This window comes from Girardinichthys multiradiatus, chromosome 1 (genome assembly GCF_021462225.1).
Source record: "Girardinichthys multiradiatus isolate DD_20200921_A chromosome 1, DD_fGirMul_XY1, whole genome shotgun sequence".
NCBI lineage: Eukaryota > Metazoa > Chordata > Actinopteri > Cyprinodontiformes > Goodeidae > Girardinichthys > Girardinichthys multiradiatus.
The window spans coordinates 11,676,997-11,821,175 of NC_061794.1; the positions used below are offsets into that span (position 1 = coordinate 11,676,997).

The following is a 144,179-nucleotide window of genomic DNA, read 5'->3' on the forward strand; positions in this document are numbered from 1 at the left end:
GTACATGAAAGCCCTACAGTTACAGCTACAATTGTTCAACTCCCAATTTGGTTTATTAGCAAAATGTCCCAAATGTTTGCAATAAACAAATTACAAAATAACAATTTAAATGGTTCATTAAAACTAGTATTAGAAGATTTTAATCCAAATTCAACACTAAATCATACTTTCAATGCTTTCTACAGTCTTAACACTATTCAATTCCCTGAATACAATTTTGAAAAGAGGACACACATCTACAAATCAGGCATAGTCTCAGAACAAAGCAAGGGCTCCATCAGTTGTACCAGGCACGCTTGAGACAGAGCACCTCAACTACCTTGACTCATTGGATGTTAGAAATAGGATTAAGGCAAGAGAATGCTAAACATAAATGCAGAGAGGAGATCGTTGCCTTACACAAACAAGGAAGCCTAATATAAAAATAAAAAAAAGATCCCTGGACAGGCCAGAAAGAGGAAGCCATCAACAGTTGTCACCATATTCTTGGAGAGGGAGGTGGTCAAAAACCCTCGAGTCACTGGAAAAGAAGTGCAAGACGTTTAGATTTCAGTATCTGCAGTAAGCCAGATACTAAACACTGAAGGGCTCCATACTTTAACTGAAACACACAATCTACTACTGACCCAAAATCACTACAAATGTCAGCTGCAATTTACTCATAACTACATAAATCAGCCAAAAATAGGTTTTTGGATTCAGGTTCTGTGGTCCAAATCTGTACCTTTTCGTGCCTGTGGATCTGTGATATATCTAGAGGAGGAAGAAGAAAGCATACGTAAGCATATACAGGTCCTTCTCAAAATATTAGCATATTGTGATAAAGTTCATTATTTTCCATAATGTCATGATGAAAATTTAACATTCATATATTTTAGATTCATTGCACACTAACTGAAATATTTCAGGTCTTTTATTGTCTTAATACGGATGATTGTGGCATACAACTCATGAAAACCCAAAATTCCTATCTCACATAATTAGCATATTTCATCCGACCAATAAAAGAAAAGTGTTTTTAATACAAAAAACGTCAACCTTCAAATAATCATGTACAGTTATGCACTCAATACTTGGTCGGGAATCCTTTTGCAGAAATTACTGCTTCAATGCGGCGTGGCATGGAGGTAATCAGCCTGTGGCACTGCTGAGGTCTTATGGAGGCCCAGGATGCTTCGATAGCGGCCTTTAGCTCATCCAGAGTGTTGGGTCTTGAGTCTCTCAACGTTCTCTTCACAATATCCCACAGATTCTCTATGGGGTTCAGGTCAGGAGAGTTGGCAGGCCAATTGAGCACAGTGATACCATGGTCAGTAAACCATTTACCAGTGGTTTTGGCACTGTGAGCAGGTGCCAGGTTGTGCTGAAAAATTAAATCTTCATCTCCATAAAGCTTTTCAGCAGAGAGCATGAAGTGCTCCAAAATCTCCTGATAGCTAGCTGCATTGACCCTGCCCTTGATAAAACACAGTGGACCAACACCAGCAGCTGACACGGCACCCCAGACCATCACTGACTGTGGGTACTTGACACTGGACTTCTGGCATTTTGGCATTTCCTTCTCCCCAGTCTTCCTCCAGACTCTGGCACCTTGATTTCCGAATGACATGCAGAATTTGATTTCATCTGAAAAAGGTACTTTGGACCACTGAGCAACAGTCCAGTGCTGCTTCTCTGTAGCCCAGGTCAGGCACTTCTGCCGCTGTTTCTGGTTCAAAAGTGGCTTGACCTGGGGAATGCGGCACCTGTAGCCCATTTCCTGCACACGCCTGTGCACGGTGGCTCTGGATGTTTCTACTCCAGACTCAGTCCACTGCTTCCGCAGGTCCCCCAAGGTCTGGAATCGGCCCTTCTCCACAATCTTCTTCAGGGTCCGGTCACCTCTTCTCGTTGTGCAGCGTTTTCTGCCACACTTTTTCCTTCCCACAGACTTCCCACTGAGGTGCCTTGATACAGCACTCTGGGAACAGCCTATTCGTTCAGAAATTTCTTTCTGTGTCTTACCCTCTTGCTTGAGGGTGTCAATAGTGGCCTTCTGGACAGCAGTCAGGTCGGCAGTCTTACCCATGATTGGGGTTTTGAGTGATGAACCAGGCTGGGAGTTTTAAAGGCCTCAGGAATCTTTTGCAGGTGTTTAGAGTTAACTCGTTGATTCAGATGATTAGGTTCATAGCTCGTTTAGAGACCCTTTTAATGATATGCTAATTTTGTGAGATAGGAATTTTGGGTTTTCATGAGCTGTATGCCAAAATCATCCGTATTAAGACAATAAAAGACCTGAAATATTTCAGTTAGTGTGCAATGAATCTAACATATATGAATGTTAAATTTTCATCATGACATTATGGAAAATAATGAACTTTATCACAATATGCTAATATTTTGAGAAGGACCTGTAAAAGAGGCCCTGGCAGATAAAAAAGCTGCCATCGTAGTCACCCAAAAAAAAGGAGTTGCAGCACACCAAACCCAAGTACACTGCTCAAAAAAATAAAGGGAACACTTAAACAACAGGCCTCCATTGGTTAATAAATATGATTTCCATTGATGATTTTTGTGTGATTTTGTTGTCAGCACATTCAACTTTGTCCAGAACAAAGTATTCAATGAGAATATTTCATTCATTCAGATCTAGGATGTGTTATTTGAGTGTTCCCTTTATTTTTTTGAGCAATGTATATTTATAAAGGCCTCACTCTATGAGAAGCAGGCTGAGCTTGTTCAGGAATGCTGGCAGAAGCTGGTGTGTAGTTAGCAAAATGGTGCTTTACTAAGTACTAAGACGCTTCTTATGAAGTGGTTGAATAGTATAGAGAGTGCAGCTTCAATTATTCTTGACAACTAAAAGCACAGAGAGAACCCACACATGCACGGGGAGAACATGCAAACTCTTTGCAGAAAGAGCCCTGGCTGGGAGTCGAAAGCAGGACCTTCTTGCTGCAAGGCAACAGTGCAGCCCTCAATTAAAATCCAATTCAATTAATTTAAAATAAAAAAACTTTATTTATCCAGCACCCTCGACAGGGACGCCAAGAAGACCGGGTACTCTGCACTGCCACTCGGCTCGTAGGCCGAAATGACAGTCAGAGACCTGTCCCCAACCCGAAGGCGCAGGGATGCGACCCTCTCATCCACTGGGGTAAACCCCAACACGAGACGGCTGGGCTGGGGGGCAACAAGCAAACCCACCCCAGCCCGCAGCCTCTCCCCGTGGGCCACGCCAGAGTAGAAGAGAGTCCAGCCCATCTCGAGGAGATGGGTTCCAGAGCCCACGCTGTGCGTGGAGGCGAGCCCAACTATTTCTAGTCGATATCTCTCGACCTCCCGCACAAGCTCAGGCTCCTTCCTCCCCAGCGAGGTGACATTCCACATCCCTAGAGCCAGCCTAAGCAACCGGGGATCGGGCCGCCGAGGTCTACGCCTTCATCTGCCGCCCAATCCTCTTTGCACCGGGGACTCCATTATTCTGCTGGGGGACTTCAACGCCCACGTGGGAAACGACAGTGACACCTGGAGAGGCGTGATCGGGAGGAATGGCCTCCCCGATCTGAATCCGAGTGGTGTTTTGTTATTGGACTTCTGTGCTAGTCACGGATTGTCCATAATGAACACCATGTTCAAACATAAGGGTGTCCATCAATGCAATTGGCACCAGGACACCCTAGGCAGGAGGTCAATGATCGACTTTGTTGTCGTATCATCAGACCTTCGGTCGCATGTTTTGGACACTCGGGTGAAGAGAGGGGCTGAGCTGTCCACTGATCACCACCTGGTGGTGAGTTGGATCCGCTGGAGGAGGAGAAAGCCGGAAAGACTTGGCAGGCCCAAGCGCATAGTGAGGGTCTGCTGGGAATGTCTGGCGGAGCCCTTGGCCAGGGATGTATTCAACTCTCACCTCCGGGAGAGCTTTGGACTACTGGTTGGCCTCGAAGCGATTCTGGTAAACCGCTAACACTGTTTACAGTGGGGGTGGGGAGCTGCTGACCTCGACTGGGAACATTATTGGGCGGAGGAAGGAGTACTTCGAGGATCTCCTCAATCCTGCCATCACGCATTCCGTGGTGGAAACAGAGGCTGGGGACTCGGGGTTGGACTCTTTCATCACCCAGGCTGAAGTCACCGAGGTGGTTAAAAAGCTCCGCGGTGGCAGGGCTTCGGGGGTGGATGAGATCCGCCCTGAGTACCTTAAGTCTCTGGATGTTGTGGGGCTGTCATGGTTGACATGCCTCTTCAACATTGCGTGGCGGTCGGGGACAGTGCCTCTGGACTGGCAGACTGGGGTGGTGGTCCCCCTTCATAAGAAGGGTGACCGGAGGGTGTGTTCCAACTACAGGGGGATCACACTCCTCAGCCTCCCTGGTAAGGCCTACGCCAGGGTATTGGAGAGGAGAGTCCGGCCGATAGTCGAACCTCGACTTCAGGAGGAGCAGTGTGGTTTTCGTCCCAGCCGTGGAACACTGGACCAGCTCTATACCCTCTACAGGGTACTCGAGGGGTCATGGGAGTTTGCCCAACCGGTCCACATGTGTTTTGTGGACCTGGAGAAAGCATTTGACTGTGTCCCTCGTGATGCCCTGTAGGGGGTGCTCCAAGAGTATGGAATCGGGGGCCCTTTACTAGGGGCCAAACGGAGCAGGAGTTTGGTTCGCATTGCCGACACTAAGTCGGACCTGTTCCCGGTGCATGTTGGACTCCGGCAGGGCTGCCCTTTGTCACCGGTCCTGTTCATAACTTTCATGGACAGGATTGCTAGGCGCAGCCAAGGGCCGGAAGGGGTCTGGTTTGGGGATCAGTGGATTTCGTCTTTTCTTTTTGCAGATGACGTGGTCCAGCTGGCCCCCTCTAGCCAAGACCTACAGCAGGCGCTAGGGCGGTTCGCAGCCAAGTGTGAAGTGGCTGGGATGAGGATCAGCTCCTCCAAGTCCGAGGCCATGGTTCTCGACCAGAAAAGGGTGACTTGTCCTCTTTAGGTTGGAGGGGAGTTCCTGCCTCAAGTGGAGGGGTTTAAGTATCTCGGGGTCTTGTTCGTGAGTGGGGGAAGAGTGAAGCGGGAGATCGACTTACGTATCGGTGCGGCTGCCGCAGTAATGGGGGCGCTGTGCCGGTCCGTTGTGGTGAAGAGAGAGCTGAGCCGAAAAGCGATGCTCTCGCTTTACCGGTCGGTCTACGTTCCTACCCTCACCTATGGCCATGATCTTTGGGTCATGACCGAAAAAACGAGATCCCGGATACAAGCGGCTGAAATGAGCTTCCTCCGTAGGATTGCCAGGCTGTCCCTTAGAGATAGGGTGAGGAGCTCGGCCATCCGGGAGGTGCTCGGTGTAGAGCCGTAGCTCCTCCACATCGAGAGGAGCCAGTTGAGGTATCTATATCGGATGCCTCCTGGACGCCTTCTTTGGGAGGTGTTCCAGGCACGTCCCACTGGGAGGAGGCCCAGGGGACAGCCCAGGACACGCTGGAGGGACTATGTCTCTCGGCTGGCCTGGGAACGCCTTGGGCTCCCCCCCGAGGAGCTGGAGGAGGTGTCTGGGGAGAGGGACGTCTGGGCGTCTCTGCTGAGTCTGCTGCCCCCGCGACCCGGTCCCGGATAAAGCGGAAAACGACAAGTACAAGAACTTTATTTATCCCAAAGAGAATCTTAATGATGTTGTAACTCATATTATGCAGGCTGCTTCAAAACGTTGTTGCAGGTGTTGACAGCTGTGGGCAGGAAGGACCTACCACAGCAGTCTGTCCAACAGGGAACCTGAAGAAGCCTATGACTGAAGATACTCCATTTATGCATGACATTCAGACAAAAGGACCTCTAAATGGTGCAGCTTTCCCTGCCAATTTTGCATATTTCTGCTACCACATATTTTACTTCCACTCAACATTCCATTAATATACTTGGATAAAGAACTCTGTGAACAGCCAGCTTCTTCAGCAATCACCGCTGTCTGCTTGGAATCTGTAAAAGTGAGTTTTCCCTTGGACTATTTTGGCTACAACTGTATTAAAAATGCTTTCTTTTATTGGTCTTATGAAACATTGTAATTTATTGATAAACAGAATTTTGGGTTTACACTATAAATCATCAAATTAACATAAAGATTTGAAATGCATTCCTGTGTTTAACAAATGTATATAAAATAATATATATAGTACTCGTACTCGTCGTCTTCCGCTTATCCGGGACCGGGTCGCGGGGGCAGCAGACTCAGCAGAGACACTCAGACGTCCCTCTCCCCAGACACCTCCTCCAGCTTCACCGGGTGGAGCCCAAGGCGTTCCCAGGCCATCCGAGAGACATAGTCACTTCAGCATGTCCTGGGCCGTCCCCTGGGCCTCCGCCTGGTGGGACGTGCCTGGAACACCTCGCGAGGAAGGTGTCCAGGAGACATCCGGTATAGATACCTCAATTGGCTCCTCTCGATGTGGAGGAGCAGCGGCTCTACTCCGAGCCCCTCCCGGATGGCCGAGCTCCTCACCCTATCTCTAAGGGAGTGCCCGGCCACCCTACGGAGGAAGCTCATTTCAGCCGCTTGTATCCGTGATCTCGTTCTTTCGGTCATGACCCAAAGTTCATGGCCATAGGTGAGGGTAGGAACGTAGACCGACCAGTAAATTGAGAGCTTTGCTTTTCGGCTCAGCTCTCTCTTCACCACAATGGACCGGCACAGCGCCCCCATTACTGTGGCAGCTGCACCGATCTGTCTGTCGATCTCCCGCTCCATTCTTCCCTCACTTGTGAACAAGACCCCGAGATACTTAAACTCCTCCACTTGAGGCAGGAACTCCCCTCCAACCTGAAGAGGACAAGCCACCCTTTTCCGGTCGAGTACCATGGCCTCGGACTTGGAGGAGCTGATCCTCATCCCAGCCGCTTCACACTCGGCTGCGAACCACCCCAGCGCATGCTGTAGGTCTTGGCTAGAGGGGCCCAGCTGGACCACGTCATCTGCAAAAAGAAAAGACAAAATCCACTGATCCCCAAACCAGACCCCCTCCGGCCCTTGGCTGCGCCCAGAAATCCTGTCCATGAAAGTTATGAACAGGACCGGTGACAAAGGGCAGCCCTGCCGGAGTCCAACATGCACCGGGAACAGGTCTGACTTAGTGCCAGCAATGTGAACCAAACTCCTGCTCCGCTTGTACAGAGATATTGTATAGGTCCGACTTAGTGCCAAAATGCTGATATAAATTTACTTTTTACAGATATTCTAACTTACTGAGATACTCCTAAAACATGGATGGATCGTAGAGTTGTATTTACATACTTGGTATTCATTTTATAAGATTAAGACTAGGACTCAGTGTTGGCATAAATGCCTATTCTTTGTTGACTTGTACAGAGGACATAAAAGTCCTGATTGAGCCATCCTTAACCCCGACTGTTTTCCTTCTTTTTTGACAGTATAGAACTTTAACTAGGTCTTATAATAAAACATTAGACCAAGATGAAAGCTAAATCTCTGGCGAGAAATGTGAAAAACATTACAGACTGGATTAATGACAACAAAATAACAGTTTTTTGGTAGGTTTTTGTAATTACATTTAGATTTAACCCACACACAAACATAGGCAACAGGTGAATGTTTTTATGTTGTCAAATTGTTAATTTATTTAAACCAAGCAGTGTGACATAGTCACTTCTTTGAAGAATAAAGAAATGACATGAAAATGAAAATTTAATAAGCATTTACAATGTGCACCTGTCCGACAGACAGATGAAATGCAGGCTCAGACCTGTGAGCATGCATAAAAAAACCGACCAACTTTGTTCCTGGGTTGGACATATGCACAAATGTTAACATTTGCCATTTTATCCTAAACCATGATGTTAAACACAGGCAAACATGAAAGTTATCAGATTCTTTTTTTCAGTTAATTGAACCTTTGCAGTCAATGCTGAGGCCGTCTCATCAATCAGCATCTCATTCAGATGACTGGCTTGTTATGTGTAAGAGAGTCCGAGCCAAACTCCTCCCTCAGCAGCTTCAGCACGTTGTCCGAGTACTCGTCTCTTGGCCTACCCATCCCGCTCAGCTGCAGAGGCTGGAGGTCGGGGTGGGGTGGTGTGTAGGAAGAAGGGCAGTGGATCTCATTTAATGTAAACCAGAAGGTGTCCGGATCCACCTGGATTAAGTGTCGAAAAACGCTGTGAAGGAGGAAAAAAGATGTTCACTTTGGTTAATGTCAAGTGACAGAACAGCTAATGTTTTTCTACACCTTATATATAAAACAGTATTGTAGTGGACAATTGTTCTACAAATACTACTACTGGTGTAACTGATGGGATCACCTAGGTCGCAAAATGCTTCAAGTGTTCAGAGTTTTTTTTTTTACCTTCAAATTTACGGATTCCAATTTTCACAGAGGCAAAATTAATCACGTTTTCACAGCATTCCGTTTTACCATGTTCAGTATTTCACACCTTCAATTCATTTCAAGTTCATTTTTGTTACTCTGACCTCTCATATGATAATACATTACTAAAATAATATATCCGTTTTATACATTCAACTTCCAAACAGGCTTAATAACCTGGATGTAATTATCAACAACCTTAAGATCAGTAGGCCTATAGCTGAATTATTTATTCATGAACTCTGGAACATGAAAAGTGATGAAGCCTGTAGGGAAAGAGGGAATAGACAAATCAGATGATAGAGTGGTACAGTAAATACTACAGAAGGATCTTTTTTTCTGAAAACTGCCTGACATTTTTTTCTGAAAAGTGACTGAAAACAGTTCACGTTTGCCTTTTGTTTTGCAGAAGATGTGCAACAGAGATCAAGTTGTGGAGAGAAACAGCAGCAGTCTGGAAAAGTGTAAGGTACAGACCATATTGTATGACATTTGTGTGTGTTGGACCACTTGTTGCTGAATATTGGACTACTTGCACAGACACCAGGCCTCCTGCTGCTTTCGGCCATTTTGTATCCAGGACATAGCGGCTGATATGACACGCCCCAAGTCTGACGTCACAAGACGCTATATAGGAAGGCGGACATTTTTAAAACTCGCTTTTCAGCTGGCAATCTTGACAAGGTTACCACGCAACTGGAGCGTCCTTGGAAGTAAAAGAGATCCCACGTGGAGTCTTCATTTATTTCTCTCTCTCGTTGGCCAACGAACAATTCATAACTGAGGTTTCTGGACTAGGAAGGCCAGAAATTTCACTTTGTCGATCGAAGACGTGAGTTTAACACGTAACTAAAAACACGGAGTTCGAGGAAACAAACCACCATCGTGTTTCGCCCCTAGTCGACTGCTGATGGTGAGCTCCTATTTTTTCCTTTTCGTCAAGAAGACCAAAGGACGGGACTGACCGCTCTCTTGGAGTGTAACTGCGGACGCACACAACGCTTCAAACCCCCCCGTTTTCCCTCTCACTCGCTGACCCAGAAGGAGGCTTCACCAAGTAAAACCCATCTTTTATTTAACGGTCGATTAAACAGTGACATCTCCGGCAATAGTTATTAATTATTACGGAGTAGTTAACGGTTGTAATTGTCAAAGGCGTTGAGCCACAATTACAACACCAGAAACATCTCTGGTCTCGATTCATAGGTGAGGATTTTGGTTAAGAAGTTGATTTTGTCAGATTATGATTTGTAATTATAATTATTGATCAAGATTAATCAATCAATAATCATAAACCCAACATATGGCGTCCCTGGGTGGGCCTTAAAAAGACAGACATCAAATCGCTATGGCACAGAATGAACAGTTGGGATCTCCGTTAACTAGACGTGTTTTGTGAGACTTTTGAGTTTCGCACAGAACATTTGTGAATTAGGGGATATTTTGACTAGGTTGTGCTCAGTTCTACTGCAAAGGATAACATTATCTTTCAGAGGTGTTTGTTGTGGATGCAAGGTGAAAGTTGGTTTAACTTGTGGAAAGTTAAAGTTAATTTCCAGTCGCCAGCCTGCGGCTGCAGCTGTAAAAACCAGCGCTGATAAGCAGCAGACCTGCCCCAGTGTCCGCTGGGCGTAATTACAGTTGTGACCAACATTCTCCCAGTCAGTTAGAGAACAATACCTACATCTGGTGGCCATTTAATAGATTACAGATTGCAGCTGGATTTCCCAAACCGCAGACCTGCACTCAGTACCATCTGGCGGTCACTAGTGCGAATTGCATTTCCTACTTTGATTTCTTTTTTTAAATCACTCAATTCATTAACACAGGCAGATAATTCCATCACCTATGATCAAAAGGGCATAACTTAAAGTTGAAAGTTGAAGTTACAGATCATTCATTACCACTTTTGGATAAAATGTAAGCATTTTTGCTGGGTTTTTATTGTGTGAAGCATGTTTTGATCTGACTCATAAAACTAACTTAGTTGTCTAACAGGAAGGTAGGTGATTCATATTAGAGAACACTAACATTTATTTGAAGCTAAGAACAGCATGAATGTTTTAGTTTCGTTTTCCCATTTTTAAAATTTTATTTTGAATTTGGTTTTGGGTTATTTCAAAATTATTTCTCTTCTTCCCCTTTTAGTGCGTTTGCTTGATTAACCCAATTAAAGCATAGACTTGGGTTAGCCACACTTTGAACGGTCAAACCTGTGTGCCCATTTTAAGCAAACCCATACACCTGGAAGATACAGGTATGAATCAGACAGCGAGCTGAATAGCTTAGCCTGTTGTGTGCGGCTAAGTAATTTTAGCAATCCTTTAATCACTGAAAAGCTTAGCCTGTTGTGTGCAGCTAATTAATTTTAGCAATCCTTTAATCACTGAACAGCCTAGCATGTTGCATTGCTGCTAATTTATTTTAGTGGTGGTTCATAGATAAACAGTTTGTGTGTTTGCATTGTGCATTTTGGGCCAAAGATGGAGGGAATATCCCAGACTGCAGCTGGAGATGTGTGTAAGATGGAGGACCCCATAGGAATGCAGGCACAAGAGGTGATTGGGTCATTGATTCTGTTGTCCCCCGAGGAGCGTAAAGGCCTCAATGAGTATGGCATTGAGCAATGTGAAGCCAGGATTCAGGAGTTGCTCCAAGTCATTAAAAACCCACCGAAGGACAGACGGGTCTCAGATGTGTTAGGACAGCTGACCAACGCGTTAAACTGCAGTTCGAGCTGAATGACACTTTGCAGACAGTGGATGTCCTTAGAGGTGAAATAACAGAAGTTGGAAATAGATTGGAAGCAATAGAGGGTAGCCATGCCACCCCTCCCCCCCTGGAAGAATGGGGGGACGAACCGAAACCCACCTCACAGGTTGAAACCTTTGGAGATGAGCCACACCTGCGTAACCCTGAGAGAACCTGCAGGTCAGATCTGGAGGATGTAGAAGCTGCCCTCCAGAGATTACCTTTCCAGGCTCATAGGGTTCCCCATACATCCACCGAGGCAAGAACAGGTGTAAGTAGTCAGAATAGGTTCAGTGGTGCGGTGCCCCACCCCACTGCAATCAGCAGCCATGAACGGTACCTAGCTGGGGACCCAGCAGGTGTAAATAGTTCACGGTTCAGATGCGAGCAGCCGTCAAACGTGACTCGCAGTACGGTCCTCTACGATCCCTCACCTCCGCCAAGGCGACAGGAGTGCCGCCCCTGGGATTCAGGTGGTTCCTACCGCCCTCAACCGCTGCCCAGGACCCGAGTCCGGGAAGCACAGGGCCCACCGTTGTACCGGGAGCAGCCTCCACTGCCTCCTCTGAGGATGAGGCGTGATGCACTGATACCCCCTGAGTGCAGCCGGAGTGAACTCTCCGATGATGACTCAGATGGGCCGGGACCAATCCCTGAGAGTGGATTGCGCACCCGCCAGCTTGAGTCCCTTGCCAAAGACATAGAGCGTTTCGACCCTAATAATGCAGAATCAAACATTGATGATTATCTTAGGGAAGTTGAACACTGTCTTCTAGATTTGTACTGCCCATCAGCACGGGAAAAACTGAAGCTCATCTGGAAGACAACATCCAGGAGCGTCCATGTTTTCATGGAGAGCCTGACACCCGCAGTCCGAGACCGTTATTCAACCCTTTGCGAAGCTTTAAGGGAAGAATATTCTGTGTACACGGACCGGGCCTCCGCCACACTTGGTGCTTTCACTATCCAGCAGAAGAAAAGCGAAGCACCCAGGGAGTATTACCGGCGCTTGAGAGCCGTTTACTTCCAAGGATGCAATGCGCCCGGCATTGAGGAGGAACATGCTTTTAAATCCCTGTTCCTCCACAACCTTCATGAAAGTGTGCGATACGATGTTACTATGTATTGCAGAACCAAGGCCATGAGCATGCAAGAGATCCGCAAATATGCTCAGATGGCGTGGGAAACACGTGCTCGCCCGACCAAGGGATCGGAGAGCGAGGCTAGAGTTTTACAGGTCCAGACTGAAAGAACCAGCCTTGCGTTAGAAGGTCAGGAAATGCCTTCAACCAGAACCCATGTGAAGAACAGGTTCAGGGAACAACGTAGGTTTGGTCAGCTGGACTGGGGGAGTGGTACTGAATACCAACCACAGTCAAAGTTGCCGGACCACTTCCGGTCGAACAGACGACCTGACCATCACGTGAAGCCTAAAGGTAAACCTGATGGAAAAGGGTGGAACCGACACGCAGAAGGGATTATGGGGAAAGAGATGGAGGAGACCTTGCGTAAGATGGTGACAGAAGCGGTGCGTCGGGCCACCACGCCCCCACAACCCTTGAAACAGGAAGCCGACGCTCCAGTTAAACCAGACCCAAACTTCCCGTCAGCATGACTAGGCGTGGACCCAGTCTCCACAGCCATCAGAGTCTACCTGATCGGATGGGGAGACAAACCTGGGAAACTCCAAGAACCCCTTGGGACCTCTCCAGGAGAAACACCACAAACCATTGCTCCAAGGTTCTTAGGTAAACTGAACCATAGTGAACATATACTATACTATCTCACCAGTATAGGAGGACATGTCAAACCGAGGTTACATTTTAAAACAGGATCAGAGATCAGCCTGATGTTCTCGGTCTCGTTTGAGAAGGTGAGTAGAGCCATGCTCTCCCTCAGTAAACCACTTCAGGCTGAAGCTTGTGATGTAAGCATCACCAGCTGGGTGGAGATGGACATCACACTCAAAGACATGACTATGGTGCACCCCATCTATATGTGCACATTAAACAAAGAGCTGTTTCTTGGTGGCCAGGACCTGCTGGACAGGCTGGCCCCACTCATTGACTGCCACCTGAACCAACTCTGGGTCCAGGCGGAGGTGCAAAACCCACTGGGTTTAGCAGCAAACCACTCTTTGTGGCCAACCAGATCACCAGCTTAGAGGAGCCCGAAGAACCTCTCAGGCCCTCATCAGAGCCGGTCATGTGCACCTCTGAGACACAGCTGCACCCAACCATCCAGGAAACTCCTGCCAGATGCAGTCATGCATTGCTTGGCTCTTTAAAGAACCCAGGTGTGGACACTTACAACCCCAAAGTGGTGAAAGGTGTACACCTGGAAACCACTGCCAAAACCACTGGTAAATGGTTTACTGACCATGGTATCACTGTGTTCAATTGGCCTGCCAACTCTCCTGACCTGAACCCCATAGAGAATCTGTGGGATATTGTGAAGAGAACGTTGAGAGACTCAAGACCCAACACTCTGGATGAGCTAAAGGCCGCTATCGAAGCATCCTGGGCCTCCATAAGACCTCAGCAGTGCCACAGGCTGATTGCCTCCATGCCACGCCGCATTGAAGCAGTAATTTCTGCAAAAGGATTCCCGACCAAGTATTGAGTGCATAACTGTACATGATTATTTGAAGGTTGACGTTTTTTGTATTAAAAACACTTTTCTTTTATTGGTCGGATGAAATATGCTAATTTTGTGAGATAGGAATTTTGGGTTTTCATGAGCTGTATGCCAAAATCATCTGTATTAAGACAATGAAAGACCTTAAATATTTCAGTTAGTGTGCAATGAATCTAAAATATATGAATGTTAAATTTTCATCATGACATTATGGAAAATAATGAACTTTATCACAATATGCTAATATTTGGAGAAGGACCTGTATACACAAGCCTACCCACACTTACACCCACAGGGATTTAGATTCAGGTGTTAACAGATACACAGATGTTATATATTATGCTGCAGTTACCACTAAATACATCTTGGATTCATTAGTACCGGGGACTTTCGATAACAATGCTGTTGTTATATATGTTTCTGAAGTTGTATTCTCTTCACCCTTCTTTCTCTCCTCTACTCTTTTCTTCTCGCCCCACCTCTCTCTTTTTTGCTTCTTTTTTTCATTTTCGTTTCGGTCTGCGTTGCAATTGAAATAATCCCAAAGCAGTTTCTAATAAAGTTTCTTTTTTAAATATCAAGCGGAGCATTATAGCGTTATCCGTAATGCTCCACTTGTGAAAGTAAATCTGTTGGGCTTCTTCTTGGCACTCAGACAACAATTATGAGTACTACTCTGCCGGACAAGACACGGTAAAAAAAAACGACCCAAAAAAACCCCCAAAAATCAGGTGTGCAGCACCATTCGTCCTCTTTCCCGTGGCTCATCACCAGAGTTGCATTGGGGAGAAACGCGTGTGGATGTCTGATTTTGTTGGCCTAGTTAGACTAGTCCTCCTGTTCCTCCAAAATGGGTCATGTAAGAGGATGTGTTTAGACAGATAAAAATAGTTTAGGATAAAACAATCTAAATATTATTTATTTTATTTTATTGTGTTTTGCTTAGTTTGATGTGCTTAAAAGCCAAAAGATAAACTACTGGGGTGCCATTTGAGTGTTTGTTAACCACACAAATTGTTCTTAACTAGTTTTTAAACAAATCTGACCTCATTCCAATGCTTTTAAACAAAACTTGATTCTTAAACAAACATTCACACTAAACTATGATATCACTGCATCTTTTTTATCAGTTATGGTTTATTTCTTTGCTCCCTTTTGTAATTATCAGTTTTCCTCATTCTTCTCATGTTTAGTTAGAAGGGTAGTTGAGTGTTACTAGTCTAGTAGAAGAGTTTGTTAATTGAAGTATTTTAACTTGAAGTTGAACTATTTTTGTTAATAAATTCTTATATTTTGGAGAGAAGTTGTGTGTTTATTCTGTATGTGTGCAGGGCTTGCTGTTTTGATTGTCATTGCTCAAATTTCCTCCTTCACCTATTGTCCTAAAATCCTACTGTTCTACACATACCGTGTATCTCAAAGAATTGCTAATTTTTTTGATTAATGATTCAAGATTCTCTTTTGTCATTACGACACCAAAATGAAATTTAGCTGTGATCCAGCTCAAACGATACACATGTAAGTTATAGACGCTTACAAAATTTAAAAACTCCTATAGAAAAAGAGAATATATGTACATAGAATGTGGCATGTAGTATTTTGTATATACATAAAGAGCAGCTTGTGCATAAACAGTCTGAGATGGGCTGGTGGTTTGTTTGATTGTCAGAAGAGATGTTTAGTGTCTGCCTGCAGGGGGACAATTGCCTTCACTGCTTTAGGAAAGAAACTGTTACTGAGTCTCTTTGTTTTGATGTGATGTTCCTAAATCGTTTTCCTAAGGGAAGAGGGAAGTGGTGTCGTCCACATACTTCACAACCACGTTTGTTTTGCGCATTGCAGAGCAGTCGTGTGTAAATAGGGTGAAGAGGGGAGGGCTGAGAACGCAACCCTGCGGAGTGCCGGTGTTGAGGATCAGTGGGGCAGATGTGAGTTTCCCTATCCTCACCACCTGGGGCCTGTTGGTGAGAAAGTCGCTGATCCTGGAGCAAAGTGGTGCAGATAAACCAAGGTTGTGGAGCTTCATGGCCAGCATGTCAGGAAGAACGGTGTTGAAGGCGAGCTGAAGTCCACAAATAGCATCCTAACATAGGTGTAAGGTTGCAGCAGATGAGTCAGAGCCGTGTGAAATGCTAGTGAGACAGCATCTTCTGTGAAGCGATTCTCCCTGTAGGCGAACTGCAGGCTGTCCAGGCCAGCAGTGATAGCGTCCTTGATGTACTTCAGGAGGATCCTTTCAAAGCACTTCATGATGACCGGGGTCAGAGCAACAGGACAGTAATCACTAAGGCAAGTGATGGTTGATTTTTCAGGCACAGGCACAATAGTGGAGGACTTCAGGTAGCAGGGACCATGAAAAGCTGCAGGGAGAGGTTGAAGATGTCCAAAAAAAACCATGCAGGTTTGTCAGCACGTGATTTTAGTGTCTGACCCGACACCATGTCAGGACCTGCAGCTTCGTTGATGTTGATCTTCCTCATAATGGAGGTCACCTGCAGCTGCAGGATGGGAGGCTGGTGCTACACCTCCAGCTGAAGTAGATGTTTAGTCCTTCTGCTGCTTGGAGTGTCAAAGGGTGCAAAGAAGATGTTTAAGATGTCAAGGAGAGCTAGGCCATGGATGAGCTGCTGGTCACTCTGCTTATAGGCTGTGATGGACCTGATGCCTCTCAACATACTGCGTGGGTTGTCGTTGAAGTGCTCCTTGATTCAAAGGCATTCCTACGTATTCTTAATACAATCTGCGATTCATAAAGCTGTATCTGGACCACAAATTGTCTACCCTCAGTTCCTCCATCAGTCTGTAGTATTGACCATATTCTAGCCGCCTAGCTGGTGTTAGCCGCGGTCTAACCCACCACTGTTTGACACTTCTCCTTCCTCTTTGCAGCAGTCTTCTTCTAGCTATCAGCAGCCAGTAATCCAGTTCCAGAGCCAGTAGCACAGCTGGTCTACACTAAACATCAATTTTGGAACTGATGCCCAAGCACGGATGAGGACCTTGTTATTATATTTTAATGGAAAATCCCACGAATTGTGAAAAATAGTAACGAATCCACATTTAATCGTACCTGATTCTTAGATGCATTCTGCCTATTGTTAATCAAGCCAAATCTCACAATTTATCTTTATCTATCGTACCTGTCATAACTGAATCTTACAGCGTTACAAACTGGACCAGAACATTAGCTAAATTCCAAGAATCCACACGAATCCTATTGTCCTGGGATTAACAGGACAATAGCCGACAGACCGAAAGTTGTTTGGCTAATGGTTCCTCGTTGTTAATCTGATTAAAAATTCAATATTCTAAATTTATTAGCAGTTTGTTAATAATTAATTGCTAATTATTAAAAGTTAAACCAATCAATGATGCCCAACAGTGGTACTCTGATTTGTTAGTCTGACTGAAAATTTAAAATTCTAACTTTGTGAATAATTGTTATTTCAATATAATAATTAATAGTTGCTTAAGGCCAAACCAAACCAATTGTTGCACAACATCCTGCAGAATGAACATCCATTATATTCCTCATCTGCAGAGGGTTTTAAGGAAGTCTTACCTCAGACAAGCCTCTTGTAGTCTGATGGGCTGTCTGCAGCTCAGGTAGGGCAGGCAGGCTTCACAAACAGCATCAAGGTCTGCCTCGCCTAAGAAAACCAAACGCACAACCACCATTGTTATAATCAAAATGGAAACACAAACAGAACATCTACATCATGAAACCTGGGACATATTCCCAGAGCTCAGATTAAACCACCTCAGTTCTCAGAATATTGGTGAAACATGGCAGAAGGATAAAAAGGAAGATGAAAAAGCTTTCAAGCTTGGACTTTACCTTTGCTAACTCCTAATGAGCTCAGAAAAACTGCTGAGGTGGCTGAGGAAAAATCTCTCCTCGGGCTGGATTTCACATTTCCACCCTTCCACATTTAAGGGAAAAAGTTACTGTTTTTCTCTTTCCTTTCCTTCCATCTTAGTTTTTTCTACTTTTGCACTTTGATGTGCTCAGACACACCTGCCTCTGCTCCCTTATCTGTCATTTCGCTGTATATCATAACATTGCCGGCTTCTGCTTGCTCTCTCCCTCCACTTGACTTCTCTCCACTCTTTAATCTCCCTTTACCCAATTTCCCTCAGTCTCTATACCTCTCTCTCTCTCTCTTTCCATCCTTCCCAGCAGACATTTAGCAATTCCCTAAGCTGCAAACTGGGCTGCCTTTCAAGCCTCATTTCAAAACATGTCTGTCTCCTTCTCTGCTTACTCTATTTACCAATTCAGCCCACACTTGGTTGGCACAGGCCTGCTCGCAGCGAGACGAGAATAAAAGCAGCAGAGCACATTTCAGAGTTAAATGGGATTATTTAGCAACTGCTTTTATCCCCTTTCTTCTTTCCCTCTCTGCTTCTGCACTCAGCCTGTATTCTTTTATGGAATCAAGGTGTCTGCAGGGCAGCTCAGAGGTGAGCAACACCAAAAAGGTGAAGGCTAGCTGCTCTTAGATTGCGAGGAAATGCATCTGAAGGTAGAGCTGGGGTTGAAATGTACCAGTGACTTCAGTCAATCAGTGTTTCTGTCTTTCTCTCACTGTGACTAAGACTTGGTAATTGGCTGGCTGCACGTATCCCAGAGGTGAGCAATAGCCAAATCGGTATTCACGCAAGTAAGGCTTCAGCTACTGACTGTTTCTCTTCTGCTCTTTCACATCCTCTTCATCTCTAACACCAAATCTCTTATTATCCCTATTTGACAGAAAGGAGAACGGAATTACGTTCTAAGCAGAAAAGCCAAGTACAGCAAGCAAGGCCTTTTCTTTCTTCAGGCTGATAAGACAGATGTTTACATGGTTTCAGTTAAAAAAAGGTTTACAATGCTCCCCAATGGGTATGCAATAGGTAGAGGCTGCTTTTTTCACATAATACTGATTTCTATTTAGCTTCCAAATTAAAACATGGATCTGGGATGAATTTCAAAATCATCATGATATGAGCTCTGAAGTGTATGGAGGACCAAAGGAGACAAAATTGCATAAATACATAATGAAATAAATGTGAATTACCCATTTAATAAATAGGTGTACAATGAAATAAATAAATGTACCATTAAATAATTAATGTACCATTACATTATTAAATGCACACTTAATGTCTCATTAAATAATTAAATACAACTTTTAAAAGATGAAGTTAAAAAAATTAAAAATCTTTTTTTTTTAAATCATTTAAAAATACATTTAATTATTTCACTCTGTACAGAGTGAAATAATTAACCGGGGTCACCGGCTGAAATGTTTGGGAACCCCTGACATAAGCAACCAGTGTTCAATAGTGTTCACAGTTCATTTTATTGATAGGCTATAAATGCTATAAATAGTTCACTCTGAACTTGCAAATATTTTGACTGATATGTCCATATAATTTGGCTTTAAATGTGGAACCTGCAAAACACAGAGACAGAAAAAAGAAAAAAAGTACGGTCGGATGGACTGACTCCCATATTCATTGACATACTGGGTCCAACAATTACCCTAAGCATCCAACTACCACTTCTGCTTCACTGCTGTTGGGATGGTTCATCTCCAAACCTCACAAGACTTGCTTCACAGCTAAATGGGAACTGCAAGCCATCTTAACATGGACTTCACAGAGCAGTCCAACAGATCAAAGACACTGAAAGGTGCTCTATCTTTTCTATGTTGATTTACCAGCGTATGGATTCAGGGAGGGATTGGTGATTTAAGGAAGCAGAAAGTCAGGGCTGTTTTTGGACCAGTAGACTACAGTTCAGAAAATGCTTGTAAGACAATGTAAAGAGGCAAAAGCGGATTTTCTCTTTTAGCATTTAAATACAAGCTTTTTGATTTAAATTTAGTAGAGAACTTAATTGCTAAAATAAATCTACAATTTGGAAAAACAAATTCCACTGCAGTGGTCAGTGCCACAGGCTGCTAACTCATCATCTGTCAGCGATGAGTTTCAGACACAGGGTGCAACATTCCTAATGTCACCATCACCCATTTCACCTCCCCACTGCGGAGGGGAGCAGCCTGAAACATCCACAACTCAACTGCAAACCTCCACTTTCAAACTGGAGTCCAAAAAGAAGACTTTCCCTTTGAACATTTCACTTCTGTTAAGTTACAACCACAAACTTCGATGTAGTTTTGGGATTTTATGTGATGGTTTGTTAAAGAAGAAAATGCACCATAAAGACCAAAGAACACATCAGACATGTTGGGAGAAAGTTTCAACGAGGATTAGGTTATAAAACCATATCCAGAACTTTAAAAATCCCACATAACATTCTTCAGTCAGGACAGCATTAATCAGAGAAACAGCCAAGTTGCACATAGTAACTCTGGAAGAGCTGTAGAGATCCATGGCTCAGGTGGGAGAATCTGTTGACACTATCAGTCGTTCACTCCACAAATTGGACCTTATGCAATAGTGGCAAGAAGAAAGCCATTGTTAAAAAAAAAGTAGAATAAGTGTTGGTTACAGTTTTCCACAAAAACATTTAAGACACAGCAGACATATGGAAGAAGGTGATCAGGTCAGCTGACATCTACTGGACCTTTTGGCCTACATGCAAACCGTTATGTGTGTTTGGATAACTAACACGGGTCATCACTTTGAAACGACCTGTCTCATGATGAAAAATGGTGGTGGCAGGACCATGAACTGGTGACACGGAAACTGGGTAGAGCTGATAGGAAGATGGATGGAGCCAAATGCAGGGCTTAAAGGTTCAATATCCAGCAGGATGATGGCCCTGAAAAATAAATCTAATGGTTTAGATCATAGCATATTGATGTGTTTGAAATGTCCAGCCAAAGTTCAGACTTAAATCCAATCAAGAATTTGCGACCAGATTTAAAAGCTCTCTAACCATTCTGGCTAAGATTTCAATCTTTAGATGTTTAAAGCTGATAGAGCTGTGCCCCAAAGGTTGAGGCTGCAAATGGATTGTCAAGTAAACCCATCCAAGAATCTGGGCGAGTTTCACAAAGAGGGGACTAAGGCTGGAGTCAAAAGCCACTACGCGCAGACAAACCCTTCACATGGGCTCACCTGGGCTAAGGAGAAAAAGAACTGGACTACTGCTTAGTGATCCAAATGATCTTTTCAGGTGAAAGTAAAGTTTGCATTTCATTTGGAAATCAAGGTCCCAGAGTCTGGAGGAGGAGTGGAGAGGCACAGAGTGCACATTGCTTAAGTCCAGTGTGAAGTTTCCACAGACTGATGATTTGGGAGCCATGTCATCTGCTGGTGTTGGTCCACTGTGTTTTCTCAAGTCCACAGTCACCATAGCCTCATTACCAGGAACGTTTTGACCACTTCATGCTTCCCCCTGCTGACAAGCTTTATGGAGATGCTGATTTCATTTCCAGCAGAACGTGCCACCTGCCCGCACTGCCAAAGGCACTAAAAGCTGGTTAAGTGACCATGGTGTTCCTGTGCTCGACTGGCCAGCAAACTGGCCTGACCAGAATCCCATAGGGAATCTATGGAGGACTGTCAAGAGGAAGATGAGACACCAGACCCAACAATGAAGATGACCTAAAGTTTTAAAGTAACCTGGGCTTCCATCACACCTCAGCAGATCCTCCATGCCATGGGCTGATGCAGTTATTTATACAAAAGGAGCCCCAACCACGGGAGTGCATAGAAATTAATATACTTTTCAGAAGCCTGACAGTTCTATTTAAAATATTTTTCATTGATCTTTTATAATATTTTAATTTTCTGAAACGCTGAATTTTGGGATTTCATTACCTGTAAGCCATAACCATCAAAACGAAGACTCTTTATAATTGATGAGTTTCACTTTCTAAAATGAGTGACAAACATATTCAACTTTTCACAATTTTCTAGTTTTTGAGATGTACCTATATGCAGAACTTTGTATTTGCCAATCAGACAAAAAAACAAACCCAATAAAAACGTATATGGTTGTAATGTGACAAAATGTGGAAAAGGTCAAGTCCTATGAGTATTGTTGCACCGTACTGTACATTTAAATACATTTCAAAAGCTTGTAATTCTGTATAGATGAAAATGGGCACCATGTTATTATAAATACTAAATTAATAAGAGCTTTCTGTTCTAGGTGATTTGCATGCAATTTCGTCCTAAAATCCTCTAACAAGAATGCAAACATAATGACAATAAAACAGAAGCAAGAAGTCTAACTTCTGTTAAGAGGCTTATGTTAAAATATAAAAGTCTGTAATAGGGAGAACACTATCTGGTTAATAAAACAACAAATATAAAAAGTCAGCTAATACTTACAAAACTGGCAACTTTCAGAGCATTGTTTTTTTTCAGTTTATATCCTCAACGTTGAGCCTAAATTTGGAGGACGAAGACAGCCGTAGAAGTAAAATAGGCCTACTTCCATCAGCGTTTTGGTTTGCTAATTGCACATTTATCTGCGTTGCTTGCTTTATCGTTGTGTAATGGAGCTTGAGAGAGGGCTGACTGCTTTGCAGAGGTTACTGTGTGTGCAGCTGAGGACTCGGTGGCATCCTGTTGGCTCAGCTGGCTGGGCATTGAATCTTGAAAGTCATCTTTAAAATATGCTGAACCCAAGTGATGCCACAGCCTCAAGGCTTTTTCCACTGATGATTTTCCATTATGGTTTATGCATGAGAGCAAATTCAATTTATAATTACATTTTTTTGATAAAACAACATACCAATCTAAAAATCGGAGGGGATGCCGACTCTGATGGAAAGCACCACCTCCTTCACAACACCTGTAATCCTGATTATATTAACACACGTGCTCAAGGCTAACCCTTCTGGGTTAATTTTAAAAGAGGAAAATACTTAAGTCATAACTTATGTTAAATAATAGCACAGATAGAAAAACACAAGTTAGGACTCCAGTTGTCACTGTTATACACCACTGCCATCTGGTGGCAGAGGAATAAAAGTACACAGATCCAAATTGACAATAATGTTCTACAACTTTTTAAATTGTACTGCATGAGCGAGAATTACAAATAAATATTTGAAATTAGGTTTAAAATAAGGCAAGAATTGGCTCATAAAAAAATGTAACAACTATTATGCTGATTCCCTTAGATTATTAGACCCAAACAGGAGGAGATATCCATGAGCCTTCATAAATATCCAGCCATCAAGTTTTGAATATTTAACTAATTTTTAATCAGGCCAATTATTTTAAGATCTTCCTTGCTGAAGATGTCAATAAAAACAAATAACAAAAGGTATAAAGAGCTCATCTACATTACATTAGTTCCACAAAAGCACTTCTGATAAGAGTGTTGGCTCTGTTGTGTTTTGTGAACCCTTTGCAGGTTTTTTTTTTGTGGTTCTCTTACTCAGATTCAGCCTCTGACACAATGAACCCAACCCCTGCAGCACAGCCAGCTGAAGTTTGTAGGCCAGGGTGTGGGTGTAGACCGGTCCGGCCTTGGCGCTGACGGGAGCCTGCCGTGCCAGTGAGGAGCTCAGCTTGGGGAGGACCTCCTTAGAAACCCTCCTCCTCAGGAAGTCTCCACAGGTTTCGCCCAGCGTACACAGCACCTAATGTGCAATATGGAGAAATTCAAAGGGTTGTCATTAAGTGCAAATCTGTTTAAAAACTATGAATAGAAAAGCTAGGAAAGACTACGTAAAGACAGGCGCTAACGCTCAAAACATGCTATGGCCAAATGCCTAAGGATTTTTCCCTTTTACTTGTTAACATATTTCAAAAACTTTAAAGTTTTAAGCATACCCAGAGCACAGCTTCCACAAAGTCTAAAGTTGCATTTTTCAGTTTTATTAAAAATGATCCAAACTTGATTCTTTGTCCACAATCCATGTCATAAAGACAAGATCATCAGGTAGTCAGAGTAAAGATAAGTTGAGTAATCCTACCCTGAAGGCTCTGAGGACTGCTAATGGATCATCGGTGAGTCTCTGAAGCAGGGCCGGCCAGCAGCAATGAGCCATGGGCAGCAGCTCATCTTCCCTTTCACTCAGCACATACACACACTGCTCCAGCACATCCAGCACCTTTGGACAGGGACAGAGAATACAGCCAACGATTAGAAATCTTATGACTACAGAGGCAGGTTTTAGGTGATGGGAAACAATCCCTGAATACTACATTTAGATGGCTTTTGGTTTTCTAACTAAAGGTGGCTTCCCTGACATCTTGTTTTTATTTAGTACTATGGGGTAGGAGGGCATTCATCAAGCCCTGCTGAGCTTTCAGCTATACGGGTCCTTCTCAAAATATTAGCATATTGTGATAAAGTTCATTATTTTCCATAATGTAATGATGAAAATTTAACATTCATATATTTTAGATTCATTGCACACTAACTGAAATATTTCAGGTCTTTTATTGTCTTAATACGGATGATTTTGGCATACAGCTCATGAAAACCCAAAATTCCTATCTCACAAAATTAGCATATCATTAAAAGGGTCTCTAAACGAGCTATGAACCTAATCATCTGAATCAACGAGTTAACTCTAAACACCTGCAAAAGATTCCTGAGGCCTTTAAAACTCCCAGCCTGGTTCATCACTCAAAACCCCAATCATGGGTAAGACTGCCGACCTGACTGCTGTCCAGAAGGCCACTATTGACACCCTCAAGCAAGAGGGTAAGACACAGAAAGAAATTTCTGAATGAATAGGCTGTTCCCAGAGTGCTGTATCAAGGCACCTCAGTGGGAAGTCTGTGGGAAGGAAAAAGTGTGGCAGAAAACGCTGCACAACGAGAAGAGATGACCGGACCCTGAGGAAGATTGTGGAGAAGGGCCGATTCCAGACCTTGGGGGACCTGCGGAAGCAGTGGACTGAGTCTGGAGTAGAAACATCCAGAGCCACCGTGCACAGGCGTGTGCAGGAAATGGGCTACAGGTGCCGCATTCCCCAGGTCAAGCCACTTTTGAACCAGAAACAGCGGCAGAAGCGCCAGACCTGGGCTACAGAGAAGCAGCACTGGACTGTTGCTCAGTGGTCCAAAGTACTTTTTTCGGATGAAAGCAAATTCTGCATGTCATTCGGAAATCAAGGTGCCAGAGTCTGGAGGAAGACTGGGGAGAAGGAAATGCCAAAATGCCAGAAGTCCAGTGTCAAGTACCCACAGTCAGTGATGGTCTGGGGTACCGTGTCAGCTGCTGGTGTTGGTCCACTGTGTTTTATCAAGGGCAGGGTCAATGCAGCAAGCTATCAGGAGATTTTGGAGCACTTCATGCTTCCATCTGCTGAAAAGCTTTATGGAGATGAAGATTAAATTTTTCAGCACGACCTGGCACCTGCTCACAGTGTCAAAACCACTGGTAAATGGTTTACTGACCATAGTATCACTGTGCTCAATTGGCCTGCCAACTCTCCTGACCCGAACCCCATAGAGAATCTGTGGGATATTGTGAAGAGAACGTTGAGAGACTCAAGACCCAACACTCTGGATGAGCTAAAGGCCGCTATTGAAGCATCCTGGACCTCCATAAGACCTCAGCAGTGCCACAGGCTGATTGCCTCCATGCCACGCCGCATTGAAGCAGTCATTTCTGCCAAAGGATTCCCGACCAAGTATTGAGTGCATAACTGTACATGATTATTTGAAGGTTGACGTTTTTTGTATTAAAAACACTTTTCTTTTATTGGTCGGATGAAATATGCTAATTTTGTGAGATAGGAATTTTGGGTTTTCATGAGCTGTATGCCACAATCATCTGTATTAAGACAATAAAAGACCTGAAATATTTCAGTTAGTGTGCAATGAATCTAAAATATATGAATGTTAAATTTTCATCATGACATTATGGAAAATAATGAACTTTATCACAATATGCTAATATTTTGAGAAGGACCTGTATTACTGACAACCTGGATTAATACCTCTATCGTTAGGTAACCATCTATGAAATGTCCAGTTGGATTACTCATCATGATAGTATTTAGTACAGACAGTGAAACCTATTGTTTTTATGGAGAAACACTGATTAAAATCTTCATACACAAAAGTGTATTGCAAAAGTAAATACGTTTTAATATCATCTTTGACTGCACAGCTACAAACCTTTTAGGCTATGTTTCTATTAGTCTTACCTATCTAAAAGCTGATATTATTGCCAACAGCAGCCATAGTTGCTTTTTTGCAAAGCAGCTCCAGCTCAGTCAGATTTCAACCCTCCTTGTGCAGCCTGTCTGTTTCTGTCGATGGTCATGTCTTGGTACGTTTGCAGCGGTGCCATGCTCTTTCTATTTACAGATGATGCATTGAACACCGATTCATCAGATGACCAAACCTTGGGAAATTGTTTTATAACCTAACTATGCTTTAAACTGCACCATAACTTTCTCCCTGACCCGTCTGCGGTGTTCTTTGGTCTTATTGATGCGATTTGTTCACTATTGTTTTCTGACAGACATCTGAGGCCGAGCAGCTGGATTCATACTAAGATTAGATTTCACACAGGTGGACTCTATCCTCTAATTTTAGGGGTATCAGAGTAAAGCATGTATCATTTTCCTTCCACATTAGAATCATGCACTAATTTGGTCTGTCCCATTTTATGGTTGCAACAAGGCAAAAATAGGAATAATTTTGGGGGTTATAAAAACCTTTGTCTGGCACTTTAGGTGTTGTCTAGATTCTTGTGCCTCTGTACCCATGAATAATTCAAATAATAAGCTTAAAAAGAATTTTGCAGAAATTGGGGCCTTTTTAGAGTGCCTGAAGTGTCAGTGGGAAGTTTCTAAGATCCTTTCCAGGAGAGCTACTATCCTGCAACTTTTCTATGCAGCCCTTTTCCAACACACATTAATCAAAGGGCTGAATTCCCTCATCAGCATCCAGTCACCCAGCTCTGCAGAAGTCTGGTATCAAACCGTTCATTTGATTCAGGTATGTAAAAGATGCAGAATAGAAGCTCTCTAGGACTAGACCCGGGCACCCCTGAGTTAAACCATGTTTCTCTTCTAAGACCTCATAATTGTGCAGAAACATGATGGGCCGCCAACACTGTGTGAAAAAAAAAAAAAAGAAATTATTTTATTAAAATATTTTTTCATAATGGCAGTTTTATGGTTATCAAGATAAAAACCAAATATAACTATGAAAATGATTCCTGGTCAATTATTATTTAACGCATCACCTTGAGTCGGAGCCTGAGGCTGGGGTCGGACAGCAGGTGAATGCAACGCTCCATGATGTCTTTAGTAATGCTGAGGTGTGAGGGAAGTTCTGCTTTCACTTCAGGACCACCAGCATCATCAGCATCCTCACACTCTGGAGGAGGGGGGACCTCTGGGAAGACAGTTAACATGCACTGTAATTAGTTTCCTGGTGGAGTCCTGTCTCTGTAACCCATATGAACCAATTTTGTAGAACCTCAAACCTACTCTGGAAAACATAAATCCCACAGCTGTATTTTCCTGAGACAGAATCTATAATTTTTACCAAGGTCCTCAGTCTCATCCTCTTCAATCCCAGTTCCCTCTGCCAACTCCTTCTGCTTGTGGTAATCCAACAGGAACTGGCAAATGTCAAAATCTTCCTGTTTAGCAGAAGTCCTAAAACTGAGAGACTTACTGGTCCTACAGCATGATGGAGGGAACCACCTGGCTAAAAGGGAAAAGACCAATATGACATGCATGACAACAATTCAACAAAAGATTAGTTATTTAAAAGTTTACCCTGAGAAATGGGTTGTATGATATCCTTACCCAGTGCCTTCATGAGCGCGTGAAGTACAGAGCAAAAAAGAGCAGCTGAGTGGTCATAGCTGAGATCCAAAGCCATCAGCACATCCTGCACTATGTCCCTGATCAGAGGCAGCAGGCTACAGTCAGAGTGAGCCAGCATCACCGTTAATACCCTCGGAGCCTGGTCAGCAGGATGGGAAAAAGACGCCACAAGATTAGAAAGCCCTGAACAGATGTGCTCAGCCATTATTTTCCTCTCTATCTGTACCTGAGGATGTTGACTGAGCCTCTGCAGGTTCACTGAAATGTCATTCAGTAGGTAGTCTGAGTTGTCGTTGATCAGGTCCTTCAGGGAGGAGTAGCCACAGGCCTTGCTGATGTCCATCATGGTGCTCAGCGCCGCCTGGCTGACGAGCAGTGTGTCCTCTCCGGCTTTCTCCAGGACAGGATAGAGTGACGTCATCAGCAGTGGGCGGAAGTCACGCCGCAGCGCCTGGGCGAAACAGGCGACGCCCTCAAGCTGGATGCACAGCTGCCAGATGTTGCTATTGAGCTGAAGGAGCGTGGAAATTGATGATGGGGTTGCAGGGGAGGTGGATGAAGAAGGAATCACTTGCAGAGAGTTTGCAGTACTGCTGATGATTTCACCGCTGGATATAGACTGGAGTCTGAAAGGACTCAGCAGCTAAAGAAAAAATAAAAGAAAAACCAAAATGTTAATATTAAGCAACATGAACAGTTGGATTTCCAGTTTTGATAAAAACAATAATTTACCTAAGACAGGATACAAAACTTTCAGTAAGGAAAATTAAGTTAATAAAATAACAACTGTAGGTATATATACAAAGCTGAAAACAAAGGTTCATCTTTTATTACTGCAATTTTGATGCCAGTAAACTCTGAATTAATAAAGTCAAACACGCTAGTAGGATAGTATAGATCCTGCAGAGGCTTGGTTGTTAGCCAATATTTCATTCAGCTCTGTTGGAGCAGCGATTCATCTAAAAGCTACAGGACAGCAGCGTTTGAGGACGACCTTTTTATGGAATGTATTTTGCATGTAAACACCTACTGAGTGTTAAAAAGGCTCAGTGGTTCCCCTGTCGTTATATTGGAGTCTGTTAACAACACCCTCTGCCCCCCCAGACGGTCAAGTTAATTGTATCAAATTTATTTCCAAATAACGTAGATCACAACAGAAGTCATAGAAGGTTACCTTTCCTATATAAAACAGACCTATACATTATCCTTTCATGAAACAAACAAAATGATCTTGTTATTTATATTATTTTCACAACAGTATGTTATTTTGTGCTCTCCACACACACACACACACACACACACACACTCTTGTTTTGCTATATGTAGTGAGGACCATGTGTTGACTCCCATTGATTTTCAGTCCTTTTCAACCCTTTCTATGCCCTAACCTTGACAATAACCCTAAACCTAACTATTACCAGTGCATGCCTAACCCTAACCTTAACCTAAACTCAATTCACACCTTAGTCCTAAACCTAACCGTTAGCAAAATAGGTCGTGAGGACCAGCAAAATGTCCTCACCTTGGTACAAACGGTCCTCAATTTGATGGTGAAATCGGGAAAATGGTTCTCACTGTGATGCCAAGACAGGAACACACACACACACACACACACAAACACACACACACACACACACAGGTGAATGCACAAACCCGCCAGTGGATACAGACCTCTCTGGTAATGATGTCACAACCGCCTGCATAACAAGCTAAAATATCTTTGTTTTATAAATTCCCCCAGAGTTGTGAGGATAGCATCACTCACTATTCTGCGAGTAGCAGCCATAACCCTCCTACTCCATATCCAACTATAGAAAATAGCCTAAGTGCTTCAGACCCCGCCCCTACAAGCAGTTAAAATATGGACATCACCGGGTGACAGGTTTTGACCCAGCTTGCATGTCAGAGGGGAACTCCTCCCCCTGGATGTACAACACTGATCTTGGTAAGTACATACGTAAATACATATATAACAGATAAAAATAGAGAGATGGAGAGAAACAGGATGATGAAGACAGAATGACATATATACCCAGAGAGTGCAGGGTAAGGGAAAAGAGCGGAGGCCTGGATGGACTTGAATCAGGTTGTTACTTAGACTGTGTTAATATGAGAATAAAAATTGTTTACATGTTGTTTTGATTTACAGACGATCCAGTTTATAAGTTGTCCCTGAATGCACCTTATAAGTTCAGCTGGGATACCCCTCTCCTCAGAGGGAATCCTGCTGACATGTCTGCTGCTCTGCAGCATTTTAGGCTGGTTGAATGCTACTGCAGAGGAAACAATCTCCATTACCGGTGGTGTTAACATGCAGCTTGAAGTTGTTTCTAGAGAGTAATTAAGTGTTGGAACATACTGAAAAAACTTTGGTTCGGTGCTACTTTTTTCTTTGTTGGTCTGGATTAACTTTGCAACACTATTTGATCATGTTATCTTTGTTTCTTTAAAGGCTTACTAAATAAATAGCTAGAGAATGGATTCTAAAAACTCTAAATGGACTCTAAAAACCCAATTCTAGAATTTGACCATCTAAAATAAGTTTATTAGTTTAATCTGTGTTTTCTTTGCTGATCATTCTAGACTTGTAAAGCCTCACCTTTTGATCCTGACGGTCTGTGTCTGTCTCCTCACTCACAGTCTTCAGATGCCAGTTGTTCAGGCTGGTGTATTCCTCCAGGATAGACACCACTGTCGCTTTAAGGTCTTCCGTGGACGCAGAGCGACCCTGGAACTCACTCCCGTCCAAACGGTTAGCCGGCGCTGCCACAGCGATGCCGGCAGCACCCCTCACCATCTCGTTCAGGACCATGGCGGCCGGCTTCCTGTACGCTGACGACTGCCGATACAAGTCCAGGAGGTGATCAGTGAGAAGGTAGATATTGCCATAGTAACCTAGGAAATGCAAACGGAGAAGATAAAGAATAGTTAAAAGGTTTTTAGAAGTATGTTCTTTTGGAGCTTTTAATCATTTATTTGAATTCTTTTTCTATGGTGGAATCAATTCATTTGAGTTTCACTTGTGTTTGAAAAGTGCGGTATAAATAAAGCTGAAATCAATTGAACTGAATGTTTTAATTCGGTGTCTTAACTTGACAGGCCTGATAGCTTAAAATTAGTGATCATGATTGACTGCATCTGGCCGTCTCTCTTGTTGAAAAGCACTGATTGAATTTAGCAATACTTGGTAAGAATATTTTTAAGTAAAAATGTAATTGTTTAGGATGCTCAGAAACAACTAAAGGAAAGTTTTGTAGTCAACCAGGACAAATATTGAGCTGTTTGCAGGAGACAACTTGAAGCTCACACCTAAGAACACTGTATCAACTGTTAGGCATGGTGGTGGTAGCATCATGCTGTGGGACTGTTTCACTGCTTGTGGTACCAGTACATTGCACAAGATGAATTAGGTCTGCACGGTATTCCGTAAATGTATTGTTATTTCAATATCACCTTAAGCAACACGAATATAGCACAAAGACATTAATACTTGTTTATTTATAGCGCCCTCACCCACCCAAAGTTCTCTAACTTTATCTCAGTTTTACAGGTTCAATGTTGGGCAAAGCTAAAAGTTCCAACAGAACACTGGATAAAACAGGCCAACACTTGACCTGACCAAAACTGAGCCTTCCACTTCATTAAAATTTTGTGGACTATGCTGAAAGTCGAGTTCATACAAGAAAATAAACCGATTTAAATGAGCAGTAAATATTTTTGAACAGAGGTGTCAAAAAAAAAAAGGTCAGAATTATGCCAGAAGCTTCTTGGTGGCTAAAAAAAAAACTGTTAGAGGTGTTACTTGCAATAGGACATTAAATATCACCATGGGAGTGCGTCTATATTTGAGGTTATATCTGGTGTGGATTAGAGAACATCCACAACAAATTTCAACTTAGGCACCCAGTTCTTGTTGGTAAATCCTTTGCAGCTGTAAATCATGTGACCATTCCACCACTGGAAAAATGGCTGTTCAATTAAATCATTAAAAGCCCCAAATTAAGATGACATCCATGTCCATGATGAGTGTATCCAGACTTCTGCATCATAATACCTAATGTTCGGCAGATTTCCATGAGCACGGAGAAGATCTTCTCATCTGTGAAGTACAGAAAATGCTTCCGCTGTGTGTGAGCGGTGTAGGAGTCATGAGAGCTTGAGTAGCCATCTATGGGGTCAGTGTAGCTCCTTTCCTCCACAATACGCACATCCATCACATCCAGCTCCAGCACCTGCAAGACATTTTCAACCCCGATTAACAACAATTTGGGATAAACTGTAAATTCTTCAGGATAAGACTAGAAAGCTCATCAGAGTTCATGTGATGACCAAAGCAACTGCTTTTAGCGCTGCTGCACTCAAGCTCCCACACAGGCTGGATTAATTCATATTTCAAAATGTCTACTACAATAACAAAGCTTTCATCAACTTATGACCATTACTGCCTTATACAACGAATGGATATATGCAAAATATACAAAAAAATGTATTTATAAATTATAAGTGTGACATTACACAAAAATAAACATATTTTGTTTTCCACCAAACTAAGTTCAATTATTGGACTGATAAAAATGAGCATTTACAGGAATTACATTTCTCTAATAAACCCCACATAGCAACTATGTACTACATGCTAAATACTGTCAAATATGTCTATGAAACATATCAGGAAGTTTGAAACGGTAAAATATGCCGCCAGTATATTTGTAAGAAATTACAGTGCCGTAAAAAAAGGTTTGCGCTCTTACACACGTCTCCTGGATCAGATTTGTTTTGGCCACATTTGAAGGTTTCAAAAAAATCGAACAAATTTTAATAGCAGACCAAGATAACCTGAGTAAATGCAAAAAGCTGTATTTAAAAAACAATTTCATTTGTTAAGTAAAAAAGAACCTATTCAAGCCAACCTGGTCTTGTGTGTTATAACCTAAACATAATAACTGCTCTACAAACCGGCAATAAGTCTTTAGCACCGCTTTAGGGAAATTTCGGCCCACTCTGTATAAAATTGATTTCATTCAGTTACAGTTGTGTTTTTGATCATTACATGATATTTATGTCCAGATTTTGACTAGGCCACTTCAAAACCGTAATTTTTGTTTTATTGAGCTATTCAGAGGTTTGGGTCAAGAAACGTTCAAACACCGTCCTTCAGGATTTTCTGGTAGAGAGCAATATAAATATAAAACCATTTGTTACCTGCATTAATGCTTTAGAGATCCTGTCCAGGTGTGCAGCAGAGTTTAGTACCACAGAGACGAGTGGTCCCAAGACTTTCAGGTAACCAAGGAACACATTGAGGACAAACAGCTTCTTCTGGTCGTCAGAGGTCCTCATCAGCCGGGGGAGGGAGGTGGCTAAGGAGTGGAGATTCTCAGACAAGACATCAGTCAAGTTCTTACTGGCTGTGCCACTCTGATTCCTCTGTGATACGTCTCTCAGAGCAACCTCACACCTAGAGGGGAAGATATAAACTTCAGTTAAAAATGCGAGTCAAATTTATTTATTTTTTTATTCATTCTTTCTTCCACACAGTGAAAATAAACCTTTCTCTGACTCTGGGCTCATCGTCGTTGATCGCTCCCACCAGCGCTTCCAGTAGCGGCCCCACGCACTCTTTCAGCGACTGACCGCACGTTGCCAGCAGATGGTCGGCCAGCTCCACCATTTCCAGCCTTACCCTCCAGTGCTGGTGGGCTGAGGTGCAGGAGATGATCCTCTTCAGCAGCACACACAGCTTCTCCACCGTTCCCTTCACCCAGTCTGGAGTACGTTGGACCACGAGCTGCCTGATCCTACCCAGGTCTGAGGAGGGAGTTTTACAGGACTGCCTGCTCTGCAGCTGGGAATCCTCCATGACCAGCCCCACAAACCTGGACCACACCTGAATATTAAGAGGAATTTTTGATTTTCCTACAGTGTTAAAAGTATTTATGGCCCTTGAACTTTATCACATTTTGTCAAGTTGCAGCAAGAAATCCCACAGTATTTTCTAGTGATTTTATGTAATCGACCAACACAAAGTAGCACATGGAGGAACAAGTATAGATAGTTTTCAAAGCATTTCAAAAACAAATATCTGAAAAGTGTGACATTCATTTGTATTCAACTCCCATGAGTCAAGACTTTGTAGAACCACCTTACGCTGTTTTTGGGGTATGGGTCGTACCCCCTTTCCATGTTCAGATGAAAAATTCAACACTGTTCTGTAGGGTGTTGTTATATACAGGGTTCCTCTACATTCTTCATATCAAAATCCCATACTATTCCAGACTCAAATTTTTTTTTTGTGCCTATTTTTAAAGAATAAAAAGATTCTTTGTAAATTTCTACAGTGGTCAGACTTTAAATATAAACAGGCAGATGGTCCATACAACAACTGTACTATGGTACAGGGAATAACAGAACTACAAATAATGTTATGTTCCTTTTTATCTTTATCCATGCTCAACCAGAACTGGAAAATAATTCAATCAAATTCAAAAGTAGAGTATTCCAAACTCCACAGCAACCATGTTTCTAACTGCTTTGAACTTTGAACTCTGCTGTCTTTCTTGGTCTTCGTGATGCCGTTTATTCAGTGATATTCAGACTAAGATTACCGAGATCACTGAGATCAAATGACAGACACGGAGAAGCTAACAGCTAATTAGGTTAATTGTGAAGGCGAACGGTTGCACTGGATTTTGCTTAGGAGTAACAGAGTTAAGGGTGCTGAATCAAATGTAACGCCGACATTTCTTTTTCCGTCCACCTTACAACCATGCTCTACTTTGTGCTGGTCCAAATGAAATAAAATCCAAATGAAATACATAAACATGTGTGTTGTTACGTGACATGATGTGAATAAGTTTAAGGGGTATCAATACTTTAGCAAGGCACCGTACACTACCATTGTTGACATAACACGTTAACCTATTTTACTATACAGTGTAGTGCTTTGTTTTATTATGCAATAAAATATGAAAGCAATCGGTGTTATTTAGATTTAGATAGAGATATTTTACCTTAATGGCTCTGACAGTAACTGCATGGCCTTGCCTGAGATCTCCAGTGATGATCCTTGCTAAAGCCTTAGTGATCCCAGGTAAGAACGAAGCCATGGTGCCACCTACAGAACATCGCTCATCCGATGATGGGACAACGTGTTCCTGAGTGCAGTCACAATGCAGAATCAAAGACTGGAGGCACTTCAAGGCTGCTGCCTGAATATCTCTGGATTTGTCCTTCTCCCCTAAAATTAGCAGGAGCGATATGGCGGCACCCAGTTCAGGCAGCATCATGGGTTCATAGAGTTTGAAGACTATATCACCATAAGCAGCGTGAAGCAGAGCATTGAGGCACCTCAGCATGGCAGATCTCAGCTCCTCTGATGTATCTGCAGGTTTACCCGGGTCTGTGGGGGAGCAGAGGCAGCTGCAGAGCTCTGAGAACAGGTCACGGAGGGTGTCCCAGCTCTGGACACAGGTCCTCTCCAGAACATAGCTCACTGCCTCGGCCACAGCCTGCACCAGCTTTTCCTTTTTCCCTCCAGTGACTTTAAGGACAAAGCGGAGGGGGAAAAGGACGTACTCTTGGAGCTGCTGTAGTGAGCCTTCATGGACGTCTTTTAACTGTTCGCTCAGCGTCTCCACATTGGTCACAGTGGGCTCCTTGGTGAGCAGCACACAGACTGGGCGCAGATAGGCAAAGGCAACCTTTGGATCATTGATCTGAGACATGACTGGAGGCATCACAGCATGGGTCACTGCTGTAAGAGGGCAGGGAGCAGTTAGTTATCACTTCAATGACTGTGTTCTTTAAGGCAACTTCCTTTTAGCATTTTCACTGAATCTATAAGAATATGCTCATTTGTGAAGTCGTTAGGGTTGAGCGAAATAACAATATGGTGGTTCAACAAGTGACAGCCAACCTCTCTACCTCCGTGAACGTCTATGGTGAAAACAGAGGCTGAGCTCATTAGCTTTAGGTTTTCTCTGCTCTTCAATCGCAACAAAATAACTCAGGTTATGGTTTTTTTCTTTCACGATTTAGCATAAAGATAAATGCACTGAAAAACATGAGCACACATTTAAAAGGAAAGTCTACGTCATATAATCGAGAGTAAAATGTTGCACCTCAATGTTGTTCAGATTCGGCTAACAGCCTTAATCCTGCGAAATAATAATAACAGCCTACCTTCATACCAGCCACGGTAGGAGTTGACGATAAAAAGTCAGTGAAACGAGCTAAATAAAGTACAAAACATCAACATCTCGCACTGACGAAGTTGCCGCTGAATCCCGTCATTATTCTGCGCCAGCGACGCATAATTGTGATGCAAACTAAAGATTTCCGGTTGTTTTCAAAATAAGACTTTTTGACCGTTACAAACTACTATGTAGTTTATATTAATAGAATAGAATTTTTAATTGACATTAAATTATAAATAAATCTGAGTATTGATATACATTGTGCTCCCCATAATCCTGCCATTTAACATGTTTGTATTTTATTTCTTTCAGGTTTGAGAATAAAGTGGTTTAGTTGCACCCATCTATCCAATGACTTCAACTTACAGATCCAGGAGAAACTGCAGTAATCCATCTCCCCAGCGGGACTCTGCAACTCATTCTCTGGGACCTTAAAATATTCCCATGAGAGAAGAGAAAAATAATTCCCTTCAGAGAGTTTTGGGGATGCCCTGGGGAATTCCTCCCAGTAGGAAAAGCCCGATAATCCTCCAAAGGGAGGCGCTCAGTAGGCATTTTGATCAGATGACCCTTAATTGACTGTTGTTGATGTGGAGAGGCAGCTAATTCATCCCTGCAGACGATGCCTCAATCCATATCCCCATCTCCTGCTGCATCCTACTATAAGTCATAAAAGACACCAAGATATTTCATGTACTGTATAAAACAAAGTTTGACCCCTGACCCATTCAGATTGAAATTCATTTCATGTTCGTTTTAATATAAAATGCTAGTTCACAATCAGTAATCAATGAAACCATGCTTGTAGCTGGAAGAAAAACATTATCAACAAACTAATTCAAATCAAACATCATCTTAAGTCACTTCCCAAGACAAACATGCCCTGTTCAGTCCAAATCAGTTTGAATTAGTCTGACTCAGGACCTGCACAGAAACACAGTTGGCAGCACTGTTGCCTTTCAGCAAAATTTGGAGTCCCAGGTCGGGCTCTTTCTGCATGGAGTTTGCATGTTCTCCCCATGCTTGTGTGGGCTCTGTAAGGGGACTCCCGCTTCCTCCCTCTATCCAAAATATGATTGTAAGGTTAACTGGTCTCTTTAAAATGCCTTTAGGTATGAGTGTGTGTATGATTTAGGATGTATCTTTTCTCCGTTTTAAGTCACCCAAGTTTAAAGGAATACGTTATAATAAACCTCGACTGAACAAACGCAAAATCTTTGTTTTATTGTGAAAGAATAGCAGTTTGAACGGAAGTCTGATCTTTATTCACTGTTACTAAGCTGACGCCGGTCTGTTGGCACTGTCCTGTGTGTGTAGAGCTTTTTTTGTTCATGGCAATATCTTATTAAAACGAACCATGTTGCTGTCACGTTTCCCGTAGCCGGACCTGTTTTCAGAGAAGTCGTTTACTCACGGAGGTAATAAAGTTGCTTTGTAACCAGTGTTGGCGCAATCTAACCGGAAAGACGGATAGCAGCAAATATCTCAGTGGGTTTCAGTACCCAAATCAAGCGCATAGGTTACAGCGGCAGAAGCATTTGATTATAGCTTACTTTACGGCACTGTGAGAGACGATTGAGCTTATTTTATTAATGCAGTCAGAACATAAAGCATGTCTCTCGAGACTAGACTAGCTAGACATCTTTTGTGTCGTTTTTCGCTAACAGTAGCTGGGAAATTTACGTCCTTCGGCATGATCCCATGAACGGCAGTGAAAGATGTAAACAACACCTAAGTCTTTAAAAGGAAAAGAGCGTAATTTGTTTTAAGTTTTTTTTTTTTAAGGTTTGGATAAAAAGATAAATAGAAAACAAGAATATGGAAACACGTTCCAGACTTTATTACCTGCTTGACTCACTGTTGACATGATAAATAATTATCTTTTGCCTAAGCTGCACTTTCCAGTCTGTGTTTTTAGAGTTTTTAAGTGTTTAAAGGAACTAGGTACAAAGAAGTGTTTCATCCATCCATCCATCCATCCATCCATCCATCCATCCATCCATCCATCCATCCATCTATCTATCTATCTATCTATCTATCTATCTATCTATCTATCTATCTATCTATCTATCTATCTATCTATCTATCTATCTATCTATCTATCTATCTATCTATCTATCTATCTATCATCATCCATCATCATCATCATCCATCCATCCATCCATCCATCCATCCATCCATCCATCCATCCATCCATCCATCCATCCATCCATCCATCCACCCACCCACCCTTCCTTCCTTCCTTCCTTCCTTCCTTCCTTCCTTCCTTACAGTCTATGTTTTTAACAGGTTCCATCTTTAAAGCTAAAATTCTGTACAGAGAAATTCCACTGTACTCCCTTTGTTCATTGAGTATTTCCCTATTTAAATGAACTCTACATTTCCATCTTCTTCTTTAGGGCGGTTTGATGCTGGCAGCTCCTGTCCCACCCTGCGCCAAGCTGTCAGGATGGATGAACAAACCCTGGAGGCTGCGATTGCCGCCTATGGTGCTCAGCTGCAACAGGTGGAGACGGCCCTGTCAGCAGACCTGGACCCAAGCCAGCAGCCGGACCTGCTTAAACTGAAGGAAGACCTTTGCCAGCTGATAGAGCTCACAGAAGCCAGCCTGGTGTCTGTCAAAAAGAGTCGGCTGCTGGCCAGCTTAGAGGACAGTAGCGAACTGTACATGAACACCTCAGAGGCAGCAGCTGAAACCAGCAAGGCAACCGAGAGTCTGAACTCAGAGTTTGCTGCTTTTTACTCTGAACTGGGAGAGTGTTCAGGTAGCAGCTCTGATACCAGAGAGAAGGATGAGGACGTAGAAGGCAGAGGAGTAGATTGTGAAGAGGAAGAAAACGAAGAAGACGAGGAGGGTGAAGATGAGCTTAGTGGTACCAAAGTAAGAGCGCCCTACAGGACGTCGTGGGGGACGCTGGAGTATCACAACGCCATGGTGGTCGGGGCAGAGCCGCCGGATGGAGAAGAGGCACAGGTCAGAGTGCTCTACGTCTACCCCACTCAGAAATCGATGAAACCATGCCCGTTCTTCCTGGAGGACAAATGTCGCTTTCAGGAGAACTGCAGGTAAAACAAATGTTCTTCAAAGAAAGTTTTATTTTCATGACTCAGAATTTTATTGTGCAGATATTTACAGCGCCTTGCAAAAGTATTCCTATCCCACTGACGTTTTCCTCGATTCTTCACATAACCATAAACTTCAGAGTATTTTACTGGGATTTCACGTGACAGAGCAACAAAACGTACTGCTTATTTGAGAGTGGAAGGAAAAGGACTTTTTGGTTTTCAACCTTTTAACAGATGAAAATCTGAAAAGTGTGGTGTGCATTTGAATTCCGCCCCTTTAATTTGCCACAGGCCATACACTGGACATGGGAGAAGGTCCTCTGGTCAGATGAGACCACAACTGACCTTCATTCAATTAAACAGTTGAAAAGAAGTATCAGTATTGAAAAATAATATTTCATGTTATTTCATTAAAATTGCCTGTTGGAAATTATTCCTACCCTTTTCAGTAATGAATAGAAAATGATTTTTGATGTTTCAGCAAACAAACCAGCTTGTTGCATGTTTCCACTGGTATTTTGACCATTTGTCTTTGGTGATGAGCTTGAGGTTGGAAGGCCTCCTGGCCGTCATCCTAATGTTTAACTCCTTCCATAAATTTTCCATCAGATCCAAGTCAGGATTCTGGATGGGGCGCTCCAAAGCGTTCATTTTAGTTTGAATCAGAAGCAACATTTCCAGGTCACTGTACGTTAAATGTGAGTTTAGCGAGGAGCATCAGTCAGTGCAATTTCTTTATTAATAACTCTGTAGTTTCATTGATTATCTGATTTACCTAGATGTAAGATTTCTAAGGTATTCTCTGATTATTGAAGGTTTTCCCACGGAGAGGTGGTGTACGTGTCCGAGCTCAGGGAGTTCCAGGACTGCGACCTCAGTAACCTTGAAGAGGGTTCTGCCTGTTTGGCTCGACATGAGGACAACATCTGGTACCCGGCCAAGATAAAAGGTAATTCTGAACTGTCAATGCAAGGTTTGAAAACAAAAAGCTGTTTAGGTGTCCCATAAAACGACAAAAAACATCGTAATGTTTTCTCCATCGTTAGAAATCGACAGTGGTTTCTACACTGTGAAGTTTGACTCCCTGCTGATGAAAGATGCTGTAGTCGAGGCTGATGGAGTTATCCCCCCTCTGAGAGAAGACGACCCGCTCTCGTCTGACTCGGATTCAGATGACACTGGAGATGCAGATTCAGTGGGATATGCAAAAGGTATAAAAACGTATGAAAAAAACCAAATATAGACCGGAATATACAAATATTTTTTCTGTTATTTTTCTGCAACAGTTCTAGACTCAGCTACAGAATCTGCTGTAACAGTAAACGGGACTAACTTTGGTGGCTGGGAGGCACATACCAGAGGCATCGGATCCAAGCTGATGCTCAAAATGGGCTACGAATATGGAAAAGGTGAGCATGATATTTATGTGATACCCCCTTAAGGCAGAAGAATCAAAGATGCATTTGTTGAACCATACTGCTTTTATTTTGAGTTAACACAGTTTAACTTCATCCAAGTCACGTCTTTTTGGAGTTATTTGGGGAGCTTATTAAGTTCACTGCTATGGAAGATGTCTTCTTTATTTTCTTTATGTACTTTCTTATGTTTGCCATTTTTGTCCTGCGTTTCTCTTATTGTTGAGCCAGGACTCTGAGCTTAAAGTGGCGGTGACATCGAATTTTTATGATTAATCCAATTACCTTTATGGAAAAGAAACATTAATCAAATATTTCAAAAAGTAAATTCATGCCGCTGAAATGACAAGTTGTTGAGATATATGGTCATAAATTTCACTAAAAAGGCACTTCCAGACTACTCCTTTGCGTAAAAGGGGAAACCCGACATGTAAACTGACCCCTGCTAAAAGGACAACCCAAACAGCAGCAAAGAATCTGATGTTTCTTTAGATATATTTTAGTCACTATCAGAGAGAGACACAGCAGAGTTAGATGAAGAAAGTCAGCTTTCATCATTTGGCAGAGCACAAGTGCTGCGGCGTGCGGACAACCAGACACTTTTTGCCGGATGCCGGATCACGGCCGGAGTCATGCATGAATAATACTGCACCACCAGGAAACAAGATCCAGATTTTCAAAATAATTCACTTCAGGACCAAAACCTCTCACCACAAAAACAGCTTCTTCCCGTCCGCAGCTCATTTACAAGGCCCCGGCCCCCCACTGACACTTTCCCCTTGCGAATATTGCCAACATCTCAGCACATGTAAATACTATTGTATTTAATTATATATTGTTGTCATTGTATATTTTTAATATTTACCACGGTGCTCTATTTTTTAAATAACATTCCCACACAACTTATTTTTGTTTTTAACTGCAAATTTCCAAATTTAATTATGTCAGCTGTATGCTTGTCTATGTGTAACACCTTACCACCAAAGCAAATTCCTCAAACATGTGAAACACTACTTGGCAATAAAGTTTTTCCTGATTCTGATAAAGACAGAATAGATGTCACTACATCAATAAATACACATATATATTTATATATACACATATATACTATCTATTGTTTATATTATATCGATTAGTTCAGTTACTGGGCTATATACATGAACTAAGGTATTATAAATTGAGGAATTAAACAATAAATGCACCAAACTAATCAACAAATATAGCGTTGCTGCACTCAGTGAACTCACCCACTGTAGAACAAAACATGAAAATATCTGGATGCATGAAACGAAGAGTGAAGCAGTATACCGTATTTTCCTCACTATAAGGCGCACTTAAAAACCTTTAATTTTTTCAAAAAATGACAGTGTGCCTTGTAATCCGGAGCGCCTTATATATGGATCAATTGGTTAATTGGTTGATCCATACTGGTTGTACACGGCGCTCTGTCAAAATGTTTCAGTACGACTGGTGAACTACAAAGCCGCACCGCTTGCAGCATTACAGCTACCGTAGTCAGGGGCGTCGCCGAAGTAATAGCGGTAAACACCTGTACTGTGCTTACTCCTAGTCCAACACCACTTGTGTGTGTATAACGTTTGAATGTACTGTTGCAGGAATTGCTTGAACTATATGTGATTAGAAGCTCAGTGTGTGGGGTGTATGTTTTGTGTGTGTGTGTATGGAAGATGTTGACATTACTCCTCCGGACAGAGGTGGCGCTGTGTGCTGCCGTAGCTGAGAATCAAGAGTGAAGGAGTGACGTCGGTATTATTGTGTGTGTGGGGTGGGTAGAGACGGCGACTGGAGCAGCGGTGTATGAGTTTGTAAGCCCTGTGTTTTTACGTGCTGTAAAGTCATTAAAAAGAACCCCGAATCTCGTCAACAACTCCGTGTTTTGATGCTGTTTCTTCATGCTCAACTCAGCAACGTATGAGTGAGGGAGTTAACCCCGAGGAAACTAGTAACTTCGGCCCTGGAGAAAGCGTCTCCCCTGTGTCATCAGACTACGGTCAGGGGACAGAAACAGGAAAGGTTAACAGTACTAACGTTTGATTTAGTGCATCAAACTGTTTCTTTTACGTGTTTACTGAATCAGGGAAAAGTTCCCTTTCACGTTTTAACTAACGTTTGATTTCAACTTCAACTTCATAGACTCCAATGCATTCCTAACGTGCGGTTGGCTCTATTCAATAGAATTCTATGTAGAGGAGACCTTACCATGAGAGTGAATGGAGTTATCAGAACGCTGGTTTGTAGTGTATTAATAAAGTTTGACTGACTTATCTGACTGTTTTGTTGACATTCTCTTTAGCACAGCTCCATCTAGTGGATGCGTAACGCAAACCCAGTCAAACGTTTGACTGCAGTAGCTTCTATTCTATGCGCCTTATAATCCGGTGCGCCCTATATATGAAAAAAGTTCTAAAATAGGCCATTCATTGAAGGTGCGCCTTATAATCCGGTGTGCCTTATAGTGCGGAAAATACGGTAACTGGTTTAACTTTCACAGAGTGAGTTGTTTTGGACATTTATCACTGGCTTTTATTGCACGATCTGCATATGGTTCTTGGAGCATCTCTGGGCTTTGCAGCGGACCGGACCGGAGTAGATACAGTAAATCCAGGGTTACAGTAAATATGGCACTGAGTGAAACAACCATAGGTGAAGCCGAGCAGCATGGAGCAGTAGTAGTAGACACAAGAGCTGAAGACACTACCTGGTGTCATTTTTATTAACTTTATATTAGAATCTTTAGAGAAACATGTAATATGTTACGTTGATATGACAGTGAAGATTTAGTTACTAAGCTGTACATGGGAGCAATCATATCATTTAAGTTTTATAGCTCTGATCCAGGCGGCTCTGAATCTCTTCGCTTAGGGAAAGTAGTGCAGACTATCGGTTGCTGTCGTATTCCTGCCACCACCAGCAATGCTCCGTTTCACAATATTAATGCTGTTTTTAAGCACCTTGGCTTCTACCTGAACCATTTATCATTGATGCTCACACAATGAGTGACCGGAGATTTCCCCTTTGTCGTCATTTCCGGGCGACTTTGGACTTGCAAATTTTAACAGCGAAATATGCCTATGTGTCACAATTGTCTTTCTTCACATCTTTAATCCTAAGATAATGTCAATTTCTGCCCAATTTCTTCAGCATTAGGATGTTTTCTTTCAATTTCTGCATTTATGGGAAAAAATGTCTCACAGGTACTTTTATTTCTGCAGTGACGCCTGCAGAGCTTTAGATGTTGTTTCGGGTTCTTTGTGACCTCCTGGATGAGTAGTAGGATGTCATTTTAGTTTGCCGGCCATTCCTGGGAAGGTTCAACACTATGACATGTTGTCTCTGTTCTGGATAATGACTCACTGTGGTTCGCCTCAGCCACAGAGTCTCTAGGTAGGGCTTTGTAACTGTTTCCAGACTGATAGATGTCAACTTTGTTTTTCATCTTTTCTTAGGGCATAGTGTGTTGCTTTCTGAAATCTTTCACCCTACTTCATGTTGTCAAATAGATTCAGATTAAGTGACTTCTTCATTCTATTAGTCTGGCAGGAATCAGAACTGAGTGAAATTACACCCATTCTTTCAAAAACTGTGGTTAATCTAAGTCAATTCACAATTTAACAAGGGGGCAATTCATTTTTTACAGCACTGCAGCAAACTTTCACTTTTTAACTACATTTTCACCTCATTAAAACAGAAAGTAGTGTCCTCTTTTCTATTTCTACTCAATGAAACTCGTAACATGCCTGAACACTGACAATATTATTGTGGTTTATTGTTACATAAATCAGGTGTGCCAAAATGAATATCCACTGAGCATAATGTGGGGATGATCAAATCTAAATTGTGTGAAAAAAAGGCTAAAGGTTAAGGCTCATTGAAGCCCCCTTTTAAAGACCTTAAGTGTGACTCCAATGTAGACTCGAAGCTTTTTCATTACATTTTGCGGCACATCCCAGTTAAATGAGCCAGGACTGGATTCCCAGAGTGGCTGTGATCCCAGAACAGACAAAAGATTCATCAATGCAAGTTTATTAAGATGTGTTTTATCTTCAAAAAGCATTGATCTATCCATAAGACTTAATAAATGAAAGGCTTCTTTAGGCACTGCCAAAAAAATACACGTTTGAAACTCAGACTATTTCTGGAACGTTTTCTTAGAGCCGATGAAACTAAAGTCAGTCTGTAGCTGAATGATAAGAGTAAAAACATTTGTAAAGGACTTTACATGGTTTTTGAACTGAAGAACAGAACATCATCCAGTCAGTCATGAATTTAAATGGCAGTCTGCCATTGTTTTTTTTTTATTGGTCATGTAGCTAGATGGGTTCTTTAGATGTAACAGTGGAATACAGCTGGTTCAGATCGGACCAAAGGTAGGTTTAGAAAGCCTTAATAAATCAGCCAATTAAAACAGCAGTATTATCTCACAGTAAAAAAAGTCTAAAAACTCCAACTGTTTACTTTAGTTACAGCCATGTTCATTTTTACAAGGCCTCTGCAACAATCATACTTTTTTTTTTTCATTAAATTTGTTTTTTTCATTTTTATTATGTTAATTTTAGGTCTTAAGAAGTCTCAAATATGCCCAGATTTTCCATAATAATTCTTAAATTACATTGATTTTATGTCTACATTTTGTACGTTCATTCGTTTTTCTTCCAATTTTCTTTTCACAGCATTTGCAGTTCTTACCGTAAAAAAAAACTACAAACCCCATGATGCGGGAAAGAAATTAGCCCTGTCCAAAGCAGTCAAAGCAATCAGTCATTAAAACTTACCTGCAAACTTGTGAAAGAATACTTCTCCTTAAACGTGATTATTAATAGCTTAGATTTTAAGTTCAACCGGCTCATTGATCAGGGGAACGTGTTCATTTAAAGAGGTTTGGAAGAGGTTAATAAATATTTTAACCTGCTAAGCTGTAAAGTTTAACATGAATTAATATGAAAGCTATTAAGTAAATTACAAAGTCGAGTTAGCTTTCCTAAATCATGTGGTCTGAAATGTAGGGCTGCACGGTGGTGCAGTTGGTAGCACTATTCCCTTGCAGCAAGAAGGTCCTGGGTTCAATTCCCAGCCGGGGGTCTTTCTGCATGGAGTTTGCATGTTCTCCCCGTGCATGCGTGGGTTCTCACCGGGTACTCCGGCTTCCTCCCACAGTCCAAAGACATGCCTGTTAGGTTAATTGGTTAATCTAAATTGCCCTTAGGTGTATGAATGAGTGTTTGTGTGTTGCCCTGCGATGGACCAGGGTGTACCCCGCCTCTCGCCCATAGACTGCTGGAGATAGGCACCAGCTCCCCCGCGACCCACTATGGAAGAAGCGGTAGAAAATGACTGACTGTTAAAAATGTCATAAAAAGCCTTAAATTTAATTTACATAAACTTGCTTTCACCAGTGCCACAGTTGTCGATACTTATAGTCTAATGAATATATATAATATATGAGTTTACTTTCTGAAATAATTGAATATTGAACTTCTTCTGGGCTGTACTTGTGTATATACCCCGAGGAAACAGAAACTCCTGGATTGAAAACTAGAAGTTACTAGAAACTCTGATCAATTTTATATAGCAAAGTAGAAAAAATAAATGTAGTCTAAAGGGATTGTTAATGACCTAATTATTGTGTCAGCACTGATTTAGTAACAAAAATACAAAACAATAATTTCTTGATTTTTGGATTTTTTTTTCTACTGAATAAATGTAGGTTGGAATTTTCTAGACTGTTCTTTGTGAGATTCTGCTGCTGCAATAAAATATTCATTTATTTTAAGGCTTTTTCCACATCCAAGGACAAATATTTCAATAAATGCGTAAATAAACTAAACCACTTGCAAACAAATAAGACTTTAGAGTGGAATGAGAGACAAATATTTAAGAGCAATACTAATGTCTCCTCAGGCTTAGGGAAGATGCAGGAGGGTCGAGTGGAGCCAGTGATGGCTGTGGTGCTGCCAAAGGGAAAGTCTCTGGACGAGTGTGCGGAGTTGACTCAGAGGCGTACCCAAGGCAGGGCTGCTAAAGATGGCTTACAACCTGGCCGGCCAAAGCGTCGCAGAAAGCCTAAAGTCTCCACCGGAGGGAGCCGTACCGTCTTTGACTTTTTAAACCACAAACTCGGAGACAAGAGCTCCGGTCCTGCTGAGGGGGGTGCTGCTGTGCAGTCAGGAGCAACCGGGGTGGAGGCTTACAGAGCGGGGAAAAGCACCAAGAGGAGTCTGAATGTGAAGCTCTTCCAGGCTGCAGAGAGGGTGGCCCAAACCGAGAGAGAGATCCAGAAACTAAGCGAGTCACTCGGCAGACAGACGAGCAGGTCAGTACAGAACATGGGCTCAGTCTGTTACTAACTTCACTTCTGTAAAATATGGAAACAATAAGAAGTTGAGTCATTATTAAATGTTACCCGGGTACAATGATAGTGGGGCTCTCAAAAGTGTATACACCCCTGGTAAAATGTCAGTATTTTATGTAAAAAAAAAAAAAATGAGACCATTTCAAATCTTTTCAAAGATCTTTCCACCTATAATGTCACATTAATCCTTACAGTTCATGTAAAAAAACGAATCTGTTGAAATAAGTAATAAGTATGCGCACCCTTAAACTAATAGCTGCCTTTTCTGAATTAAATTCAGTCTTTGGTGGGTGTCATTTACGTCATTTACTGAGTGTCTGTTGGAAACGTTCATCTCATCAGTCAGACTGTGAGAACATCTCTTGTTTTATCCCTTCTTCAGATCATTGAACAGATTTTCTTTTAAAATTAGTTTTGGGCTCATTCCAACACTTCAGCTTTCTTCTTGTGAACTCATACGTTTGTTGATCTGAATATATGCTTGGACTTGCTGCCATGCTGGAAAATAAAGACCCTCTTCATCCTCAGAAAAAAAGGAAGGAAAAATTATATTGATCACTTGAGAATTCATCAGAAATGTTCAGTTTTTCTACTGCTTTTTATAATTTTGTCTTATTGATAGTGTCTTTTCAAACTAAAGAAGCAATAAAGTAGGATTTCTAGTTTCATAAAACCATCAGCCAATAATAATTTAAATATGGATAAAAACTACATCTGTAATGCCATGCCTTGTGCAAAAAAATCAAACAAATTTATAAAACTCTTAAAATGTTGTTAAAATTGTGATCAACCTTGATCCTAAGTTAAAAATTGGATACATTTTTAGTAACAAATCCCTGTAGCAATAAAACTATTATTTTATTCTGCTTGAAAAAAGAAATATCAGCAGGTTCGTGCCCCACACTTTCAGAATCACTGATCTAAAGTAACCCCAGATCATGATATTGCCACCACCATGTTTCGCTGTGGATGTATGATGTTCTTTTCTTGGCAATCATAGCTATGGACCTGTGGCCCAAACGTTTACAGTATAACATATTCTCCTACAAGGTTCTGGAAGATTTTTGTCTTGCTACCATACTCCTAACACCAGACATATGATGAATACAGGAGATCATTGTCATGTGTAGGACCCAACCAGCACTGGTTGGACATTTCCTGCAGCTCTGTCAGTGCTGCTGTCAGCCTCTCGGCAGCTTCCCTGCCCGGTTCTAGTCCCGTTTCTCCTTCAAGTCTAGGAAAACGTTCCGTTTTTCTAATGTCTCTTTTGTTCCATATATGTTCTGGTTATTCTTACCTCTCAACACTGTGGCATGATGTTTATCTATAATGTTGTGGGAATTGTTTACAGTCTTGTGCTGACTGATACGTTTTTACAGTTAGATCTTTCTGGCTAATTTTAACCTTTCTGCAATCTTTAGCTTTAGCTAAAGGAGGAATATGAGCAAAGGTCAAGAAAATCCTAACAGGACAACAGAACTTTATTTGTGGTTAATCAGTTTCAGTATAATTGATTTTTAGGTGTGTTCTCAATAAGATTGAAATTACAACAAAAGGTGCTTCAATCAAATATTAGCTTAGGTTGTTGCAAATGTGTCCAGGTTATTGCCGCTTTTGTTTTTCCTTTATTAAATATGTTTGTTTTTTACTTGAATTGGATAAATGCTACATAACATGTTAGAAGACGGCTTGAAACAAGGTTTACTTTTTTTTACATTAACCTGCCAGTTTAACAGGACTTTTCCAAGCCAATTTGTCTCTCTTTTATGTCACTATGTACTGCTTTAATTTTTTTGTTGGATTACACACACATTAGCCACCATATGATGACTCAAAACACAGATTACACAACTTCCATTTAGTTAATATTACTAGAAAACATCTTTCCGTTTCCAGTAGAAGCAATTAATTCATATTCCCAAACAAGAACTGTGGGAATTGTGTAGAACTGCAAATAAGGTGGGAACATTTGTGGAGAGACTTTTGTTTCCACGGCCGACAGTGTTGCTAAAATCAACTTGACTTGACATCTCTTCTCTCCGCCTTCATATTTATTTGTTGTTTGTGCTTGTGTGCGAAGGGATTCATCCAGAGTGAAGCAGCTGGAGGAGAAACTGTCAGCAGCCCGCCGCCTGCTGGCCCAGCAGAAAGCACACGAGCTGTCCATCCAGAGAGACCACAGGAAAGCAGACACACACAAGAAGATGACTGAGTTCTAACCTCAGTTTTCCCCATGACTTAAGAAAGGCACTGCTCGCCTCTAATTCATATTCCTTGCTTATTGACAGTTCTCTGCCCTGTTTTATTTTAAAGATTCCTTCTGGATAATTTGTTGCCAGCATCATGGATTTTAGCAGGCAGTGGAGTCCTTTTTTAGTTGTTATTCATTGTAGATGGTTTATGGAAGTTTAACTGTACAACCGACAATGTTGTTAAAATAAACTTTCAATTGTCATGAACAAATTTTGATTTTACCACAAGTAAACATATTTTGCCTTCTTTATTTGGTTCCAACACCACAGCTGAACCGTTACTGGAAGTTTATCACATTATGTGACATCACAACCACAAAATCCTATGGATTTTATATAAAGTTGTACATAATTTTAGGAGGTAAAGGATATTCTCGTTTCAACATTTCAAGAAGAGTGGTGTGTGTTTGTATTCTGGTCCCCTGAGTCATTACACTGTAGATCCACCTTTCACTGCAACAATAGCTGCAAGTCTAGCTGCAGGTGTGTCTCTAGCAGCTTCATGTGTCTGGAGACTGAGATGTGTTTGCCCCCAGCTCCCCTCTCCCTAGTGAAGAAAAGCATTCTCACAGCATGATGCTGCCACTGCCTTGTTCCACCATAGAGATTGTGCATCTAGGCTGATGTGCAGTGTTAGTGCCTACAACACAGTGTTCCACATGGACGCCAAAAAGCTAGATTATGGTCTCATCTGACCAGAGCACCTTCTTACACATTTATGCAATGTCCCTACATGGCTTGTAGCAAACAGGAATTTATTTTTTGCTAGATTTGTGGAGTGTGACAATAATAGTTATCCTGCCACAGATTCTCCCACCTGAGCCGTGGATCTCTGCAGCTTCTCCAGAGTTATTTGCTTCTTGGTTGCTTCTCAGATTCTTGCCTCTCCAGCCTCTCTGTTTCAGCCATGTCTTTGTAGGTATGCAGTGGTGCCATAGTCTTTCCACTTTTAGATGATGGACTGGATGGTGCTCTGGGTAATATTCAGAGCTTGGGATATTGATTTATAACGTACCCTTTCACCCATGCTGCGATCCAGTTGCCACTGTTCTCTAAAAAACAGGTGAGGCTTTCACATAACAGCTGGATTGTTATTGAAATAAAATTACACGCAAGTGGATTCTAATCAAGGTAACTGTTTTTAAGCTATCAGAGTAAAGGAGGCCGATTGCTGTTGCACACTACACACTTAAGATTTTTATTTGCATGTATTGTTTCCTTCCACTTCAATGTGTACTACTTTGTGTTGCTATATTAAATAGGAACCCAATAAAATACATTGGAATAGCCATTTATAACAGAACACAACTTGGAAAGGTTAAAGGATTGTGGATGTTTTTAGCAAGGCACTAAAGTCATTCAACACTTTTCTGAGAGGGGTTCTGACTGGAGCCTGCTTTGGTGCTTTGTGCCATTTACTCAGTATTACAGAGTTTTTACTATTTCATCCTCAGGAGTTTGCAGTGTTTTAAAACAATTCCCAAACCTCATATAGCACACACAGCATCTGCGAAGCTGCAATTACCTCTCTTTTTAATAATAAATCTGGGTAGCAGCTTGGCACACTCAAGGCTTTCAAACTGCTTTCAAACTGCTGCTGCAGAGCAAATATTCACATTCTCAAATCTTTATTTTGCTCCACATTTCTAAACTAAATGTGAGTTTTATGCCAGGGTAAGATTTAAAAAACTCACAAATGATTACTTCCCAAAAGAATCAGGTAAGCCTAACTCCGCTAAAGTTCAGGGATAGCCTGAGACCATGTAGGACGGTTACTGGAGGAACTAATGGCCGTCAGCAAATCTGAACAATCTCAACAGCCCTGCAGGGGAAGAGATCACACCAAACTTCATGTTAAAGAGAGAGCGTTTTAGGTGAGTGGATGGACCCTGTAAGAGATAAGGGTATATCCACACATACAGAGCTCCTTCCCCTTCCCCTCTCCCCTAGGGTAAACCCCCCATTTGCGCTCTGTTTCTGATGAGTGGCAGCACGTTGACTGCTGGTGACCAGAGGGGATCACTTGGAATATACTGATTGTAGGAGAAAATCGCCAAATGCACCATGTGTGTGGATTTAATGGGATCCCTGGAGGGTCAGAGCTTCATGCCTTCCCCATTTATAAGCCTTGGGTTTGCAGGGGAGAGGAGGGGGTGAGGGTGGTATTGCTTCTTCCAAGCCAGTGACAGATTTACCCTATGTGTCATCTGTATGCACCACACAACTCCTCCAGACATCTGTCACCTGACCTATTAGCGACATTTTCGCTGTTAATTGGCACTCATCACAGCCCGCATTATGAGATTAAGGAGGAGTGATGGAGGAATTGATTGGGCTTTTTATTTGGGACTGCTTGTTTAGCTGCAGTCCCTGACCCTGCAGCCTGAGCTTTCAAAGTATTTTTACACGTTAGGTTTTGTTGTTCATTTAATCAGTATGGGATACGTCAAAAAATTATTTTTTCTCTTAAACTTAAAATTGACAAAATATTAGCTTGTTTTTACTTCCCTTTTTTCTACCCTCTTAAACTATGCAACATAACATTCTAGCCATTATTTTAGCATGCAGTGCCTTGCAAAAGTATTCACATCCCTTGAACTTTTTCTTATTTTGTCACTAGATAACACAAACGTCATTGTATTTTATTGGTATGTGATCAACCAACACAAAGGATTGCCTGATTGTGAACAGGAAGGAAAATGAGATATTCTTCTTTTATTTTATTTTTTTACTAATAAAATATGGATACTTAGGCATGCATTTGTATTTAGCACTGTAAGTCAGCACTTTGCCAAACTACCTTTTGCTGTAATTACAGCAGCAAGTATTTGAGGTGTAGCAGTATCGCACATCTAGTGTTGAAATTTTTCGGCCAGTCTTTGCAAAGTAGCTCAACATCAGCCTAATTAGATGGAGATAGTCTGGGAATAGCAATATTTAGATCTTAGTTCTCAGGTTCCATCACCTTAGACCAGCTTCCCTGTCCCTGCTGAAGAAAAGCATCCCCACAGCATAATGCTACCAGCACTGTGTCTTAAAGTGGGCTATAGTGTGTTCAAGGTGATGTGCAGTGCTAGTTCGTTTAACTTGCAGGCAAAAAAAAGTGACATTTTGGTCTACTTTGACCAGAGCAGTTATGCTGAGTCCCCTGAATGGGACTTTTTATGGCTTCCTCTCAACAAAGAAATGGAATGGGCTACTAATAGTTGCCCTGTTGACAGATTCTCCCACCTGAGCTTTGGATCTCTGCAGCTCCTCCAGTTACCATGAATCTCTCGGCTGGTGTTCTGAAAAATTCTATCCTTGCCTGCCTTGTGAGTTTAGATCAAAGAGACTAAATGTACATTCTTCAATCAAACGAGGCGTGAAAATGTTGACAGGTGGGCGGGACTTCCGCTGGCTGGGACATCCTAGGGCGGGCCTTCCTGTGACGTAACCGGATATCATCATTAGCCGGATATCGTCATTAACCGGATGTTGTTATTAGCCGGATGTTGTCATTACAAGGAAGCGAATCTTTCTAATTGTATGTTTTTAGATGTTTTTTACATCTAAAAACAAAACATGTAGTTTATCCACTTTAAAAGGTTAATGCAGGCACATCACACGAAATTCTGATAAAAAGAGAGAACTTGACAGAATTGTAAATTCATTTTGTTTTAACGCAGGGGTTATTTAGATGGATGTTTTTACATCTAAAAAACAAGGAGACAAAAAGTAGATACAGAACCTTTCTTCCTCTGCTCAAATGTTTGAGTAATCTAATCTGCACCAGTAACTTGTAGAGATGATCTAAAACAGAGAAATTAATGAACTGAAAAAATAAAAAATAAAGGTTATAAAATCCTCAGTCACTGTTTATTGAATTAAGGCATCCACAGCTGTTTCTTGTGTATTGTCTCAGACACAGTCTTCACACTAACAGTGCTCTTTTCCTGGCCCAAAGTCTGGAGCATTGTCTCAGTCAATACACATCCACTGTTTAATGAATAGGTGACCAGACCTCAGACATCCGCAGCTGTTTCTTGCGTATTGTCTCAGACAAAAGTCTTCACACCAACTGTAGTCAAAGTAATTAAGAGGAATGTGCTCTTTTCCTGGCTATAAGTCTGGAGCATTGTCTCTGACAATTCCCATTCCCTGTTTATTGAATTAACACGTCTGTGCTGTTGCTGAGGTGTCTCGGGGGGGTGTGGCCAAGGGGCATAACTATGCGCGCTGAAGGGAGCGTAGTCAGTCATCCTGGTTCTATCGAGAGATACAGTGCAATCTTTACTGGGAGATCGGCTTCAAATCTAGTAGCTAAAAGTTTATTTTTAACCAATTACACAGAAATATTTTTAGAACACTTGTAAGGAGAAGCAGAAAAAAAAATGTCGGAAGATATTTCAGGAAACGAAGAAGGTGGTGAACATTCTGCTTCTATCGAAAGATACAACGCAATCTTCAGTAGTAAGTATTTATCTTTAAGAATTCTTTAAGTGCTTGTGAATGCTCGTTGGATAATAATAATGTTTAACTTATATTCTTTAGAACCCACGAGTGATGAGCTGGATGGTATAATTTTTACACAGTCTGACTATGGTAATTATTAACTGCACCAACATCTGGTTTAGTCAACTGATGAATGCTATTTTGTGATTTAAAAAATAAATGAAATAAATTATACTTACAGATTTAACAAGAGACGTATTCCTGAACGTTGGAGAGGTCAGCGTTTGTAACCGTCTGCCTCCGAAAAAATCAAAGTTGAGACGGAAACTTGTCTTTAAAAAAGACAATCCGATCCCAGCTAAACATGAAATAGAGGGCGAAGCCATTCATGTACCTTGGTCCATATTCTGTGGATGGGTATGCAGAGATTAATGGTGTCAAAGTTGCGTTTGAATTTTATGGCTGTTTTTTCCATGGCTGTAAAAAGTGTTACATGCCTCATGACAAGTGTCCTTTGAGAGGGGTCGCATTTGAACAGTTTTATGCAGCCACTGTTGAGAGAAGCAAGGTACTCCAAGGTTGAGGTACACAGCGGGGCCAGGTGAAACTGTACACTATGTGGATTACACATCTCTGTACCCTTATGTAAATGCTAGCTGCGTCTTTCCCCTCGGGCACCCCACCATCATTTACAAAAATGTTGATGACCCCAGCAGCTACTTTGGCCTCGTCAGAGCTGTGGTCTACCCCCCACGAGCTCTCTTTTTCCCTGTTTTGCCTTACAGAACATCCCAAGGTAAACTGGTGTTTGCTCTCTGCCGCACATGTGCTGAAATAAATAACCAGTCAGGTCCCTGCAGGCATAATGATGAGGACAGAGCTCTGACAGGTGTGTGGGTGAGTGTAGAGTTTTGTAAAGCGCTGCAGTGTGGTTATCGCCTAGCTAAAATCACTGAAGTTTGGCATTTTGAGAAGACCAGTGACACAATATTTAAAGGTTACATTCACTGCTTTTTAAAGGGTAAGCAGGAGGCTTCAGGCTACCCTTCAGAAGCGGTGGATGAGGAGAGCAGGTCAAAGTATGTAGCAGACTACAAACTCCACCAGGGTATCCAATTAGACGCAGGCAAAATTCAGGTGAACCCTGCCAAAAGACAGGTAGCGAAACTGTGCTTAAACAGCTTTTGGGGAAAGTTTGTGCAGCGAAGTGATCTGTCTCAGACCACAGTCATCACTAACCCTGATGAGTTTTTCAGCTTCATGTTCTCAAGTAAATACAGGGTTAACTATTTCCATTTCTTCAACATGTGTGTAGTGCAGTGGAACTACAACAAACGTGTCATCTCTCCCCCAAGCAAGGTAAACAATGTGTTTATTGCTGCATTCACCACCGCTTATGCGCGTTTAAAACTTCTCAGCAGCATGGAGCAATTGCAGGACAGATTTATTTATATTGACACGGACAGTTTGATTTATGTGACAAAAAGTGGTGAAACTCCTCTGGAGTTGGGGAATTATCTGGGTGATCTTACTGACGAGCTCGCGGGAGACAGCATTTCGTAGTTTGCATCAACAGGACCCCAGAGTTATGCATACCAAACCAAAAACCAGAAAAAGCTAGTGATACGTGCTAAAGGCATCACTCAGACGCACAAATGCAGCAAGAGGGTCAATTTGGACAGCTTCAAAGGGCTGGTCGAGGGCTACTTACAGGGGTCAACTGAGGGTGTCATTGAAATCCCTCAGCACACGATCAGGAGGGATAAAAAGAGATTCCTCTTAAGAAATGCTGCATTTGTTAAAAGGTTTCGGTTGGTGTATGACAAGAGATGCCTTTTTTCTGATGGGACCACTCTGCCTTTTGGTTATTAGAGCATAAGAAGAAGAAGAAAGATAAAATAAATAAAAAAATTAAAATGTTGCATTCTGCCGATTTACAGGAGGTTGATTTTGATCCTACAGGTCCTTCTCAAAATATTAGCATATTGTGATAAAGTTCATTATTTTCCATAATGTAATGATGAAAATTTAACATTCATATATTTTAGATTCATTGCACACTAACTGAAATATTTCAGGTCTTTTATTGTCTTAATACGGATGATTTTGGCATACAGCTCATGAAAACCCCAAATTCCTATCTCACAAAATTAGCATATCATTAAAAGGGTCTCTAAACGAGCTATGAACCTAATCATCTGAATCAACGAGTTAACTCTAAACACCTGCAAAAGATTCCTGAGGCCTTTAAAACTCCCAGCCTGGTTCATCACTCAAAACCCCAATCATGGGTAAGACTGCCGAACTGACTGCTGTCCAGAAGGCTACTATTGACACCCTCAAGCAAGAGGGTAAGACACAGAAAGAAATTTCTGAACGAATAGGCTGTTCCCAGAGTGCTGTATCAAGGCACCTCAGTGGGAAGTCTGTGGGAAGGAAAAAGTGTGGCAGAAAACGCTGCACAATGAGAAGAGGTGACCGGACCCTGAGGAAGATTATGGAGAAGGGCCGATTCCAGACCTTAGGGGACCTGCGGAAGCAGTGGACTGAGTCTGGAGTAGAAACATCCAGAGCCACCGAGCACAGGCGTGTGCAGGAAATGGGCTACAGGTGCCGCATTCCCCAGGTCAAGCCACTTTTGAACCAGAAACAGCGGCAGAAGCGCCTGACCTGGGCTACAGAGAAGCAGCACTGGACTGTTGCTCAGTGGTCCAAAGTACTTTTTTCGGATGAAAGCAAATTCTGCATGTCATTCGGAAATCAAGGTGCCAGAGTCTGGAGGAAGACTGGGGAGAAGGAAATGCCAAAATGCCAGAAGTCCAGTGTCAAGTACCCACAGTCAGTGATGGTCTGGGGTGCCGTGTCAGCTGCTGGTGTTGGTCACTGTGTTTAATCAAGGGCAGGGTCAATGCAGCTAGCTATCAGGAGATTTTTGAGCACTTCATGCTTCCATCTGCTGAAAAGCTTTATGGAGATGAAGATTTCATTTTTCAGCACGACCTGGCACCTGCTCACAGTGCCAAAACCACTGGTAAATGGTTTACTGACCATGGTATCACTGTGCTCAATTGGCCTGCCAACTCTCCTGACCTGAACCCCATAGAGAATCTGTGGGATATTGTGAAGAGAACGTTGAGAGACTCAAGACCCAACACTCTGGATGAGCTAAAGGCCGCTATCGAAGCATCCTGGGCCTCCATAAGACCTCAGCAGTGCCACAGGCTGATTGCCTCCATGCCACACCGCATTGAAGCAGTCATTTCTGCAAAAGGATTCCCGACCAAGTATTGAGTGCATAACTGTACATGATTATTTGAAGGTTGACGTTTTTTGTATTAAAAACACTTTTCTTTTTTTGGTCGGATGAAATATGCTAATTTTGTGAGATAGGAATTTTGGGTTTTCATGAGCTGTATGCCAAAATCATCCGTATTAAGACAATAAAAGACCTGAAATATTTCAGTTAGTGTGCAATGAATCTAAAATATATGAATGTTAAATTTTCATCATTACATTATGGAAAATAATGAACTTTATCACAATATGCTAATATTTTGAGAAGGACCTGTATGTCTGCATGCAGGGGGCCTAGGAGATGTACCTCCCTGGAATTTTCCGTAAAGCCTGCTCTGCTGTTAAGACCTTGGTTAGGGCCGTTAGTTGTAACATTAGAGTTCAGAGCCCCTGCAGTGTCTTTATAAAAAAGACCAGAGCTAAACTGGCTTTGTAAAGAATCCTCAGAAAAGTTGAACAATGTTTCAAACATGGCTCTATATGGATCTGTAGCGCTGGATTGTGAAATCAATCGATTTCCGAGAGTGACATCACACTGACTGAAGATGGTGTTTAACGGGTAGTTGATGAGCCCTACAGGTGCATCATCCGGCAGGTTTGTTCCATCCTCGTTATTAATTTTCACTCTGAGATGCAACAGCGTATCGTTGAGATCTAGATACTTTGCTCCATCTCCCGGAATGAAAAACTCGATCGGGCCTCCATCGGTGATTGCTGATAAAGGCTGGATCTCGGTGTAAATTTTATCTTCAATCGATAGCTGCGTTGTGATATCACTGGTTTGAAGTGTAGTCTTACGATGGTCTTACCATAGACGAAATTTACAGGAACATTTTGGTCCGATTTAATTTCTATATGGATATTTTCAATATGTCTTCTGGAAACTGGAAGGTAGTGGGCGGGGTTAAACGTCAGAGTAACCATATCACTGAAGTCGCCTTGTACTTTGACGGTCCGCAGGAAAGGCGCAACAGTACTATTTGCGGGCTGACCACGTCGCTGTAACAGTATAGGTGATAGAAACCAGCCTTTATATCTGCCGGAAAAGGAGCCAGTTTTGGTTCAGATACATGAATCCATTCCCCTGGTTTCACGCCCATCATATAAGCTAGAGTGTTGAAGAAGCGTATTTCATACGGACCGCTTGCTTGAAATGCAAATCTCTTTTGAACTTTGCTGAATTTAATGCGGATACCCGAGTTCATTTTTTTGAAAAACAGTTCCATTTCTGTCTCGAGTTGAATAACGCTGTTATAGTAGCCACTTCTGATCCTTTGCGTATTGATCTCCACATCGCCAACCTTCCTCCATTCAATGTAGGCATCATGATCCGGTAAATTATGCCATGTATGAGGGCATGAAATCTCTGCTAATGCAACCATCCATTGGCCTTCTAAATCAATATGTTGATCTAAATTTACACGGAAACTCGAACTGGTATTATTTTTAAACACTTCCTTGCTAGCGTTAGAGGGAAGGGTAATGTAAAAACCGTCATCCTCTGCCTTGCGTTCCATGATGCTGTATGAATCGTTAGGTTTTAGCACACACCTATTTTATACGTTTCGTAGTTCATCAAACTTGATCCAACTGTTGAATTTCTCAGGCCAATTTTTCCAGCGTACAAAAACCTGTTTGACACCCTTGACGGTGCGTTGATTTAATATTTTCTCCACTTGATACATCTTGTCCTTAAATATTTTTACTTTTTGAAGTTCCTCAGCGTAAAAAGAACCCTCAATAGGTTCTCCATCCAAATCTTTGAGTTTGTATACAGGAGGAGATCGGGGTATCTGCTCATACACTGTAAACACTTCATCTGTAAAAGGAGAAGAAGACGGTCTCTTCTTGCTGGTTGTAGAGGTCCCAGTATGGTGTTTTCCCGTACGCTCCATACATTCTCAAGGTCTGCCGCCTGCCGTTATGAAGAAGAAGAGTCTGTGAGCTCGCAGTTAGACCCTGATATATTGCGCAGGAAGGTGGGAGGGTCCACAAGAAGGGGAGTGGGTCCTCAAAATAGGGTGGGTCCTCAAAAGAGGGTGGGCTTTAGATCCACAACAGGGAACGTCAGGATTCTTTTCACTGAAATAACATCAATCCAAGAGAGGTTCTCTCGTAGCTATTTCAACATCGGAAGGACACATTCTCATCCTTTTTACTGGTTGAGGAGAGCTTTCATCTTCATCCTCTCTTTCGTACACTGAGACTGATTCAGGGTTATCGTTAAGGTGTGGGATTGCCAGCCGTAACACAGCCCAGTCGTTGTGGGTGAGAGTACACAGAGCCAATGATCCATTAAATACCTCGTCTTGATCCAATTGATACAGGCAGAGGTCTCCTATTTCGTACATGAAAATATACCCCCAGCTACCGCTCAGTCCATATGGTTCCAAAGACCACTCTTCCTGCAGAGTGTCGAACGGAGGCCTTTGTACCTTGCATAGGTAATATGTTAATTTCTTCGGGGCATCCAATTCACGGCGCGTATGCCTGTAGATGGTTACTGGGGTTTCACACAGAAGAGACGTACGTCTTAGCTGACCTGAGGCCTGTTTTTCATCCATTGTTGTCGGTGAAGTTGAATCATCATCTGCAGAGTATGTTACGATAGGAATTCCGATAGGTATCTCAGATGAGGAAATAGATGATGTAGATGGTTGTTCATCATCTTGGCACACCTTGCTTTTCTCCCCGGTTTGATGAAAAACTCTCTTAACTCTAACCATTGTTCAACAAGCGTTCTTTTCCAGCGAATGCTGCAGGTAAATTGTTGCGTTTTCCGCTAGTATTTAAAACAAACACTGAAGAACGCCCCTTTGTTTTTTTAATTTGTTGATTCTAGATTCGCCCCCTAATGACGAAATCCTATCAGCGCGCATAGTTACGCCCCTTGGCCACACCCCCCCGAGACACCTCAGCAACAGCACAGACGTGTTAATTCAATAAACAGGGAATGGGAATTGTCAGAGACAATGCTCGAGACTTATAGCCAGGAAAAGAGCACATTCCTCTTAATTACTTTGACTACAGTTGGTGTGAAGACTGTGTCTGAGACAATACGCAAGAAACAGCTGCGGATGTCTGAGGTCTGGTCACCTATTCATTAAACAGTGGATGTGTATTGACTGAGACAATGCTCCAGACTTTGGGCCAGGAAAAGAGCACTGTTAGTGTGAAGACTGTCTGAGACAATACACAAGAAACAGCTGCGATGCCTTAATTCAATAAACAGTGACTGAGGATTTTATAACCTTTATTTTTTTTTTTCAGTTCATTTATTTCTCTGTTTTAGCTCATCTCTACAAGTTACTGGTGCAGATTAGATTGCTCAAACATTTGAGCAGAGGAAGAAAGGTTCTGTATCTACTTTTTGTCTCCTTGTTTTTTAGATGTAAAAACATCCATCTAAATAACCCCTGTGTTAAAACAAAATGAATTTACAATTCTGTCAAGTTCTCTCTTTTTATCAGAATTTCGTGTGATGTGCCTGCATTAACCTGAGTGACCTTTTAAAGTGGATAAACTACATGTTTTGTTTTTAGATGTGTAAAAAACATCTAAAAACATACAATTAGAAAGATTTGCTTCCTTGTAATGACAACAACTGGCTAATGACAACATCCGGTTAATGACGATATCCGGCTAATGACGATATCCGGTTAATGACGACATCCGGTTAATGACGATATCCGGTTAATGATGATATCCGGTTATGTCACAGGAAGGCCCACCACCGGAAGTCCCGCCCTAGGATGTCCCAGCCACCGGAAGTCCCGCCCACCTGTCAAAATTTTCACACCTCGTTTGATTGAAGGATGTACATTTAGTCTCTGATCAACATCCATGTCTTGGTAGGTTTGCAATAGGGTTACAATTCTTCAGATGATAGATTGAACAGAGCTCTGGGATGTTCAAATGTGGGGATATTGTTTAATATAAGAACCCTGCTTTGCTCCTTGGTCTTCATGATGCTATGTGTTCTCTAATGTTCTAGATTTTTGTTTTAGGGGTACCAGGATAGGGGGTGTGAGGGGCTGAATACTAATGCACACAGTTTTTAAATTTTATTTAGTAAAAAACAGAATAAAAACCATGTTTTCTTTTTATTCCTCCACAAAAGATTTAATATAAGTATAAGCTTTCCAGCTGAGCATTTTCAACAGAAAACGTCATGTACACTACATGATTGGCTTCCACGTTGTCATATTCACTCCTTTAATACACATATGCCTTATACGTTTATATTAAAGCATGAATTTCCTGTGAACTACTGTGTAGATGTCTTTTCACATGTTTATTGTGTTTTGATTAGTGTTCACCTTCTCCTGGGCTCTAAAAAGAAAGTCAGAAACTTTGACCTGACGATGCTCCAGTGTTGTTTCATTCTTAAGTCATCCTGAAAGGTGAACCTTCAGCAGTCTATCAGGTTGCTGGACTCAACTGCAGATGTCCTTTCAGCTGCTCCCTCTCTTTAGATGTCCTGCAGGCATGTTTGACCTACCTTTATGTGCCAGCAGATGAGGAACATCTTGATCCTCCATCTACCTTCAAGCCTTCCAAATTCTACAGTTAATAATTTTTCAGAAAGATTGCTTAGAATTATACTCAAACATCATTTAGAGGATACTTTTTGTCTTCCTGTTTGAGCTTTTTACAGCAATGTGTGTTAAACTTCAAACGTCTTTTTATTTTTTTAATCAGTGCTGCATCTATCTAACATTTTTACCATGATGACCTGATATGCTCACTTTTCCACATACCCCAAAAATTCCTTCAAAGGTCTGTTCCAGCAATCGTGGAGTCCCTCGTCACCTCCCCTGCTTGGTCACTCAGTTTGGCCGGAGAGCCGAGAACCTTGATGTTTTAGGCTTGATACTTTTTCTTCTTTTTTTGGGCCACAGTACTCCTGAGAACACTGAAAAACTTAGAACTCATGGATTTTCCCAGTGGAACCTGATTCCTACACCACAGTAAAGTGTGTTTTTCTGAACAAACATCACTGAACTCTTTTTTTCCAAGACTGATTGAAGCAAGCAGAGTCATGCTGACCACAGTCTGGATCACCAATGGAATGTTTCTAACTTTTGAAAACGAGAATTTATTTTTTCAATAGATTATTACAAATATTCAGATTAGCTCTTGTGTTGTCCATTATTGATCTTTCAACGGGTTTTTTTTATTTCCCTAAAATTCAAACTGTGTCATATTTCAAAGGAATCTTTCTGCATCCATTTTTTTTCATAATTTTACCTGTACTACTGTGGCATTTTACACATTAATAGGGCTGTTATATTAACATTTTTGAATGAAAAGTCTATTAGATGCTGAGTTAGGGTTGCAGAACTAAACAACTGACTCTGAAGTGTTTTGCAGATGTGGTCTTTATACTGGAAACTGTGTTTAAAAGTCCTTCAGCAACTTAAGGTTTGACCACATGCTTCTTATAGTAATAAACAAGTGTCTGGCATAATTCTAGCTGGATAGTTGACATCTTATCAGAATTGGTAGCATATATTTAAATTAATTGGTTTCCTCAACGTTTAAGTATAGTTCATATATTCTCAGTATACACTACCAGTCAAAAGGTTTAGAACACCTTTCTCTTTCAATGGTTTTCTTTATGTTCATGACTATTTACATTGTACGTAGATTCTCACTGAAGGCATCAAAACGGTGAATGAACACGTGCAATTATGTAGCAAACCAAAAATTGTAAAATAAGTTTAAATATGTTATATTTTATAATCCTTAAAGTAGCCGCCATTTGCTGTGATGACCGAAATATTGACCTCTGGCCATCTCTCAATGAACCTCTAGGAAGTTCTTTCAAGACTCTTTGGGAAAATCATTTCAGGTGACCACCTCATGAAGCTCATGGAGAGAATGCTAAGGAGCAAAGCAGTAATCAAAGCAAAGGGTGGCAATTTGCAAAAATCTAAATTATCAAAATCTTTAGAGTTATTTCACACTTTTTGTTTACTACATATCTAAATAATAAATGTGTGTTCATTTACAGGTTTGTTGTCTCTGATGAGAATCTACAATTTAAATAGTCATGAAAATAAAGAGACTCGTTAAGTGAGAAAAGTGTTCTAACACTTTTCACAGGTAGTGTTGGTTTCCAAAAACCTGACATCACAGTGCTTTATCCATTCTAAAACTAGTTTGGTGTGTTTTTGGGATCACTGTCGAATTGTAAGACCTACACGTGTTTAAGTTTCAAGCATCTGCCCCAAGCAGTCATGAGATGAAAGGAATTGGCCAGGCAATTCAAGAACAATTCAGGAACTGCTTGGGTTCAATCCTAAATCAGAGGATGCTCAAACATCAGTGTCGGTGTCCTGAATCAACTATCAAGCATGGCGGTGGTAGCATCATGCTAAGGATCTGTTGCACTCCCAGCGTTACAGAGGCATTATACAAAATAAGTGGAATAATGAAGAGTGAGGACAGAACCAAATTCTTTAATTAGGCTCATGTGAAGAGCAAGATGGATGGACAGACCTGGTTTTATGATGGATAAAGCAGGCTAACATTAAGCTTTTGGCATACTTTTGCCAAAGCAGCTTCTTCAGTCCTATTGAAAATATGATGCTGGCAGGAAAAGAAGCAATTTAAAGAAACTTAAGAGTGGTCATATATCCAGCCAGAAATATACCTGAAGTTTTTTAATGACAACCAGAGAACAACTTGCTTGGAAACATTTATCCAAATATTGAGCATGTGTGGTTTGGAGAAAAAAGACATTAAATTCAATCTTGGGCACCAAATTCTTGTTTTTAAAAATTTAAAAGCGCATCATTATCCTGAAAAAAGAACTGTAATCAATATGCGATTCATTCATTCAAACCTATGAATCAAATTCTATGCAGCCAAGAAAATCAAGAGAATGGTGTCTTAGTGTATTTCCAATCCAAACTGTACATACAGTGCATACACCCACAGATAATGCTCTGGACAGGGAAATAATTGACCAGGAAACAGCTTGTAGGACTATCATGTTGGTCATTGTGTGCCAAGCCTCTAATCACTGGGTTTGGCCATTTATTAAATTAAAATGTATCTCCATGTTCAAATTAATTAGTCAACCTAAAAAACACATGATCTTCATAGGTCCTAATTGAAATTAGCATTGAAGGCACATTTTTCATCTAGGTAAATTTATTAACATGACATTTGAGCTGTAATTAATAACACGGTGACCTTGCATGGCATTTTGCACACCTTTCTTAGGGGAGCCAGTGCAAAAGACCTTTATGGATCTCTACCATTATATTCAGTTGACCTCTTTTTACATTTAATACTGAAATCATGCATGTGAAATCATAGATATAGGGGCATTTGTTGTAATTTTATGGAAATTAGCTTATTACCCAAAGACCATTCTCAATGGAAGAATGTCTGGATAGGATACTGCAGGTGCAAAAAGAAATGAACATCCATTAATAGGTTCATTTAAAAGATTAAAGAGAAGGTTCGGAGTTTACATTAAGCTGTGATGTACACATTCATTGTTACAGCAAATCCTTCCCACTAATTTGTATTCCCATCAAACATTTTGTCTCTAGATCACAAAGCTCTGCAATTACTTCACCTTGATCAAAGTGCTGTGTTTTCATATGAAACTAAATTAGAATTTTGAACCTTCTGTAAATCCGCATAATGATCACTGCTAGCTCCTCTGCTGAGCTAGTGGAAATACAATCGTTTATTGGCTTAGGTCAAAATTGAGGTCGTAGCTTTGGGTACTGAGGTGTAACGTTACTTGCGTTTTAATCCAATTCAAGGTTTTATCCAGGCACCCCAGTAGGACGCTGATGAATGGGAACCAATTTAAAGTGAAAATGTGTCTATTAAAGCGAGTGAAAAAGTGTGTGTCAGGTCTAAATTCAACTTTCCACTTTCAACGTGCTACCAATCTGAATTCCTGCAGTTCAATTAAGTGACAGAATCTGTTTAATTTGACTTATGATTAACCATTTGAGGGAATGCAACAACTTGCACATAAATAGCAGTTATGTCCAAACTTTCTGCTTTGCAACTCATGATAATAGGCTGCAGCAAAATAAAGGAAATAAAACTCCTTAAAAGTGTTTCGTCCCCAAGTATCCCCATATATCTACTCCATCCGTCCGACCGTCCGTCCGTTCATCATCTTTTCAAATAAATCCTTGTATGGATTATTCGAGAGAGCTATTAGTTTTCTTAGCAATAACATGACAGAAGCTGTTTTGACATAGCAGAGTTCTATTTTGGTCTTGGCCTCGTTCTGTAAATCGCAGTCATTAACCTACTACGCAATTATAATCTGTCTGTTAGATAAACATAAAAGGACGTTTTCTCTGTTTGAAAGGTTTTATTGAAATGCTGGTCGATTATAATTTAAAAGCTTTTGGTGATGGACCTGTTAACGTTTTTTAAATCACAAATGGTATCTTGATGGTAGAATATTAATACTTTTGTCTCAAGTGTAGTCACAAATTTTGAGTCTGAGTGAGCTGTGTCAAGTGTGCTAATCATTTTATTCCCACATGTTAAAACATCTCTAAACATAAACCTCTAATATTTGTTAGAAATGTACATCCTTACTTTTTCATTTTAACCACATAGCTGGGCAGGTGTCTCTGCTCTCACTCACCTACAGTCTTTCTTCCTCCAAGATCTCACCTCCCACTTAATTCCAAGCGCTTCAGCGAGTATTCAGTAAAGATGTTTTTTTCCATAAAGCTGTCAGAAACCTATATGAACAACTTGAGCCCCTCAGCTGTAAACCCAGCTACTTTTATTTAGTTGAAGTTCAGCCATAGTTTAGTTCTAGGTCATTGTGCTCTTGGTCAGTACACCCTGAATCGTAAATATGTTTACACCTTTAAATATTTTAAAAGCAAAAGCAGGTGGAAATAAGGTGTATGTTGGACACTAGTTGTAATGAAAACTAGAAGCTTTAGTTGTTATCGGATTTTTCCAGTGACTCCAAGGGCTAAAACCTTTTCACTATTAATGTTTAGGCCTTGCATATGAAGTGATTGTGGGATGCTGTGTATGATGCAGTCTAGACAATGAAATGTAAAAAATATACCAATAAATCAAAACATATCAGTTAAAGTGTTTCATCGATTGAAACCCTTAGACTTCAATATAGCTCAGAGTCAGTCAAGATGGATGGAGAATGAGGTCTTGGCACAGATTCTCAATTGGATTTAGGTCTGAGCTTTGACTGGTCCATTCCAACCCATGAATCGTTTGGAATGGTCTGAAAAATTTTCTGAAAAACATCTCAAAGGAGGGTGTTCCCCAACTCTGAGCAGAATCCTTATCCAGAAGACATCTTAAAAGCTTCTACTGGAGTGTTGAAAAGCAGCTGTTCAATACTCCCACCAACTCGTCCAGATCTCACTCCGACACAAAGCTCCTCTTAAACCAACCACCCACCTCTGCATCTGAAGGCCATCACATGGCCGCTACTGGAGCCCCTGCAGTTTGCTTACCAGGCAAACAAGTTGGCAGATGATCTAATCAATTTGCTACAACACTTCACCCTACAACGTCTCGACCACCCCGAGACATGCACTAGGATCCTGTGAAAATCTTCCCCATGTTGCAACCTGTAACAGCTTTTCTTCCAGGATTGTCGTTATCAAGCGCCATCCATCTTCCAACTCTAACCATCTTCTCTGTGACTGCTGAAGAAAAGGATCCCACAGCATGATGCCATAACAAATATCTTTCAAAATTAGGAACAAGACTTCAACTGGCTTTCTTTCAACAGTGGCTTTTCTCTTGTCACTCTTCCACACACGTCAGATTTGTGGAGTTCACAACTAATGGGCTTGAAATACCTTTCTGTGTCCAGTGTTTCATACAATTTTTACCTCAGTTGAGATATATTGTTTTCACGAAAGCCTCTTCTACTCAAGATCTGACCATTGATTTCTTTATCTGACTGAGATTATTATTTTCCTTTTCAGCGCTTGCATGCAACACGGACACAAAAATCTGGGCCGGACATGGATGTCCCCTGGGAACCATAGCGCAGGGTTTCTTAACCCTGGTCCTCAGGGCCATTGTCCTGCATGTTTTTAGGTATTTCCCTGCTGCCACAAACCTGACTTAAATAAATGGGTGATTAACACACTTCTGCAGCACTTAAGGGCATGCTGAGGAAGTACTCCAATCATTTTAATCGGGTGTGCTGGACCAGAGACACATCTAAAACCTAAAAGACTGTAGGCACCAAGGACCAGGGTTAAGAAGCACTGCCCCAGCGGACCATAGTGGGTTGATTACATATGAAAACTACGTCAGGCAGGCTAGGAGGTATGAATATGCATAAAGCTTGTCCTACCAACAGATCAGCCCACCTGAGCTGTAGATCTCTGCAGCTCCTGCAGATTAACCATGGACCTCTTTGCTGTTTTACCAGGCCCTTTCACAGAACACTTCAAGGCCGCGTGTTTTGTGAGATGGCCAGAGAGGTAGCAACTAGCATGTCAGTGTTATACTCCTGACTTGCACAGTGAGGTTGTCACAGCCCCATGACGGCTGACTTCTACGGAGGTAAGCCAGCTTTGCAGGTTGAAGGAGTGATGTAGTAATTAGGCCCGAGCAGGAAAACTGCAAGGGCCTATTGTAATCGCTCGAATTCTTATTATTATTCCGGGGACTTTTGGCGGGGCAATATGGGGACTTTGCCATATCCCAAAACTCACCAAATTTTACCCAAAATTGTCCCCCGCGTGAAATTTTTGTTCTTTAATGTCGTCGTCAGTGGGCGTGGCAAAACCACTTAGCCACGCCCCCAAACGTGAGATAGGCCAAACCGTAAGTCGTACAGATCTCAAATTTGGCACAATGCTAGAACTCCTCAAACCAAGAAAAAAAGTATCTTGGGGGTATGCCCTAAAATGCACAGGAAGTCGGCCATTTTGGGTCAAAGGCCGATTTTTGCCCGTTTTTCACTTTTACTCACCTCGAACTTTAACGAACTCCTCCTAGGGATTTTGAGCTATCGGGTTCATATTTGGTCAACATGCAGTTAAGGCATGGCGGATTAAAAGTTATCAAAATCCTGAGTCTTCGGACATGTTTAGGGGGCGTGGCCGTGGCACAAAATTGCCGTTCGCGCCGAAAGTGAAAAATGGCAATAACTTTCCCACAATAATTCCAAATCACACCAAAGTTGGCATGAAGGAGGACCTTTGGGTTCCCGACAATCCTATGGGGTCATATTGTGACATCATCAAAGCCACGCCCCCTCAGAACCGGAAGTCACTTTTTTCACTTGGAAAGGTGCCTCTCTGACCCTCTTGACCCAATCAACTTGAAAGTGTTTCAGAAGACAGATAACTAGTGGGTCTAACTTCGTTTGAGGCACAGTGACTTTTCATGAAAGGGCGTGGCCATGGCGGCACGGCGAAGTCAGACGTCACGCCTTGGCCATACGTTTGCCTCTAATTTCCACATAGATCATCTGATCTGCAACAAATTCAATGTGATTGATCCTTCTCCAGTCTCCAACAGGTATCTGATGACATATTCGGTGGGCGTGGCCTAATTCGTCCACAGAGCCCCCTACAAAATTAGAAAAAATCAGCCCCAAGCCATGCTTTGACCGAGGAATCTGAAATTTGGTACACCTATGTAACTTCTCAGGACCTACAAAAAACTCTATTGGAGCATTGGTCCAAACCCAACAGGAAGTCAGACATTTTGGATTGAAGTTGCCATTTTGACACAGTTTTGACCGTTTCTAGCACGCATATCTGAGCGAACTCCTCCTACAGCTTTTGACTTACAGACTTCAAAATCACTCAGTATACTCTTAAGGCACCGGGGATTAAAAGTTATCAAAAACATTTTGATACATGAAAGCGTGTGGGCGTGGCCACGCCTCAAAATATGACTTCTCGCCATAAAACACTAAATTGATATAGCTCCTACAAAGAAAGTCACAGACAAATGAAACCTTCTGGGATTGATCTGCCTCTAGGCCTCAACAATATTCACTTGTCAGATGCTGACATCATCGAAGTCCCGCCCCCTGACAACAGAAAGTGTCCCGTTTTCCTTTACAGAATCAGTGTTTGATGTTCTTCACCTAATCAATGTGAAACTGTCCCAAGTAACAGATAACATGATGGTCTTAGACAGTCGCCAGTACTTACTGCTTTAGCTGGAGGGTGTGAATATGATGGCGTGGCGAATTCTGATGTCACGCCACGGCCATACGTTTGCCTCTAAATTACACATGCATGGTCCCATTCACTCCAAAATGAATATGCTTGATCTTTGTCAGACCCCAAACAGCTCTATTGGATTACATTTCAATTTGGATCAACAACGCCCCCTAGGACACTTCAAGGGCTATATCTCCCTCATACATCATCCGATCCACTTGAAATTTAATATACATGATCCTGAGTTAATGATGGACATTTTGACACAGTCAATTGATGATGTTGTTTTAGCCCCGCCCACTAACAAACAAGCAACTGCAGCGTCCTTCTGGAAGATCCGATTTACTCCAAATTTTCAATGCTTTTTGCCAGACCGAAACTCTGCATGACCGAAGATCATATGACATGTTGCTCAAAGTGCCACCTACTGGCGACGTGTTGAAGTGACGCGGTGTCATCGTATGTGGCGTGTGATGCCAGGCTCCTGCGGTCGCTCAACAGCCCCAGTTGCGCTGAGGGGTGCGAGGGCCTTCAAAGCTGCTTGCAGGTTTCTAGTTACAGTTGGACTTTATTTACTTATAAGTTTACCAGTGAAGGCAGTTGGTTCAACTGGATGTTTTTAGGTGTATCAGAGAGAGGCCGAATACAAATGCATGCCGAACTTCTTAGAGATTTATCTGTGACAAATCTGAAAAAAACGTTATCATTTTCTGACGTATTGATCTATTACATAATTGTCAGGTTTAAACAACCTAAAATACTTATAACATCACAAAAAGAAGAGAAAGACAAAGAATTAGTTATTTCACTTGCTGTGAGGAGAACGGACAGTGATGTTTTCAGTTACAATCTCCTACCGCTCTGAAAACCATCTGTCCGACCCTCTCTTTTTATTATCTTTTCGGGGGTCCCTAATTACAAAGAACGTTACTGTCTAAGGATGGGAAAAACAGCTGCATCGTATACAGGTCATAAACACCATTATCTTTTAACAACACACTTCCACAGTCTCCTCCAATCTTAGGATCAGTGTGTTGTCCGTTCAGCACAATCAGCCTTCATGTTTTATGACCTCCTCAACTGCGGACTGCTTCCTTCTCAGCTCCATTTATGACCTTCGCTTGCAGACAAACTCATCACATCCTTTACTCACACAAACATCATGAAAGGTTATAAAAATGAAATAGTCAAGTTAAAGAATAGAAGAAAATATAAGATAAATCTATATTAAATTATTCCAACAATAATGTGCTAGTAAAATACATTGACAATTATTGCTGCATTGTAAAAAGTGTGTGGGGGGGAGAGGGTGTAAATACTTTTTTGAACATGTGTATATCTATAAAGGTAAAGAATATTTATCAAGGAAAAAAGAAATAATAATAATTTGTGTATGTGGCCATTAGTGAAGGAAAGGATGCCAAGACTGGAAAGATTGAAAAAGGCTACATTTTACATTTGGTTATCAGCCACATTTACCTAAAAGCCTGACACATAAACTATCGCTCCAAAGAAAGAATTCCGACAAATTTTCACAGAAACATAACTTTATGGATATTTTATGTATATTTCATGACATCAGTTCATTATTAACTGTGATACTGCTCAGATACTGCAACACTTGATGGTATGCTCAAACATGTTTCCCACCTTATATGGTCCTATTAATAGCAATCAGGATCTTGAGTCTTCTATCAGTATTTCCAAATGGGTCAAATCTATTTTTCAGATGTTTTATCACAAAGTGACAGTTTGAGCTGTGCAGCTCAGTGTCAAGATGGAGTGGCACTGAGGGGTATTTTCGTGGTTGGCCTTTTGCCCTCATAAAGAATTTATGTGCCCACAGGGATCAATGATAGATATTTCATCTTGTTTCTCTGCAGGTAACCTTTTGATATCGGAGGATAAAAGCAAAGACTGGGACACGTAGTTCTTTTAAACAGAAAATAGAAATATTAATGATAAACCTTTTCTTACAATATGTGACAGCTTGTCTTCCTGTCAGTTCTCATGTCCTCGAAGCAGAGCTTCTAGATCATTCCAGCCAGCCAGGGAGGAAGAAAGAGTCCCACAGATCCCAAAATACACACCAATACAAACATCCAGAGGAATATCCTGTCAATGACCATCGCCACATACTTCCAGTCCTCCTTCACCTGGCAGAAAGGACAAAAAGCACAGAGGGACATTTCAAATTTCACACCACGCCACTTTTCTATTTAACAGCTGGCAGTTTTCACCTTTGATTGATTTCTCTTGAATGGCGGAAGCTTTTTTTCACCACAAGGCTGCTTCTTTTTAAATGTCACTCAATCTTTGCTATGAAATATTCATGGTCAAATTATAGATGTCCTGCTGTTTTGATGACTGTCATCCTGTGACTGTAGATCACACATGTAATGTAGTATTTCTACATTTCACATTGTTAGGCATCTGTTCTTCTAGTATTTGATTTCCAGTGGTATTGTATGGGAAGCAAGGAATGAAGTGCAGCTGCCACTATGTATTTGAGCAAAAATTCCAATAAGATTTATTTGATTCTTGCATAGCCAATTCTTTGCAACAAATTATAATAAAAAATGTTCACTTTTCTGGACATTTAAATATTCTTATACACAGTGATTCCTTACAGATTTTTACCTGTATTTGAGTTTTGCCACTCTTAAATATTATAAGACATTTAATGTCAGACTAATATAATCAAAGTTAATACAAAAACTGTTTTTGTAAGATGATTCCATGTGTTAAGTTATTCTTAGTATCTTTTATTTAATATAGGTTTTCAGTCTCACTGTCTTCACAAATTAAGGCCAAAATTTTGGGACATGAAAGAAGCTAAAAAATTATAAATCTTTAGACAGTAAGTGTGGAAGTGCTGAGAAAAGAAAACTTGGAATGAATTTAGGTGTGATGCTTTCAATGAATGCTATACAAAAGGAAATGTAATAAATATCAAGGCCCGATAAAAAAGTAAATGGAAAAGTGTGAGAATAATTTTGGATGCAGTGCAGGTGCCTATAAAAATAATACAGATGACATATTAGGAAAGGCCACACTATAAAAACACACCAACAAGACAAATGAAATTCAAGCAATTCTTATGCAACTGCAGAAACATTTCCTAAACTCAGGCATGTTACTAAATGACATTTGAGCAGCATTTTATTCTTATTACTGAAATCTCAGATGATTGATTTAGGAAAAATGCAATTTTGCTGGGCAAAAACGAATAAAATAACACAGCTGAAACTAGGGATGCCCCAGTTAAATCCCAGATATTGCCGTAGGGTCCTGTTCACTCAGTGTTGACTGTAATGACAGTCTCTGATAAAACTCAGTTGGTTTACTGTTTTTGTTTACATCATCCACACGCAACACACAATTTTTTCCAGTGGAAAACTATTCTTTACACATCATTTTGTTGATTGAATCTGGGTTTTCTGTTCAAATTTAAAGCTTTTTTCACAGTTTAACAGCTTCCTGTCTATCTGTGACATGTGACCTACTCTGCCAGCTGCACTCAGGTATCCCAACACAGCTCTCAATGCAGGAGACAGAAACACATTTCATTACGTTTTACAACGTTCAAAGATGTGTATGTCTAAAGTGCATTGCAACTGGGGCTGTGACTGGGGTGTACAAGACCCACTGCTTGTCTGCCCCACCCCAACCCCAACCCCAAAGCCCTAAGTGTCTCTGGTGCACAGGTGTCAAACTCCAGGCCTCGAGGGCCGGTAACCTTCAACTTTTAGATGTTCCTCAGCTTGAACACACCTGAATAAAATAATTAGGTCATTAGCAGGACTCTGGAGAACTTGACTGCATACTGAGGAGGAAATGCAGCCATTTGTTTGAGGTGTGTTGTACCAGGGACACATCTAAAAGTTGCAGGACACTGGTTCTCGAGGACTGGAGTTTGACAACCGTGCTCTAGTGCATAATCATGCTTTTAAATCCTTTTTCACACTTAAATTACTGGGTTGTGGTCTATATAAAGTGGAACTGGATTTCTTTGGTCTGAACTCCTTGTTATAGTACCTCCACAGGCCCCTCTTTTACCCCTCTTCTGAGGTGCATCTGAAAGCTTTTGGTGCGGTCTCTTTAAATGTTGTTGAGGCACTTCACACCCCGCCCCCCTCTAGGTCAAAGAGCGCTCCTCTTTTACCCATTCGTCCATTTTTGTAGTTTGATAGCAACTATCTAGCGATGCAGAAACAAGACAAAAATTGCAAAAATAATGCAAAACTGTTAATGTAATAATAATACTAGTAGCTAGGAGCTAAAAGCAGCACACAGCACTAACATGCTACTGCATCATGCCTTCAACACACAACACACATATAAACACACAATAAATGTATGTCTAAAATAAGGTTTGCTGTCATTTTAGCGTTATTTGCAGCTTACGGCTTTGCTGTGTCTGTTGTTTCCATAGACAGAAGGAACTAATCAGATGAAGTATTTTAGCAAATCCTTCTTGATACTGTGTGTGTGTTAGTACACCCAACATCCGAACCAGATTTATCCTCTTGCAGCATAGGCATACTTGAGCTTGGACTTCAAAATCGCAGCGAGAAATAAATTTGGCGCATACATGAAATTGATCAGTCGGACGTCCATGACTTCATTTAACTGTTACGCAGCAAATACTGTGACGTAACAGTTAAAAAAAATGTAACAGGTAATAGAAAAACTGAAAGGACTGAAAAAAAAATTACCCAAGCAGAAAGATATGTACGTAGTACCTGGAGAGACTAAATTCAACTTTTCTGCACTCCTACAGACTCCAACTACACAACAAAATGTATTTAAAGGGTAAAAAGTGGATTTTGTATGATATGTGCGCTTTAGAATTGAGGTGCTGGATGTGGCCAAATATAACAGAGCAGGGCACTGCATGGTGCTCCCCTGATGCCCGGAAAGCACATTATCCCACACCCCAAGACCCTTGTGCTGTGTAGTGTTGCTTATATTAGGGAGGAAGGGGTGAGCATGCTGGCCGAGGACAGAGAACCCCCCAGAGATCCCCAAAGACACTACGAGGAAGCCCCCTCAGAGCAGCACCACGATCCAACCACTGCCAAGCCAGGGACAATTGGAAACAGACCAAACAAGAGGGCATGGCACCCTACATCCCAGCCCTGCCTCAATGCCAGCACCTGCAGCACCCCCACCCCACTGCCGTCACCCTTATGTTAGATGCACTGCCACCCCAGGGCAACACACCAAAGCCAGGTCTGCCTAGGTTCTCCCGGGGTTCTTGTGTTTTGGGGGGCCTTTGGATGTTTATGTTGAGGATTAACTGGAGGAGTACCCGAGTTCAGGCAAAACCAGAACAATGAAGCAGAGACCAGATGAAAAGTTAAAGTGATGTTTATTTACAGTGAATGATGGAAGTTGATTTGTCCTGCAAAGGAATAGGAAGATGTTAAATGGACTATCCACAGGAGTAATGGTGAGTATATTGAAGAGAGTGTCTCTTTCTTTCTTACAGGCTCTTGGGAGGGAGGTAAGCTCGGCGGAGGAGGCAAAGGAAATCCAGGAGGTAAGTGTTTCAGGTTTTGGAGTCCGTTTGTGTTTCAGGTCCAAGGGAGAGCGAGAGGATTGTTGGCTTCCAGGTGAGAGTTTCCAGGAGGAGTCCACATACACAAGTCCTTAAGCTCCAACAAAATGTAAGTTCCAAACTCCACCAAGTGTCCTTAGGAAACACAAAAATCACAAGGTTACTCGAAAAGGTCTCAAAGATCAATTGTTGGCTGTCTCACTCAGTACCAATGTCACTGAATAATCCGGCGAGGAATGGATCACTTCCAGGAGCTTAAATGCCAGCTGCTCTCATCAGCAGGATCCAGGACAGGTGTGTAGATTGAAAAACTCTGCCCATGCCACTCTGACTCTGGAAAGTAAGTGAACACAAACATATCCCCCAAACAGAACACACTCCTAACAGTCTATGGCTCGGATCTCCTCCGTATCTGTCCCAGGTCCAGCGGGGCAGGTCTGTGGCTCCTCACACTTGTTATTACATATTTTTATGGAGAAACCTTGTATACACAAGCACGCTCACACTCAGAACCAGAAGTGTTTAGATTCAGCTGTTAACATACACAAATGTTCTATATTGAGCTGCATTTGCCACTAAATACATCTTGCATTCATAAGTAGTGTGCACTTTTTGGTAAAAAAGCTGTTAATATGAATTTTTCTGCAGGTGTTGAAGCAAGCAGGGTGTTTTCTTGTATTCTCATCCTTCTTTCTCTCCTTCATTCTTTTCTCCTTCTCTCCCCTTTTCCTTTTTGCCCCACCTTTCTCTCCATCGTGCTTCTTATTTTTTTCCTTTTCGTTTTTGTCCATAACAATTGAAATAATCCCAAAGGTGTTTCTCATAAAGTTTCTTTTATAAATATCAAGAAGAGCTTTAAAGTGTAAGCTGTAATGCTCCACTTGTGAAAGTAAATCATTTGGGCTACCTATATGGAGGTCCAAAAGGGACAAAATTAAATAAAAAAATATGCCATGAAATAAATAATTAAATGTGAATGTCACGTGAAACAAATAAATGTACCATGGAATAAATAAATGTACCATTAAATGTCTCATGAAATAATTAAAACATACAATTTTATTTATGCAGTACATCATTAAATAATTTAATATACCATTAAAATATGAAATGCACAATTCAATAATTAAATGTCTCATCAAATATTTAATTTAATTTAATTTAATTATTTTATTTATTTATTTATTTTTACTGTGTCCTGTCCGGCAGAGTATTGCTCAGAATTGTTGTCTGAGTGCCAAGAAATTGCCCAACAGATTTACTTTCACAAGCGGAGCATCACAGCTAATGCTTTAAAGCTCTGCTTGATATTTATAAAAGAAACTTTATTATAAACTTATTTGGGAATATTTCAATTGTTACGGACATGGAGACTGAAATGAAAAGGAAAAAAGAAGCTCAAAAAAGAGAGAGATGGGGGAAAAAGGGGAGAAAAGGAGGAAAGAGTGGAGGAGAGAAAGAAGGATGAAGAGAATACAAGATTACACCCTGCTTGCTTATACACCTGCAGCTGTTTTAAAAAAAAGATTTTTAACAAAATAGTTCACGGTAATTCTCAACACCCCCAGAGAAGAGCAGTGGAGAGTCCCCTGGGAACCACCCAGCAGCGACAGTGCAGAAGCCCCAGGGAGCCGCAGCGACGAGCCCACAGGCCCCGCCGGCAGCCGTCCACGCCCGAGCAGATCCAGCCATGGACCCAGAGGCCCAAGACCCCGGGACACACCACCCCCCAAGCAGAGGCCCGGCAGAGCCCAGGGGGCCAGGCCCCGGCAAGCAGCCCCCGGGAGTGAGCCAGCACATACCAAAGCACCCAGCCCCGGACACCAAGAACCACAAGTACACCAGCGGGCAGAGACTCCAACCACCGGCAGGCGGTGTGGCGGGGAGGAAGCTGATCCAGGAGAGGGAGCAGTCCAAGACCCAACCTGTCGCAAAAAAACCCAAAAAAAACAGGCACACACAGTCACAATCACCCACTGCCACCCTCATGCATACACATAAAATCACTCACACCCAACGTAAGGATAAACAACAATGGACGTCATACACTCACTCACACTCCCCATGCATACTCTATACTCCCAGGTCCAGGCGCCGGTACCCCCTAGGGGCAACCAGCCCCCGGACCCAGGAGGTGGTCCCCTTCCCTCCTGGGGCAGAGGCAGGCAGACAGCGCCGGTACTGCCCAAACCCGGGTGACCCCGGCCCAGCTCCCAACCCCCGCCCCGAACCCAGTCCCCAACAACCCCCATCCACCTCCGGAGAGGGGGCTATGTACAAAAGAGGGGTCCACATGGCCCAAAGCAACCCGCCAACCGGAGCTGCCCCAGGACGGAGCAGTCCCGACCCCCCAACGAGCTCCGATCCCAACCCCATGAGTCTCCCACCCCCAGTGAACCCCAACAAGAACCTCCCCACAGGGCCACCCCCAACAAGGACATCGATATCGAACACATACCCCCAAACCCAAACGCCACGAATCCCCACCCCCACAGGGGCACACCCCCACAGGTGAACTCCGTGGCCGAGAAGCCGATGAAGCCACACCCTCACAGCGCAATCTCCACACACAGCCCCGCTCTAAGAACCCCCGCCGCACTCTGCTCCCCAACCACACAGCGCGCCACAAAGGCAAGGCAAGGGCCCCGCGCAACGCCACCCCCGCCCACTGGCGCAACAGGGCAGACCCCACTCAGCACCGCACCCACAACCGGACCCCTACCCCGCACCATGACGGGACAAACTCATCCACCAAGAAGTCCCCAGCCAGCGGCAGGCACCCAGGGCCAGTGACCCCACCACGCCCCCCTCAGCAACAGAAAACACTACATCACTGCCACTGCAACGACCGCCCAGGGAGAAACACGTGGTGTTACCTGTGTTTGTATGCAACAAACTATGGGAAGTTCATTTAGTATCTTGAATATTTATAGCATAACCTTATCAAAATTGTAAAACCAAGGCAAGGACAGCAATAGGAGTTTAATGCCAATGAAAAGTATACCTCCACCTATCTCCAGATGCATGCTTGTTAGCTGGTTTTGAAGCTCAAGCTTGTTTATATTGTTGGACCACTGTCAACAAGTTTAAAATAGGAGGGTGAGAAATCATCTGTTACTGTGGTATTCAGCAACAAAAATTATGCCATTTTAGAGTAGCAACTAAACATTTTAGCAACAAGAATCAAGCAAGATCGAAAGAAGCTGTCTAAGTCATCTGTATTCTTATGAGTGGAAATACTTACAAGTGCCTTCATAAAGCACATGGGAGGAAGGACATATAAAATTGAACTCAGGAAACTGAAATATTTCATTTACAGTGTTTTGGAGGAGGAAACTTTAAAGACTCGTGTTTATGGACATTTCTATAGCCTCAGGAATGGCATGCAGAAATGAGTATTCAGCAGCAAACACTATGAGGGAGCATACTGGTTCATTTTTAAATTCTGTAGAATATCTTTCATTTTTTTAAAAGCAGGTTCAGCCATACATTTCTACATGGTATTGTTGGCAGGAGACTGGATATCTTTCTCAGATCACAATATGCACAGACATATCTCATCTCTGATGTGAAAAGATCAATGGTAACCTTTCACTTTAATCACACATTAGTTTAGAATATTTTGAAGGAAAAAGAAATGGAAAGCCTGTCTTTAAATTGATATTTTAATGTCATCAGTTTAATTACGTTGCTGTACTTATTTAAGGTGTTTATACTGTCCAACATTTTTCCTTAAATTTTGCTTTTGAAATGCCAGATTTTATTTGTTTCTTAGAGTTTTTAAAGTCTTTCTTTTTTCTCTCATTTAAAGTCAACTGACCTTTGTCGAAGGAATGTTTATTTTGTTTGTTAAGCCATTTTACTTTGACCTATAAATCTGTAGATATAAACAAGTCCCTAAACTTAGGAGATAGACCAGTGCTATGTCAACACAAAACAGTATGCTTGACAAATAACCAATTTAAATTAGATCTTTAAGGACTCTGTGGTAGAAGGTTTTGTTAGGCCTCACACGTTTTCGTTTGTCCTTCACCTTTCAGCTTTCTTTATATTGTTAAGCACACACTGCACAAATTACCTTCTGTATGGCTTTATCAGAACCACTTTTAAAAGATTACAAATGAGCCTGGCTCCTTTGAATAAAGATGTAAAAAATAATAACCAATGATTTGACTCATTTTGAGCCAACTATCTACATACATATGAAATATTGTCTGACCACAGTTTGTTTACTTGATGCACCTCTTGTCCCACACCCTAATTATAATCAGAGGTTATCAGTTGTTTGTGGGTAATGCTTTATCACCAAGGCTTAGTGAGTTAATAGAAAAAAGTAAATTCTTATAACTTACTGAAAAGTCTGCATCCTCTGCTTTGAGATGATCAGCGATGTACTGAACTCCCTCTATGGCTCGTTGCATACCTGGGGAAATTGCTGGAATAGGAGTATCTTGTTGGGTGCTTGCGTCTTTGGTGGACACTGTTTTGGGGGTTTTGGCCAAGTGCTCTTTAGACACCATTCCTTTCACCAGTCTTGGGGTCCCCAATATGCCATCATTGTGCAGACAGCAGTACTGGAAGCTCTGAGAGCGACAGAGATGTTCAGATCTCAGTGGAACCTGCTCATGTTGGTTGCACATTTGCTCTGCACTTTGGGAACGGCCATTTAGGGCCAGAGTACTTGGTTGATCTTCAGACAAGTTGTGAAGTGAGCCCAGAGGTAAAGTTGGAGGCAAAGATAACTGAGAAGCGCACATGGTTGAAGAGTTGTGTCCACGTAGACAATGCTTTTCTGTGAGGACCGAGTATTTGGCGGAAGCAGACCTGTGGAAAATGTTGGCATTCAATGGATGATCTTTACTGTGGTCATCTCGAGGGGAAGAAGGTGGAGACGGTGAGCAGACGAGGATTCTTGGACTGTCAGCTGGAGTTTTTGGGAGTGTATTATCTGCCAGTGTCATCTGTCTCAGCTCCGTGTCCAGCCCAATCCAAAAAGCTTGCGAGTTGTTTGTTGTGGAAATCATGGTTGGGCGGTGCATCATCTCAATGAGCTTCTTGCAGTGCTGCTTTGCTGTGCCTGGTGGACGTTTCATGAAGAGAACTCGAGGCACCAAGTCCAAGAAAACCCTACGCACCCAGTGAGGCATGCCGTGGGTTTTTGGCGATCGGTGATGCACATTCAACACAAAGACTGTGATTATAATGGAGAGTGTGACAAAGACCATTGTGAACAGCAGATATTCACCAATCAGGGGGATCACCAGTGATGTGGAGGGAATAATCTCTGTGATCAGCAGGAGAAATACTGTTAGCGACAGTAGAACTGAAATACATAAGGTGATCTTCTCTCCACACTGGGATGGCAAATAAAATACCAGAACAGTCAAACAGGAGATAAGCAGACAGGGGATAATCAGGTTGATGGTGTAGAACAAGGGTAGCCTCCGAATGATGAAGTAGTAAGTGATATCTGCATAGATTTCTGTACAACACTCGTATTTCTTTGTGTTGTACTTGCCCACTGCATTGACAATGACCCACTCGCCACTCTCCCAGTAGTCCATCTGATCTACATCACTGGCCATGCTGATGAGATCGATCTTGGCGCGATCATAGGTCCAGGAGCCAAACTTCATCTTGCAGCTCTGCTGGTCGAAGGGAAAAAAGGTGACGTCTATGCTGCATGATGACTTATAAATGGCTGGAGGTGTCCACTTTATGTGGCCATCATAGAACAGGTGCGCTTTCGTGAGGTGAGTTACAGCAAAGTCGCCATCCGCACTAAAAGGAGAGGAGCATAAGAGAAGAAAATGTAGGAAATTTAGTTTAAATTTTTGCCATGGTTAAAAGCTTTGTTGTAAGGCTAAAATCTCTGGAAAATTTGATGAGGATATATTTTGGATTGGTCTATGTATCACAAACTCTCAACTACCTCACTTCTGGATAAAAAAATAAGTATCATGGAAACAGCTATGCTTGTTACATTGAAAATCTAAAAACATTCCACATTATGGCAAAATATTTTATTAGTTTTTGTTCATTGAAATTAAAATTCCCATGGCTGGGAATAGAAATGTATTAGTGTTGGTTAGACTACATGATACTATATTGCCGTTCCATGTATTACTGTGTTCCTGAGGGTAATAGTTAAATTAGTTTTATTTACATTATTAGTAGATGTGACAAACCTATTATGAAACTATACCTATATAGCTATTTTTGTTTTTTAGTTGAATTGTGTTGTTTAAAAAATGGATTAGTTATCGCTAAATAATTAAAAACATTTGTTTTCATGCTAATTTTGATGAAAGAGTTTTTCTCTGCCCCTTTGATCTGACGGTGCAACGGCTGCTCAAACCTCCTTTCTTTTAATTATCTGTGTCTAGTTTATTTGGCTAATCAACTTGTAGACACTGAAGCTTTTACTTTATTACAGATCTGCGCTCACACACCTGAGCACCACATTCCCGCCATCAACTGAGTCATCTGAAGTACATATATGTAATAGCATGAAAGCAACAGCCTATTCTACATCTGATAGTGCTTGTTACATGAGCCTTATAGTTTGAAAAATATATATATTTTTGGGTTTAAAATCGATTTTTTTAGATGTGTTCTGACCTAATCTGAAATCAAATATTGGTTTGGGGTCCAGATCAAGCCAGTTTAAAATTATGTTGTGTTTAGTCCCTGAATAAACACAACATCTGTTGGGTTTCCCCAATTCTTTGGGAGCTGCACGGAGAGCTGCAGAAACACTATTTGTTAAATGTTATGATGTTTACAGCCCAAATGTGCTGTGGAATTGCACTGAAATATGCTGAGAATATGGTGAATTATCAGCATGCAGGAATGCCAGATATGACTGACAGTTTCCAGCCCAAACATACCAGCAATTTGAGCAATTTGATAGTACCCAGTGCTACTTCTTTGAAACAGTTATTCCCTACACTTGAGAAGACAGCTGATAAGTTTCTTCACTGGCACTCTAGAGTGTCGTCTGGATATGGGAAAAACTCAGTGGGTAAGTTTTTAACTACTGGGCTATTTGTGATGGATATCACCCATTTGGGGGAAAGCAGCTCCAGTTTGCGTAGCATCTCCATTGATGCAGGCAGGCGCGTTTGAGATTGCACAAGCACTTTTTTCAAAAAAGCAAAACACCATGCTTTGATTGTCAGTTTAGGCACTAGTGTACTTGCCTCATGCAGTTGGTGAAATATGGTACCCAGGTGAGTATCCTGATGTGAAAGGTAGATGCTGGCTGATTTAAGAGTCAAGAAAATAATAAGATCCTTAAATACACCTAGCGTCTCTGCAGTGTCCAGTTGGAACCTTTAATTTCTTTTAATATGAGGTGGAGAAAGTGCATGCAAAGACTTTACTTTGCCAATGTACATTTCTTTCAAAATCCTGGCTGAATAGCAGTGCTCAGCATCACTACACTAACCACACTAAAGTGCAATTTAAGGACATCATCTTGATCCAGAACCCCTTCAATGCAGTCTGAGATCACCAACCAATGGGTCAAGCTTCGGGATATCATCTTCAGCAGGCAGCCTTCTTCATTCAGAGTCTCATATACAGCCTCATAATCACTCTGGCGCTTTGCTGGGTGAGCAAAAAGTTTTCCTTTTCTCTTATCACGTATTCCAGATTGCTAGGGTGAAGTTGCATGGCTTTGTTAGCCACAATATCCAGAGAATGACAAGCACAACTTCTAAAATAGGGCAGCAGAACAGACTTTATCACTGCAGAACCCTTCATTCCATGTATTTTGAATGCTCCCACCTTGACTTCAATAATATCCATTAAACCACTGACTACAATAAAAGACGTGAAACAAGTGCGACCTGGTTCTGACCAGAACCAGATCCCATTAAGAATTCAAAAGACTTGATGCTCGGAACACGAATCTATGTTTTTTTGTGACACCATGTTCGTTTAACTTGTGATGTTGTGCTCGGATTTCTGTTATACAATCCTTGCTTTGAGCTTTGGAGTCATCCTCTTGGACAGGGGTAATGCATGATTGTAGCTCTGGATCTGTTCCCGATTCCTTTCAGTATATTTTCCTTTATTTTTCCCACATTGGCATGATGCTGTCTCTCAAGATCAAGTCAACGTACCTCAGTATAGCTTGGTCGAACTCTTAACACCATTGGGGGCGTTTACTGACCAATGCCATTTTACAGAGACAGTTGATTAATCAGTGTCTACTTTCTAAAAACCCACCAAATGTTGTCAGAACCAGGCCAAATTTAATGAACCTACCCAAAGATATTTTTTCCGTGTTCAAAATAGGCCTTAATAGGCAGAAACCTGCCCAATCTGGCAACACTGTGAGTGAGTCGCATCACAACAGGGAGTACAGAAACTTCTCCTGGAACAAACTATGTGTGGCTATCAAGAAAAATGACTACTGCAGAATGTCACTGGTGAGTCACTTAAATGCAATACAATCACAATCATAACGTAAAACACGTGGTGTGTTGCTTTACAACATTGTTTGTGCTACTGAGTTTGTAAGCACATACAACTGAAACCAGAGCTTTACAAACACTACATAAAAGACACACAAGCTTTTGTCCCCTCACTGTGTGAAATTAAATCAGACTGAACTTAACCTGTTTTAGGTCAGTTAGATATAGTTATATCTGTTGACAAAGTTCAAGAATAATAATAATTTTTAACCTTCCTCAAATTCAGAGTTTAACATTTATTTCCTTAGTATTTAGCAAAATTGTCTTTAAAATGGTCTGACTTCAAACTTCTGGGAATCCTTCCACGAGCTCCTCACAATGGTTTGCTGAAATTTTGTTTTTTTCTTCCAAACAGAACTTATGTAACTGATCAGGTTTGTGAGCAGGCTTGCTCACACACACCTTTTCAGCTCTGATCACAAATTTTCTATGTCTGTTTGTCCATATATCCTTGTGTTTCTTTCCAAACTGTAATATGGCTGACTATGTTGCTTTTGCACTGATGGCTTTTTCCTTCCTAATTGGCATTTTACATCTCAAATCAGTAATGGACTTATTTTACTGTGGACAATAACTCTTTCTTACAAGCTTCAGCCAGCATTTCTACAAGGTCTTTTGTGGGGGGTTTTCTGGGGTTGATTTGCACATTTGGGCTAAGGCACGTTGATTTCTCCAACACAGAAGCTGTTGCATTCTTGAACTGTATGATGCCTGGATAGTCCCATGCTGCTTGTAATTGTGTATAATTGTTTGAACCGATGACTGTTGCACCTTTAGACATCTGGAAATTGTACCACAAGATGAACCAGACTTGTAGAGGTCCACAATTCTCTTCATGGTATATTGGATGATATGTTTTCTTTTCTGTCTACTTTTAAGGCTAGGCTTAAAACTTTCCTTTTTGATAAAGCTTATAGTTAGAATGGCTTAGTTTATCAGGGAGGGAGCCTTCCTCCCTCCCTGTTGGATGGAGTAAGGGGGAGTCAGGTTTAGCCTAAACCGGCTCAGTTATGGTTGAGGTGCAAACACACCCTCCATTTATGCTACCTGTATGACTCCTTCTCTTTTCCAATGGTTATAATCAGTCTGACAGAGAGAGGTATCCCAATCCTTGTGGTTTTTAGTATAACAATGACCATCAGTGGGACCCTTTGTGAGGTGCCTTGAGATGACATTGTTGTAAATAAGCGCCATTTAACTAAATAATCTGAACTGAAACTATCTGTGTAGTTATGCTGCTATAGGCTTAGGCTGCTGGAGGACATAACGACCACTTTCACCCTCTTCGCTACATTCTCACACTACTCTCCAATTTTGCATTATTTGCTGTTATTTCAGCTTTTAACTTTGTTCTCTCTATTCTCTTCCTAGAAGCTACACCTGGACTGGCTCTGTGTCTGCCTAGACATGGCGATTGACTGAGCTTAACTGTAACAAACTCTATGTGCTCTCTTTCTGACTCTAACCTTGAAAACTGGCTCAGAGTTTATCTGTTCTTTCTTTCTAGGTGAAACGCCTAAAGGAGCTACATCCATTAACATTTACTTTTCCTTCCCATAGAAAGTACTCCTGGATCAGTGCTTCTGTGTTCTTTTTGTGTCTCTGCTCTGTTCTCTCAAACCCCCAGTCGGTCATGGCAGATGGCCGCTCATACTGAGCCTGGTCCTGCTGGAGGTTTCTTCCTGTTAAAAGGGAGTTTTTCCTCTCCGCTGTCACTACATGCATGCTCAGTATGAGGGATTGCTGCAAAGTCAACGCCAGTGACTGTCCACTGTCTCTACATGCACATCCGGGAGGAGGGAATGCTGCAAGTCACTGACTGGATGCAATCTGCTGGGTTTCCTTAGACAGAAAAACTTTTTATCCAATTTTAATAAAAAGCTAACTCCGACTGCACTGTTCAATTGTTAGGATTAATTGGAATGTATGAACCTGACTGTTGTGAAGTGCCTTGAGACAACATGTGTTGTGAATTGGCGCTATATAAATAAAACTGAATTGAATTGAATGTTTTGATTTTTCATTGATGTCACACAAGGAAACAGTACATTTAAAGTGTTGCTTAAAAACACATCCACTGGTGTTCCCCCAATTAACCCAACAATCACAATCACAATGAATCACAATCTTACAAAAGCTATGACATCATCATCCAAACTGATTAAAGGAGAAGTGATCTAGTGTATGTAGACTTTGATCTGAAGAAAGCAATTCTCTATATATCAGACAGTGAGGAAAAAACGTCTATTTGAACTGCAGACATTGGACTGGACCCGGCATCAGCTAATACCTGTTCTTAAATGACTTGGATAGGTGTTAAATATGTCCTGATTGGGACACCCCTACGGCTTTTTTATTTAAAAAATGTTTCAATCTTATGAAGAAAATCTGTCCAAAAAATAAAATAGTCATACATTGCCTTATCAGTTAAAACTACAATTATGTATGACAGCTTCTCCTTTTGTTCCAGCTGCAGTTTAAAAAAATTGATTGACCTCCCTGATTTTGAGGCAATTAACCTATTCTACAGCTCTGTCACAGCAGGCACTACATATTGCCTCCCCATTAAACACAGCCAATTACAGTTCATCATTTACTACTAACAACATGTATTACTTTCTATGATTTAAAAATTTCTTTGTAAACTTTTCCATTAACGCTGATCTGGTTCTCATTTATTTCATCTTAATAACTTTGCAAACGGGCAAAAGATCAGGAAACAGATTCATCATGTTTTCCCTCCAGACACACCATCTGTTCAAATGAAGTCATCAAAATCTGGAAGTGACTTGACATATAATTTTGAAAATGGTGACAATTACAAACAGTGGAAGAGGAGCATTTTAGCGTAATGTATTGAAACTGATCCTTACTTGTTGTAGAGGACAATATCAGGTCTCCAGATGATCTCTGAGGGTATACGTATTGAGGTGACATTTTCATATTCTTCTGGGTTCCAACGCAGTTTGTAGTCATTCCATTCCTGCAAGAAAACATCCGTTAAATTCATGTATTGCAGCTTTGTATTAAAATGCATCTTTAGCATTAGTTTTGTCTCCAATAATCTCTTACTTGCTTAACCCAGACATTTGTTGTCATCATCTGGTTCTTCTCATCCTTTAATACAAAGAAAAGCAAATATTGCAACATAAACTTCCACCCAAATAACTGTATCAGTCTGGAGTTCTAGAGGTTCATTGTGTAACACACCAAGAAAATAAAATGTCAGCTTCTTGCAGAAGCACCCTGCTACTTTTTTGGCAAGCTGCTCTCTCCAGCTCTTCCTCAACAGCATCTAAGATGTGGCAGTCAGCGAATACACTCCATAGGAAAAGACAACTTCAGCTGGAGTTGACACTCACAACCAGGCATTAGGAGCAAACGCTGTCAACTAACTGAACGTCAAAAAAATAGAACATTTTCGCCAAAGTGAGGCAGGCTGCATAATCTATAAGGTACTTCAGCTAAGTTTGTGTGAGTATATGGAACTGGATTGCATGCACGTGAAAAATACACATGGATGTGTTGGAAACCATGAGGAAAAGCATGAATAAACATGTTCTGGTAAGATGTATAGACTGCATATCTGCTTGGATGACAGCTGTGTATATTTACTGCATGTGTTAGCATATCTGACAAATGGATTTAATTTGAGGAAAAATAATAGAATCTCTTTTGTTGTGGTTTCATTTCTGCTGATAAGTGATCTGTCTCAAAATGTATTTCACTTGCTTGATGAAGGCTTGAGCTAGCTGTAATGAATGTGGATAAACAGAAAGACTCCAACTGAAAAGACACCTTAATGCTGCGCAAGAACATAATGACAAACCATAACTCCCCCATTCAGTGTGATTTACTGAAGAAGCTAATCTGCTAATTAGCTTTGGTACTTTCAATTGTGTTACCAGTACAGTTTAGCCAGTGCTGCAATTTGTGCATTTATTTGAACTTTTCACACTTTTTTACATTACAACCACAGCTTCTATGTAGGTTTTGTAGAGTTTATATGATACAGTATTTGTATTTAGCTCAATCTACTCTGATAACCCAAAATAAGATCCAGTGCAAAAAATTGCCTTCAGAGTCAACCTGTACTGTATGTAATTTAATCTCACCACAAATACAGCTGTTCTTTGAAGGCGTCAGAGGTTTGTTGGAGAACAATAAAGAATAAACAGATTTATGAAGACCAAAGAATACACCAGGTTTAGGTTATGAAACAACATGGAAGATTTAAACATCTGAAAAACACCTTTAAACATGGAGCACTATTCAGTCCATCATCTGAAACTAAAAAGAGCATGGCATTAAACCTGTCACGATAACAAATGCTTCTAGACAATATATTGTCCCAGAAATGATTGCGATAAATCATAATATTGTTGTTTGTAGACCATTTTCAACATAACATTTTCAATATAATGATAATGGCAAGTAGCTACACCCTCTCAAAGACCAATAAACTTTAATTTCTAAATACCATTTAACACTGGAAAACATTTCAAATATCCAAAATAAATTAAACAACCAAAAACAATAAATAAAATGGATTATGAGGTCTCTGTAAACAAAATTGCCCTTCAAAAAACCGTAATTAGCCTCAGACTGGGAAAATAGGCAAAGCTGCCAGTTTTATAAACAAAAAGCACAAACTAACAACAAAAGCACTCCATTTGAATAAGAGCAGATGCCTCAACAAGCCATATGCGAAACTGTAGCTACTTTAGTCTGGCAGATTAAACAACTAAACGGATGCATCGGATTATGTTTTAGGTGCAAATGCATGTTGGTTGTATTGCAGCATTTAGTTGCTACTGTTTTACAACAAGAAAGAGAGGGAGACATAAGGAAAACAAACAAGCATGTAAATGGAAATTATCTTTCTCATTTTAATGTATTAATTGATTTTATGTGATTAATTGATTGATTGCTTATTGCGACAGGCCTGCATGGCATAACTGAAAACCTACCAAGAGATGGGCATCCACCTAAACTGACAGGCCTGGCAAGGAGGCCATTTGTCAGAGAAGCAGCCAAGAGGTCCATGATAACTCTGGAGGAGCTGCAGAGATCCACAGCTCCAGATGCAAAATCTTTCAATAGGATAACTATTATTTGTGCACTTGAGAAATGTGTCTATTATGCAAGAATGGCATGAAGAGTGTTTGGGTTTTGCCGCAAGTCATGTAGGGGACAGAGCAAACATGTGCGAGTACTATGGTCAAATAAGATCATCACTGTGAAACATGGTGAGGCACCATCATTCTATGGGGATACTTCAATATTGAAAGGGAATCTGATCAGTGTTAATATGAAGCTGAATGGAGCTAAATACAGGTGCTTCTCAAAATGTTAGCATATTGTGATAAAGTTCATTATTTTCCATAATGTAATGATGAAAATTTAACATTCACATGTTTTAGATTCATTGCACACTAACTGAAATATTTCAGGTCTTTTATTGTCTTAAAACGGATGATTTTGGTATACAGCTCATGAAAACCCAAAATTCCTATCTCACAAAATTAGCATATCATTAAAAGGGTCTCTAAACGAGCTATGAACCTAATCATCTGAATCAACGAGTTAACTCTAAACACCTGCAAAAGATTCCTGAGGCCTTTAAAACTCCCAGCCTGGTTCATCACTCAAAACCCCAATCATGGGTAAGACTGCCGACCTGACTGCTGTCCAGAAGGCCACTATTGACACCCTCAAGCAAGAGGGTAAGACACAGAAAGACATTTCTGAACGAATAGGCTGTTCCCAGAGTGCTGTATCAAGGCACCTCAGTGGGAAGTCTGTGGGAAGGAAAAAGTGTGGCAGAAAACGCTGCACAACGAGAAGAGGTGACCGGACCCTGAGGAAGATTGTGGAGAAGGGCCGATTCCAGACCTTGGGGGACCTGCGGAAGCAGTGGACTGAGTCTGAAGTAGAAACATCCAGAGCCACCGTGCACAGGCGTGTGCAGGAAATGGGCTACAGGTGCCGCATTCCCCAGGTCAAGCCACTTTTGAACCAGAAACAGCAGCAGAAGTGCCTGACCTGGGCTACAGAGATGCAGCACTGGACTGTTGCTCAGTGGTCCAAAGTACTTTTTTCGGATGAAAGCAAATTCTGCATGTCATTCGGAAATCAAGGTGCCAGAGTCTGGAGGAAGACTGGGGAGAAGGAAATGCCAAAATGCCAGAAGTCCAGTGTCAAGTACCCACAGTCAGTGATGGTCTGGGGTGCCGTGTCAGCTGCTGGTGTTGGTCCACTGTGTTTTATCAAGGGCAGGGTCAATGCAGCTAGCTATCAGGAGATTTTGGAGCACTTCATGCTTCCATCTGCTGAAAAGCTTTATGGAGATGAAGATTTCATTTTTCAGCACGACCTGGCACCTGCTCACAGTGCCTAAACCACTGGTAAATGGTTTACTGACCATGGTATCACTGTGCTCAATTGGCCTGCCAACTCTCCTGACCTGAACCCCATAGAGAATCTGTGGGATATTGTGAAGAGAACGTTGAGAGACTCAAGACCCAACACTCTGGATGAGCTAAAGGCCGCTATCGAAGCATCCTGGGCCTCCATAAAACCTCAGTGCCACAGGCTGATTGCCTCCATGCCACGCCGCATTGAAGCAGTCATTTCTGCCAAAGGATTCCCGACCAAGTATTGAGTGCATAACTGTACATGATTATTTGAAGGTTGACGTTTTTTGTATTAAAAACACTTTTCTTTTATTGGTCGGATGAAATATGCTAACTTTGTGAGATAGGACTTTTGGGTTTTCATGAGCTGTATGCCAAAATCATCCGTATTAAGACAATAAAAGACCTGAAATATTTCAGTTAGTGTGCAATGAATCTAAAATATATGAATGTTAAATTTTCATCATTACATTATGGAAAATAATGAGCTTTATCACAATATGCTAATATTTTGAGAAGGACCTGTATAGGAAAATCTGGAGGAAAATTTGTTAGAGGTTGCAAAAACATAGAGCCAGAGCTGCAATGGAATGGTTTAGACCAAAGCATATTCATGTTAGAACAGCTCAGTCAAAGCCCAAGGCTAAATCTAATTGAGAAACTGTGGCAAAGACTGAATACCCGAAAACACTTTGCAGATGTAATTACACCAAAATGTGGTTCTAAAAACGATCGAATCGGGGAAAGGCGGATAAAAATCCATGCCACATTTTTAAGGTTATCAATAGTAAGAAAAATTTAATCTCATGTCCTTTTTTTCACCTACTATTTCAGCGCTACTTGGCATTGGCCTATCACATATAATATATTGAAGATAGTTGTTGCAATGTGACAGAGTTTAAAAGGTATGAAACATTTCCAAGGTAGTGTATGTAGAAGGAAAATTAAAGCACTGAAATAATAAAAGAACCATTTTACACAGAAGCAAAAAGCATGAAATGCAAGTTCTGTCTCATTTTTTAAAATATAAGGAAAAATATACAAAACATACAATTCAGAGAATGTACACAAAAAAAGCTAAGAAGTCTAACTGGACTGGTCTAGCTGGACATTAATTATGACCTTTCATCCTGTTTACTGATTAAGCTTAATTAGATTGTGAGGTTTCACTCACCACATCAATTAGCTGGGCAATAGACAGCCCAAAGTGGACCAACACTGTGTCTGAAGTGTTTTGCACAGGTCGGGAGAGCTTATTGTAATGCGCGAACAGGTCCTGGAGGAGCCTCTCTTCAGCATGGGCACGAGGTCCAACTTTGGAAAACACTGAGGGAAGAGAAGACATTAAAAAACATGTGCAAATTTTGCAAGGAAACCATTTTGCAATGTCTTTCTGTTTTTATATTCATGCTTGAAATAGACTCATCTCACATTGATTCAAATGCATATTGCTGCCATTTACAATACATTCATCCTCTGTGAATTTAGCTGATGCAGCTCTACCAAAGAATACAGAGTGTGATGTGAAAGTAGGGTGACCTCTATTATACAGGTGGCGTATGGTTACATGAGACAGTATCTGGGAGATGAGACAAAGGGAGGCAGGGCAGAAGAGGAACAGCAAAAGTGGAAGCATGAATCTGAACTGAAGTGTTTTAGTTGAGATGTCTCATGATGCCCCCCTTCCTCCACCCCTATTACATTTTCATTGGGCGTGATTTGATTTTTTTGTTAGCTGCTCTCACTGATATTTCATTATGTTTGTCCAAAGTACATTTTTCAATGTCTCGTCTTTACTTATATGAACTTACTGTGCTAAAAATCAATTGTACTGGAGCTCAGAAAGATTCTAATTGTGAGTTTAGTCACGTGATGGTAATGGAAGGAAAACCTACAGTGCAACAAGAAAGTATTCAAACCCTTTCACTTTTCTCACATTTTGTTACATAAAAGATGTATTGCAAAACAAATCTGAGTATGTTTATTACAGAGATCTACACACAGTGCCCCATGATAATGTTGCAAAAACAATGTTTCTATGTCAAAAGCATGTTATCCCAGTGTTTCCTAAGTATTCAAATTCGTGGCCTATCTTTTAATTTAAGAACCCTGACAGCAACGGAAGCCTCGAGTGTCATGATTTGTGGGTGCTTTTGGGTTCTCCTTCTTCTTTTTCTTCTTCTTCTTCTTCTTCTTATTATTGATAGGTTTTGAATCATGCTTCTGTTATTTTCCTGGTCATGCTTTAGTTTTTGTCTTCTAGTTCATGTTTTGTCAAGTTAGATTTTTTTTAATCTGGTTATGCTTTAGTTTTATGGTTTACTAGTTGTGTTTAAGTTTGTATTCAAGCCACTTTTTGTTCTCTCCTGTCTTCAATCATCTTCATTCAGTTTACCTGCACCTAGCATTCAGTCTCTTCGTTTCACCTGCTTCTTGCTCCATATATACACATCTGTTCTGTTCATTCCTGGCAGAAACATTAAGGATCACTCTCTCTGTCCGTGTCTTGTCCTTTGATCGTGCCAAGCCTGTCTTGCCCGTCTGCCCATGTCTGTTTTTGCCTTCACCGTCGGTAGTAAGTTTTGTTAATTAAATCATTTTACTCACTGTAATGCTGCCTGCTCGTCTGCATTCCGGGGTCCTCCGCTAGACAAACCCTGACATCGAGTTGTCTTAGATATGTCTTTATACGCATGGCACAACTATTCTTCTTTATTTTCATCTGGTTTTCTCTGCAGATGGTCTAAAGCTCAGTCAGACTGGATTTGCATTAATTTTCGTAACATCCAGTGCTGTTGAATTTAATTTAACTCTGGGTTCTGGTTGGGCCGCTCAAGGACATTTGCAGACGCCTCCTTGGCCTTGTGCTTTCTGGTCATTGTTGTGTTCGGAGACAAATACATTTCTGGTCTGAGGTCCAGAGCACACTGGAGAAGGTTTACTTGAAGAATCTCTATCATTGGTGTCATCTAATCTCAAATGGACCGGCTTTGGGGTGTTTAATATTGCAGATTTGTTTCTCTCTCCCCCAGATTTTCTCCTTTATTATGTCTAAAAGGTCTACACACTATTTATTAGAGTTCATTGTTTGGTTTCTGCTCTGATATGCGCTATTAACAGTGAAACCTTTAATAGATAAGTGTCTATCATTCCAAATCATACTCAGTCAACTGAATTTTCCAGGGGTGGACTCTAGTCCAGTTGTAGAAATATGATGGACGATCAGTGGAAATCCGATGCACCTGAGCTAATTTTTGAGTGTTATTATTATGTTTACATTTTTTTAAACAAATTCATAAAAATGTGTGAAAACATGTTATAACTTCATTAAAATGTCATTTTGTGTAGCTCCTTATAAAGACAATTATACAATCAGTTTTAAACTAAACTAAAAAAATGTGAAAAAAACAAAGGGGTGTGAATAGTTTCAGGTGGTATTTTAACAGGACAAGTTTTTGTTTTCTTCAGAGACATTTTTTTGACATTCTTTAAAGCTTGCTCCTGTGTGAACATCATCTATAAGCACGTTTTGCTGTATTAACTTGTGTTGTCTTTAAAATGGTGACAATGTATTGTCATCAAAGTGCCTCTCTCACATCTGCTGCCCACTCAATCAAAACCGATGGACTGTCTTTTGGCTAACTGAAAACTGGCTTCCACCATTTTGAAAGGATTTGGATCAATATCTTATTAAATTGATATGCTTCTACCCACACCCTCCACCCCAACTCTTCCATTGTTGTTTGGGTCTGTTTGACATGTCTAGACACATGATAACCTTGAAATGTTTGTGCATGTTCTGGTAAAAAATTTATGTTTATTTTTTTTTCTTTATTCATGCAGGGTCACAGAAATGTGGGTTGATGTATTTATTAAAGAAGCGATGTCCCAGATGACTCTCAAGCTGCCTTGCGGCTAATGGGATTGGATAGGAGAGCTGCTCGTGTGCCCTGACAGTGTGTGACTCATGTTTTGCTTACTGTGACATTCTGTAAATATGCATTCTCTTAGATCATTATGGCACCAGCAGCAAAACAGAAAATACTATTGTTAGGCTAGGCAACTATATATATATATACTTATCCAAAGCTTCAGCGACAGCGTTTTCTCTTATTTAATTAAAAAACAAAAACTTTATAAAACATATTTTGTGTTCCCAAGGTTGTGTTTTTGTCAGAGATTATGAATCATATTGTGAATTTAGCCTTGAGCAATAAAATCCTTACCCTCTCAATGAATAATTGGACAGAATCTGGAGTGTACAAAGATGACTGAGATTAGAAAAAGAGCTGAACACAGAGCAAAGTCCCTCTGCTGCCTTTTTGATACATACATACTGTATATATATTATTTCTACAGCCAACTGGGGGAAAAATAAATTGATTAATTAATATTAGTTTAATATTAGTTGATTATTATTATAGATTAGTGGTAAATCATAGAAAGAGTTCCATCTTTGTTGATAAAGAATTTGATGACAAATGTCAGCAAAAATAAGAATTTATATTTTGTCAGTATTATGATCATGATCCCAAGCAACAGGATAAAGGATGGATTATGATCAATTATATGATACATTATATTGTGAAACAAGATGATATACAATTTTGATGAAATGCTATATGATGTTATATAATGTAATACAAAATGATATGATACAACACAATGCAGTAGAATGATATAATAGAATTTAATACTCTGTGATATAATTCAACAGAATGTGATAAATGTTATGATCCTTGGGTGTTTGGTTTTTTTTTATTTTTATTTATGTTTAAGTTTTGATCACATCTGAGTTCTTCATTATTGCTTAAAAGGCCTTGCCATATTCTATTTATTTCTCTGTGTTTATTATCATTAGAAATTTATTGCAATGTAGGTTTATTCCTTTACATTAAGTTTCTTACTTATTTCCTGTGTTCTGTTCTCTGTGTATTCTAGTTTATTCTCTTAGGTAAGTATTAGTCTTTTCCCCCTTGGTTTGTAGTTTCTTTTGTGTCTAGTTTAGTTCCCTTTGTGCCAATTAGTTTCCTTCCCTCAGTTCCCCTGCTCATCACTCTCCTCTCCCAGCTGATCCACATTCCCCCGTTAGCTTGCCTGGATCCAATGTATCTCACGCCTCCCTCAATATAAAAGCTCACTGGTATTCATTGTTACAGGTTTCTCCTGTTTCTCTGCCCGTGCTCCATGTCCTGTTCTCCTTGTGCAAGATCTGTAAGTATTCTGTTTCTATTATTGAACCTCCACCAGGCTCATCCCAAGTTCCTGTCTGCATATTGGCCCTGCTCTCAGCATACAAAATATGGCAATACAATTCTGACATAATGGGAGGACATAATGTGATATGATAGAAAGCTATCTGATGTGATACAATTTGAAAAAAATGCAATGATGTCATACAATATGATGATACGAGATGATACGTGATACAATGCAATACAATGTATGATATCAAGTGATCTAATGTGAAATAATTGCTGTATGATGTGGTTAACTGATACAATAAGATACAATGGTGTGATGTGACAAAACAAAATGGTAAATTAAATGTGATACAATATAATATGATGTGAAATGATCCAACATAATGTAATATGAAGTGATATAAAATGATATGATGTGATATAATACAGAACACTTGTAATATGAAATGTTATGCTTTGATGCAGCGTGATACAATGCAACAAGATGTGACAATACATAATGTTAAAAGAAGTGATATAAAGAGATACAATGTGAAAAAACACAAAACTGTTATACGATGTGACATAAAACAATTTGATATGATACAATTTTATATGATGTGATATGGCAATGCAGTGCGATACAATACGATATGAGATATATCATGATGTGAAGTGACAGTGATATACAAGGCAATAGGATGTGATACAATGGGATATAACTTGATATAATATATGATGCAATAGATTGCAATATGACACATTATATGCTATGTAATATGATTCAATAAAACCCTGATATGTGATAACATATGTTACAATGCCATGCAGTAACTGACCATAGACGATGTTGTGTTATGTGACACAATGTGATGTGATGCAATACAAAGTTTAATAACTCATTTCTCTCATTTAACTCATTTCTGTCTGCCTGTCTTTCTTCCTCTCTGCCCATCCAATATTTGTGGACAGTTATTTATATTGCCAAATGTAATCAGAGATAATACAGCTATAAATGAGGAAATTAAATACCTTACCTCTTGGAGTTATAGCAATAAAAACCAAGCACAGGCATGTGCAAATTTCCATCATGGCTTCAGCAATTTCCAACCTAATGAGTGAACTTTCCCCAACTTTTTCTGGATTTTAGTCCTAGTGGTCAGACATCCTGGAAGCGACCAAACCTAAAAGCTCTGTCATATAGCAGCAGTTCTTCTCAGAGCAGCTTATACAGCTGAATAGAAATCATAGTCATGTCAGTACGTCTGAGCTGAGTTCCCAGTTATTCTTCCATTTGTCCATCATTAGAGTGGCTCCGGTTGTTTTTAGTATTTACAGCAGATTAAAGGACCACAGTCATGAAAAGTAACATCTCTGATCCAACTCTTAAAAGTCCTGTCTCATTTGTCTGGAGTCCTTCATCCAAGTGTAGCTCATCCTTCTCTTCCCCACCCTCTCTTTCTGCATCATTCTCTCCCTCACTTCTTATCTCTCCGCCTCCTCACCTCATCTCCCTCTCTCCCTCTCTCTCTCTCTATCTCTCTCTTACTCATAGAAAAACACACCTTCGTCCATCCCTTGCATTCTCTTTCCCTCCCACTTATGCTCATTTTTGTCTCTGCTTTGCTTTTGTCAATTAAAAACAACAAACTTTTTTAACAACCACTGCATCCATGTGAGGGAGAAAGAAACCATACTGAGATTCTCTAATGAATATACAGTATATGGCATATATGAATGCTGTGCAGTTTTTCTGTATGAGAGGTGTGTTACATTGTATGTACAGCTCACTACCTGTCAAGGTACAGTGTGGTAAAAATTGTGAGTCATAGCACTCAGATTCCTTTCTATGCTATTTCCCAGGGGCAAATCATCTCCACTCTACACCCTTCTTCAATCTTAACCCCACCCTGACCCTCACCTGCTGCCTATTTTCCCATCATGCTATGTTTAAAACACACACATATGCACGCTGATTTCTCCTTTGCAGCCTCTCAGACTCTCAGAGCTTTTGCACGTCAGCAGAGTTCAGCACCAAGGACGGCCATCACTTTTCTTTAGTATGTGTTTACCTTTATTACACTTTTTTTTTTTTTATGTTTCCCCCGCTTATAGAGACAAGCCATGTTTTGATGACGCAGAGGAAGCCACCAACTGAAAAGGAAAATCGTGACTCCTCAGTCATGAAGACAGCTTTTGAGTGAATGTGTTTTTTTAACTACATGATTGAGAGAAACAAAGGAGTTTCGGGTGAATTTTTTTTTTTATGTCATGGGTGTTTTTGTCAGATCTGTGCACCTACAGAGCACTCCACAGGCAAGTGAACACATTGATTACTTAATTAAAGATGGTCTTGTTTTACTGGCAATGACTAACTCTGACCAAAGAAAATAAATACTTTTTTTTTCCACCGGTTTGGGGCCAACAAGCACAATTATATTTGCTCCATCTGAGATGATTGCTGCTTATTCAGTTGGAGTCTTGCAGGAATTTGTAAGTGGGACACCACAACAACAGAGGGGGCTGGAGGAGAAAATCTTATTCTCAGAGAAAGGGCAGGGTGCACAAATTGGCCAATATAGCCTGTTGGTTGACACATTAGTTATCTTCCTCCCACATGTAAGCTCCCTCAGATGAGAAGAATCATCTGTGCTTCTTTGATTTCAAATGGAGAAGGAGGATACCATCAGGAGGAGCTCACTTTCTTCAGCAGCCGCCTTAATAATTCAACTTATCCTGATACTGGAAAACCTTTACTGATCCCAAACCAGATACGTTTGACCTCTGTATGAGAGGATTGCAACTGTAACAAACTAGCTGACCTCTAGTGAAAAACCTGCTTAAAATAAGCCAAGATGCTACAGGTGGGCAGGGAAAAACGATTTAGTTTTCTTACGTGCATATTCAAACTGGTAAATGTGTTGATATGTGTCACAACATTTTAAAACTGAAAAATGTCACTTTGATGGTGTACAGTGCTACCAGACTGTATTCATTCCTTTAATTTTTTACATGTCCTTTTGTGGTGTATCAGGCATACCATATGGAGCAGATGGTTGCCTACATTTGCTGGGGCTGTTTTGCTCTACGATATCTCTCTAGGATATCTCAAGACAGTAACCTTATTGCGTGATTAACTTTATTAAGTCCAGATTCAATCCGGCATCAAAGTACGCAGACCACATTGATGTTATACTAACCTGTGTTTGTATGACCTTCAACCCTTTTGAGTAAACGTGTGTTGGTGTGTGTATGTGTGTGATGGTGGCTGGGCATATATGTAGAAATAAGTGTTTGTGATAAGTGTTTGGCGAGAACGGTAGAAGCCCTACAATCCACAGCATCTAAGAGCAGCACAGGATAGGCAGACCCAGCTCAGGAATCCTGCCGCAGTCCCAGGTAGCCAGACATAAAGCATCACCCTTGGTCAGCCATACACCCAATACAGATGTAGGTCACCAGCAGGGCAGAGGAACAGCAGCCCCCAGGTCAAAGAGGCACAGAGCGAGACACAGGGCACTGAGTCCCCTGACCCATCCACACCGCCACCCCCAGCCGCGCAGCCCGATTACTGGTCCCCCAACAGCCTAGGGCCTGCACCAACCCCGCAGCAAGACCGCATGGAACCTGGCAGGGGAGTCTCCCTGGAGCCCCCAACACATCGGGCAGGTACCAGCTCACCACAGCAGGCAGAAACAGAAGGGACCAAGTTAGGAGGGACATTGTACTTCACCTTGGGAGTCCAGTCCCTGAGAGGTCTAGATTGAGGAACACACTACATGGTGACATGATGTCACTTTTTTCCTTAATTGAGCATCTTTGGAATAAAGTTACATGCCTCCAAGCATTCAAATATTCAATAGCTTAATTAATTAGGACGATGGTCAAACTGCACTCAGTCTAAGAATTCAGCATATGGGTATAAATCTTTATCAGCAATCACAGAGCATCTGCAGTGTGTACCATTCTATTAAGTAATGTCTGAAATGATGTCTTGCGACATTTTAGTAGCTCTTATGTATATTATATAGCAGAAGCGTAAAAACGTGGTTTATATGATATCACAGAATCGTGGCACTGATACTGCAGAATTTCACAACATGTCTAGAATGGCAGAAACGCATAGAAGGGGATGGTGAAGCGTTATTTACCCAAAACTACCTATTTCTGTTTGCTACTAAAATGCAGGGCAGATAACTATGTGATCTGCTTTAAATTATGAAATATATTGTATGACCTAAGAAAACCCCTGATAATCATTAGGCCAGCTAAATTTCCTGTTCTATGTAAGGGATTTGAGGCCATCTACATCAAACACTGGATGTCTATTGACATCTTCATAAACATTTTGACTTTGGCCAGTAATTGTACTGGTGCAACTAAGTAACCTGGAATATCTTTAAGGAGTTTTCAGTAATTCAATTAAAAAATGAAACCCATATAGATTCATTACACTGTGATATACAAGTGATATATTACAAGAGTTTATTTATGTTAGTTTCAATAATTATGGATTACAGCTCATGAAAACCCCAAATTCTGTTTCACAGATATTAAAATATTACACAAAACCAATATAAAATTATTTTTAATACAAATATGTGGGTCTACTGAAAGTATCTTCATGTACTGTTCAATATATGCCATCAGTACTTGGCTGGGGTTCCTTTTGCATGATTTACTGCATCAGTGCAATGTGGCATGCAGATCAGTTCCTGCTAAAGTGTTAAGGAAGCCTCGGTTGCTTTAATAGTTTTCTTCATCTACTTTTTTGGCTCTTGTGTCTCACCTTCTTCTTGACAATACTCCATAAACTCTCTATGTGGTTGAGGTCAGGTCAGTTTGCTGACCAATCCATGGAAATACCATGGTTAGTAAAGCAGGCACTGGTACCTTTGCCAGTTTTGATAAGTGCCAAGCTGAAAAATTAATTCTGCATCTCCATGTAGCTTGATAACAGAAGGAAGCATGAAGTGCTCTAAAGTTTCCTGGAAGTCGGATGCTATTAGTATGGATTTGATAAAAGACAGTAGACCAAATCATGCAGATGACCTGGCTCCTCAAATCACCAGTGACTGAAGCAAACCTCACACTGAACCTCAAGCAACTTAATAAGAAACATTTAATGTCGTCTGTGGTCCAGGAGTGGCTTAAAACAATGAATTTTAGTTCATATCCTGGATAAGTCATTGTATATTGGCACTTAAAGCACTGACACCAGCTGCAGTTCACATATTGAAGTTTGGTGTTGTGAGACAAAATGTGAAGAAGTGCAAGAAATGTGAATACCTGTGCAAGGCTATGTATTGAAATGCATTTGAGTCCAGTTCATACTTGTTTAGGTTAGGTGGAAAACAAACTTTTTTAACCAAACATTTTGATCTAAAAGTGGCATTCAGTTGAGTTGAATAATATGCATTGCAATAAGCCCAGTAGGAGGTGAAATACAGACACAATCATACAGTCAGTAGTCACTGGGGGACTGAATCATATGTGAGCAAAGCAGCGTTTCTGAAAAGCTCCCAGGAGTGTGTGAAATATTTGTGTATTGATTGGTTTATAGTGTGATCCATCTGAAGCCAGCTATGGAGAGGAGAACTCCCGAAAAACAGCCCCAGGTTCTGGGTTCACCTGGTCAGCTTTCACTCAGCACCACATGTTTTACCACAGCACAGTGAATCACACAGTTTTCTCTGTTGCTCTAATACTGAAGTATACCCACACCAACACCTGTATTCATCCCATGCATACGTAAACACATTGCCCACCAGGGTTGCCAAGATCAGCTGTCAGTCACGGCAGCTGAAAACATAAGACCCACTGCACTTTTTCTGTGCTGTTTGCATGGAATTAAAGGAGCTTACACTCTGCCTTAAAGGGATGTGAACAGAAGCTTTAAATATTAATGATACAGTTGTTACGGTTTTCTTACTACCATAATTACTTTAAGACCAGTGCTGGCTTTGATACAACAGGCATCCCTGAAGCAGGAAATGGATGCTGGAGCATTTCGCGCTGTTAGGAGTGGCAAATATTGCTGTTGTTGGAAGTCGACCATGAAGCCACCAGTGACTGTCCTGAGGCTGAGGTGAGCTGGCCTATAAACAGGTATCAACAACATTGCACCTGCAGCAATTAAGGGGGGGAATTCCATCTGTTCACCAACTAAACATGCTTTCTAAAAACAATGTGGTGGTTCTCAGAAGTGTGCACATCATTAGATTAATACTTTGTTAAAGGTTTGAAGTTTTGATTTAATATTATTCAGTATTCTTTGAAATGAGTGTATAATTATGCCACATCTTTATTTGGTAATATTTGCCAGTCTACCTTTTCTAAAGTTCACCAAATCTATCAGCTTCTGAGGATATCTCTTGACTCCATTAAGTCCCTCTTCATCTTCATCTTTTAAGCTACCTGAAAGGCTTGGGTGAAAACTAACTAGTCACCATCACTGAACATTCACCTTGACAAAATCTCCAATTACATCTGAAAAAAGAAACCCCACAGCATGATGTTGCCACCACCATGTCTCACTGGTGTTTCTTTAGTGATGAACAGGCCCGTTTCTGTACCAAAGATACCTTTTAGAATTGTGGGCAAAAATTCCTGTTTGATTCATTCAGACTATAACACTTTGGCCCTGAAGGTTTTGGGAGATTTTTACCAGGCCTGGGTGGCTTCTATATTGCAGCCCTACTTCATAATCAGGGCATTTGGAGAATACACGAGTGCTATCACATGTAGAGCTGACCTGTTAGAAATTCCTGCAATTTCCTCAGTGCTGCTGTTGGCCTCTTGGCAGCTTTCCTGACTATTTTCTATCCTCTTTTCATAAGTTTGGAGTAACATTCAGGTTTAGCCATGTCCCTGTTGTAGCCTTTCTCACCAATTATTGGCAGCACTCTGCTATGGTGTATATATAATGCAGTGGATTTTTTGTATCCTTCTCATGACTGATACAGTAGAAAAATAAAATCTTATTGATTCATTGTAACTTCTCTGCAAACAATAAATTTACTTAAATGATGCAAATGACAAGAAAATCATGTTAAGTAAGCTGAAATGTATTTCTGGTTCTTCAGATACTCTGATTGATGGGAGATGTGAAGTGTGAATAACACTAAAGGCTGAAACTGAATCAAACTGTGCTTTAGCAAATATTATTTCATTTTCATTGTCCAGGTTCACACTATATGTGATTTTTTAATGAATGCGGCATATCCAACCTTGTGCCAACAGGGTAATTGTTAAAGAACTATTTGCTGAATAGTTGCTAGACAGTAGATGATCAGTCGAAGCAGGATGCCTTTGTCATCATGGATGATTTTTTTTCTCGTTTCTCCAGGACACTGTTTTCCTGCTCTGCTTGTTCAATGTTCAGATTTTTATACAGTCATGTTCAATAAATTAGAAGTTGCATTCCGATGAGGACTGTTTGTAAGATTAAAAGTATATTTGGAAAATAACAACTTTCAAGCAGGTATTAAACATTCATTCAGCCAACATTTCTGTATGTCATTTTCTACCGCTTCTTCCATAGTGGGTCGCGGGGAAGCTGGTGCCTTTCTCCACCAGCCTATGGGCAGGAGGCAGGGTGCACCCTGGACAGGTCACCAGTCCATTGCAGGGCAACACAGACACTAACAGGACAAACAACAATGCACATTCAAACCTAAGGGCAACATAGAGAGACCAATTAACTGTCATGTTAAACAGTCATGTTTTTGGACTGTGGGAGGAAGTCAGAGAACCCAGAGAGAACCCACAGATGTATGGGGAGAACATGCAAACTCCAAGCAGAAAGCCCTTGGCCAGGAGTTGAACCCAGGACCTTCTTTCTGCAAGGCAACAGTGCTTCCAACTGCACCACCGTGCAGCCCACTTCTGTATTAAAAATGTTTTTGTGAATGCATGAATTGGTGATGCCAAAGTATCTCAATTAAATTTGAGTCCAGAGTTTGACTAGGCCACTTTTTTAACCATATTATTTAAACATATATCAAGTAAAATTTGTTCAGAAGATTCTTTTTATGTATGGAAATTGTGATAAAATTGCAAATATGATTTTACTAGTAAGAAAATAACTAACAAAATAACTAAATAAATAAAAGTGATATATTATTTTTTTCATATCCTCCACCCCTACGACCCATTGTAAGGTGAGGTGCAGTACCAGAAAATGTTTCTTTAAGTTGTTAAAGAAATGTTGGATACAGAGAAATGCTTGGACTGCAACAATGGACTAGCCATAGGCTTCTATGTACAGTAAGCAACAGTCCAATGAGAATGGCTGCAATGCGAAGGCTTATAGAATAGTGCTCACATGAATCATCAGCACATTTGTGAGATTTGAGTTGTTTTAAGAAAGAAAACCGTGTTTAAAACCGTTCTATAGAAGTCCACTTAAAAAATCAAAGCTTTGCCTTTAATATAATTGATAATATAATTAACATAATATAATATGTTAAGAAACTAGCAAGCATTCACAAGATTTAAAAAGAATTGTAATTTAATATAAGCTTAAAGTAAACTAGTGAAAAAAGAAGTTAAACCGCTGTAAAAATGGCTGCCTTTAAACGTTGTACATGACTTTAATTGGTTTTGTTGTGATTAACCCTTACCCATATAAGGCTGAGTAAACTCCACAGTCACTTGAGGTTTAAAGTAATATAGCCGCACACAATGGACGCTGTGATGTTTAATCAGTTTTTAATTAATCTCCTCAAAAGAATCCTCTGCTGCTTATTCTGACTTAGTATTTTAATTGCATTATGCAGTAAAACAGTCTTTATCACCTAAACTGCACAAAGAGACACGTCATAAGCGAAAACAAAGCAGCCATTTAAATGTACAGGTTGACATCAATAATCTGCACGTATTTATGTTTTATTGTGGCCCAGTGGGAGGAAGAATGACTCTGTCAGAAATACAATATCGTTCTTCCTGACTTACATCTGCATCACAGTGACTATGTAAATACCAGGGACACAGCATAATTACAAGTGGGAAATTGGAAGCAGCAGTAAGTGTGCTACTATTGTTCTTCCCAAAGCAGGCAGGTTCATCTACCTCCGTAGAAGAACCCCAAGGCTGATTAGATTTTAACTCTTTGAGTACTTTAGTCCAAATAACAGCTTGACCTACAAGTAAACAGTGATTGTGTCCTCCAGCATCTCTGCAACAATAAAATGACATGACATCATAGATATGAGCTTAATTATGATAAAACAACCTGCTGTTTCTGTACAAAGTGATCAAGTATTTATGTTTATAGGTTTTCCATTATTACCCTCTCAAAAAGAGAGTAAAACAGGAACTCTCCTGTAAGTGTCTTTTCCACACATTTACACCAACGAAAGGTTTACATGTTGATGAATCATGGAAAGTGTTGATTTATGAAAATGTTTAATAGGAATAAATGGTGCAAAGTGGGTTTTTATCTGATCATTTTCAGGTGGTAAATAACTGTTTCATGCAGGTGCAGTCTGTATTTTCAAATTGCCATGATGCTTCTATAAAGATCAAAAGCTCAACCAATTTTAAGAGCCATTAGTGAGACAAAGGTCCGCTACAAAAACCTGTAAAAAAGAGGTTCTAATGTATTGTTCAAGCCCCCTTCACCTCCACTTTGATTCAAAGTACAAAATGTTCCCATGTTCCTCTTTTCTTACATTCATTTTCTATTACGTATATATATGATTCATATGAGAGATATGCATTCCTATTTGGCTTGTTGGGCTCTTGTTTCTCTCTTGTTACACAAAGCAACTTAAACTACCTTCCAGTTCTGTTCACATAAGGAATCATAAATATTTATTTTATGTATCACCTCTGTGGTATAACTGGAAAATGTGAAATGTCTGGGGGATGTGTTTGGAGAATATTGTTGTATGTGGGGGAGTATGGTGTGAAGTCTCAACAGTATTTCAGGAAGATCAGTTGAAAAACATCTAAGGAGGCTCCACAAGGAATCAACACATGGAAGCAAAGTTACTTTTTCTGATATAAATCTATCCAAGCCTGTTATTCATGCTATAGCTATAAGATATACCATAGGCGTACTATGCATAAAACGCAAATTTTAAAGGAGAATTCACGAAGTACTAACAATTGCTTAACTGTTTGCTGATTTTTCACATATACTGTTTGCTTAATTTCTGCACCAGATTCATATAGCAGATTGCACAATCCATGTCGACAGTAACCCTCCCATCATGTCCAGCAGATGGTAACTAATTGCACCTGGTTTTACACAGTGATCACAGTGGTCCTCTCATCCGCCACAAACATATCAGATGTGAAAGTGTTTAAAGAGATAGAGGAAAATATTTAATCTTTACCCGACAAAGCATCTCTGAAAACGTGCTGTTTACTAATTAGTGATATATTTTTTAAATAAAACAGAAACACACGCTTTTTTTATACTTGATTAAATCTTATTTGAACTTAAATGACTTCATGCTTTTAGTCATGGAGCGCTGGCTGTGTGTTTGTTAGGTACCTGTTTTGACTTCTGTTCCTGAACCTTAGCATGTGAAGATCCACAGCTATATAGTTTATACTCTATACTCGCTATAAAAGCAACATCAGGATAAAAAATAAACATTAAAGACAATTTACTTAACACGAAACAATCCTTCTAAGAATATTGACACCCATGCAGAACAGCAGTATTTTTCCCAGCTTTCAGCAGGAATTTTAGTTTCTCATACAATCTAAGTGATACAAATAGCACAGGTCTTTGAGAATCCAACGTAATTTGCTATGACTGTAGTTTACATAAATATGGGCAAATTCTCATCTAAATCCATGTAGATCACCTTTAAGTGTAAAGCAGAGAGACAATATTTGCTGAGGGCTGTTTTAGGAATATATATATTTGTTTACATGTAGTTGAGAATCAGAAGGATTCACAATCTTGTTTACATATTTAGCCTGCAAATAGCTGAATTTATGAATTTGCTCCTTTCCCTAGTGTGACTTTATTTATTGAAATTTTTAATATTCCCATTACAATAAAATTTCCTGCCTCAAGTGGAGGAGTTTAAGTATCTCGGGGTCTTGTTCACGAGTGAGGGAAGAATGGAGCGGGAGATCGACAGACGGATCGGTGCAGCTGCCACAGTAATGGGATCGCTGTGCCGGTCCGTTGTGGTGAAGAGAGAGCTGAGCCGAAAAGCGAAGCTCTCGATTTACTGGTCGGTCTACGTTCCTACCCTCACCTATGGCCATGAACTTTGGGTCATGACCGAAAGAACAAGATCCCGGATACAAGCGGCTGAAATGAGCTTCCTCCGTAGGGTGGCCGGGCACTCCCTTAGAGATAGGGTGAGGAGCTCAGCCATCCGGGAGGGGCTCTGAGTAGAGCCGCTGCTCCTCCACATCGAGAGGAGCCAGTTGAGGTGGCTCGGGCATCTATACCGGATGCCTCCGGGACGCCTTCCTTGGGAGGTGTTCCAGGCTTGTCCCACCGGGAAGAGGCCCAGGGGACGACCCAGGACACGCTGGAGGGACTATGTCTCTTGGCTGGCCTGGGAACGTCTTGGGCTCCCCCCGGAGGAGCTGGTGGAGGTGTCTGGGGAGAGGGACGTCTGAGTGTCTCTGCTGAGTTTGCTGCCCCTGCGACCCGGTCCCGGATAAAGCGGAAGACGACGAGTACGAGTGGATAAAATATATCTAGGATTTTTAACATAAAGCAGTGATACTTTATTAATATAACATTTCTTAAATGTATTATGTTGACACTGTTCTCTAAGTAACATGTAAGCACAAACTGTTGCATCCAGGAAGGAATTATCCCACCCAAGCAGACAGTGCAGTGCTGCGGTATCTAAATTGATTAAAATGCATTAGCCTTGAATGGAAATGTTGGAATTTGTAATTTCTTGCTTTATTTCCTTGAAAATATTTGAGCTAATAAAGTTTTTATCCTGTGCATAGTTAAAATATTAGTAAATAACAACATAATCACATCTCAGGGTTCACTCTTTACTCGTAATTATTAGAAAACATAAAGGATAATGATAATGAGATTTTTAAAAGTTCAAACTATTATGACTTTAGTAAGTCAAATGTCAACTTCATGCATCCATCCATCCATCCATCCATCCATCCATCCATCCATCCATCCATCCATCCAGACATGAGGAGGGCAGAACATGTAACCAAGACAAACAACCCAGCATGAATAGACTCGGCATGGTAAACAGGATTAGACAGACTTAGCATGGGTGACAGTATAATAGTCCAGGGGCGAACAAACAGAACTGAAGAGCATATATAGACCAGAGTATAGGTGAAAGCAGTGAAACTGATCACATTGGGCAGATGGACCGAATGAAGCTGATTGCAAGCATGGAGTGGTAACAAAACATGATCGGTCTAAGCAAAGAAACTGTGACAATAAAACCAAAGGATAAATCTTAAAGTAACAGAACTAGAACGTATCGTAATCAGAACCAGAAACTAAACTTAAAGAAATAAATTAAAGCACCACATGGAAACATAAGCAATCATGAACAAGGTCTAAAACAAAACTCAAACACCTCTAAACCATGGAAATCCACCCATCCATCCATCCATCCATCCATCCATCTGCTATTTGTGTTTATTCCTTGCAGGGTTTTAATGGGGTTAGAGTCTTTCTCCAACAGTCAATGGGAAAACAATGGGAACATCCTGGTCAAATCAGAGGCCCTTTCCAAAGAGACATACAGGATTGACCAACTGCTGACAAATAACCGATATTATGTTGGCTGATAGCCATTATAATCATTGCTGTCCATCCGATTGATTATTTGGATGACACTGAATATTTTTCATCCAGCTACAGTCACACTGAATCAACCTTGCTTTTATCACCCTCTCCGACTGCTTGCCACATTCTCAGTAATCATTACTGTTGAGCATAAATTAGTGCTTTAGGAAGATGGCTACAAATAACTGTTCTTCGTAGGGGAGATGGAGATGAATTAAGGGAACGTCTCTTAAATGTCAAGAGAGTTAGAGGAAATCTCCAATGCATGTTGGGGGTAATTTATCTTGGTCCCAAGTGACCTACATTATGACACCAGGATCTTGAGCATCCTTACAAGCCTCAAGCTTGTAGAAAGAGGTTTGCTCGTTCATCACCAGCCAACATGAAAGCTTGACACAATGTGGCTGGGTGATTTTCATGACGGTTAGCCTCTGGCCCCTATTCAATGTCCAGCATAGTTTTCCAGAGGACACACATGTTTCTTTGCTTTGTATTTTTCAAGCTGCGATCTCTCAATGACATTTTTATGTCAGGTAACATTTCATGTTGACATCCTTTCAGCTCTGCCTTCTTTATTAGCAAAGCTGATCTAAAACCTGAACACCAGGCTGCAAGGAGCTAAGAAAAAAATGCAAAATGTAGTGGATGACACACAAGGTCCTTGTTATTCTAATGGGTTTTTTCAAACTGCTGGTCAAATTGAATGAATTTAGGTCTCGGTCAGAGAGACATTTGGGTAACTTTCCTGTCCAACAACCTGATAGATATGGAGGACCGATCCTGACAAAATTAAAAATAAAAGCAGAAATATATACATTTTCTTTTTCCTTTTCCTTACACATGCCTTTGTTCTTTTTACATTTCCTCGTCTCTCTTTTTCCTTTACCATATGCATTTCTGCTTCATTATGCAAATGAGGAGGGCTCCCTTCTTCTCTCCAGCTCCTCTACTATTGGTCAATAAACAGGAAGGAGGAGGATCCATGTGCAGGCCGAGGGTGTGTCCCAATTCAGGGGCTGGATCCTTCCAAGTCCGTACTTGTGGGCTGATTACGTCACAGTGCGGCGCGGAAGGTCTGTCAAATACGGCAGACAAATGTGTCTTTTGCCCAATTTGAAGGATGCGTTGTGAGTATCCTTCGCGTTTTTGTCCGGCAAAATGGCGGAAAGGGTGCACACATTTTTCTGAGCTCCTTCTGTTCCATCCCAAACTGTACTTTTTTCATCTCCGTCCAGCCTCCCTCTACCCACTCTTACATTTCTTAGAGCTATTTCACAAAATGAGCAAAAAAAGCTTTATTCCAGAACGCCGAAAAGAGATTTTTGATTTTCACGACTACACAGTGAAGATGGATGTCCCCGCCGACAGCACAAAAAGAAAGGAGGTTTTCTCCCCAAATAAAACTGCACCAGCTGCCAAAAAGAAACTGGACACTGGTCCTGAGATGCAAGATACTCTGAACACCCTGGTGGATGCCATCTCCAAACTCTCAGACAAGGTTGATACTCTTGGTTCACAGATGCAGCAGAATTCAGCTATGTTAGCTTCCATCACTAAATCTGTAGAATTCAATGCGGCTGAAATCAAAGATTGTAAAGCGCAGCTGCAGGTTACCCTCCACAAAGTATCCGCTCTTAAGGAGGACAAGAAACAGATGATGGAATGTCTTCTGGAACTTGAACGATACAAACGTAGATGGAACCTAAGGCTCTAAGGAGTAAAAGAAAAAGAAGGTGAAAACACGCGTGACCTTGTTGCTGATCTGCTCCCGAAGATTATTCCGGAATGGTCCCTAAACATCAACGGTATCATCGACACGGTTCACCGACTTGGCCGCCTGGAGGAGAACAGAATGAGGCTAATCATCATCCAGTTCACACAGAGAGTGTGGAGGAAGACGAAGGAGTCAGCGATTTGTAAGGAGCTTGGAATTCGTTTCACTGAGGATCTCTGCCCAGCTGACAGGGAAACCCGAGCTGCTGTGTGGCCAAGAATTCAACAGGCAAGAGCCGCCGGGAAAAGAGCCTACTACCGTGGTGGAGACGGATTCATCGACGGGCCAAAAATCACCAGTTGAAATGGACAAGGTATGCAGTCATGTGCTGCTGTTTATGTAATATTTCTGTTTGAATGATTTATTTTATAATTATTTAGAAAGGCAGGGTTTATGTTTGAGCTTCCTACATTTTTCTAACTTGCAGTAACTGGTTATAGTTGAGTTTTGGCTGCTTTTTCTTGTTTTTCTCTAAATGCTAGGGGTTTAAGAGACAGTATAAAAATAAAGTCTGTTTTTTTATTCTGTAAGGGCAACAATGACAATTTTATTTTTTTGCAAGAAACACACTCTACAACTCTGGATGAAACGTTTTGGATTAATCAGTGGGGTGATAAAATTTTATTTGACCATGGTTCTTCATCGGCAGGGGTGGCTATTCTTTTCCTCAACTCACTTGGTAGAGTAACTTCATTCAGTTCAAGTGGAGATGGTCACTGGCTCTCGTGTCTTAGATCTAGATGGTCAAATCTACATTTTAATAAACATTTATGGTTTCAATAATGCCTCCTTAAATAAGGCTTTGATGTCAACAATTTCTGAAATACTTTTAGATTTAAACTTGTCCTTCCCAAATGCATATATAGTTATTGGAGGGGATTTTAATATGGTTTTTGATGAATATTTGGATAGATGTCCATCAAAATATCAGGACAGTTTTTTCAATCCCATTGTTACTGACTTTTGCTCTGTACATAATTTGTTAGATCCATGGCGCTGCAAATACCCTAACACTGTAGAATACTCATGGTTCAAGCCAAACAACAATATAAAATCCAGAATAGACTTCTGGTTGATCTCGTCCTTCATGACGAATAATGTTCAGGACTGCTCTATGTCTACAGCTCCCCTTACTGATCATTCAGCTGTAAGAATAGTGTTTAAACCCCCTGGTAGCCTCCCAAGGAACAAAGGCTACTGGAAATTCAATTCTAGTTTAATTAAGTCACCACTTTTCTGTTGTCAAATCAGAACTTTGATCTCTAACGTGAGGAATGATGAGTCCATACCATCCTATATTTCTAAATGGGAGTTAAAATACAAAATCCGTCAACACTCCATTAAATTTGGAAAAGCTCAGAATAAGGCTTCCAAAATCATTGAACAGAATACAATAAAAGAAATGAATCTCCTCCACAATAAAAATTATCCTTCTGAGAATAGTAAGCAGAAATTACTAGCTTTGTCAACTAAACTAGATGATATTTATCTAAAGAAAGCCGAAGGGGCGTTTTTAAGATCCAGGGCTAAATGGATACAGGAGGGAGAAAGAAGTTCTGCTTACTTTTGTGGCTTAGAAAAAAGGAGGCAGAAAAGAAACTCCATTAAGACTTTAGTTATAAATGAGTAGTTTACAACTAATCCTTCTGAAATTGCATTTGAAATTGTTTCCTTTTATTCCAAACTATATTCCTCAACCTTCTCTTCTAATGACTCCGAAACCTTCTTTGATTTAATACACAATCTAATCCCCGGTATTGACGATGATTTCTCTCAGCTATGTGATGCAGATATTAATCTTTGCGAACTGGAGAAGGCAGTAGAAAGTTTATCGTTAAATAAATCCCCTAGATGTGATGGCCTAACAACAGATTTTTACAAACATTTTTGGGATGATTCAATTCAATTCAGTTTTTATTTGTATAGCGCCAATTCACAACACATGTTGTCTCAAGGCACTTCACAACAGTCAGGTTCATACATTCCAATTAATCCTAACAATTGAACAGTGCAGTCGGAGTTAGCTTTTTATTCAAATTGGATAAAAAGTTTTTCTATCTAAGGAAACCTAGCAGATTGCATCCAGTCAGTGACTTGCAGCATTCACTCCTCCTGGATGAGCATGTAGAGTCGGTGGACAGTAACTGGCATTGACTTTGCAGCAATCCCTCATACTGAGCATGCATGTAGCGAAAGTGGAGAAGAAAAACTCCCTTTTAACAGGAAGAAACCTCCAGCAGAACCAGGCTCAGTGTGAGCGACCATCTGCCACGACTGACTGGGGGTTTGAGAGAACAGAGCAGAGACACAAAAAGAAAACAGAAGCACTGATCCAGGAGTACTTTCTATGGGAAGGAAAAGTAAATGTTAATGGATGTAGCTCCTTTAGTCGTTTCACCTAGAAAGAAAGAACAGATAAACTCTGAGCCAGTTTTCAAGGATAGAGTCTGAAAAAGAGCACATATAATTAGTTACAGTAAAAGCTCAGTCAATTTCCATGTCTAGGAGAGAGAAAAGGTTAAACACTAAAAGACAGGGCTATGTGGATCATCGGTAGAGGGTGAGCATTAAGTTGTTGTCAGCAGAAGCTCGGGGATTCCCCTCTCCAGAAAGGTGTCACAGGTAGACACAGAGACAGGCCAGGTGTAGCTTCTAGGAAGAGAAAAGAGAAAACAAGGTTAAAAGCTGAAATAACAGCAAATAATGCAAAATGGGAGAGTAGTGTGAGAATGTAGCAAAGAGGGTGAAAGTGGTCGTTATGCCTCCAGCAGCCTAAGCCTATAGCAGCATAACTACACAGATAGTTTCAGTTCAGATTATTTAGTTAAATGGCGCTTATTTACAACAATGTCGTCTCAAGGCACCCCACAAAGGGTCCCACTGATGGTCATTGTTATACTAAAAACCACAATGATTGGGATACCTCTCTCTGTCAGACTGATTATAACCATTGGAAAAGAGAAGGGGTCATACAGGTAGCAGAAATGGAGGGTGTGTTTGCACCTCAACCATAACTGAGCCAGTTTAGGCTAAACCTGACTCCCCTTTATTCCATCCAACAGGGAGGGAGGAAGACGGAGGTAAAAAATAAGGAAGAACTCTAATATTGCCCCTCTTAATATTTTTACTTGAGCTCAGGAGTGAGAATGACCACCTTTTTACTGGATCTAAAAACTCAGCTCATCCAGGATAGCACGTCAATGCGAGCTGTGGCAAGAAGGTTTGTTGTGTCTGTCAGCCAAGAGTCCAGAGCCTGGAGGCGCTACCAGGAGACGTGGAGGAGGCCGTAGGAGGGCAACAACCCAGAAGCAGGACTGCTACCTCCACCTTTGTGCAAGGAGGAACAGGAGGAGCACTGCCAGAGCCCTGCATAACGACCTCCAGCAGGCCACAAATGTGCATGTGTCTGCACAAACGGTTAGAAACCAAATCCATGCGGATGGTATGAGGACCCGACGTCCTCAAATGGGGGTTGTGCTCACAGCCCAACACCGTGCAGGACGCTTGGCATTTGCTAGAGAACATCAGGATTGGCAAATTCGCCAATGGCGCCCTGTGCTCTTCACAGATGAAAGCAGGTTCACACTGAGCACATGTGACAAACGTGACAGAGTCTGGAGACACTGTGGAGAACGATCTGCTGCCTGCAACATCCTTCAGCATGACTGGTTTGGCAGTGGGTCAGTAATGGTGTGGGGTGGCATTTCTTTGGAGGGCCGCATATATATATATATATATATATATATACAGTACAGACCAAAGTTTGGACACACTGTCTCATTCAAAGAGTTTTCTTTATTTTTATTACTATGAATGCCAAGAGTGTGCGGAGCAGTAATCAAAGCAAAAGGTGGCTACTTTGAAGAACCTAGAATATAAGACATATTTTCAGTTGTTTCACACTTTTATGTTCAGTATATAATTCCACATGTGTTAATTCATAGTTTCGATGCCTTCAGTGTGAAGCTACAATATTCATAGTCATGAAAATAAAGAAAACTCTTTGAATGAGAAGGTGTGTCCAAACTTTTGGTCTGTACTGTAACTAAATGACATGTAAGAGATATGATGTAAAAATGTACAGCCTATAGAGATAACAAAATCTTAAGACTTTTTATGACTCTTTAAGACCAGGGAGAAACATATATGCAATCTCTTTTGAAAAAGTCAATGCCAAGCGTCCTGCACGGTGTTGGACTGTGAGCACAACCACCATTTGTGGAAGTCGGGCCCTCATACCATCCGCATGGAGTCGGTTTCTAACCGTTTGTGCAGACACATGCACATTTGTGGCCTACTAGAGGTCATTTTGCAGGGCTCTGGCAGTGCTCCTCCTGTTCCTCCTTGCCCAAAGGAGGAGGTAGCGGTCCTGCTGCTGGGTTGTTGCCCTCCTACGGTCTCCTCCACATCTCCTGGTGTACTGGCCTGTCTCCTGGTAGCGCCTCCAGGCTCTGGACACTACGCTGACAGACACAACAAACCTTCTTGCCACAGCTCGCATTGATGTGTCATCCTGGATGAGCTGCACTACCTGAGCCACTTGTGTGGGTTGTAGAGTCCGTCTCATGCTACCACGAGTGTGAAAGCACCACTAACATTCAAAAGTGACCAAAACATCGGCCAGAAAGCATAGATACTGAGAAGTGGTCTGTGGTCCCCACCTGCAGAACCACTCCTTTATTGAGTGTGTCTTGCTAATCGCCAAAGATTTCCCGCTGTTGTCTATTCCATTTGCACAACAGGATGTGAAATTGATAGTCAATCAGTGTTGCTTCCTAAGTGGACAGTTTGATTTCACAGAAGTTTGATTTACTTGGAGTTATATTGTGTTGTTTAAGTGTTCCCTTTATTTTTTTGAGCAGTGTATATACACACCACCAGAACATGACTACTGTATGCAGGCAAGTATATTATACTGGTCCTTCTCAAACTATTAGCATATTGTGATAAAGTTCATTATTTTCCATAATGTCATGATGAAAATTTAACATTCATATATTTTAGATTCATTGCACACTAACTGAAATATTTCAGGTCTTTTATTGTTTTAATACGGATGATTTTGGCATACAGCTCATGAAAACCCACAATTCCTATCTCACAAAATTAGCATATTTCATCCGACCAATAAAAGAAAAGTGTTTTTAATACAAAAAACGTCAACCTTCAAATAATCATGTACAGTTATGCACTCAATACTTGGTCGGGAATCCTTTTGCGGAAATGACTGCTTCAATGCGGCGTGGCATGGAGGCAATCAGCCTGTGGCACTGCTGAGGTCTTATGGAGGCCCAGGATGCTTCGATAGCGGCCTTTAGCTCATCCAGAGTGTTGGGTCTTGAGTCTCTCAACGTTCTCTTCACAATATCCCACAGATTCTCTATGGGGTTCAGGTCAGGAGAGTTGGCAGGCCAATTGAGCACAGTGATACCATGGTCAGTAAACTGTTTACCAGTGGTTTTGGCACTGTGAGCAGGTGCCAGGTCATGCTGAAAAATGAAATCTTCATTTCCATAAAGCTTTTCAGCAGATGGAAGCATGAAGTGCTCCAAAATCTCCTGATAGCTAGCTGCATTGACCCTGCCCTTGATAAAACACAGTGGACCAACACCAGCAGCTGACACGGCACCCCAGACCATCACTGACTGTGGGTACTTGACACTGGACTTCTGGCATTTTGGCATTTCCTTCTCCCCAGTCTTCCACCAGACTCTGGCACCTTGATTTCCGAATGACATGCAGAATTTGCTTTCATCCGAAAAAAGTACTTTGGACCACTGAGCAACAGTCCAGTGCTGCTTCTCTGTAGCCCAGGTCAGGCGCTTCTGCTGCTGTTTCTGGTTCAAAAGTGGCTTGACTTGGGGAATGCGGCACCTGTAGCCCATTTCCTGCACACGCCTGTGCACGGTGGCTCTTGATGTTTCTACTCCAGACTCAGTCCACTGCTTCCGCAGGTCCCCCAAGGTCTGGAATCAGACCTTCTCCACAATCTTCCTCAGGGTCCGGTCACCTCTTCTCGTTCTGCAACGTTTTCTGCCACACTTTTTCCTTCCCACAGACTTCCCACTGAGGTGCCTTGATACAGCACTCTGGGAACAGCCTATTCGTTCAGAAATTTATTTCTGTGTCTTACCCTCTTGCTTAAGGATGTCAATAGTGGCCTTCTGGACCGCAGTCAGGTCGGCAGTCTTACCCATGATTGGGGTTTTGAGTGATGAACCAGGCTGGGAGTTTTAAAGGCCTCAGGAATCTTTTGCAGGTGTTTAGAGTTAACTCGTTGATTCAGATGATTAGATTCATAGCTCGTTTAGAGACCCTTTTAATGATATGCTAATTTTGTGAGATAGGAATTTTGGATTTTCATGAGCTGTATGCCAAAATCATCCGTATTAAGACAATAAAAGACTTGAAATATTTCAGTTAGTGTGCAATGAATCTAAAATATATGAATGTTAAATTTTCATCATTACATTATGGAAAATAATTAGCTTTATCACAATATGCTAATATTTTGAGAAGGACCTGTAGATGTGATTGATGTTTGAGGGGTATAACTAATTGTCATATTTTGTGAGCACCATCTTCTAATTCTGCATATTCCTGATTACATCTTAGTGATGTGGTCCAGCCAGCCCTTTAAACTTGATGGATGAAAGAGGCATCACAAATATCTGCAGACCACCTGTGTGATGCTTCGCTCACCATCCAGAATGATAAACCAAAGGTCTCAGTTGCAGCGTCCCATCCAAGTCTCTGACCTTGCGAGAGATTTAGCCACCCCACCAGAGACTTTCTGTTCAGAAAGACATCTGCCTCTTTGTTCTGTTGAAGAGGTTTTTCCAGGAACTGGTCACACAGGTTGATCCTGCTGTCGCCATTGTAAATATTTGTACATAGTTTTATTTTATGCCTTTTGTCTTGTAATCTTGATCTGTTTGAATGTTGCTTTTTCCACATTCCGTTTAAAATGATATTTGTAATTTTCAAAATAAACTGTTTAGAAATTTAAATGAAGTTGATGTATTGTTAGGTCAAATGGAAATAAAATACATTGGTGACAAAAACAATTTAGAAATTTATTAGAACAGCTTAAAACTTTAAGAAACTATCTGGACAAAACATATTTATTTATTTATTTTCTTATATAGCACCTTATTTCAGTACCATTCTTTCTAAGATGGAAAACAGTCTGTCCATTCTCTGTGCCCTCATGTCCTCCCTGATCAACTCCATCATCTCTGTCCCTCTTTCTTTTCTGACCCCTTTCTGCTGGCTCACCATCTTCCTTCTCCATCTGGTTGCCCACCGCTCCGCTTGGCCCTGGAGTGTCCTCAGGGATGGAGGCAATTAGGACAGGAGGTGTTGTGGAAGACCTCTGTCCCACCACCTCATCCATAAGGACAAACCAGGGCCAAGTAGCAGCAGTGGGCTTTTCACTGACTCCTTCTCCTGACCCTGGATACTTACAATCCTAAAGTTAGATGGAAGAAAAAAAGAGTTGACTAAACAGAGAAACCAAATTTTATTTGTGTGTGACATGAGAACTTCTGAACATACTTTATATTTATTTTTTATATTGTCCCACTTTTTTTTGGGCCTGCAAGGGGTTGACCTTCCCCTGTTGGCCCATCTTCTCCAGAATTGTCCTAAACAAGCAAAAGGAAAGAGGGAAAACCAGAAGAAGTATGTTAATCACTGGATGGATATTTATGAAAGTTAGAAAGATAGGAGTTATTGAAACTGGACAGAAACCGACTGCAAAGAATGTTGTTATTGTACCTCCAAGCCACGGTGGCTGAGTTTTTAGCTCCAGTAAAAAGGTGGTCATTCTCACCCCTGAGCTTAATAAACTGGCCCGTCTGCTCCTTTGTCCCTAAACAACAAAAAAAACCATCTTGCTTAATATCAGTGTAAAAAAAGTATTTTTTAATTTTACATTTGTCTTAATTTGCAGAACATATTAAAATATTTATATGCAAATGCCTAAACTTTTCACTTCTTGCTTGCATTTGAAAGTGTATTTCTCTTCAGCTGTACCTGGAATCACGAATTATAATGCTAGCTGAATTATAAATATACTTTTAAAAACACATATAGCACATTTCTTCATCAAAAATGAATATTTAAGAGCTTTTTTATTCTCAATCACACTCTCCAGCGATACGGTAGGATTACATAAAATTGTCCATTTATTCAGGTTAACTTTAATATCACGTGTAATGTCAAATCGACTTACATGAACAAATGACACAATACATTAAAATAATACTAACATAAACTGTTAGAAATCACTTGTGTTTTACGTGTGATGACTGGCAGCAGGAGCTCAGTGCCGATAGTCTGGTCAGATCTCCACCGGGCTAGTTTGCACCACCGCCCGTAGGGCTGGCGAAGCAAACCGGCAGTTACTACGGTGGGAGCGGAAAACTCCGAACACATCGGAGCACGTTTGAAATTAAGCGATGTCTGGATGAATCAAACAGATTTTTTATGTCTACACAGTTATATTCCCGCACTAAAAATATTATAAAAGTTAATTTGTGTCACAGAAAGTGTAATTTTTCACAGTTTACTCACAGCTTTTGCCAGTGTGGTCCGCCATGGATGCCCCTGTTTGACCAAACCGGTTCGACCCGTAATGAATCATGGGAAAAGATGGACCGCGAAGGATACTCACAGCGCATCCTTTAAATCGTGCAAAAGAAGGACACATTTGTCTGCCGAATTTGACAGACCTTCCGCGCCGCGCTGTGATGTAATCGGCCCACAAGTACGGACTTGGAAGGATCCACCCCCTGAATTGGGACACACCCTCGGCCTGCACATGGATCCTTCTCCTTCCTGTTTATTGACCAATAGTAGAGGAGCTGGAGAGAAGAAGGGAGCCCTCCTCATTTGCATAATGAAGCAGAAATGCATATGGTAAAGGAAAAAGAGAGACGAGGAAATGTAAAAAGAACAAAGGCATGTGTAAGGAAAAGGAAAAAGAAAAAATATATATTTCTGCTTTTATTTTTAATTTTGTCAGGATCGGTCCTCCATATCTATCAGGTTGTTGGGCTGTGTGACAGGAAAGTTACACAAATGCCTCTCTGACCGAGACCTAAATTCATTCAGTTTGACCAGCAGTTTGAAAAAATCCATTAGAATAACAAGGACCTTGTGTGTCATCCACTACATTTTGCATTTTTTTCTTAGCTCCTTGCAGGCTGGTGTCTAGTGACAGTGTGCTATTCAATGCCAAGATATATGATATTTAATAAGAACATTGCTCTGCAAGTACCTGTAATGGAAATTCTTGCAGTAAGCATTTCACAGTGTATAACCTTTTAATACTCCTCAGAAACATCTGTGTTAGAGGAAGAAGCTGTAAAAGCCATTATCAGAAGTTTGATGGTTCAGACCCATCTTTAAGACAATGTCAGGAAGGGCAGTTAGGTCTGTTCCTAGATAACCTTGTCACTGTTGAACTGAAGAGGGGTTGGGGTCATGAACATGGACTCTTTGCAGTTGAGATAACATTGTCTTGTTCTGGTATAAATACTGTGTGAAAATAGCGTTCGGGGCTCTGTTCAACTGACTTGCTTGGTGACAGAGTCATTCAAACACTGAATGCCTTTGAATAAAACTTATTAAGACAAAGTCCGGATTTTCTCTTGTTATGAGTCAACTTCTACCCACTTTGATAAGAAAATTCCACAATAATTTTAGCGTCACGAACAGGATCTGACGTGCCAGAGGAGACCGCAGGAGGGGACACGGACGCCTGGCCAGCCTGGAGACGTTGTCCTCAGTCCACCTCCATATTACGGTAGTGGAGTCCGGGTGTCCGCCTGCGGCTTCTGGCTGATTAGATCCGAACAATTTGTCGTCAAATATATCTGGGTGAGAAGTTGCTCTGTATGATATAATGTATATTATTATTTTTATTACACATTAACCATCATCTCCTAACTAATTAATTAGGTTCCAGAGTTGCGAGAGGGAGGACATCAGCTGAGGGCCCAGTTACCCTGCAAAAGGAATGGCAGGGAGGTTCTCATTGATAACAATGGGATAAAGCAGAACACAGGGTTTTGCGGGTGGTTTTTAGCAATTTTCTACACCTCATAAAGGAGAAAAGCCAGTGGGCAGACGTGCCGGTGAACGGGTAAAAATAATGGTTCCGGAACCTTGAGGCATCAGGGGTGTCTCCTTCTTCATACTCTGATTTATAAAATAATGAAAGGAAAAAGTGGGGATGATTGTGTTAAATGTGCTTTAATTTGGAAGATAAGTTTGGTTTTTCACAGCGTGGAAGTTTGAGTGTAAATAAGTTAAATAGTTTAAATAGTTTCAAGTAAAACAGTTGATGGAAAAATAAAAATAAACATAAGGAAAAGATTAAAAAGCACAGAGTGCATCAATTAAGGGGTTAAAGAGTTAAAACTTTCCTGAAGGAAGTTTTGTTTGTCTTAAATATTGCGATCAGTCGGGAAAGAAGGTAAAAGTGAAAAGGGACATTAGAGAGTTGAAAAGAAAGTTGTTTTAGAAAGGAGTATAGTTCATGTTGTGGAAGGAAGTGACAGGCAGGGGGACAACTGACTGACTGACTGATAATATTTCTTTGTGCAAAATCTGAACCTATACTAAACTTTTCTTTTGCCTCTCTCACACACAAATACACACATATATGGGATTTAAGTTCAACATCTGCGTTTTTGAGTCTGGACCTTAGAAACCTGCCCTTCTCCATGGCTACTCCGCCAGAGACGCTTCTCCAGCATGGCCTGAAAGATAGAGATCTGCCTTCCTGCATGTTGAATATCGCAGTGTGACTTTCTACAAGAAAAAAAAAAAACGAAACTCAGAAGAAGTCTGGCCCGAACCCTCTGAGATGGACAAAGATCCATGCTGTTTGCAAGAGCCAGAAGAGCGATACACTGGATTTATTTTGAAAGCATCTTATGCAGGCAGAAGAGAAACCGGAGCAAAGTTTCTTCTTTCTCCCTCCTGGAGAAGTTAAAGTGGACAAAGAATGATTGAATGTCTCACCAACAGACCGGGGAAGGGCCTGGTTGTTTTTTTTTTGGACTGATAGAGGACTGTGTGCCTGACAGTCTGACTCTGGAGCGATTAAGAAACTGATGGGGGTAACGTACAAACACACACACATTTGCATAAATCTTTTCCTATTTTCTGCAATGAAGAATGCTTATTAACCGCTGCTCATGTGACGCTTGCTTGACGTGGACAGATATAGCGGGTTAAAATATTATTTTAGGGTTAGAAAAGTATCTTTAAAAGGGTGATAACTTAACTCATTTGATACTTTCCAGTTAATTCTTTTAGAGTAGCAAGTTATCTTTTGTCGTGGAATATTCAGGGTCAATTATTCTAGTTATTAAAAGTTATTAAAAGCAGAGGAAGTTACAACATCTCCAAAACGCAGCAGTAACCAAGTGTTTCTATGTTATTCTCAGGACAGATCTCACGAAGGAGTATTTTTAAAACCCAGCGAATGCGTAAAACCTGATGGGTTTCTCCTTCAGGTATTATTTTCTGCTGTCAGATTTTGTATTCCATGAATCTAATGGGTAGAGACCTCATTAAAACAGGCTTAGTTCTTCTGCAGATGGTCTTCATACAGTTTCTGACACAGTACTTACAGTTTGGTGCAGTTTTTGTCCGCAAGTGCTAACTGACGCTTATGGAAAGTACAAATTCATTGTTTTTCACAGCAGCTGCTAGGAAGAGGTTATATTAGGTTTTTTTCTTCCCTCTTCTGATTCATGCAGCGTGTTGATTTACACTGTACCTTATATCAGGTCCTGACAAAAACTATGAAAGGCTTGGTTCTGCAGTTTCCTTTTTTCTCCCTTTGGGGAAGGAAAGAGAAACCTAATCAGTTCTGTGCTCCACAGAAATATTAAAACACTTGTTGTTTTCTAAGATATCACCAGCTAAAAACTTTTAAAACTTTTGAGAGTAATTGGTTTTGTTAAACACATTTCCCTTGGTAAAACAAACCTTTAAAATGAGTATGAAAAATTGGGTTATTTAGAAAGAATCTGATTGGACAGTGGTACCACACAAAAATTAAACTAATCTCATGTTTCCTAAAAGACTCTGCATGAAAAGGCCTTCAGAACCGTGGAGTTATTTTCCACCACAGTAACAAGTTTTTAAGCATGCTTTTTCTTTATTTTAAAACAGATCTGTGTTTTTTGTTTTGTTTTTGGCTTTTTAGTATAATGTTTGTCTGAAGCTTCTAATGAACTGGGTTAGAAGCAAATATGATCTGAGGTAAATTAGGAGCTGTGAACTAATAATTTTAAATCTGATTATTGTCCAAGCAGAAATAATATATTTAGCCAATCCTTCAATCTCTGCAGAAAGTTAACACCATTGTTCAATGCAGTAGTACTGAACTTGTGGTTCCTGGACTCCTGAAGCCCGTAAGCCATAGATTTTGGGTCCATAAAATTATAATATTTAATTAAAGGTAGACTGATTACTTCTTAAAACAGATCTAAGCCAATGATGGGTTCCAGTCATTTGGTGGCTTTGAAATGCAATAATACTAAAAATTTCTACTTTGGGGAACACAGATTGGGGTTGAAGAGTTTAGTTTTGGAACCAAGGTTAGGATTTTTATAACAGAATCAAGACAAGTAAAATCCTTTATTTTAGGAAAAGAAAAGAAATAAAGGCTCTCTTAACAGTAAGAGGATGGTCGGCTCAAACTCCAGGCTCCTTGTTGATTTCTTAGGGTTTAAAGATTAAAGGAATACATAGGAGTACAAAGGTACACAAGGTGATTTCAGATTACTAAGAGATAAAATATTGGAACATTTATCAGCATTTGGATTGTAAAAGAGGGGTTCTAGTAATAAGTTTCTCCCCAACTCTCAAAATTTAAATAGCCAAATTAAAGAAAATGATGTTTGTTTGTTTTTTAAACACTCTGTGGGAAAAAGTCCAGTTTGGAGACAAGCTTCTTATCTTAATTTCTGATTAAGTCAAACACTGCCGTTTTTGTTTTGTTTGGGTATACCATAAAAATGTCAATGCTGACTTTTCTAATTTCTCCTCGGGGATCAATAAAGTATCTTTGAATTGAATTGAATTAAAATACTTCTTTGCATTTAACCTGAAATTCTGCAATACAGCTGTGATCAAATTGAGCCAAACAAAAAGAGAATTATATCAATAACTCTCAGGATTGTAGTTATTATTACAGAGTTACAGTACAAAGAATTAGCAAAAGGTTTCAGCATCAGTAAATTTGGATTCATATAAGAGAAAACTGTTGCTGGGCTTCTAAATACTTTGAGATCTCTTTGGACTATGTGCACTCATTTTTAAAAAGGATCCTGACGATTGTCATAACAAAATAGATCAATTATAGCATTAAAAGATATGGCTGAGAAAACATATTCTGAAAAGAGATTGTTAAAAATGTCTTTGAATTCTTGAAGCTTCAAATTTGGCCATTTGTCTGTCTTTGATGTTTTGTGTTTGTTTTGTTGGAATGAATGTTTGTTTATTTGTTGCATGAAACAATAATCCATGTTTAGAATAATGTTTCTAAATCCCAGATTGATTAAAACTTTGAGTTTTCAGGAGAGTTAAGAAGCAGCTTGTTTCTGAGGCTGCCAATCAGAGGTTAGTTCTTCCTGACTCCGCCCACCTACCAGGTTGGTTCATGCCTTTGTTGTCATGGTGACGCTCAGCACCTCCCTTCCTGAGTTTTAACACTGTTTAAGAGACAATAGAATCAAAATGCTTGTAGTGATTGTTGCCTTAAAAACATGTTTTTTTTTTTTTGTATAATAATTAAGGATGTAGCATGACTTTTAGATTTATGTGTTTTACTATTAAAAGGTTAATGAAATAGTTTAAACTAGTTTGAAGAATTAGTTTTGCAAGCAGAATCATTGGTGATTTATTAGATTGACAGTTTCCCTGGTACCATTAAGCTAGCTGACAGTTCAAGATATGCAAAAGTAAGGAATATATTTTTGATAAAGAATCAGAGTCATGACTTTATACTTGGTGGGAATTATTTATTAAATTCAAATTTGTAGGGTTTATGCATCTGAATTACATTAGATGTCCATTAATCTAATATTCATCTTCATACAAGACAAATCAAGATGATATGTGACTAATTTCTAAGTGAGACATTGATGAACTGAATAACTAAAGTTTGTGTTTTGTTGTTAATGGAACTGAATTGCAGGTAAAAACATCTGGATTTTCTTTATGTTGCTTTCGTTAAATTCATAGTGACACATAGTTATGTCAGAATTCATTTCTTTGGTTCTATGTAATGTGATCTTGGTTACTAGAACATTTTTGTACAAACTTTTTGCTGGATTGTCGCATGGGTTGGACCCTGCGCCAGAAGAGGGGAATGTCAGAATAAAGTAACATGGGGTTCCAAAAGTTTTTGCACTCATGGGAAAAAGGGTAGCTCAGACCTCCAGTGAGGACTTAGTGACAATGCGAGAGAGACGTTGTACTTTGTTTATATAAATGGTGCATAGCTCCCTAAGACCACATTCTGAAAACCTCTCTGAAATTATGGTGTTGATTCTTTTGTGAAATTTTACATCTCCACAGATTAGACCATTTGGTCACTGCTAGTATATCAGGTGAAGTCAGAAGATCAATTCTTTTGATTTTGTTGGATGTTTTGATGAAGTTCATGTAGTTAAGCACTTAGGTTTGAGAATGGGACTTTGAATTGAGAATTAGCCAAGCATTGTGAAGGCCCTGCCTATTGTTCTCACTTATACGAGATTGAGACAAAGGACACAGGCAAATCTCAGTCCTTTTGAAGTGTTGTGTGGCAGGTCTCCTAATTTGGACATGGGGATATTGGCAAGAAAATTTTCTTCCACATCTTTGTGTGAAGATAGGATGTTGTTTTACTGTCAAAACCTGTCCACTCTGTTTTCTCAAGTTTCACAGATGGTGAAGGCTGCATTACCAGAAACAGCCACTTCCACCCTCCAGTCCTTTATTCCTGGCGACTGGATTCTGGTCAGAGAATTTAGGAGAAAACACAGGAAGTCCAGGCGCTGGAATGGCCCATATCAGATCCTACTAGACACCCAGGAAAGCTGCAGGAAAGCTCATCTGGCTTCCAGGACACAAGTCATCTTCCAACTGGATCATCCACGGCTGAAAGGTTTGAGGACAGCGGACCACCACAAGACAAAGAACTATAAGCTGATCACTGGCGAGTGATTGAAAAGGTGGTTGAAGAACACTGTTCTTACAAGGACACAATAATCCCTTGGGCAGTGCAATGTTATTTCAGAATCTACTTAAGGCCATCGCATTGCCTGAAAGTTAGAAATCAAAAGGTCATTTGCCTCACTGCACACACACCACAGTGAGAGATTCTTTCCTCCCACTTTGACAGCAAGACTGACACTGAGGAGGAAATCTCGGATGCTTTTATCTAACTTTTATGTTTATTGCTTGATATTTATCATTATGGTATTATTACAAATTTGAATGTGTTCATTTCCACCGTTGCTTAGTTGGACTATGGAAGCCTAACGTCCAGCAGGTTAGAGTTCCTGTTTCTAAATATATTTCTAGAGGAGCTTCCTATGACCGCCCACCTGTACCAGACTGGTGACAGGCAGCTTGAAGCGCAGAAGCCACTCAGGAGAGGCAGCAGGATTTTTGTTTTTTTTTAAGTTGTTTATAATTAGTTTTCTTTGAGAAAAAACTGTTTGCTTTCAGTACCAGAAGAAAGGACATTCCACTTCAAGGTCACAATGCAGTTAAATGGAAGGTGGTCTGTTCTGATGCTAATGATTGGTATTGCAAGTATTTTTATAACTCTTGTGTTCATTTTGGGAAAGGTACAACAACGACAATGTGTGGTTAATCTGACTAATAATACTCATCAGCGGATTCGAAGAGAGATTCATCACTTTTCTGACTACTATGATCATACTGATAATGTTTGGTGGCAACTGATGCATCAAAACTGTGAGGAATCATACTGTACAGGAAAGCAGAAATGCTTGTAGATTTTCTAGTGAGATTAATTTAACGTGTGCGTCTACAGGAACTCTTTATAGAATTCGGGGTATTAGAAATCCGATTAAAGGTCCAGATATTTGTATTACACAGGAGGAAAGTACACCTTATTTCCTTGGGAAGACAGTAGGTTGCAAACCTATTATATCTGTTTTATGTGCTTTAATCAACAGACATACATTTGAGTCATGTCCTATCAGAACTGATCCTTATACTATTTCAGAATCTTTGGCTCCAGATTCTTTTGTGTTAACTTTTAATCTTACTGCTTTATCTGAGGAAGGTTTCACTGTTCTAACTACGGAGCAGCAGGCTATAAGAACTATGAGTTTGCAAACTAGAATGGCTTTGGATTATCTGTTAGCTGAGAGGGGTGATGGTTTTGATGAATTTTCCTTTCGTTGTGATTATCTGGTAATCAGAAGAAAGGAGTGTAATGGAAATTCTTGCAGTAAGCATTTCACAGTGTATAACCTTTTAATACTCCTCAAAAACATCTGTGTTAGAGGAAGAAGCTGTAAAAGCCATTATCAGAAGTTTGATGGTTCAGACCCATCTTTAGGACAATGTCAGGAAGGGCAGTTAGGTCTGTTCCTAGATAACCTTGTCACTGTTGAACTGAAGAGGGGTTGGGGTCATGAACATGGACTCTTTGCAGTTGAGATAACATTGTCTTGTTCTGGTATAAATACTGTGTAAAAATAGCGTTCGGGGCTCTGTTCAACTGACTTGCTTGGTGACAGAGTCATTCAAAAGCTGAATGCCTTTGAATAAAACTTATTAAGACAAAGTCCGGATTTTCTCTTGTTATGAGTCAACTTCTACCCACTTTGATAAGAAAATTCCACAACATACCTATCCTGATTTTGTTTTCTGCTTCAGGATGACACACTGCTCTTTATTTTGAATTTAACCCACACCATTTTTTAAGCTGTTGTGTTCTGGTATAATATCACTCGCAATGATGGAAATATCTACAAATGAGACAAAGTGTGGCCAAAATCAGGTGGTATTCATATGAACATCTGTATCAGTATTTTTAATATGAAACTACACATATTTTCAGTCAGTGTTTTACTTTGCTTTTTGCTCTTGTCTGCTTTGTTCTGCTCCTTAATGTTTGGTATATTTTACTCTTTTTCTGGTCTCTTATCCTCCCCTTCACTGTCAGATCCTGTTACCAAACAGCGTGGTTTTATAGGTTTTGTGGTCCTCCATTTTATATCCTGTCATAAATTATTACCTTGTATTTTTTTATTTTAGGATTTAGTTGATTAGAGTTTTAGTTTGTTTCTTATCTCGCCTGTTTTGAGCCCGCACTTTGAGTCATAAAAAAATACATGATGGTTTAATGAAATGCAATGATTAGATTTGAAGCTATATGGTTGGAATGAAACTTAAAGGTCTTCAGATCCCCTTAAGAGGAATGCTTTTTTTTGCGCTTATCAGATTACAAGTTTGGGTCTTTGTGAGTAAACACAAATATGGCACAAGCAGAACAGTAATAAGCATAGGGTTGGTTTTCAAGGTTTGATAAAGTCACACTTTTAAAACTTCTACAATTTTCCATCGAACCACTCCTAGGGCTCTAGGCCCTTTTAATAAAACGTGATTGGGTGAGGGTTATGATAAGAGTTTTCTCTGGTTTCACAGAGCATATCTTAATGCACAACAGCCCCTTGTCCACGTGTTGCTGCACCCTGAAGGTGACCCTACACATACACATTTTTCCACACTTACAAAACAGACTAATTTAGTCGTTTGGAAATACGCAATATTGCCAAAAGTATTTGTCCGTCTACTTTTACATGTACATGAACTTTGTTGAGTGGCCCAATATTGCCTGCAATAGCAACTTTAACTATTCTGTAAACATCTTCCACAAGGTTTAGGAGTGTGTTCACAGTTAGATGAGAAAATTGCAATTGAAAGAATTGCAGCCTCCGCTCTAATTCATGCCAAAGGTGTTCAAGAAGGTTGAGGTCAGTCAAGTTTCTCCACACCAGCCTTTATATACCTTCAGCCATGGAAGCGATTGTAACACTGGAGTTCATTGATGTGGTGGTGTGAACCAATACCTTTGACAATATAGTGTATCTGGGGTAGCAAATACACAAACAGAAATAGTGTGGACACTTATGGGTTGCCACCCATCATTGTTTAGTTAATTCGGTTTTTAACACTACGAGCAACATGGCTGGTAAAAGGTATTCTGTGCTATAATCCCATTTTCAGAAAAAACTTCTAATAAATCTAAATGTGGTTTACTGGGAAAGATAGTTATTTGACATCAAAGTGTTTAACAAATGTTAGAAGCTCTTTAATTGGTTAAACTAAGTGAATGTAATTCTGTCTGTTTGTCAGGGCAAATATAAATGCTTCTGTCAGATTCTTCTGTCATTGGTTTGCAGGAAAAGATTTAGTAAGAGTTGGATTTTTCTGCAGGTGATTTATAAACTGAAATTGTAAACTCATAACCTGCTTCAGACCAGATTATGAGCTCAGCCTGAGTTCAGCCTCCCTCTGGTGTTTAGCTAAGATCAATTAAATCTATCTTCACAACACCAAAAGTTCAGATTTTTAGCTCAGAGTTGCTCGTTAAGATATAAAACCCGTTTCATAGTACAGCCCTTAGGTTAAGGAAGCAGTGCTTGTTTAAAGCTGCGGAAAAATCATAGATTAAGTCACTAAGTCTAAAATTTGTTTTAGCTTGCTGAAATAGTATCTCGTCTGCAAGAAGCTGAAGATGCTGAGTAAGCACAAGAGGCTTTTCACGTTCTTTCACATCTCTGAGCTCATGGTTTCATCCACTATTTGATCAGCTTAATCAGCTCACCTGTTTCAAGTCACTGGTATGTGTATTTTTTAGACATTTTCAAATCAAAAATCAAGCTTTATCGTGAATCTGCTGTGCATCAAATGCAGTGCTGAAAAATGAGTGTTTAAAACTCATAAGATATTTAAAGATTTTTTAAAAACTGTAAACACACATGCACATGTTCTCAAAATATGATATCTCCAAATACATTTGCTTTAAAATGCAAACTAATCTGGTAGCTTTCAAACACTTAAAGGGGTAGAAGGCATGTTCTCCAGTGATTACAGACTGTAAAGGTTTAAAACAAAAGGAAACTCCACAACCTTAATTTTATGTCATTAGCTCTAGGCTCTTTTTACTTGATAAAGCTCCAGCGAGTAGAGGAGTTAATGGTGGATAAGTTTGAATACCTGTGGATAAAAAGAGGAAGGATGCGGATACAGTGTGGGAAAAAGCATTTATCCCTTTTCAGGTTGATTTTATATGCTTTTCTTAAGGAGACGTTTCACATGTTTCAAGGTGAAAACAGCCATCCAAAATAATCTGGCACTATGTGAAAAAAGTAATCACCCCCTCAACCTACTGCTGTCCTTTGTCCTAACTGCTGTCCTTTGTAATAACTGCAAATTAATCTTTTACATCAATGTGCAGGAGTCTTTGCCCGCTCCACTTTGCTTAGACCTTTGATTAGACCGTCCTTTTTGGGGGGCTGATCACGCCTCTCTGTGCCTTGTGCCTAGGTTAAAACTATCGTAACCTGTAACCTCATTCTTACTGTTGAATCATGAACTCTGACCTTAGCTGAGGTAAGTGGGGACTGTAGAGCTTTAAAATTTGTTGTGGCTTCTTTTGTGACCTACTGGATGAGTTGTTAATGCACCTCTGGGGTAAATTTGGCAAGGTGGCCATTGCTGGGAAGGTTCAGCAGTGTTCCATGTTCTGATAGATTGTAAGATGTCAATGACTTTTTCTCATCTGCTATTCAATTTCTTTAGATTGAAGCATGATTTGTTGCTTTTTGTAATGTATAACTACTTCATATTGTCAGACACATTCTATTTAAATGATTTATTGATTCTATAAATTAAGCTGTAATCTGGTGTGGGTGTGGTTAGTGAAACTGAACTCAGCTTTCCAAAAAACATGGTTCATCACCATGGTCCTCATGTATAAAAGAGTGTGCAACATTTAGAAATATGCAGGGCACAAACAAATTCTGTGAGTAGACATGTCACCGCACACACAGCCTTCATACATCCCAATTTGCAGTGAATTTGGCACAGCTGCATGTGGCGCTTGGACCGCCTGGTCCCTGCCCCTAAATACATATGCAAAGTAGTATAAATAACCAGAGGGCACCCACCATGTGTCCAAATAACCATGGCAGCAATGCTGTGACAGTCATAGAACAGAACCGGTTCCTTTCAGTGGAAAAACACACACGTCTACACACCATGAGAGATATCTGTAGTCAATAACTGCAAAGTCTTAACATACCCTACTCCCCTTCATGTCAAGCAGAAAAAAGTGTTATTTATCTTTAATATAAATGTTTCATTAAGACACAAATGCAATGCTTGCAATGCTTCAGTGTTTCAGGTTTTTGAAACTATTACGCTAAAAAATGTTTTATTTATCTGTTTATTTTTTTGCATGCAAATTTGTAAGATGCAAAATGCCTGTTTAGATTAAATAAATTTGTATTCAGATTATCTGCTGTATTTTCCTAATACACCTTGTAGTCTGCTTGCAAAGACTACAAGGTGATTAAAAATAAATAAATTTGAGTTAGAAAAACAGGGCTGCAAACTAAAGTAGAGAGGCAACAACACATAACTTCTTTCCAACCTTTTAACTTACACAAAGAATGACGGAACTGATGTATACTTAATGTTAGCTAAGTTTTCGTGTGCTTGCTAGTTTAATCATGGAACCTGGAAGGTTTCAGGCTCCAGTGTGTACATGGTGGATCTCTGAGCTTTAAACCTGAACCAATAACAAACTTAGTGCACCCAAGCTGGCAGAAAGCAGCACCGTAATCATAGTACAAAATGAACTTCATCACAAATTCATTATTTTAGCGGTTGTGTAAATTATTTAAGTTATTTTAATAATCTGGCGTTACTCATACAATATTGTAAAAGCAGGTTTGAACAGTTGCAGTTAGCTAACATGGAAATGGCAATTAATTTTTTAGAAACCAAGTATGTTTTTATTATGGATCAGTTTGCTCATTGTTATCATAATGTACTGGATGTTTTGTTTATGAGATGTCTCACTATGGGACATGCCCCTTGCTGTATTCCTCAGGAGCATTTATCTCTTTACGCCAATCCTAATTTGCTGGTGATCGTGACGCCAGCGTCCCATACGCTATAAGTAGCTACGACGCAGCATCATTCGAAATAAGTACCTCTTCTCACTTAGATAAATATCTCCCTCATACTACTCTGAGGACTGGGGTTACGCAAGTAACCTAAAGTTCTCATTCATAGCATTCATTTCAATGTCTCATTTCAATGTCTCACTGCGGGATATGGAGACTCCAGACAGCTTGCCAGACAGCTTATCTCTAGCCACATCCAGCGCTTAGCTGAGACCAATGAGGACCCAGGGTTTCAAACAGCCGAGGCGACACTTGGAACTGAGACCTCCAACTTACAAAATCAAGCAAAGGCAAGTGGAGAAGACCAACCCGCCGCTGCATATATGTCCTTAATAGACACCCCCTTGAAGAGGGGCCATACCATGGATGGAATGAGAACCTAGGCCCACCGGGGGGCTGAAGCCCCTGGCTTGTATAGGATAGCACAATCGCTCCCACAATCCAGTGAGAGAGACGTTGCTTTGGGATGGTGTTGCCCCTTAAAGGCTTTGCCTAGGACACAGAAATCTGATCACTTCTCTGGAAGTTGCTAGTCCTGTCCAAGTAGGCCCGCAGAGCCCAGACTGGACAGAGCTTGTTCAGCCTTTCTTCCTCCAGGGTGGAAAAAAGCGGCGGAAAAAAGACTGAAAGAATAAGTGGAGAATGAACACTTTAGGCACACAAGCTGGGTTGGGCTGCAGCGAGACCTTGACATCTCTGGGACCAAACTTGGTATAGGAGCGTGGAGATCACAGGGGCATACAGAAGAGCGTGGGGCCAGACATGGGTGAGTGCATTCGCTCCGAGTGGCGCATTCCCATCGTGCATCGAGAAGAACAGCGAACACTGAGCGCTCTCGTTGGAGGTGAACAGGTCCACCATTGCCTGCCCAACGCGAAACCATAGCTGTTCCACTACGACTGGATGTAGAGTCCAATCTCCGTATAATGGAGCGCCCCTGGACATCATGTCTGCTTTGCGGTTCAGAGCTGGTACATGGTACATGGGTAGCTCTGAGCGACAGGAGATGCCTACTGCTTCATAAGATCAGCTTGTGAGCTAGAGTGTGCAACCGAAGGGAACTCAGTCCTCCATGAAAGTTGACATAAGCCACTGAAGTGATGGTGTTGGTCCTCACAAGGACGTGATGACTGCTGAGGTATGGGAAGAAGCGTTTCAGCACAAGAAACACTGCTAAGAGCTCCAGATAATTTATGTGGGACCGCTGGAGGCTCTGGGTCCAGAGACCTTTTTTGCTCCGGCCCTTGTGAATTCCTCCCCATTCTGACCATTGTGACCACCTTGTGTGATACAAAGGGAACTAGCGGCACACACTGCTTTAGAAAGCCCAGACGGCGCCAGAGGCACAGCTCCCTGACACTCTCTGCTGTGACCGTCGCCTTCTGTGCGCCATGACGCAGGGGGTGAAGCTTGTGCGCGGCTACTCAGTGCCAATTCCAGCATGTCCACCCTATCTACTGACAGATGAGCAGTGAACAAAAGCGAATCCAGCGCTAACCCCAGAAAGATGATATTCTGTGCTGGTACTAACATACTCTTTTCATAATTCAACACAAACATCTGTGGTTCAGGGAGAGGCCGAAGGAGAGCACTGTGTATTCATAACAGACACCCTGAAAAGCTAATCTCAGATGTTTTCTGTGTGTTGTGTACACCGAAATATGGAAATATCCATCTTTCAGATCGATTGAGGTGAACAAATCACCTTGTTTTGGGATCAGAAAATACCTGGAGTAGAAGCTGCTGTGTCTGTGCTCCCCGGGAACGGGGCTAATTGCTCCTTTCCTCAGCAGCGCAGAGATTTCCTCCTGCAGCCCATGAGCAGCTTCTCCCCAAGCCTGAGTGGAAACTATGCCAGAAAAGCGAGGGGGTATCATGGCATACTGAAGCCGGTATCCCTGCGTTATAGTTCGCTGAACCCAGGCTGACATCATGAGGGAAGCCCACTTGTGTCTCTGAGCACAGAATGACGTCCTTATGGAGTCTCCCTCCCTTCTAAAAAGCCAGCTTATGGGGCCTCGCTTTTGGTAGGGCAGAGTTGTTGACGACGGACGACACTGCGCATGGGGAAATACCACTGTTACGAGTTGATCCCAATCTGCTGTCTGTGCTCTCGACCTTGGGTTTGGGTGCAACAGGGAAACATGCTTTATTTTTATTTTTGAACTTGTGACTGTGTTTGTGTGACTCATAGTTGGGACAGAACCAGCTGTGCCAGTAGTCGAGCCTCCTCGTCCTTCGGCTGGGGGCCATCAGGTTGCCAAAACTATCATCCCCATTGATTTTCCCATGGCCTGAATTGCAGATGTCCATGATCACGGTGATCTCATCACACACATCAGGGTCCGGCTTGGTGGCCATGTCTTTGCACAGCTCCGCTTGATATGTGGAGAGCTTGTAGGACAGGTTAAGAGCTAACGGCCGCTTGATAAGCTCTTTCCATCAGGGTAGACTGGAAACAGTCTGCCTTGGATGGCAATGTAGGGTTTTTGGAGGACGATGGCAGCTGTGGGTGCAGGTGCGCTGCCACCAGCGGCTTTACTGGGGCATGCAGTGGATGTCCAGCTTCTCCATGCCCTCGAAGTCCAGAGAGGAAGCTCCCTGAATCTGAGTCTTCTCACTGAATGGGCGGTCCATCCAGGAGACTGCTACCTCATCCAAGAGCTCCAGGAAGACAGGGAGCTGCTGTTCTGTCACCTTGGTGGTCTGGGGCAATTTCGTCCCTTTGTAGCAGGATCTGGTGGTCTCTACTACTATTTCAGGCCAAGGGATGTTGAGCCTGGATGCAGCGCATTTGCACATTGTCTCAAAATAGATAATATTCGTTTGTGTGACAATACAGGTAGTAGTAGCTTCAGGCTATGGTGATGGCTGGAGTGGTAGCAGCTAGCGCCCGACGGCAGAGCATTACTTAAACTTTTTACCCCACCAGTGGACAGTTAAGCTAATCTGCTATGAGAGATATGCCTCGAAGCGAGAAGAGATTTTTGAATGACACTGCGTCGTGGCACAAGCTACTAATAGGGTAGGTGACGCTGGCATTGTGATCACTTGCCAATCAGGATTGGCGTAATGAGATAAATGCTCCTTAGGAATACGGCAAGTGTCATATCCCATAGTCAGACATCGAAACAAATGCTATGAATGAGAACTACTTTTTGTGTTCACATTGGACATAATTCTTTTAAGATATGAAACCTTTAAGTGTTACAAAAAAGCAAAATCAGAAGCGAACCCAAAGAGAATTTTCATAAATATAGTGACAGATGATATGCAAGTGTTGGACTGGTGTGATCAAAGACGGAGTTAGGTTGAGAAACAGATATACATTTTTTACTATCTTTAACTTCTATGTCACTTTTTGAATGGAAATAATTTAGTGACTAAAAAGTATAGTTCAAATGACTGTGTCATGCTTTGCTCATGTGAAGCTTTCATTATGCACTTTCATCTGCTTAAAAGGATGACCTGACATCAGTAGTTATGTCATGTTTATCCACATCTTCATCCACAGTCTGGTCTACAGAAACATAAGTTCTAACACTTTCAACAATGAACTCATAATCAAACATGTAATAAGACAGTGTGTTTGCCAGCTGGAGCATCAATAAACATAATGAAGCAAAGCTAATATTCTATGTCAGTAAAGGGAAGATGGTGCCTGACTTCAGGCAACAGCTACTCCTCACAGACTCAACAGAAGTCATTTTTATTGCCCAGCTGTTTTTTCGGAGCATCAACAGCCTGAGGGCTTGTTTTCTGCACTTCCCATATCTACTTCATTCATCGGTTGATTGAAGTGATACAATTACAACAAAGCAGGCACTGTAATCACTGGCAATATCTTTCTAACTTTTTGTTTTGGTGACAGTACATTTTTACCCATAACATTAAATTATAGAGAGCATTATATGTAAGCATCCCATCAAAGTGAGACATTTGTCTAAAGATACATTGAACGGAGAAGCCTTGAACACAGATGGCAGACTATACTGGTGAGTCATTCAGGCACAATGTCTCTTGGATCTCTGCCTTTCTCACAAATAACTTCCACAGATATAACCGAAGCGACACTTGGGTACACGGAGAGTGTACTTAGCTTAGCCAGTCTGTGTACTCATTATGTTGCCTTTCTGTCTCCTGCCTCCCACTTTTATCGTTATATTTTATTTTATTTTTTATTGTTTTTCAGTTTCTGGGACACAAACTGTCTCATTATGTTGCTCGAAATCCACCCAATGTCATCTCTTCAGTTTAAAGATGACCAAGGGAGGAAGTATACAAGAGTGTGTGTGAGTGTGTGTGTGTATGTGTGTGAGTTCATTTGTGTGCTTCTTGGCCTGCTTTTCAACACTGTATACATTCTACAGCAGCTGACAGTATCACTCACTGTCGACATCTTGTTATTCCTGGTAATGGGAAAGCAACCAGTGCTGTCTTAAAAGCTAAATTCTTAACTAAAACCTTTCAGAACAATTCATCTACAGAAATTCAGTGGATTCCAACAACATCCACACCCCTCTTACATTTTCTGTTTCCTTCACTTTATAATGAATGTAGTTCAATGTATTTTTATGTAATTTTAAGTAATAAATGACACAAAGGTAGAGCATACACAGTTTACATTTTGTAGAACACCCTTTCTGTACAATAACAACTGCAAGTCTTTTGAACTATGCCTCTACCAAAGGTTTTGCCCATTCTGCTTTACAAAATAGCTCAAGCTTAGTCAGAATGGATGGAGAAGAAATCCATAAGAGAAAGAAAGGCAAAAGAAATCCTGTTTTCAGTTTGCCTTGAGCCATTTAGTGGACACATAAACGTGGAAGATGGTGTTACGGTATTATGAGACCAACATGTAACTTTTTGGCCTACATGTAAAATGCTATGCATGGACACATCATAAACACTGTAAAACATGGTGGTGACAGCATCATACTGTGGGGATGCTTCTTGTCAGGAGGAACAGGGAAGGTTGCCAGAGTTGATGGAAGCCAAATACAAGTAGAGGCTAAAACATAAACTTTCAGCCAGAGCTACCAGGGAATGTTAATAGTAAATGGACTGAACTTTCCAGTCATACTGACCACTCAAAGCGCTATACACTAGAGACACAGTCACCCAGATGCACTCCCTAACACACACACTTTCATACACCGATATGCAGATCGGTAAGCAAATGAGATTAAGTGCCTTGCCCAGGGGCTCATTGACATGTGGCATGAGGAAACTGAAATCGAACCCACAACTTTCAGGTTGCAAGACAACTACTCTTCTCACTGAGCCACAGCCGCTCAGTGAGAAGAGTGATGTGCTATAACTGTCTAGTCAAAGTCCAGGACTCTATTAGATGGCTCTTAGGTGGCTTCTGAAGGCAACTGGTTGTGCTAGCCTTACGTTTTAATTGTAAAACATTTTGAAAACCATATATGAGTTCTCTTTTCACTTCACAGTGTTTGTGTTGGTCTATCACATAAAATCCAAATAAAATACATTGAAATTTGCGTTTGTAACGACAAGTTCAAAGAGTATGAATACTGTTCGGACACTATACTTGCTAATGCTGCAAATCCAAAGCTGATCTATCTCTCTTATGTTGAAAATTTCTAAATTCACCACTGTGGCTAAATTAATCAATCAGTCCAGTTGATGATTAATATAAATGAGAAAAACAGCAGGGTTTAACTTTTTGAAAAATAAATGTAAAGCACCTTGAATTGTCTTGTTGCTGAAATGTGCTATACAAATACACTTGCCTTGCCTTAAGAAGACAAAGGTAAAGAGGAAGGTTCTGCAGTAATAGCTTGTGTAGACCAGAATATGGTGTACAGTACTCACAAGATGTTTTTCCTTTTATTCTTTCTTATTTTGTTGAATTGCTTGCGACTGCTTTTTCCATCCAGACATGACACATGCACACTGACTTATACGCACAGTTTTGACAGGGGGAATTTGGGGAAAAGAAGGCTTTCGGTAATGAAGAAGTTTCTGAACACGAGGCAGAATAATAGAAAGTACAGATTATTTCAGAAAGATTTCCCCGCAGATACAAATATGCGGAGCCAAATGGATAAAACGGTGCTTAGATTCACAAGAAAGACTGTATGTTCTTACAAAAGGCAGAAGTTTCCATTTGTTTTTTCGGCAAATGTGAAAAGACTTTGTATCCATAGTTCTCTTTTATGAATCTGTTTCACACTGAAAGGGCACACACGTGCAGGAGCACGCCAGAGGCATCTACAGTTATGAATTGATGTACAAAATCCATTAATTAGACATATACATAAAGAAAACCCTGTTTGCCCAAGAAGTCATTAGACAAGCAGCAAAGAAGGAGGTGCAGTAAAAGGCAAAATGAGAATCTCATCTTATGTAGTGGCAAAAAAATTACATTTTTAGACTCTTAACTCTGGAACCGTGAAATAAAAATAAAATAAAAAAATATCTGAAATGTTTAACAGAGATGTTTTTTCTTCCAGAATTGCATAGCCAACTTTCTTTTGTTTTGTTCTAAGAATAACTTTCTTCCACTCAAAATGAAAAAATTTACTTTATAATTCTGGAATGATGAGGAGCCAAAATATATCATCCAGCATCAGTTTTTCCTGCCTGTACAATCTAGGTTATGTTCGTTAAACTGTAAAGATCAAAACAAAATTGTTGCACTGTTGCACCCACTATGACCATGTGTCCTCTATTGGGATTTACAGTCAGCTAAACTCTCCATTGCATCACTTCCTCCAGGGAACAGACACGTTTTGTATTTGGACAGGATTTAATGCAAACAAGTGTGAAACTGAAATGATACAAAATACAGAAAAACACTCAGAATACACATCCCAGTATGCACACTTAAATCATAAAGACATTTTCTTAGCTGTACAACACATACCAACTGAAACCCAGCAGTCTCATCGTTAAAACTACATTAACAAATACAGCATGTCAAAACTTCTCGAACTAACTTAAATAACTATGTGGATAACGTCCAACACTCATACACAAATGAGAAACTTATATTGCCAATCAAAGGGAAACAAAGAAGTGGATGGCGTTGGACAGAGAGAGACACATCATGCTTGGTTGCCTCATAAGAAAACGGTACTTTCTGTAACATTTCTTTTATTCACTAATTGCCTCACATGGCAAAATGTGCGAACATTTGCCCCAACTGGCCTGGAGGAACAACAGGTCCAGTACAATTGTGAATGATTCTTTGAGACATTGGGGGATTCTACACAGGTATATTAAAGACATTTCCACATTAACATTGGGACAAAAGACCCTATAGAAGAGTTGTTATTATTATACCTTAACATTTAAAATAACATAGGCTGTAATCTATTGAAGCTTTTGAATATTTTACAAGTTAGTGTAATAGATGATCATTTCAAACTGCCTTGGTTTTTGGACATTCCTAAAGTAAATATTAAATTATGAACAAATAAACCCCAAATCAGGCTAGCATTAACAATGTTGCATTGTTAAGGTTTAACAGTCCCATTAAAACCAACCTTCATAAAGATAATCAGACTCGTCCATCTCCAGCTAACACTAAGCCATTTGTAGCTATATCTGTATTTCGGATTAAGAACAGCTTCCACATCATTGCTTTATCAGAGTTTTATGACAAACATTCCTGAGCAAGTGGTTTTCTTATAGTATTTATCTTTGTCATGTTCATATTACTGATAAGAAAAGGTATAGCACTGTGTTTAGAAATCAAGATTCAAATTTCACTGTTTATGTCAAATATTTGTTCACACACCTCTCTGTAGCTTCAAGGCAACATCTCCAGTCAAGGCCCAAAGTTGTTTTTTTTCTTTTTTGTTTGGCAGTGAGACAAACGTTGTTTTGCAACACTTTGAGAGTTCAGTTTTTGTGTGAATATTTCACATTGTTGTGCAGATGGTGCCAGTGGTATCACTGGAAAAAGAAGATGATAACGGGTCACTATCAGTCAAGACTTGTTTCAGAAGAGGATACCTAGCATCCAAGAATGAGCTCCTAAACTTTACAGTGAAGCTGATGGTGAAAGATCAACTTGTATGTCTGCCCTTAAGATGAAAGCTGAAGGAACTTAGAGTTAGAGTGCAATCATGAACGGGTTACCTTGAGTCCAGCATATAATTTATTCTGCCTCAGTTATAAATAAGTAAACAGCGTCTAGAATAACTTAGTCATTTGGGACCAAAACAAAATATAGCTTTGCCAGTACTCTATACAGATGGTGACTACAGGTGAGACCCTTTTTCATGGTCATGTTCAGAATGGAAGAGGTAAATTAGTTATGTCTATAAAATGTATGTTTAAAATTGCCATGGTTCCCAGAAATAAAGTCGTTCTCCTTCATCCACTGACCTTTACAAAGCTAGGTTACAGTTGCCTAAATGTTTTATTTCAGTTAAACACAACTATGTCAGTAAATATGCCTGTATTGGAGAAATCTTTTATCAATCGGAATCACCTTTAATGGCCAAGTTTTGAGCCCAAACAAGGAATTTGACTTCAGTTTCCATCACTCACATTGTATATCAAACATTAGTCCAAAACAACAACCACAATATATATATGTTTATTTGTTTCACAGCACAGTAGCTTACTAATTAGGCTATGAGAGGCTCATTGCCTTGGGAAAAAAAACTGTCTCTGTGTTGGCTAGATTTTATCATTAATGCTCTGTAGCGCATACCTGAAAGTAAAAGTTGAAACAGTGTGTGACCAGGATGTGAGGGGTTGACAGAGATGTTAGCTGCCCGTTGTCTGACCCTAGACTCATGCTGGTTGGAGGGAAGGTCAGCCCTGACGATCCTCTCTGCATACCTAATTGTTTTTTTCAGTTTGGACCTGTCCTGCTTTGTGGATAAGCCAAACCACACAGTAATGGGTGAACAGAGGACAGACTGAATGATGGCAGTGTAGAAGATGATCAGCATCTCCTCAGGAAGTTTGTACTTCCTGCGACAATGCAACACAGTCTCTTAGGCCTTGGTGAGGGGCTGGTGAGGATGGGGATGGGAGGCAGTGGTGCAGGGGTTCTCCAGTGTTCCAATGTCATCTCCACTTTAGTTCAGCTGGAGGTGGTTTTGACCACAACAGTGGACCAGCCTACCCACCTCTTGTCTGTATGCAACCTGGTCTTTGTCTAACAGGCCAATGACAGTGCTGTCACCTGGAATCTTCAGGAGATTCACAGATGGATTCGGTGAAGTGCAGTTTGTGTACAGATAGAAAAGGAGTGGGGAGACCACACACCCCTGGGGGGCGCCAGTGTTGATGGTTCTCGAGATGTTTCAGCACTGTTCCACTGTCTTTTACTTATCCAACTTCGGTTAGCAGTGGTAAGGGGGCAAAAAACCCATTAATCCCTCGCCCCACCAGCCCTCTTCAGGTTACTCTTGGGGTATCTGAAGGGGTTCCCAGGCCAGATGTGATATTTAGACACGTGCGATGTGCCCAGAAAATATCTAAATGAAGGGGCCCATGAATGATCCCAATCAAAGGCCTGAACCACTTCCTCTGACTATTTTCAATTCGAAGCACAAGCAGTTCTACTCTGGCCTCTCCCTGGATAACCCTTCTGAAAAATTGTTCTTGACACAGAAGCAGGTGTTTAGCACCTTGTGAACCTGGTGATTATGTTGTGCCTAGACTAAAGGTGATTTAACATTGTTGTTGATATAGACCACAACAGGCTACCCAGGGCACCCTCCTGGAGACCATGGTATCCTTTTTGAGCAAAGTCTGGGGGAAGGATCTCTCCATTGAGGTCAAGCTTCTGTGGCTCAGCTAAGCTCAGACCAAAAAAGCAACAAGAAGCCCCTCCACGAGTGCCCAGTACATGCAGAAAAAAAACAGTCAAGTTGGGTATCTTGGGGATCGAGTGGCAGGCCAGTTCAGGGGCCTGGTTATGACATTTCCTGGTATCACAATCCAGCTCTAGGATCTAAATTTGCAAAACGGCAGTTTGTGCTTTGGAACATTAAGATCACTCAATATAAAGAAAATTCGCATTAGCTTGGCCAGCCTTCATGGACTTTATTTCAAAGTTATTTTAATATACATTAAAAAACATGTGAAGAACTATCTAGTTTCACAGGGAGTTTTTTCTTGTTTCTTTGATAAAGCTCATTTATTTATGAGAATAATCCCTTTGAAAAGGCACTGAGCCAGTTCAGTCTGTATGAAACAACTGACTAAGAAAGCTGAAAAGCAGAGTTGAGTCCTTCCTCTGACTCAGGCCTCCAAGGTGTAAATCCCAAGTGGGGCACCGTAGGTAGAGTAAGTTTTGAGGATGATTCGTGAGTGAGTGTGTGTGTGTGTGTGTGTGTGTGTGTGTGTATTTTTGCTACTCTCAGCAAAGGAAGAGGAAATGGTAAGAGGTAAACATTTTGTTTGCCTTTGTGTACTTCTGTTACACTAGCTATTTTGCTTTGTTTGCAATAAAAGACTAAAAGCTTGCAGCAGTATCTTGCTGTTTTTTATTGTTAAATTTTTTCCATAACAGCTTACTTTGAGGACCAAAACTACAATAATGACTAGGACTGACGAGGGCACAGACAGTTTTACTTGACACTTGTCTTGCTCCTAAAAGAGATGATGGTTCAGAGTTTTGGATAGAGTGCTAATGTGGCCAGATTTATTTCTCAGACACATACGGTGCCTATGAATGAGTGTGTGCATGGTTGTTTGTGTGTTGCCCTGCGATGGACTGGCAACCTGTCCAGGGTGTACCCTGCCTCTTGCCCATAGACTGCTGGAGATAGACACCAGCTTCCCCGCGACCCACTATGGAATAAGTGGTAGAAAATGACTGACTGACTGACTGACTGATTGGCATACGGTGCCTTGTAAAAAGTGTAGATAACACCTAAACCTTTTCAAATAAAGCCATAAGAGGTCCTGTCTGCAGTTTGCCTTAAGGCTTGTAGGGGACACAGTAAACATGTGGATTTCCCGAAATATTCAGCCAGAGCTATAAAAGAAACATTTGATAAAAGCATCATATGATATCCTAATATAACACACATTAAATCATCTGTTGTAATAGCAAAATAGGAAGAATATTTCAAGAGGTAGCAATGCTTTTTTTGTAAGCCACCCTATGATCAATAACTTGCTTTTAGTTTTGGATATCTGAAAAAGTAAACGCTACGAGCATGCCTTGCATCCCTTGTAAAAAATGACCATATGAGAGCAGAGAAGCAGATAAAGCCCAGATATGTTCATCTAAAAGATAAGCACTAAGACTTTCAACAAACTAAATAAATTAAAATATCAGCTCTACCAAACCTGCGCAGGGAAATGGCAGAACCTTTTAAATTACTCCTCCTTTCATTTACCTATTATAAGTCTTTCATAATGCATGTGGATTGCCCAGTTTAAAGAGCCGCCTTTTTGATAGCTTTAATTAAATGGGGAATACTAAAGTGCATCTTGAGTGAGCAATCCTGCTCCCCTGATGTTCAGGTTATCACCTTTGGTCTGGTGAGTGTTGGGGGCTCCTCAATACTTCAGCATTTCCTTAACAGATAAGTGTTGTGTTTTTACACCTCTGAGACACAGAAACATCAGAATGGTTACGTAACAATTTTCCGATGATGTTTGGCTTTTGCTAATCAGTCTATTTTTAGTCATGCTGATGGAAATTGTGATGCTTTTAATTCAGAGTGCTGCTTAACCAAAGCTTGGGGCCTTTATACTCCTAATTTATTTGATGAGTCTTGGGCAGTCATGCTGTCAGGCTCTTATCCATTGGCACTTTTAATTTAATAGGAGTAGTTTTAACAGTGTTTATATTAAAAAGGACAGCTGTTTTTTTAATCATATAAGGTGCCAAATTCTAGCTTAAAAGTTTAAGGCTTAGTATTTTGTGTTTGAGCCCAAAAGTTTTTATTTTTAAAGGAATGGTTATAGAATAATGTGAGGATTATCCAAATTAATGTAAAAACAAATTAAAAACGAGCATCAAGAATTATGTCCAAAAACATAAAAGAGTTCAGCACAAAAACATAAACTTGTTTATGACTACAGATTAAAGTGCAGCTGAGAGGCTAGATGAACATACCATCTCATCAGAGCGCTTGTATTTGGCAAAGTACCAACAGACAAATTGGCCCATGGAGCGAGGTGAATTGTGTCCTTGTTGCTGAATTAGCAACCAGAGCTTTCCCATAAACTGGATTTATGATCCTTCATCAAAGCTTTAGCAGCCAAGATGTTACCACTTCACTATTGGATTTATAGGTCTCCTTAGCAATCGACTTGTTGAGTGAGGCTTACACTGCAACACCATATGTTTGTAAGGGTGTAAAGGTTTTCATTTACTGTCCTCATTGTCTTTGACAATAACAGGATTGTTGAGCTACACAAGCCGCTGTATCCAAATCTGCAGAGGTTGGATACAGCAAGGCAGTTATTTAAATTTGTTTAAAAGTTCCTGAGCGAGTTGGACTCAAAAAACCATCACATGTAATTTTCAATTGCAAATTCTGCTGATGTGGAGCATCGCGAAAACACAGACATAATGCCTGTACTGTTGTTGGCTGTTTGCAAAGCATCCAGTCTCAGACAAAGACATAGATCCCACTGCACACATCACTGACCACTCATAGATTTTGTGGGAAACATTTAAAATACTTAATAGGGTCTGAATTGTTATGCTCAAGTTATGTTTAATAATGTGTGAAATAAAATGTATTGTGTGGCTTGGTGGCCTGGCTGGCAGGCCTTCTGTGTGTGTTTAACTTAGATATAATTTGTCTGGCTAACAGTCAGGCTTCTGTGTGTGTTTGACTTAGATATATCAGTCAGTCCAACTGACATACAGCTCAACTGACATTTGATAAGAATGTATGTTTTGTTTTGCATGTACATGCCTGGCTTTTCAATAAAAACTGCTGAAGCTGGGGAGAAAGGCAGAAGCGTTCGTGGTGAGCAGCAACGGGGCTGCAGCGTTTCTCCTGGCCGGCCAGAATAACTTGACTGCGCAGTCTTTTTATTTTATTTTATTATTTAGTTTTACTAAAACAGTATAGCAGGACTTAGCTTTACCAAAACAAACGAGCACGCAGGAGTTCTAGGTAACAAACGCCAACAATTTACAAGAGCTTTAGGGTTTATCCTACTGCTTAAATTGGTGAAATAAGCAGAGAGGTAACAATATTAATCAAATGATTTAATATGTTTTCACAAACTGAACAATTTAAAACAGACGCTGTTTTACAAAAAATTAACTCACAGAGTTCCAGGACTCTGTATCAAGTTACAGCTGATCTGGGTGCATCTTAAAGAACCGTTGGGCGTCTCACAGCCCGGAGTAAAGGGGGAATTGAGTTAAACTGGTAAAAAGTGCCACTTCCTGTCAGAAGGATGGTGTAGTAGGTTATGTTCTGAAATGTTGGAGTAAAGCAACCTGCAGCATGTAGGATTGATGCTTGTTCATCATCCACTGTAAAAAATATATATTATGGAAACTTTTTTATGACAATTTTACATGATATAAAGATGTCTATCCTCAATGTTTAGTTTTCTGCAGGTATATTTATTTTGTCATGTAATCAGTACACTAGGCCAAATTATACATTATCTATAGAACACACATAGGCTGGGGAGCTAAGAGCATGTGTCAGTGTCTCTGAGCAGCCCCTGAAGTTCGCTGGATTTTATAGAAATCTTGTTTTTCCGTGGCATCAAAAGCAAACATGCAAGCTGGTGACATTAAGGATCATATTTCCTGTGCACAGCTAGCCAGAGACAAAATTATGTTAAGAATCTGTTTATTGTTACCACTTCTAGGTCTTTTTATGGCTCTACTCACTGAGCAAAATTTTCTTTCTCACATACAGTATAAAAGCTAGGAATTACTAAAAGTTATGAGGTGTCAAATATTCACTGGTTTTATCAAAATATGCTGATTAAAAAAAAACACGATTCCCATGAATCTATGCGTGAAGGCAATGTGACATTTGTTTTGTTTTTTATCAGTATATTTTAATAAAAGCATTAAATATTTGACACCTGGTAATTTTCTTCTAGAAACTTCAGGTTGTTGTGGGTACGGTGGGGTGTTAATGAAGACCCAGGACGG

The 144,179-nt window shown here is 40.8% G+C and overlaps 3 protein-coding genes and 1 long non-coding RNA gene across 6 annotated transcripts; 2 read left to right on the plus strand and 2 right to left on the minus strand.

The window, feature by feature from the left end:
- Positions 1–7,575: 7,575 nt before the first annotated feature.
- On the minus strand, positions 7,576–35,778 carry tti1 (TELO2 interacting protein 1). The gene is made up of 14 exons (XM_047371899.1): positions 35,640–35,778; positions 34,469–35,211; positions 33,008–33,345; positions 32,661–32,916; positions 31,513–31,690; positions 30,058–30,353; positions 27,685–28,101; positions 27,438–27,597; positions 27,172–27,336; positions 26,867–27,018; positions 23,628–23,765; positions 23,087–23,291; positions 17,300–17,387; positions 7,576–8,140 (listed from the first exon to the last, which is right to left on the minus strand). Exons 2-14 carry the CDS (start codon positions 35,192–35,194, stop codon positions 7,921–7,923), a joined length of 3,339 nt encoding a protein of 1,112 aa, XP_047227855.1. The 5' UTR covers positions 35,195–35,211; positions 35,640–35,778; the 3' UTR covers positions 7,576–7,920.
- Positions 35,779–36,916: 1,138 nt separating this feature from the next.
- On the plus strand, positions 36,917–48,978 carry zgpat (zinc finger, CCCH-type with G patch domain). The gene is made up of 7 exons (XM_047371502.1): positions 36,917–37,071; positions 38,053–38,719; positions 39,535–39,668; positions 39,766–39,930; positions 40,006–40,128; positions 46,054–46,465; positions 48,585–48,978. Exons 2-7 carry the CDS (start codon positions 38,103–38,105, stop codon positions 48,721–48,723), a joined length of 1,590 nt encoding a protein of 529 aa, XP_047227458.1. The 5' UTR covers positions 36,917–37,071; positions 38,053–38,102; the 3' UTR covers positions 48,724–48,978.
- A 20,830-nt stretch (positions 48,979–69,808) lies between these two features.
- chrna4b (cholinergic receptor, nicotinic, alpha 4b) lies at positions 69,809–95,747 on the minus strand. Of its 3 annotated transcripts, none has more exons than XM_047348551.1 (6): positions 95,343–95,747; positions 90,297–90,448; positions 85,779–85,823; positions 85,580–85,689; positions 78,576–80,004; positions 69,809–70,816 (listed from the first exon to the last, which is right to left on the minus strand). In XM_047348551.1, exons 1-6 carry the CDS (start codon positions 95,395–95,397, stop codon positions 70,691–70,693), a joined length of 1,917 nt encoding a protein of 638 aa, XP_047204507.1. In that variant the 5' UTR covers positions 95,398–95,747; the 3' UTR covers positions 69,809–70,690. The 3 variants fall into 3 exon arrangements, with proteins under 3 accessions (XP_047204507.1, XP_047204585.1, XP_047204440.1); XM_047348629.1 differs by having other exon boundaries at positions 69,809–70,820; XM_047348484.1 differs by lacking the exon at positions 69,809–70,816 and adding an exon at positions 73,856–74,358.
- LOC124857442 lies at positions 74,212–75,813 on the plus strand. Its single transcript, XR_007035603.1, has 3 exons — positions 74,212–74,332; positions 74,430–74,517; positions 75,792–75,813. It is a non-coding gene; the product is annotated as an uncharacterized LOC124857442 (long non-coding RNA).
- Positions 95,748–144,179: the final 48,432 nt, after the last annotated feature.

Excerpts from the sequence above, each read along its gene's own strand:
- tti1 (XM_047371899.1), bottom strand. The coding sequence starts at position 35,194 with ATGCCTCCAGTCATGTCTCAGATCAATGATCCAAAGGTTGCCTTTGCC. Across the intron at positions 27,337-27,437 it reads CGCGCTCATGAAGGCACTGG|CCAGGTGGTTCCCTCCATCA; the intron begins GTAAGGATATCA and ends TTTCCCTTTTAG. Across the intron at positions 23,292-23,627 it reads CAGTCCTCAGAGCCTTCAGG|GTGCTGTGTACGCTGGGCGA; the intron begins GTAGGATTACTC and ends ATTGCACATTAG.
- zgpat (XM_047371502.1), top strand. The coding sequence starts at position 38,103 with ATGGATGAACAAACCCTGGAGGCTGCGATTGCCGCCTATGGTGCTCAG. Across the intron at positions 39,931-40,005 it reads TTCAGTGGGATATGCAAAAG|TTCTAGACTCAGCTACAGAA; the intron begins GTATAAAAACGT and ends TTTCTGCAACAG. Across the intron at positions 40,129-46,053 it reads GGGCTACGAATATGGAAAAG|GCTTAGGGAAGATGCAGGAG; the intron begins GTGAGCATGATA and ends ATGTCTCCTCAG.
- chrna4b (XM_047348484.1), bottom strand. The coding sequence starts at position 95,397 with ATGATGGAAATTTGCACATGCCTGTGCTTGGTTTTTATTGCTATAACT. Across the intron at positions 85,824-90,296 it reads TTGCCCAGCTAATTGATGTG|GATGAGAAGAACCAGATGAT; the intron begins GTGAGTGAAACC and ends TTTGTATTAAAG. Across the intron at positions 85,690-85,778 it reads CAAATGTCTGGGTTAAGCAA|GAATGGAATGACTACAAACT; the intron begins GTAAGAGATTAT and ends GTTTTCTTGCAG.